This window comes from Mustela nigripes, chromosome 1 (assembly GCF_022355385.1).
Source record: "Mustela nigripes isolate SB6536 chromosome 1, MUSNIG.SB6536, whole genome shotgun sequence".
Lineage (NCBI taxonomy): Eukaryota > Metazoa > Chordata > Mammalia > Carnivora > Mustelidae > Mustela > Mustela nigripes.
In genome coordinates this window covers 173,928,507-174,072,685 of record NC_081557.1, presented here as the reverse complement: position 1 = coordinate 174,072,685, position 144,179 = coordinate 173,928,507, and the positions used below count along the sequence as shown (strand labels likewise).

The following is a 144,179-nucleotide window of genomic DNA, read 5'->3' as shown; positions in this document are numbered from 1 at the left end:
CCAGAGTTGCTAGATCTTTCCAGTGCCTGCGAGTGCGCTGCGCGTGTTTACCTAAGGGCTGAGAGGTGCGACGGTCTGTCCTGTCCTCTTTGGAAACTTCGCTTCGACGCCGTCAGGGTTCCCGCACTGGTTGATTTATTCGTTCTGAACTGCCCCAGGCCTTGTTACCGGACTAATTTTTCCTTCACCAGATTTTAAATAAATCCAGCTGAGGGCCAACAAGGAGGAAAAAAAGCAGCAGAGAGACGGTCTGTTAACTGCTGGGCCCACCGCGGGACCCTGGCCCAGGCTCAGCGGAGGCGGTAGTGGGGAGCAGGGTTGAGGAGCCCGAAGTCCCGCTGCACCTGAGCAGGGGTCGGGTGGGCGCCCTCCCGGGCCGAGCCTTGCAGGCCGGGCTGAGGCGAGGGCAGCAGGCGGCCTTGTCCCGCAGAAAGCGAGCGTCCAGTCGGTCCTTCCCTGAGTTTAGCCCGATTACGCATGAAGGACATCTGGGCCCGAGGCCCGCTGTAGCTGCGCACACCAGCCGATCCAGGGGGCAGTGGCTCCTGGCTGCGGCAGGCCAGACCTGCGGGAGAGGCTGGGAGCTGTGAGCCCCCCACCCGCCTCGCCCTCCGCTTGCAGTTCGCCTGGTGCACCCCCTGCATTGCACAGCCTTGGGCAGGTTGTGACTTCTGGGCACCGACACCTGGAACCCGTTAAAAGCGCCTCCTCCTCGTGCTCGGCCTCCCCCCGCCCCTCGCACCCCCTCGGCACTAGGGCTCCCAGGCGAGCTTTGAATGTATTAATTAAATAAAGCAGGCAGCCCTTGAATCGAACCGATGCAGGGCGCTCCCGGGAGCGTGAAAGTCCTGGCCTCCGAATCTGCAAAAGAAAATGTGTGAAAAGAGAATTAGTGAAATTAGGTTAGACCAATAAAACGTGAGGGCTCCGGCACCCCCCCTTCCCGCTCCCCCAGCCTGGGGCTAGAAGGGCTATCTGGTCTGATCTATTGTTTCCCTCCCAGGCAGGGGGTTCATTGTGTGATAAATAATTCCCCTTCCATTTTATTCCTTAAAAAAGGGGGGTATTTGCATAATCACTGCTTTGATGTGGCCAGAATTCGGAGGCTTGGTCTCCCCAAGTCTACTATTGGTAGCGAAGCAACAAAGCTCGATCCAGATCTTTCACTTCGCTAACAGTGTGTGGGGCAAATTGTCGGAACCGCAGCGTTAAGCTCTTTTTTTTAAAGGATCCATTTTAATGATGAAACCTAAGGAATGTCAAAAAATGGGGAGTGAAAACCGAGGGTTCTCACCCCCCCTACTTCTCCCTGTCCTTTAGGGTTCATTGTTTTCGGCAGTTTTTCCTCAAAGCCTTTGGGTGTGTGTGTTGGGGGGATGCACCTTCCTTAGGGCCGCCCCCACGTGGCACGCAGTGGGCACCCGCAAGGTCCGCCCGGGTAGGGAGGAGCGAGGACTGCAGGAGGGGTTCTCTTGCACTCCCCCACCCCACTTCCACGGTTTTCTTTTCTCAGTTTGGTTTATCCAGCCTGGATGAGCTCCTCTTACGGAGGACGCTGAAGTGAGTTTGCTCTTTAGTCCCCGAATCGAATCCGAGGGGGTCTCCTGGGAACGCAACTTGGGGGCAGTTTCAGATGGTCCCCGATGGGAGAGAGGAGCAAAGAAATTCAGTCATCCGGAAAGCAGAACGGGAAAGCCGGTGCGGCCGAAGCTATTATTTCCCTGCAAGGTGGCGTGAGTTGGGAGGATGGAGTGGGAAAGGGTCCTGATGGTGTGTGCACTACAACAAACTACAACTCCCCCCACCACCCCTCCCCTTGGTGCCAGGGCTGGAGGAGGAGGGAGGGCGATGGGAGTGCTCCTGTCTGCCTTCGCTCTCACCCGCCTTCTCCAGCAGCTCAAAGCGCAAAGAGGGGAAAGTCAACTTGGATTATTGACTAGGAACACCCGGTGAAAGGCTCGGGCTCCCTGAGCACCCGGACAGGCGCCAGCTCTGCGCTCCAGCCTGGGTAGGTCTCACCTGCGGGAGAGACGCTCAGCCTCCTGGGATCTGAGCGCTGGAATCTAGCAGGGGTGGGGGTGGGGAATGCAGGCGGGAAAGTGGGATATGCAGAGCTTTCCTCTCCCTCTTTAGCCCCCGCCTCTCACCGAGCTGACTCCTCGCCATTTTTCAGGTGTTCTACAAGCTTTTGGACGCAGAGCTTCATCGGTGGTTAGCTCATCATCAATTCTCTTTTTACTTATTTTTCCCTTTTACTTTTCAAGACTGTAACTGTGTAAGCATTAGGATTTCATGTCAAGATTCTCACGAAACAAAAATCGTATTACTTAAGAAGGAAAAGGACTTAGGATCTAAGTAAGTAAGGTTCCTGCCCAAAGAAGCATACTTTTAACTTTGATTGGACTTTGGGGAAAGTGCTTTAGATTCACGTTCGATGGTACCCTCTGTAGATAGAGGTGTACATTGAATTCCAGGGATGTAGGAAATCAAGATAGAAAAAGTTAAATTTATTTCAAGGACCCATCTCTGAGGGAGGCCGTTTGGACTGTAACCCGGGTTTCAAAAATTCAGAAACGAGTGTATTTCTTCTCTGATCACGTTGAATTACAGAGCAGGCGGGGTCACCAACATCTTTCTTCATCTCTCCTTTCTTTCTGATGATTCCATCATCACCTTCTCTCCTTTCTCTTCACTCCAGTGCCTGGAGGCATACCTGGAGATGTTCAACCCTGGAGTAAAGAATCAAAACTTTCACCTATTTTATTTGATCTAGAAACAATGAAGTGAAAGTGCTGGAGTCCATGTAAAATGGAAACTGGAACCTTCAACAGAAGCAGAGAGGACTCAGGCTGGTTTCCATGGCAGCAGCTTGCAATAAAGCCTAATTCCTTGTGACAAAGAGGTCATCTTCCTTTTCAAACGTGTTTATGATCCCTTTGTGCATTGTATTTTGGCATAAAAGCTTCTCCGCATGGTCAGGGCTCTGCGGGCAGTTCTATGACTCTCAAGGGGGTTTATTGCCTCCTTGGTCTAAGAAAAGCAGAAAGAAACCCAACTAGTGCCAGTGTGACAAAAGAGTAACCCCACAGGCTTGCTGTTGCTTTCTCTCTGTAATACATAAATCTTGGTATGCACTGAATAATTAAAAATGAGGGATTCTGGGTATAACTTGAATTTGATTTTGTGTTTTTCAACCTTTTGTATCTACTGAAACACCACATCCAAACAAATACAAGGAAACTCATCGAGTGTGAGGATATGGTTCATTTTTTTCTTGACTTGCTTTCCAGATAATTTCAGAAAAGAAATCAAATGCTGCTAAAACCTTGAACATACCTTTGGAACTATGTGGAGGAAAGTCTAGCCATAACTTTAGATAAGTATGGTATTAATGCATTCATTCTTCTTTTCATATCACAGTGCCTAGAACATGATCAAAGAAATTTTAAAAAAATCAAACGAATTTTATTTTCTTTAACTCTCAAACTGCCATGGCAGGAACTTGGAAATAGACAAGGAGGAAGACATGATTTTGCTGGTGGAGCAGTAAAACATCCTGATGCCCTGAGTTCAAACCTAGTGTTTCTCTTGAGTTGGAAGAAAATGAGTCACCATGTCCAATGCAGTGGATATGTGCACAGGCAAGCCTTTACTGAGCTCTTGTTGGCATTTGCAAAAGAAATTCCTATCCTTTTCAGGGGAACTGAAGAGTCCATCCAACAATGTCTTCAGTCTGGGAAGTTCAGAAAGAGTTCAGTAAAAAATGAGGTGGTTTTTGTTTTTGCTTTTTGTGTGTGTGTGTGTGATCAAATAATTTTAAAAAGGCTTCATTCAGTTCTACTTGAGTAAAACTGTTCTAGAAATGTAGACTATTCTGCTCTCCTATACTGGGGAGAGATTTCTGGACTTCCCAGAGCTTTTTCAAAGTCAAAGTCTTCTGAACAATAGCAGATGAAACTGACCTGATGCAGGCCCTAGCCAGTGGTTCCCTCCACACCTTCACATTGCTCTGAATGTCTTGGACACTCACGTCTTCCGTAACACGTGTAAGATGATAATGATGATAAGACATTACAAAACAGGCTGGAGCAAACCTCTAGGGTGGAACCTGCTGGGTATAGCTCTCTAGGTAATTGCTGCTTCTGTATCTTTCTACCTAAAAGAGACCAGAATTCAATTTTCTTCAAGGGCTCCCTTTTTCTACCCCTGCAAATTAAGTGATATTATAAGACCCCTTGTAGGGGACTAGAAGGAACTTGTTCATAAATATTAGGCTTCTCAACTTTTTGGTATTCACAATACTGTTTTGAATTTTAGATTTTTTCTTTTCTTTTTTTTTTTTTTTTTTTTTTTTTTAGATTTTATTTACTTACTTGTCAGAGAGAGAGCGAGCACAGGCAGAGGGAGAAGCAGGCTCCCTGCCTAGCAAGGATCCTGATGCGGGATTGGATCCCAGGACACTGGGATCATGACCCAAGCTGAAGGCAGCCGCTTAACCGACTGAGCCACCCAGGCATCCTAGATTTTTTTTTTTTTTTTTAATTTTAGAAATTTCGGTAGTATGTTTGAAGGGATTAGGAGTCTCAAAGCAACATTAAACAAGGCAGCTAAGGATTATTCCACAGAGCATCCTCACTGCTTCTCTCAGAAACTGTAACATTCCCAGCTGCACCCTTCAACATTGTATCATTGTTTGAGGATAATTATTTTTGTCCTGACAGTGCCTCTGGCATACACTGGCCACTATTCCTGCCTGTCCAGGAAACACAGTTTCAGTGGTACTATCTTCACACTACTTATTTAAAAGCCTGTTATTTCATTTCCTTCCATCTGACAAAACACTGCTGCCAGACATCGTGGAGGATGTGCCTACTCTCCACCAGTAACTGATGTCCAAGCCCTACTGTTAACTGATGCTCTAGCCCTACTGGACATGCTCAGGCCTTTTACGGCTGGCTGTACCCTCACATCCCCCACCCCCCCATCTTCCTCTTCTTTTGAGATGGTGAGGACAAAATATTAAAGCTGGTTCAGCTTTGAGTGACCATATAAAGAACAGTGGTCCTCAAGAGTCACCTGAAGTCACAGTGGGTATTGAGTGAGGGAGGAAAACTTGTGAGTTAAAAGCCACTAGGAGAGGCTTCTGGGTGGCTCAGTTTGGCATCTGACTCTTGACTTCAGCTCAGAGCTCTGATGGAGCCCCATCGCGGTCTCCATGCTGGGCAGGGAGCCTGCTTCAGGAGCTCTCCCTCCCTCTGCTTCTCTCTCCCCCTGCACACCTGCTCTCTCTCTCTCTCAAATAAATATACATTAAAAATAAATAAATAGATAGATAGATAAGTAAATAAATGCCACCAGGACTTGGTGGTTATTATTGTATTGTAACAGCCCACTCTGATTAAAATGGGTGTATGTTTATTTGAGACCTGTATAATTTATTTGTAGCAAGAAAAATGCTTTTAGCTAACTAAAATTTGGTGGCTTATCTCTGAAAAATTTGAAGATTTTTTTTTTCTTATTTTAAAGGTTTTTTTTAAAAAGGATTTTATTTATTTATTTGACAGGGAGAGACATAGTGAAAGAGGGAACACAAGCAGGGGGAAGTGGGAGAGGGAGAAGCAGGTTTCCCCCTGAGCAGGGAGCCTGATGCGGGGCTTGATCCCAGGATCCTGGGATCATGACATGAGCCAAGGCACCTGCTTAACAACAGAGTCACACAGGCACCACTATTTTAAAGATTTTATTTATTTATTTGAGAGAGAGAGAGAGAGAGCACAATTGGGGGAGCTGCGGAGGGAGAGGGAGAAGCAGACTCCTCACCAAGCAAGGACCTGATCAGGCCCAGGACCCTGAGATTAGGACTTGAGCTGAAAGCAGACGCTTAACCTGCTAAGCCACCCAGGCACCCTGAAGATTCTCTTATAAAAGCCATTTTAATTTTAATTTTGGGCCATGCAGAAAAGTTTTCATTCCTTGGACTCTGCAGCCTAAAAGTGGTTTTTAAAATCACCTTAACCATTTTGTAAGTGTACAGTCTAATAGTTTCATGTATATTCACATGGTTGTGCAAGTACCCTCCAGAACTTCTCATTTTGCAAAACTGAAACTCTGTTGCCAATAAACAACAACTTCCCATTTTCCTTACGCTGACAACCACTTATTCTTTCTCTTTCCATGAATCTGACTACTCGACATACCTATGTAATAAAAGCTATTTTCATTTTTGAAGCATGTGTTGTCCCCGACCCCACTTTTCTCTATCTCATTTTAATAAACTTTAATTTTATTTTTCCACGTTCCTGATGTAAAAGTGAACATTGTATAAAGTTCTATCATTTACCACATCTGCCTTTTCTGCTATGTTGTGGGAAATAATTAATGATATGGAGCTGTACTCTCCTTTGTGTAATGTTGGCTGATTGAGGGCAATTTTGCAAGAGGGTACCCATTAACGGGGTAACTGCCCCTCTTGAATGAAGCCACCTATTCTTGAGAGAGCCCTGAAGGTGATTATGTTTTTGTCTCATTCTATCCAGAATATGATTCGGGTGGTTTGATAAGTTCTGGAGGTTCCTTTGAAAAGTAGAGTGATTCCTGGGACGCTACGGATAAAACTCACTGTGATAACGTCTTTTGATCCTATTGTACCCAACCCTATAAGGGGACACATGGTTAAACAAACATGTTTAACTGAAGTACTGTAATTAACTTATTAACTCAGAGTATATGTGATGAGGCTTTTCCATTTTGGAGAAGCCAGAGCTCTGGATTGAGTCAAGAGGCCGTATTCCTGGTGAGAGTTCTTTTCTGTTACTGAGTGACTACATGACCATGCATAAGTCCCTTAGCCTGAGTTGCCTGTGGTAAGACGGGGTATGTCCAAAGCCTCTTCTTGCTCCGATTTTCAAAGATCTTATAAGATACAATAGATTTGCTTTTAGAAACACTTTTGGACACACCCTAACAGTTTTATCTTGATATGTTTTTAGAAAGATTTACTTTAAAAAGAGCCAGATTGATTTCCAAAAATAGATGGGGGAACCAAATTTTAAGATGCCTTTAATAAATGTGTCTTTGAAAATGGAAACTAGAGGCTTGAGGAAGACAACTGAGAAGTCCCTCAAGCTGGGCTAGTATTTAACATCGATGCATAAGACTTGCCACGCACCTTGAATCCAATCTTGTGTTTCATTCAGCACTTGCACTGAACAGAAGCCAGTCATTTTAGGTGGGGGAGAAAAGCAAACCTTTCAAAAAGATTGCTGTCTTTTAAGCTGCTTCCAGGCAGAGGATGACTATTTCTTTTATTAGAGACTCATATTCCTTCATCTGCCTTCTTTATTTCTCATCTTTAAAGGCGTCTCTTGATTTGGCCATCATGGATCTATAAACACATCCCACAAGTAATTTAAAATTGTTCTTCTTGGGGGCAAAAACAGATTAAGTCTCAGGTCCCGATGAATAGCTCTGCTCTCGCCATTTTAATAAAGAAGAGTTGGACCAGGGCTGATGGCATATTTACCTTCATGAGCTAAGGAAAAAAAAGGGAGGGGGGAGAGAAAAAGAAAAAAAAAGTTAATTACTGCTCCGAGCAAGTTAGTCTGGCTGTCCTGAGCTGTCTTTTATTAGTTGTCCCCTTCATTAATTTCCCTCACTGGATTTGCTGCTAATAGCTGCCTGGTCCCAGTCAGCTCAAAGCCGCATCTGTGCCATTGAGCAGAAAAGTAGGAGCCTGGCCAAAGGGGGGTAGAGATGGGGTGAGGGAGACGCTATTTACAAATCAACTCTTATTAACATGATGGTCTGGTTTGCTGAAGAGGAGAGAAGGCAGGCCTCAGAGGAGAGGTAGTGGAACCTGAAGGAGCCAGCCTCAAGCCTGGCAGCTGGGATTTTTACTTCCCTCCTGCGAGCTAGCGTTCACCTAGCACCGACTTACCCATCCTGACTTTTCTTACACTTATTACCAACAAGTAATGTATTTTGTGTTTTGCTTACATTGTCTTCCTTCATTAGAATACAAGCTCCAGGAGGACAAGTGTGTGTGTGTGTGTGTGTGTGTGTGTGTGTGTGTATGTGTGTGTGCGCGCGCGTGCGCTTTGATCAGTGTTATCTCCATTACCTGTAACGCTGCCTCCCACATAGTAGGAGCTCAATAAATATTTGTCATGCTAATGCTGATCAAGTAACTTTTATAGACAAAGAACAGGCAGTTCTAAATCTCTTATTTACATGCATACTCAATGAAGATACATCTCTGTGTCCCTCTTTCTTTTTCTTTGATAAGAAGAAAGTAGTTTTTCTCAAATGTTAACCTTTCCCCCAACCTCTGTCATAGATGTGGTCATAAATGGATCTGCCTAAACAAAAGTTTTTCTTCCTCATACAGTAGTTCATCTTTTCTTTCTTTCTTTCTTTCTTTTTTAAGATTTTATTTATTTATTTGACAGAGAGAGAGATCACAAGTAGGCAGAGAGAGAGGAGGAAGCAGGCTCCCTGCTGAGCAGAGAGCCTGATGCAGGGCTCATCCCAAGACCCTGAGATCATGACCTGAGCCGAAGGCAGAGGCTTAACCCACTGAGCCACCCAGGTGCCCCAAATAATTCTTCTTTTCAAGCTGTATCTAGGATCTTCCAGAGCTGAGAAAAGCATACTTGCAACAATACTGTGAAGTATTATGAATGTGGTACAAGTTAGGGGGTCAGAATATATTCCTTTTTTTAAAAAAAAAAAGATTTATTTATTTATTTGAGAGAAAGAGAGAGCATGAGCAAGGGCAGAGAGAGAGGGAGAAGCAGTCACCCTTGCTGAGCAGGGACCCCGATGTGGAGCTCAGCCCCAGGACCCTGGGATCATGACCCGAGTGGAAGGCAGACACCCAACACAGTGAGCCACCTGGGTGTTCCCGACCCCTAAACTAAACTGACTCTGATGCAGCCAGTTTGGCACTAGTCTGGGATGGGCATTCAGGAACCGAGGAGTAAGACAATGAATACAAATATGAAGGATTATTTCCAGATGGCCTTGGTTAAGCTACGTGCATATAATTTGTGAGGGTTCTTTGGTAAGAGGCTTGAATTAGCTATGGTCATGCTTCCCATGTACATTATTCCTGGGAAAGTCTGCCTTAAGCAAAACTGGGAAGAGGTAAATTATCCATAATATTTTAGTAGATGAAAATGTCAAGTTATAGAATATTATGTATGGAATCATCCAATCTTTATTATTATTATTTTTTTTTAATGGAGAACTCTTTTTATTCACATGTGTTCCACAGCCTTCCAGCTAAGAGTACATCGGGGCTAGGCAAATGGCATAAGAATATAGCCCAGGAGCCCCGGCCATCCAGAAAAACAGAACAGTTTCTAAATCTCCTTATGCTTCCCAGTTAAGGGAGACCACTAGAAAACACCAGGCACTTGGCATTTGAGGATTTAGCCTTTACAGTTCCATCATTTGGGAAGAGTCCAAGGGTTCAAGACGTTTTTGAAACCTAAGTGCTATGAGCCTGGAGTGTGGACCAGTCACCGAGCTGATGAAGAACAGACCCACTGTCAACACAGCCTTGCTATCTTCTACCTGTCTCCAGAGGTAGGGAGACTACTTGGAACTATAACCACACATCTGAAAAGTCACAAAGGACCAGATGATGTACTCTCCATGAATGTCAAGGGGAACTGGAAATCAACTGGCTCCATACATAGACAAGTTTGTTTCAGGAAAAGGGACCAAAGCACAGAAGTAGAGGATAAGAACTGTTTCAGATGATAACCATACCCTCACGATAATATACCCTCTATGCGGATCTACCTATTATGGTCACAAACACCCTGACCCTACATCAAGCATACACAAAAAGGACATGACATACACCTTAGCAAAGGGAAGGCACACAAGTTGAGTAGGTGACTAGAAAGCAATGAGGGAGAACTACACTTAAAAAAAAATTCCAAGTTACCTTCAACAATAATGTGTTTCCAGAATAAGAAAATGGTATTTTGTTTGTTTGTTTTTTAAGAGCACAAGGACAGTGATTTTTTTAAAGATTTTATTTATTTATTTGACAGACAGAGATCACAAGCTGGCAGGGAGGCAGGCAGAGAGAGAGGAGGAAGCAGGCTCCACGCTGAGCAGAGAGCCCGATGCGGGGCTCAATCCCAAGACCCTGAGATCATGACCTGAGCCAAAGGCAGAGGTTTTAACCCACTGAGCCACTCAGAATGTTTTTAATAACATTCTATACCCCTTCTTTACCAACTGCAAGCTATCACGCCCCTTTCCAAAACTGCTGGCCACACAGGTACACATTCACAGCCTGTGCTTTGGATCTGCCCCTCAGGCCATTTTAGCCAGCCATTTCTCCAGGCCCTGGATTTCAGTGGAGTCAGCATCCCTTCTTCATACCCTTGGCACTGAACTCCAGGAACTGTGCTTGAGGGGCAACTGTAAGAACTGTAATTCTTTGCCTTTCCTTCTCAGCTGAGCGGGAGAGGGCAAGTAGGTGGGGGTGGGCTGGGGTGGGGCAGTGCTGGAACTGTCCAGCAGAACAAGTGGCTAGAAGGCCGAGTTCTTTCTCAAGCTGCTGCAGAATTAACTCTGTGGATTGTAATGCCTTGCTCAATGCAGGCATGGAGTCATCCAATCTAAATTAAAATATCAACATCTATACCCACTTGTTTTTACAAACATGGAAAACCATATGAAGGAATATGCACCAAATAATAACGGTAGCCGTAGAGGATTGGGATTGGATTGGTGGAGTAAGGGAGGCCCTTTTCCTTCATACTATATACAATAGGGTATAGAATTTTCTAAGTTTGTATCACCCCGGTAATTAAAAATAACCAATGAACACATGAAATATGGTCAAGACAAGCCACCTAAATTTCTGTCAGAGTGTATATTTGGCACTCGCCAGTTTGGGGGTAGGACTCCTTTCTTTAAACCAGGCTTTACTTTGCTTTAACAATAAACAAAGGGGTAGCAATTTCAGGACACCAAGGGATCTGGAGACCGTCATGGGGTAAATTGCTGCCCTTTTATTTCCTGCCTCTCAGTAGATTAATCCAATCAGTTTCAGCTCCTTCCTTGGGAAATTTCTTTCTTTCTTATCTATCTAAGCAAATCTAGACTCTCCAGTTGGGTTTGCCCTTAACTTGGCATCTGCTTCAAAGTCACCTTAAAATCATCTTAATGCTTCTGCTCAGGCAAATAAGATTGACAATGGAAACATCTAATCCTCACTTCATTTCCTTGTTTGAGTCAAGGTGACGCTTGGTTCTTTTTTGGTGGCAACATTAAATAGTAAACTGGTATAACTTCTGGAGAAAAATTACCCAAAGGAACTTGACAAACATCCCTCTATTTGTTGTTGTGTTGTAAAGTTTTTTTTCTTTCTGAGAAAGACACAGTGATCAAGGTGTGACTTAAGTGAAAATAGTTCACAGGGTACCTGGGTGACTCAGTGGGTTAAAGCCTCTGCCTTCGGCTCAGGGCATGATCTCAGGGTTTCAAGTCCAGCATAGGGCTCTCTGCTCAGCAGGGAGCCTGCTTCCCCCTCTCTCTGCCTGCCTCTCTGCCTACTTGTGATCTCTGTCTGTCAAATAAATAAATAAAATCTAAAAAAAAAAAAGAAAAGAAAAGAAAATAGTTTAAAATGTGTTATTTCATTTTAAAAAAATATTTTATTTATTTATTTGAGAGAGAGAGAGGGAGAGAACAAAAACAGCAGGATGGGCTGAGGGAGAAACAGACTCTCTGATAAACAGGGAGCCCGATGCCGGGCTTGATCCCAGGACTTCAAGATCAAGACCTGAGCCAAAGGTGGACGCTTTGACTGAGCCACCAAGGCACCCCTATTTCATTTCTTTAAAGATTTATTTTTTTGAGAGAGAGGGAGGACATGCACATGAGTGGGAAGAAGGCAGAGCTGAGTGTGGAGTCCCGTGTAGAGCTCTATCTCACCACGCTGAGATCATGACCTGAGCTCAAAGTCAAGAGTCGGTTGTTTAAATAGACTGAGCCACCCAGGTGCCCCTGTTATTTTATTTTTTTTATGCAAAGAAGGAAAAGTCATTAAATATACTTTGAGTATTAAGGGACTTTAGGCCTATGGAGGGTAATTTGACCAAAGATCTCCCAGGAAAAAGTGACCACGTATTCAAAACTTCTGGTGTGCTTACGGTTCCTGATCAGTTGATGATTTGAAAATAAAGCAGGAGCATGTGTCAGAAGAAGGTTCTAACAATGGTCTTTTGCTGGGGCAATGGATAGAGGTGAGAGTGAGAATTCCTACAAGCTGAAAAAAGTTCTATCTCTCAAAATATTCAAGGTCTAACAAAAGACCCTCTTGCCTATACTATACTAATGGTTAATGGTTTGATGATCAAAAGGAATCTATTGAAAGAAAAAGCACAGCATTTGTAATAAAAGGGTTGGGTTTGGGTTCGAGCTCTCTGTGTAATTTTGAGTAAGTTCTTTAGCTTTTCTGAACTCTTGGTTCCACACCTGTAAACTATATTTCCAATCACAGGATATTTAGACTATTTCCAGTTTTTCTTTAGTTTACATATTGCTGTAGTAAATAAGAGCCTTGTAACTAAACTACGTGGGGGCATTAATTTTCTTAAAGTGGAAGAGTGCACAGGAATAAGACATCATGTGTCTTTTTATTCATGTTGACATATTCTCCCAATATATCATTAGATTTAAAGGAGCAGTTTATAATAATGTGTGTAAAATTATCACATAATAGGTAAAATAAAAGCTACGTTTCATCATGAATGTACCCCATGTGAAGGCAGTTGCTAAGTTTTTTACATGGATTATTGTGTAAAAACCTCACAATAACCCTTTGATGTAGGTACTATATATTTTTGTTTTATAGACAAAGACATTCAAACTTTAAATATTAATAGTAATCTCTTTGGATTATGAATATTTAAAAATTTATAACTTTTGTTTATTTGATATTTTCAATTTTTCAACATTGAACACATATTACTTTTTTATTTTGGTAAAATATAACATAAAATCTACCATTTTTAAAAAATTATTTATTTATTTAATTGCAAGAGAGACAGTGAGAGAGAGCATGAGAGGGGAGAAGGTCAGAGGGAGAAGCAGACTTCCCATGAGTTGGAAGTCCAATGTGGGACTTGATCCCGGGACTCCAGGATCATGACCTGAGCCAAAGGCAGTTGCTTAACCAACTGAGCCACTCAGGTGCCTTAAAACCTACCATTTTAACCACTTTCAAGTACAACTAGCAGCATTAAATACCCCAACAATATGGTGCAACCATCCCCACTACCCACTTCCAGAACTTGTTCATCATCTAAACAGAAATTCAATTAAATTCCCATTAAACACAGTTAAATTCACACTCGTTTAAATCTTTAAAACAAAGCCAGAAAGGCATAATCTCTATTTCCTTAGTGGCTGATGGCGGAGGTACTTTGTACCAGATGAACCATACCAGAACATGGCGACTTTCCTCTTAGTGTCAGGTCTCTAACCTGTTAAAGAAATTGAATGTACATCTTACAAACTACCCACAAAAACAAACAAACAAAAACAAAACAAAAGAAAATACCAGACGCAGTTAGTTTTTACCCATGAGTTCTTCCAAACATTTAAGGAAGAAATAACACCAAGTCCAGTCCATTTGTATCTTCTGGATACAAATGTATCCAGAAAATAAAAGAGACTGGAAAAATTCTCAGCACATTCTATGAGACAGGGATTGCCCTGATAAAAAAAAAACTAAAGACATTATAATAAAAGAAAATTTATTTTATTAGATAGCTAGTTTTTATAGCTTAGTTTATTAAGTATTAACTTATTTTGTTTATTAGATAAATAATTAAGGGGGCGCCTTGGTGGTTTAGTCATTAAGCATCTGCCTGCTGCTCAGGTCATGATCCCAGCGTCCTGGGATTGAGCCCCGCATCTAGCTCCCTGCTCTGCAGGAAGTCTACTTCTCCCTCTCCCACTTCCTCCTGCTTGTGTTCCCTCTCTCGCTGTGTCTCTCTCTGTCAAATAAATAAACAAAAATCTTAAAAAAAAAAAGTCTCAAATTTTAGTAAGTTGAATCTAACAATATATATAAAAAATACATCAGGATCAAGTAAGGTTTATCCCAAGGGTGCAAAAATTGGCTCAACTTTTGAGTATTCACCAATGTAATTCACCATATTAAGAAACTAAAAAAGGAAATTCATATGATTAATAATTGCAGAAAAAAACCTTTGACAAAATTCAACATTAATTCCTCAGAGATGTAATTCACCAGGGGCACCTGGGTGGCTCAGTGGGTTAAGCCTCTGCCTTCAGCTCGGGTCGTGATCTCAGGGTCCTGGGATCGAGCCCCACATCGGGCTCTCTGCTCAGTAGGGAGCCTGCTTCCTCCTCTCTCTCTGCCTGCGTCTCTGACTACTTGTGATCTCTGTCTGTCAAATAAATAAATAAAATCTTAAAAAAAAAAGAAATGTAATTTACCATATTAAGAAATTAAAAAGGAAATCCATATGACTAATAATTGCAGAAAAAACTATTGACAAAATTCAACATTAATTCATCAGAAATGTTCCCAGAAAACTAGGACTAGAAAGACATTATGTTGGCAACCCAATAAAGGACCTCAACAAAAAACCTACAATTATTATAGTTAGTGATAAAAGGCTATATGTTTTCCTTTTAAGATTGGGAACAACGCAGGGATGCTTACTCTCACCACTTTTATCCAATATTGTACTGGCATTCCTAGTCAGTGCTAATGGTTAAAAGTAGAAATTCAAGGCATAAAGATTAGAAAGGAAGAAGTAAAATACTACTAATCACCTTTGACAAGATTGCCTATTTACAAAAAAGCTACTAGAACCAAGAGAATTGAGTATGACCAGAGGAGATAAGAAGTCAATTATATATTCTACAGAATATATCTACAGAAGTCAATTATATATCTTTTTAAATTTATTTTTATTATATATACTTTTAGTAATCTCTACACCCAATGTGGGACTTGAACTCACACCCCGATATCAAGAGTTTCATGGTTCACCGACTGAGCAAGCCAGTCACCCTTCTTTTTCTCTTTTTGAGATGAGAACACTTAAGAATTACTCTTAGTAAATTTTAAATATACATATTGTACTATTAACTATAGTCACTATGTTGTACATTATATCTTCAGAACCTACTCACCTTATAACTTGTACACTTTTGTCAATATTTCTCCACTTCTCCTACCCTTAAGCTCCTGGCATCCACCATTCTACACTGTTTTTATGAAATTAACCTTTTTTTAAAGACTCCACATGTAAGTGATCACTGTACAACATTTGTCTTTGTCTGGTTTATTTTAGTTAGTGTAATGTCCTCCAGTTTCATTTATGTTGTCCCAAATGGCAGAACTTTCTTGAATAATATTGCATTTTCTGTCTCAGATCTTCTTTATCCATTCACCAGTAGATGGACATTTAGGTTGTTGCCATATCTTCACTATTGTGAATAATGCTGCATGGAGAAAGGAGTGCAGATATCTTTTTCAGATACTGGTTTCATTCCTTTGGATATATACCCAGATGTGGGGGTTGCTTGATCATATAGCAATTCCATTTTAAATTATTTTTAGGAGCTTCCATACTTCTCTGTAATGGCTGCACCAATTTACAGTTCTACCAACAGTGTACAAGGGTTTCCTTTTCTTCACATCCCCACCAACACTTGGTATCTCTTGCCTTTTTGACCCTAGCCATACTAAGTGGTATGAAATGATATTTTGGTTTGATTTGCATTTCTCTGATGATTAGTAATATTGAGCATCTTTTCATATACTCATTGGCCATTTGTGTAACTTCTTTGGAGAAATGTTTAGTTAGTTCTTCTGCTCATTTAAAAATAGCATTTATTGGGACACCTGGGTGGCTCAGTGGGTTGGGCCTCTGCCTTCGGCTCAGGTCATGATCTCAGGGACCTGGGATAGAGCCCTGAATTCGATTCTCTGCTCAGCAGGGAGCCTGCTTCCTCCTTCTCTCTGCTTTCCTCTCTGCCTACTTGTGATCTGTCTGTCAAATAAATAAATAAAATCTTTTAAAAAAAAAGCATTTATTTTTTTACTTTTTTGTTTGTTTGTTGTTTTTGTTATTGAGTTGTATGAGTCCGTTATATATTTTGGATATTAACCATTTATTGGATATATGGTTGGCAAATATTTTCTCCCATTCACTAGGTTACCTTTTCTTTTCTTTTTTTTTTTCTTAAATATTTAATTTATTTATTTGACAGAGAAAGCAAGAGAGCACAAGCAGGCAGAGCAGCAGAGGGAGAGGGAGAAGCAGGCTCCCTAATGAGCAGGGAGCCCAATGTGGGGCTTGATCCCAGGACCCTGGGATCATGATCTGAGCCTAAGGCAGATGCTTAACGACTGAGCCACCCAGGTGCCCCCGTTACCTTTTCATTTTGTTGATTTTTCCCCCTTTCTGTTTTAGTATGATGTAGCCCACTTGCTTATTTTTGCTTTTGTTGCCTGTACTTTGGGCTTCTTATCCAAAAATATCATTGCCAAGACCAATTTCAAGGAACTTTTACCATAGTTTTTTTTCTAGGAGTTTTATAGTTTCAAATCTTACATTGAAGGCTTTTAAAATCTATTTCAAGTTAATTTTGGGGAGTGGAATAAGATAGGGGTCCAGTTTCATTCTTTTGAAGGTGGATATCCAGTTTTTCCAAAACCATTTATTGAATAGACTATCCTTCTTCCAATGTGTATGCTTGGTACCACTGTTAAAGAGTAGTTGACTATGTTTTATTTCTGCACTCTCTATTCTGTTCTATGGCCTATGTGTTTGTTTATATGGTACTGACATAAAATCATAAAATGGTACTGTACCCTTGATTACTATGATTATGTAATATAGTTTGAAATCGGGAAATGTGATGCCTCCAACTGTGTTCTTCTTTTCAAGATTGCTTTGGGTATTTGGGGTCTTTTATGGTTCCAGAAAAAATTTAGGAATTTTTTTTCTATGTTTATGAAAAATGGCATTGGAATTTTCATAGAGATTGCGTTGAATCTATAGATTAATTTTGATAGTATGGACATTTTAACAATACTAATTCTTCCAATCTAAAGAACATAAGGTGGGACGCCTGGGTGGCTCAGTTGGTTGAGCAGCTGCCTTCGGCTCAGGTCATGATCCCAGCGTCCTGGGATCTAGTCCCACATCGGGCTCCTTGCTCAGCAGGGAGCCTGCTTCTCCCTCTGCCTCTGTCTGCCATTCTGTCTGCCTGTGCTCGCTCTCTCCCTCTCTCTGATAAATAAATAAAATCTTTAAAAAAAAATAAATAAAGAACATAAGGTATCTTCCCATTTATCTGAGCCTTCAATTTCTTCATCAGTGTCTTACAACTTTCAAAATACAATTTTTTTACCTCCTTAGTTAGATTTATTCCTAAGTATTTTATTTTTTGATGCTATAGTAAATGAGATTCCTTTATTACTTTCTCTTTTAGATAACTTATATCTCCATTGAACTTCTCCCTTTATTCATGCATTGTTTTACTGAGTTCACAGCATTATCTCTGTACCCATTGAGTTACATTCATTGAGCTTCCTAAAACAATCATTTTGAATTCTTTGTCAGGCAATTCATAGATCTCCATTTCTTTCAGGTGAGTTGCTAGAAGATTGTGTTCCTTTGGTGTTGTATTTCCTTGATTTTTCAGGTTCCTTGAAGCCTTACATTGCTTTTTTCACTTTTGAAGGAGCCAGTACCTCTTCAGACTTCACTGACAGGTTTTTGGACAGAGATACCTTCACATGTTAGTCCAGCTAGGATTCTGAAGTGGTTTCAGACATCCTCTGTGGGTGTACCCACTCCACACATTCTGCTTGTCTTGGGGGAAATAACTAGGATTGTATACCTTCTCTCAATCCTGCAAAACCAGGCTAGGTGCTGAGGGTCTCCTGTTTTCTCCTGGGGCAGTGCTCTGAAATGCTTGTGAGTTAGGAGCGAGAGGAGTGTAGGGTTATGCATGGGGAACATTAGGAATGGATGTGGGAGCAATTGGGGGCCCCATATTTGAGGCATCCACAGTTTTTGGTGAGTGGGTTTCCTAATGGAGTTTGTGAATAGGTTAGTAGACAGAAGAACCATGAAGCCATTAGTAGGATCTCTTTAATGAGTTCAGAGCCCTGGCTGCTATACTCTTAAGTTCTTCCAATCCCTTAGGCTTGCAAATCGCCTCAGTAATTTGGGTGCAGTGAGAAAGAAGTGGGTGTCTTGGGTAGCATACTGCATAGCTAGGAAAGCCAGGCTCTCAGTCACATATTTTCAGTTTTCTCTGTGGGAGAAACCATGCCTGCAGAGGTGTCTCCTGACATTGAGCCATCCTACCTGGGGTGAGAGTGATGGAAGCAACGTGGTACTGTTTCTCCTACCCTCTTCAATGCATCTATTCTCAGACTCGTCTGCTATAATGGTGTGCAACTCCTCTCCTGGGCTCCTGAACTCCTATGAATGGACTTTTGTCTGTGGATGACTGTCAAAATCGGTGCACTGTGGTTGAAGGTAGAAGGGTTGAAGGGTTGAAGGTAGAAGGGTTGAAGGCAGAGAACATCTGCTTTGCCATCTTGCTGATGGCACTTCAATTATGCTTCCATGAACTATTAAAGAACATTTGGAATTTGAAATAAGTAAATAATACTTTGTGCAATAGCATAAAAAATGTCAGCTACTCAAAGATAAATATAGCAAAATCTGGATAAGATGTGCATGATGCAAACTAGAAAACATTTATGGGAACATTAAAGAGGACTTAAATAAATGGGGAAATGTATGGTATTCATGGAACAGAAGATTCTATGTTGTTATAGTAGTTAATTTTCCCCTATTGTGATCAGCCTGCAGCCGCAAAATTTGGATGTGAAGACTAATGATGCCACAAATGCACCAAAAGAGTGTAAAGAGAGTACCACTCACGTAAGAAAACTTTCTGGGGAGAACAAGACAAGCTTCCAGATATGTCTAAAATGGCTTGAAAGAATGGGATTAGATTATTATGGTGTTTAGAAGGTGGGGCTGGTTAAGAACCTTTTCTGTAAGTTGGAATTTGCATACTTTTAGTTTCCTGCTGGTGTCAAAGGAGAAAGGACCTGGGGTTTCTGGTCACTTGACCAGATGGGGGGCAGAAAGGTAAGAAAGAGTGGTGGGGCTTCCAGATGCCAACAATCAAACCAGTCAGTTAAGCAACTTGATTTTGGCTCAGGTCATGATCCCATGATCTTTAGGTCATGGGATCAAGCCCCATATGTCGGGCTCTGTGCTCAGTGGGGAGTCTGCTAGAGATTCTCTCTCTCTCTCTCTCTCTCTCTCTCTCTCTGTGTGTCTCCTTCTGTCCCTTCCCCAGCTCTCTCTTCCTAAAATAAATAAATAAATCTTAAAAAAAAATAGAGTCACTATTTTAGATTCCCAATTTGATCTATAGACTCAATACTAATTCTAATCAAAATCCTTCATTACCTCTAATAATAATCTTTTTTTCTTAAGCCTACTTTGTTTAATATTAATATAGCTACTACAGCTTTCTTTTGATTAATGTTTGGTGGTGAATTCCCCCAACCCCTATGTTTTCACTTTTAAAGATATGGTTTGGCTTAAATCTGTCATCTTTCTAGTTGTTTTCTGCTTGTTCTCCTTTTTCCTCTTTTTCTGTCTTTTTTAAAAAAAATTTTTATTTTTTATAAACATATAATATATTTTTATCCCCAGGGGTACAGGTCTGTGAATCGCCAGGTTTACACACTTCACAGCTCTCACCATAGCACATACCCTCCCCAATGTCCATAACCCCACCCCCCTTCTCCCAACCCCCCTCCCCCCAGCAACCCTCAGTTTGTTTTGTGAAATGAAGAGTCACTTATGGTTTGTCTCCCTCCCAATCCCATCTTGTTTCATTGATTCTTCTTCTAACCACTTAAGCCCCCATGTTGCATCTCCACTTCCTCATATCAGGGAGATCATATGATAGTTGTCTTTCTCTGATTGACTTATTTCGCTAAGCATGATGCCCTCTAGTTCCATCCATGTCGTTGCAAATGGCAAGATTTCATTTCTTCTGTTGGCTGCATAGTATTCCATTGTGTATATATACCACATCTTCTTTATCCATTCATCTGTTGATGGACATCTAGGTTCTTTCCATAGTTTGGCTATTGTAGACATTGCTGCTATAAACATTTGGGTGTACATGCCCCTTCGGATCACTATGTTTGTATCTTTAGGGTAAATACCCAGTAGTGCAATTGCTGGGTCATAGGGTAGTTCTATTTTCAACATTTTGAGGAACCTCCATGCTGTTTTCTAGAGTGGTTGCACCAGCTTGCATTCCCACCAACAGTGTAGAAGGGTTCCCCTTTCTCCACATCCTCGCCAGCATCTGTCATTTCCTGACTTGTTAATTTTAGCCATTCTGACTGGTGTGAGGTGATATCTCATTGTGGTTTTGATTTGTATTTCCCTGATGCCCAGTGATGTGGAGCACTTTTTCATGTGTCTGATGGCCATCTGGATGTCTTCTTTGCAGAAATTTATAAAGAACTTAGCAAACTCAACACCCAAAGAACAAATAATCCAATCAAGAAATGGGCAGACATGAACAGACACTTCTGTCTTGTTTTTGATTTATTTTTATGATTCTTTTTTATCTTTGCTATTGATTAGTAACTATATTCTCATTTGGACTTTTTCATAATGCTTAATCTAGAGCTTACAATATCTGCCATGAGCTTATCACTGTCTATCTTCAAATAATATAACTTCATTTTATGTATAAGAAACTTACAATATTTGTTATATCTACTATTACCTACCCTTTGTGTTATCATAATACATTGCTATAATTTTTGCTCTACACAATTATCTTTTTAAGTGACTGAAAATAAGAAAATCATCCTTTACATATACACTTATATTTATTTATTTCTCCTTAATTAATTGATTATAAATATTTCTGCCACTCTTCTTTAGTTTTTATAGATTCCTGAGGAAATTCTTCAAACATTTCTTATAGCACAGTTTTGCTTGTGAAGAAATTCTTTGGCTCTTGTTTATTTGAAAACCTCTGTCTTCATTTTTACCTTTAACTATTTTTAAAGAATTTTATTTATTTGGGAGAGAGAAAGAGAGAATGAGAGGGAGGAGGAGCAGAGAGAGAGAGAGGAAGAAGCAGACACCCCGTTGAGCAGGGAGTCAGACATGGGGCTGGATCCCAGGACCCTGGGATCATGACCTGAGCTGAAAGCCAGAGGCTTTAACCCATTGAGCCACCCGGGCACCACTTGTCTTCATTTTTAAAAGAGATTTTCATCAGTACTTCAAATATGTTCCTCCATTGTCTTCTGACCTGTCTAGTTTACGACAAGAAACCTTCTATACTTCTTATCCCTGTTCTTCTGTATGTTATAATGTAATACCCCCTTCATAACTCAGACTACTGGCTGCTTTCAAGATTTTCTCTGCATTTTTTGGTTTCAGCACTTTGACTATAGTATGTAAGTGTGGCTTCTTTTGGTATTTATGTTTTGGGGGAATTCTCTGGGTTTTTGGCCTATAGAATTTTGTTTTTTATTAATTTTGGAAGTTTTTTAGAAATTACCTCTTCAATATTTCTTCTGCCATATTCTCTAATGACTTCTTTTTCTGGAAATCCAATTACATGTATGTTAGTGTTTTTGATATTGTTACACAGCTCTTGGTAGCTTTACTCATTTTTTTTAACTCTTTTAACTCTTTTTATTTCAGTTTATATATTATATACTGATCTATCTTCAAATTTACTGGCTCTTTTTTAGTTGTGCTCAGTCTGCTGATAGCACATCTAGGGAATTCTTCAACCCTGATAATGTGTTTCTATTTTTCTTTATGTAAAATTTCCATTGACTTGAAAAAAAATAGTTTTTACGTCTCTGCTGAGATTCTCTCTCTGTTCTCATACATGCTGTCAACTTTGTTATTAAATCTTTTAAATCTTAATCATAGTGATTTAAAAATCTCTGACTGATACTTCCACCATCTGAGTCATGTCTGATGACTAGTTCTGTTGACTGTTTTACCTGTTAACAGTGGGGTTTTTTTATGCTGTTCAAAATTTCATATCATTTCAATGAAGTCTTGACATCATTTGTAGAAGAGTAATATAAGCTGAATAACATTTAAAAGTAATATAAGCTTGGATAACACTTAAATTTGAACATAGACATGCCTCTCTGTGCCTGATTCTCAGGGACAGGGTTTTATCAGTATTTGCCTGCTGAATTCTGATTTGTAGGTCATGGATAGAAAAGAGTTTCTTATCCACTCCCAGAAATAGTACACCTATTCTCTAGTATTAGAGCAGGATACCGACTCTAAGACTTTTCTTATTTTTGCCTATGGGCATAAGGCTTTTGCTTTTATTCAGCCCCTAGAAAAAAATAGGTCTGCCCCTTCCTTCAGTAGGCTCAGGCTTTTTTGCTTTTTATGAGAGAAGGACCCAGCTGGTTGGGTGGGTTTTTGTCATCCGTTTGCCACAATGATGGCCCCAAATTTCCTATATGCCTGTACCACTGATCACCTCCTCCATGTTTACTCTGTCCCTAGTTTTTCTCATGAGACCCCAGTGGAAAAGAACTTGTGGATTAGGGCAATGTCCCCTTGTGTCTTCAACTCCCAGCTTTTCCAAACCGATATACTTATTCTTTAAGACTTCAGTATATGTTTAGTTAATTTCTCCTTACTAACTTATAGGATGGTCGTCTCTTTCTTTTATGTTTTGCCAAAAGTAAAAGAGTTTGTGTTTCCTATCTCTCCTTGGAGGGGCTTGCAATTATTTGGGATTTAATTTATTTGATTGCCTTGTAACCTCAGCTCTCATATGAGCTCAAGAACAGTTTGTAGATTTTCTAGCTTTTTTTGGCTGCTAAGGTGGGAAGGCACCATGTCTCTCTTCTGGTATTCTACATCCTAAATAGAAGCAAACTCTGGAAATATAAACTTGAAAGACAGAGGGAGTCAATCAGGGGAAAATCACCAGGGCAAAAATTTACTAACACCTGCTGTGGGTCCGCTGCCTGCTCCAGCTCTTGGATTTTCACATGCAACTACTTCTCTTACTATCTCACGTGTAAAGAGTGTCTGTTCCTTGCAATTAAAAACTTTTAAACGTGCATGAAACTCCACATCTCAAAATCAGGAGAACCCAATGCACATCGTGTGTGTGGTAGGGAGGATTTTAGAGATGGCCTCCCAAGGTTCCCACATCTTGGTTAGTCAAAATACTTTTCTAGGTAATGCTCTAAAGAGATTAAAAAATCCCCAGGCAGTGGATCTTAAGATCTGAAGATTATCAAGGTGAGCTTGACTCACTCAAGTGACTCTATTTTAAGCAGAAAGTTTTTCTATAGCGGGTAGCAAGAGAAGTCAGAGAGATTTGAAGCATGAGAAGGATTTCGGTGCACTGTTTTTGGCTTTGAAGGTGGAGGGGGCTCTGTTGAAGGACTGGAGAGTGGCCGCAAGTACCTGGGAGCATCCCCTAGCCAGAAGCCAGCAAGGAGATGGGGACCGCAGTTCTTACAGCTGCAAGGAACAGAATTCTGCCAGTAACAATGAGGGTGGAAAAGGGACTTAAGCTCCAGATGAGAACACAGCTAGCTGACACATTGATTTTAATCTTGTGAGATCCTGAACAGAGATCCTAGCGACACCAGTCTGGATTTCTGACCCACAGAACTGTGAGATAGCACACTGTGTTGTTTTAAGGTGCTCCATTTGTGGTAATTTGTTACACAGCAATAGAAAAATGAGTATGTGTTGATTTCAGGTGACTAGAACCCTCCCAAAGCTTCAAAGTGCTTCAGCCCTGTTCATAAAGTATTTTGTGACGTTACTGGAAGAGGAGGCCTTTGGAAACACATGTTTTCCTAATCAGGATGTAAGACTCATGATGTTGAAGGGACTTACAGCAGAGACTGAAGCATGGAAAATACAGAAACACCACTTGGATGACTAGCGAGGTAACGACACAGAAAGCAGACACAGAAAGCAGATTCTATCAGTAAACAAGGATTAGAGCAACGAGCATTCAAGTAGGAGTAGCTTTTGCTCAAGAGGAAAGCAAAACTTTGCTTTTGTGCGTAACTGTGACTCTGCTTTGGTTTAGAAAATGAAAATATGGTGGTAGATAATAATGATAATAAAACAACAGCAACAACAACCATCGATGGAGTATTTACTCTGCACCAGACACAGCTGCAGTGACGTCACATGTGCTTTTTCTGATCTTAAAATCTTGAGTTTGATGCTATTAGTCTTCTTTTAACCCTTGCATGGGGGTGATGAAGATTGACCCTGAGGTTAATCAGGAAAAAACCAGGAAACAGTGGCAGCATTTTGATACAGCAAGATTAAGTGTCTGTTACAGTTTTATAATGTGCCCTTAATCTTAATGATGTTTATCTGCTCTGTCTAAACAAGGAGGTAAATTCTTTAATTCATGCACCTTGAAAAATACCCTTCTTAGTGCACTTAAAAACAGATGGTTTCTGAGCCAGGACCAATAAATTAGACCTTCTGTATTTCTAAGATAATTCATGCTTTATCTAAAGCCTATCATATAATACATGTAATGTGAATTAGCAATGTTTATTGATTATCTTTTTTTTAAGCAATCTCCTATTCCCAGTGTGGGGCTTTAGCTCACGACCCTGAGATCAAGAGTTGCATGCTTTACTGACTGAGCCAGTCAGGTTCCCCAATTAATCATCTTAAAAAATTAGATTACTAACACATTTTGGCTACACAGTGGTAGAGTACGTGTAATGATAATTATGCCTTATCACTAAGGTCCAAGAGCAGATGGTAATCAATTCTCCAGAGTTGTCTAATTAGCAGATACATAAAATAATAGTAAAAATCAACATTAATAAATACAAGGAACCATTAATTTTTGCCAATTTTAATTTGCAACCCACAGATAGTTTAATTTTCTTAATTAAATAAGTACTAAAATCAAAATCATGAAAAATAAGAGGGGACCTAATCTCCTTAAATGATGGGGCACTCAAACATTTTTACTTTTGCATGCAGACAAAAAAAAAAAAAAAAAAACCACCAACCCCAAAACAAATAACAAATAAACAAACAAACAAAAAAAAACCATCCACCCAAGAGCTAATCCATTTTCCACGCTCATTATCATTCAGATGAGTCTTTTGTAAGACAAAGATGTCGGCAGAGCTTTTTCAGTGTCTGAGAACGCCTTTCTTATTTGGATTGTACAAATAAAGAGGACTCTCTGGATCTAATTAAGAGATTTTTCACCTGCCATCATTCATTCAGTTCACAAACATTTATGGAACACGTGCTATGTGCATGGTGCAACGTTAAATACTGTATTCCGCCACGAGTTATGCCACAACGGGCCAATCATAAAACTACACTCTTTTTTTTTTTTTTTTTTTTAAGATTTATTTATTCATCTGACGGGGAGAGAGAGAGAGCGCAAGCACGGGGAGAGGCAGAAGCAAGCTCCCGGCAAAGCAGGAGAAGCCGGATATGGGACTCGATCCCGGTACTCTGGGATCTCGACAGGAGCTGAAGGCAGTGACTTAACCAACTGAGCCACCCAGGCGTCCCATAAAACTAAACTCTTCATTAATCTTGTGATTTTTTTTTTTTAAGATTTTATTTATTTGACAGAGATCACAAGTAGGCAGAGAGGCAGGCAGAGAGAGAGAGAGAGGAAGAAGCAGGCTCCCTGCTGAGCAGAGAGCCCAATGTGGGGCTCGATCCCAGGACCCTGGGATCATGACCTGAGCTGAAGGCAGAGGATTTAACCCACTGAGCCACCCAGGCGCCCCAATCTTGTGATTTTTAATGGTTTACTTCTTTCATTCAGCAAGGCCTGATTAACAACCACGTGCAGGTCTAGGCCTAGTCGCTTGAAAGGACTGCTCCATTTCTACTTTCACATGCTCATAATCTGATAGGGGAGGCAGATTCGTAAATGAGAAGTTCCTGTGCAACAGAGGTCCCACCTCAAAGGTTTGTGATGGTATAATGGAGCCTCTCGGTGTGTGTGTGCGCGTGTGTGTGTGTGCATGAGTGTGTGTGTGAGCGTGAGGAGAAAGGAGGAACCTGTTTGGGCATGATTTAATTTGAAATCATACGAACTTGCCAATATCAGAGATTTTGACTTCAAAAACAGCAAGTTGATATGGTTTCAATGATATTTCAAGATGACGTGGTAATGATGAATGAACATCAGTAAACACACGAACAGACTGAAATTCTGTTGTCATTGGTGCTGTTATTTGCATTTTCCACTCTCCAACCTGATCAGATATGACTTGTCCCTAAGACGAGGACCGGTCCCGAGTCTGGGGGAGAATCTGGGGTTACACACAGGGAAGAGGTCTTGGCTGCCAAAGTTGGTGAGAGTGGGATTCTTCCAGACAGCCCTGGGGAAAGAGCGTGGATATAATGATGCTAAAGCTCTATCCTTTACTGAACACCAAAATGTGCTGGCCACGGCGCTAAGTCCTTCACAAGCATGGTCTCTAGTCCTCCCGACAGCATCCCTAACTGTGTCTTTTTATACCTATTTCACCTACAGGAACTCTGAGGCCACTCTCTCGTGCATAGCAGAGCTAGGGCATGTTCCCGTGATTTCCCTGCCCCCTGCTCTTCCAGGAGGCCTCATGAGAGTGACTGCAAGTAGAACCAGAAGGACTGAGCACAAGCTGATTTTTTTTTTTTTTAAGATTTTATTTATTTGACAGAGAAAGAGAGAGAAATAAGCAAAGCGGCAGGCAGAGGGAGAGAGAGAAGCAGATTCTCTACTGAGCAGGGAACCCAAAGCCGGGCTAGATTCAAGGACCCTGGAATCATGACCTGAGCCAAAGACAGCTTCTTAACCAACTGAGCCACCCAGGTGCCCCACGAGTTGATGTTTAAGTATTGCCCAGAAGAGGAAAGACCAGACGGTAGGTAGCTTCGTGAATAACTTCAGTGTCACAAGTCCTTGCTTTTTAATTTGTATGTTTTTGGTCTTAGGGAGGTAGAAAGGGGCAGGCAGGAGGAGGCAGGAGAGGGGGATGGGAGTGTAGAAGATGAAGCTTGATGGCATGGGAAGAAAAGGGAAGGCAGGCTGCTCTTCCCTCTCTCACCTCCCTGGCAAGCAACCAGCTGGCTCTGTCACTTAACTCTTTGTTTCCCATGGCAAGGACAAAGCACAGCCTGCTCAGTGAAGTCTTTCCTGACTACAGTTACCTAGCAGGGGGAGAAAACTGTGGGGACATCATTTGATGAAAACATTTTTCTTGAATTATTGTCTGAAAAAAATGTGCATAGAGAGGAATACATTGTCAGGAAAATGCAAAACCAAAACTTGAAGTGTGTTGCTAAAGGAGTGCTCTCAGCTGGGAGATTTGAAAGTAGACAGCGTTTCCATCACTCTGTGATGGCGGTCCAGTTGAGAGTCTGCAGTTCCCTGTGGCCTTGTCATCTCTAAGCCACCCAGCACACTACAATGCTCAGTGGGAACAATGCCTCAGGAGGCCCACGCGACCCATGAGCCCAGCATCTCATCTATTATCCAAGTGGCCTATTCTAGAAACCATCTTTTGGGTGTGTCTTTTCATTTGTTTCTTCTGTCCCACACGCTGAGAGTGATGACAAGGGTCATTTCTAGTTAATGTTGTGGACAGTGCACTCGGAGTGACCTTTCCAACTGAGAAGCAGCTATTCACACTCCGGATTTTTAAACAGTTTTCTCAAAAAGAAAAGAAAAGAAAAAGAAGTGAGTGTATTTCCCTACAGATCACACGTTTGAATTTAGACTTAGGTACCTCTCCGAGGCTTACCTCTTTCCATAAGAAACATGATTTTGTTAAGAGTTTGGAAGAGGAAAATCACTGTAGGGTTATTTTGCCAGGGCAGAAGGGAAGATATTTTCAGCAAGAGTGGAATAGGTCATTAATCCTTCCAATGGAAAACAGATAATAAATATGCAAACCTCTTAGTAAGGTCCCTTCTCTCCTCTAGCATTTGCACAACTCAGCTATGCCCAATTATAAAATGCTTCCTGAAAATGATATTTTCTTCATAACTTGAACTTCAACATTTATAGAACATTAACTTTCCTCAAGTGTCTTTTTCAGTTTATCTTTTAAAAACACTTGAGTTATACTCTGGTCGGTAAATGTTCAGAGCATGGCATTTGGGGCACCTTTTCAAAAACAGTCAAGGCAGGAAAACAGTTGACATAGACCAAGGGATCAAGCACTTAATTCATCCTGGTTTTAGGTTACTGATGACAAAGTCTGGCATTCTCCTGACATTCAGGACATCTGGGAGCTGTCTACCTCTGAGTCATCAGTTGCCATGTAGCCACTGAACAACAACAACAAACTTGTTATCGGCCTTTATAAGATGAATCTGAAGCAATAGTCTTTTTCTTCTTCTTCTTCCTCTTCTTCTTCTTTTTTCAATTTTATTTATATATTTGACAGAGAGAGACCACAAATCAGGGGAGAGGGAGAGGGAGATGGAGAAGCAGGCTTCCTGGTGAGCAGGGAGCCCCATGTGGGGCTTCGATGCCTGATATCATGACCTGAGCCGAAGGAAGATGCTTAACGACTGAGCTACCCAGGTGCCCCAACAGTCTTCTTCTTTTTGATTGCATTTTTCCCCTCCTTTCTGGTTACCAAGTGTTGAGTGTTTAAAAGGGAAAAAAAAAAAAAAAAAAAAGCTAGTACTTGGCAATGTAAGGTTTTAGAGATGTTAAGTTTAGTTCACCTTTCTCTGAGATCACACTGTCTCCAGATACCTAGGAGGCATCTTTGTTGAGTGCCTGTCCTTGCTCAGCTCAGCCCCGTGCAGAGGCTATGCTGCTGGGAGGGAGGGGCAAGAGGAGATGGGGGGAGGGATGACTTAGGTCTATTTTGAAGTAGGTGGTCTGGTGCTTGTCTGAAAGTCCTAGGGCTCTGATATTTTAAACTGGCTTTGTCAGGACAATTGATGCCTTCGAGTCTTTGCACAGGCATGTTTCAAAGGCTCCTGAGTTCTGTTGCTTTTACCCTTTATTTATACCCACTGAAGGCTCTTGCTAAGTTGTCTATGGTGGGGCAAAGAGGACAGCCACTCAGATGGATGCCCGGGTGCGGGTCCAGCCTGACCTGGCTCAGCTCGTGCTCCAATATGCCCTGCAGGCTGGGGAAGGCTACAGCTGGCCAGAAGCTCCTGTCCCTCATCCACCACCCTCTCCAGTGCAGGTGGCTCCGTGACTGCTGTCCCGCCCAAGGGAACATTGCACATGATCCAGGTGCTCGGCCCAGAGAGAATGTTCCCTATTGAAAGCACATGGGGAATACGGCCCCTCAAAGCCAGTCGTTGTGCGTCCTTCTGTTATTTGGAAAAGACCATGTCAAATGTCTAACAAAAGTGTTTAAACAGTCCTTCTCCTTTCTGGTGATTTGTGTAGGAAAAGAAGGTTAAATCTGGTCTCTGTCCTTGGCAGAGAAAACGTACACATATCCGGGACTCTCGTTTGTTCTTACAGAACACTTACAGAACACACATCCAGCTGGTGATAGATGAGCGATGTTTGAAAATTAGTTAGAAATAACAGAATAGGGCATTCTTTGATTCTGAATCCCTTCAACTAGAAAAATGGTCTGTATTTTAAGAAGGCATTTCCTAAAATTCACCAGAACCTGAAAGGAAACACAGGATTCTTTCTCTTCAACCTGTGTCATTTACAGTGTTAAGTTCTAAATGGCAAAACATGTATTAAAGTTTAAAATTATTTTAAGTTTTAAAAAATATTTCCTGAGGAAGGAATGGAGTCTTCGTACATTCATTTTCATTAATGCACTTATTTAATCTAAAATTAGCACTTTGATACTTATTTTTGTCTGCCCCCTTTTGAAAATTACTTTGTAAAAACAAATATCACAGTTATGGATTCAATTATTGAAAAAGATGCTATTTTCTGAGATATGATAAATACTTGCCTGGGCTTGGTAAATTACAGCTGTCCATTGTGAGCTCATTTCTGAAGGAGATTCATTTAAAATTTTATTACTGTGTAGATCACACAATGGAATAACAGTGTTAATAGCTTGATACTGTAGCTGCAGGATTTGCAACTTACTCTTATGAAGCAAACTGCCCCCAGGCCAGCGGCTGCTCATTTATTTCACTATATTTAAATCAATTGAAGAGGCAGTCAGACAGTAAATTGTGTGTGTGTCTCTGGTCATAAAATTGGCATCTCAAACTGTAAAGTCTTCTGCAAAGATTTAACAGCTCCCCCTTTCGGGACGGACTCTTTTTTGTCCCATCTTCTGCGGGGAAGGTGTGGAGATGTAAATAACATTCTTTTTCTGTCTTCTTGTTCAGTTCTCTTTTACCACCATACAGTGGGGTCCAACTTTTCCAGCTTCTGTAAAGCTCCCACTTACTGCTTGAGGGGGATTCTTTTGTCTGAGCAGCGGAACAAGATAACCGACTTAATCTTCCTAGTAACACGTGAGTCGCCATGTATCATTTTAATCTGCAAAACACTAGGGCTGAGTCGTGTCACATGCTGATTTTACTTTTCTATGAGAAAGTGACTCCCTGGTTCAATGATGGATTGCTTGTTCTCTTTAAACAACAGTCAAGATGGTGAATGCCCCGGGGTGATAGACAGAGTGTGCAATGGGAATGGGGGCAAAGCTGATGGCCCGGTTCAAGTTCACCTGACAAAGCTGGAGCAGTCTGCAAGCAGCATTCGAGAAAGGATTATTCACACTGGCATTATCGTTTTGAATGCATTTTTCTCCTTGCGCAGCTGCAAAGCCCCCTCACACTGAAGGTTTATGCACCATAATAAAGAGATTTATTTTTTTTCTCTCTCACTCTTGCTTCTTACACTTTACACCTAGTTTCTTCTGAACAGTTCGGCCAGAGGACGTCTGTATAACCAAACTACACAGAACAAACATCATCTCCAAAACAATAGCAGTGCCACAAGACAGCCACAAAAGCCTGCTAATTCTGATGTCTGAAGGGAGAAAAATTAAGTCTCTCTTTAAGTTGAACCCAGCGCCTGAAACTCAGCTTTTTATACATTGTCATTTGACACTACATGCGAAAGATTAAAATAAAAATTATTTATTCAATTTAGAAACACAATAATGAGGTTTTTCTAGAAGTTACTTGAAAATATCCCAGTGGCCACGTTGGCCATGTTGCTGTGAGAAAAAAGCATTAAAGAATAGGAGTGGGGGAAGAAACGAGAAAAGCTTAAATATAAGGAAGCAAAATTATTTTCTTTATAAATTAGAAGTTGAACTGAGTATATTCTATTTGTCTTTCTTTCCCTCCAACTTTCCACCCCTCTGTCCACCCACTTATCGTCCCATATCCTACCTTGTTATAGAACGGCTTCCTAAAGTCTGGAGAGCTCAGACATTCTTCTGTAATTAAGACATAATCCTTATTAGCCTCTTGCCTTACATAGCAAGAGACGGTTAGCTAATAAGCAGTTACTGAGCATTTAAAATGCATAGAATTAGCATTTACTTATTCATTCAATTATTTAAACAAAAATGAACTAAGCACCAACTGTTAAGCAGACAGTAATGGAAGCAAGTGCTGGGGTACAAAGGGCTCCATTTAGGCTGGTGAAATAGAATGACCTCCAAGCCAGCCTCTAGTGAGCCCTGATATCCATGCCCTTTTAGTCTCCTCCCACATGGTAAGACAGTGATCTGGGTAACCCCTAGTATGTAGAAGTGATGGTATGTCACTTTGGAGGTTATGTTATAAAAGACATGGTGACTTCTGTCTCTCTCTCTCTCTCCCCCTTGGATTTTTCACTCTGATTGAAGCCACCTGCCATGTTGTGCTACAGACAGGCCCACGTAGAGAGGAGCTGAGGCCTCTGGCCATCAGCCAGCAAGGAAGACACCTCCTGCTAACAGTCACAGGAGAGAGCTTGGAGGCAGAAGTACCAGTCCCAGTCAAGCCTTCAGATGACTGCAGCCCTGGCTGATATTGTGATGGAGACTTAAGAAGACTCTGAGTCAGCATTATCCGGCAAAGCCACTCCCCAGTTTCTGATCTGTGGAAACTTCAAGCTAATAGCCTTTTATAATCTTTTGTGTATAATAATTCTTTGTTATTCACAGCCTCCAAGTTTTGGGTTAATTTGTCAAGCAGCAACGAGAAATAATATAATAATAAAAATAAAAATAAATAAGAAATAAAATAATAGATAATTATAATCCAACTGTAGTGTAGATAATATGATATAAGTGTATAATAGCTTCCACGATAACCATGCAGTGAGAGTTGCACAATTTTGGGGGGACATCAACAGAGGGATACTTTAGGTTGTGGAGAAAAAGAGGATGGGAAGAGAGGATTTTTTTAGAAAGTGTTCGTTGAGTGAGTCTTCAAGAATGAGAGGACATAGCAGGTAACCATCCTGTAGGCATAAAAAAAACACGAAAACAGTCATCAAGGGAAAAAATAGCCTGTAGTGGGGTGGGAGGAAGCAGGTTGACCTCAAACTGAAACCATTAGCAGTTCAGTGTGTCTAGAGAGTACATTCCAAGACTAAGAGGCATGATGGTCTGAGGAGAAAGATGGGCCCTATATACTCATCTGATAGTATGTACTTTGTATTAAAAAAATTAAAATTTAAAATTAAAATTTCATAAAATACATCTTTTGATATAAGTGGTACATGCTTATTCTAGAAACTTGGAAAATATAGATGACAAAGAAAAAAGGTAAAAAAATAAAAAATAAAAGTAAAGTCCACTACCATAAATTCACTAGCTAGGGAAAAATACAATAGCCATTTCCATATATTATGTATTACCTTTTCTACTTACATACACATATGTACTGATATTGGGATCAATACTATAAATGCTTTTTTTTTTTAAATTTTAAAATTTATATGCAGGTGCTTAGGTGGCTCAGTTGGTTGATCATCTGCCCTTGGCTCGAGTCATGATCCTGGAAGCCTGGGATTGAGCCCTGCGTGGGCTCCCTGCTCAGTGCGAAGCCTGCCTCTTTCTCTCCCTTGGTATGCCGTGCCCCTGCTTGTGCTCTTTCTCTGTGTGTCAAATAAGTAAATAAAATCCTTAAAAAATTTATATGCAATTATTATTTTTTTAAAAAAGATTTTATTTATTTATTTGACAGACAGAGAATCACAAGTAGGCAGAGAAGCAGGCAGAGAGAGAGGGGGAAGCAGGCTCCCTGCTGAGCATAGAGCCCGTGGTGGGGCTTGATCCCAGGACCCTGAGATCATGACCTGAGCCGAAGGCAGAGGCTTAACCCACTGAGCCACCCAGGTTCCCCTGTAATTATTTTTGAACACATACAATTTCAATGGATGAATAACATTTGTGGATGAATTATATAATACTATTCCCCTACTCTTGAAATTTTAAATTATTTCATTTTTTTACTATCATGAGTAAAAGTTATGATGGGCACACTTGTATTTGTTCACATTTCTGATTATTTCCTCATTAGAGATTCATAGAAGAATTAGTGGGTCCAAGAATGGACACCATATAATGTTAAATCCCTTTCCATAAAGACTACTGTAATGCACATTCCTATCATTAGTGATAACAGAATTTCTTCCAACCTTTCCAGAATTGAGTATTACCCCTTAACATACTCGCAATTTGATGAGTGAAAATAGTATTTCCTTTTTATGAATCCTCTGTTCACATCCTTTCTCTATTCTTTTACCCCTTATATGTGTTTTATGGTGGGAATTAAAGCGAGTTAATGATATGGTAAGATTTGTATTTAAGAGAGATCACCAGTGTCTCCGAGGAGGATGTAGGGCAACAATGAAGTCAGAGATCACACAGATCTTGATTAAGGTTCTGGTCATGGCGACAGAGATGGAACTGTATTCAAGAAAGCTGGACCGAAGGATGCAGTATAGACTACCCAGACAGTACTACCTATTATATGTATTCACATCCTCAATATTGCACTCTAGTAGTCTGTCTTCTCATCTGTTACCATGGATACATGATCCATGCTGTGGTCTAATACCATCCCTTCCATTTGTGTGCTGGATTCTACTCCCTCTTGCCTTCTCAAGGGCAGTGCACCCACAGTTTTCCATTCTCTTTCCCCTGTATCATCATTTTCTCAATTTTCTTTTTAAAGATTTTATTTATTTATTTGACAGACAGAGATCACAAGTAGGCAGAGAGGCAGGCAGAGAGAGAAGGAAGCAGGCTCCCTGCTGAGCAGAGAGCCTGTTGTGGGGCTCGACCCTAGGACTCTGGGATCATGACCTGAGCCAAACGCAGAGGCTTTTTTTTTTTTTTTTTTAAAGATTTTATTTATTTATTTGACAGACAGAGAACACAAGTAGGCAGAGAGGCAGGCAGAGAGAGAGAGGGAAGCAGGCTCTCTGCTGAGCTTAGAGTCCGATAAGGGGTTCGATTCCAGGACCCTGAGATCATGACCTGAGCCAAAGGCAGAGGCTTTAACCCACTGAGCCACCCAGGCACCCCTCATTTCCCCATTTTAAAAAAAGATTTTATTTATTTATTTGACAGGGAGAGACACACACACACACAGGAGAGAGGGAACACAAGCAGGGGGAGTGCTAGAGGGAGAAGCAGGCTTCCCGCTGAGCAAGGAGCCCAATACGGTCTCAATCCCAGAACCCTGGGATCACGACCTGAGCTGAAGGCAGACGCTTAACGACTGAACCACCCAGGCACCCCATTTCCTCATTTTCTTCTGTAACTCTCCCATTGGTATTCTGTGACTTCTCCCATCTCTATAAAAATATCCTGTATCTCTCTTAATTCCACCTCCCCCACTACCCACCACCCCATTTCTTTGTTCTCCACTGAAGCATACCTCGCACAGTATTCCATATGTTCTTTCTCCATTTCTTTTCCTCTCTTCTCACTTAAACTCTTCTGTTTGTGTAGATGCACCCTAAAGTAACCCCTGATGAACCACACCACTGTAGTTCCTTCTCCCTGATGGTGGGTAGAACTTGTGAGTTGCTTCTATCCAACAGACTCTTGATTAAGTGATGTTGCATAAAATTCACTCTGCTTCCTGGGAAGAAGGGAGATGACCTTCCGCTGGTCTTGAAGGAGTTCAGCTGATGAGATGGCCTGTGAGGGGATCACATGGCAGGAAGGCACAAGGATCTCCAGGAGCTGAGCTGGGCCTCCAGCTAACAGCTTGCAAAAAAGTGGAAATGTCAGTCCTACAACTGTAAGGAGATGAGTTTTGAAACAAGTTGGTAAACTTGGAAGTGCACTCTTCCCCTGCCAAACCTCCAGATAAGATTATAGTCTGGCCAACCCCTTGATCGCAGCCTTGGGAGACATTGAACAGAGGACCAGCTAAGCTGTGCCCAGACTTCTGACCAACAAAAACTGTGAGATAATAAATGTGTGTTGTGTTAAGCTGCTAAGTTGTGGTAATTAGTTATGCAGCAATAAAAAACGATTGTGTCTTTCCATTTGGGCCTTCACCCCCAATATTCAACTATATGTGCTCACACCGAGGTTACTAGTAAATAGTTTAATTCACAGTACTCTTCTTATCTATAAGCAGTATTTGACACAATTGATCATGTTCTTCTTGATTCATTTTCTTCACTTAACCAAGAGGATTCTATCTCATTCTCTTTTTCTCTTTTAGAACCCCCACCACATGATGGTGGACCTCTCCTTCTTTCCCCCAAATCTCATATTCTTTCTTTTGTATTTTCCATCCCTTTATCTTTCTGCTGCATTTTGGCTGATCTCTTCACATTTACTTTGCATTTCAGTAATTCTTTCTTGAGTGATGCCTAGTTTGCTGTTTGACCTTTCTATTAAATGTTAAATATCAATGACTATATCTTTCATTTTCTATAAAGCCAATCTGGCTCATTTTTAATGCTTCTGGTCTTTTTTGTATTTATACAAATCTTTTTTTTTAAACATTTTTTAAAATTTTTTTTTTAAAACACCCTAGCACTGGGTATTTATTGTTGCTTTTATACAAAATATAAATGAATAACAAATAAATAAATAAATGTGTAGCCACATTAAAGGGAATGATAACCAACACTTTCTGAGTAGTGATTGCCTCTCGCATAGAAGAGGAGGTGAAGATTAGGTAGGGAAAGGTCCATTGGAGTCTTCAACATTAGTATTACGTTGACTCTCTTAAGCCAGATGTTGGGTATATTAATGTTGGTATAAATAAATAACAATTTAAAGAGATTTTTAAAATGTAATTCTCTGTGAATTCTCCTCAGTTGAAATATTTCTCCTCTTTATGATATAGAACATGCATTGTTTCATAACCTTCCCTCCTCTCCTAGCCTGATGTTGCTAGCTTCATCTCATTCAATGGATAGCCTAGACTGTTGACATCACAAAGAAAAGGGAGCTCCAACACATGCTTTATGTTTTTCATCAACTTCCTTCTTTATCACCTCTGATTTCCAATTTCTTCACCCATTGTTTCCTCCTTTTTTTGTGTGTTGGTAGAGACACCCATATTTCTTTGTTAAGTCAACATCCTGACCTTTATTTCTGATTTTATCTTCTACTACCAGGGTTAACAAACATTTTCTATAAAGGCCCAGATAGTGCATATCTTTGACTTTGTAGGACACAGACTCTGACACAACTGCTCATCTTTGCCATTGTAACACAAGGTCAGCCACCGATAATATGTAACTGAGTGAGTGTGGCCGTGTTCCAATTAAATTTGGAATGCTGGTGGCAGGGTCTGACCCAGGGGCCACAGTTTGCTGATCTCTATTCTGCAATATCCAGAAGGCCACTCTGTCAACCAATTACTTGTTTTTGCTGTCAGCCATCTCTCCTTGTTATCCTCAGGCCCTCAGCCAGGGCATATTCTATTTCTTCTTGATTTTTCTGTGGGATTTTACATTGTTGACCGTTCCTTCTTACATTCTTCTCTGATTAGCTTAGTTGATACAAATTATAGTCTTTATCATCTCTATTCACCCATCTTTGGATAATCCGTGGTAGTTCTTCTTTTTATGACCTTCTAGTTAAAAAAAATTGTGGACACTTAAAAATATATACAAAAGGAAAAAGACTTGTATAATGAAGCCCGATGTATCCTTAGGCCTGCTTCAACATTATCGAGAAAGAACCAAGTTTTTCTTACTTCCACCTTCACTTTTTTTTTTTTTTGTCTTTAGTATTGTTTTAAGATATCACCTCATTAATTTTATCTAACACTCAGTAAACACTAAAAATCCCTAATTGTGTCCAAAGTGTTATTTTATCGTTGATTCATTGTCCCACTTTTGGTGATACAATTGGTTGAGGTAAAAGTAACATCAGCCTGACTCTTCCATTATAAAGCTATAAATAGTTGATGAACTATTCCCCTAATAGTATTCACAGTTATCCATGATTTTTGCCCAGGTCCATTATTTCAATAAGGGATGTTTGGTGATTTCCTAATTCCATCATTCCTTCTATGTTCATTAGCTGGAATTCTTCTATAATGTTTTAGAGGGGGAAACTCCTTTGTATTTCTCCTTTACTCACATACACTAGCACCACATTCACAGTACTTCTGAAACCAGTGGTGTGGATTTTCTCCCCACACTAATTCTCTGACACCAGCTGGATGTCCTATCTATCATTCAGTTCATGTCTAGGACACCCTACCTGGAATTAGCATCAGGTCCCACAGGCTAAGGGCTCAGTCTCCCAAGAATCCCTCACGTCCAACAGTAATTGCAGTCTTACTTCTTTTTTTTTTTTTTTTTAAGAATTTTTATTTATTTATTTGACAGACAGAGATCACAAGTAGGCAGAGAGGCAGGCAGAGAAAGAGGGGGAAGCAGGATCCCTGCTGAGCAGAGAGCCCGATGCGGGGCTCAATCCCAGGACCCTGAGATCATGACCTGAGCCGAAGGCAGCGGCTTAACCCACTGAGCCACCCAGGCACCCCTGCAGTCTTACTTCTTATGGTGTTTCCTGTACTTCTTATGGAATGGCTGCTCATTGAGGTTCTAATGACTTCCTCCTCGCGTCTGATACTATGCTAGAGTGATTCGCAGGGGTCAGGGAAACACTAAGTTATTCACTAGTTTATTGTAAGAGGATACGATGAAAGAAATATAAGAACCTCAGCTGGGAGAGATGCATAGGGCAGGGTATGGGGGAGCGACACCGACAGAGCTTACTGCCCTCTGTGGCTGCACCTCCCTCCCAGGACCTCCATGTCGTTCAGCACCCGGGCAGCTCTCAGAATTGGTAATTCAGGGATTTTTACAGGGGCTCCATTATGTAGACATGATTAATCATTAATTCAATTGCTAGGCCTTCTCCCTTTCTAGGAGGATGGGAGGTGAGGCTGAACGTTCAAAGCTTCTGATCATGACGTGGTCTTGCTGGTGACCAGAAGGTATCTAGGAGCTCATCAAGTTTGCCTCATTAAAACAAAAGATACTCTTATCACTCAAGATTTCAAGGGATTTAGGAGCTAGTGCTCTTATCACTTTGGGAATTAGAAGGCTTTTAGACGCCTTATGCCAGAAACCAGGGTCAGACATCAATGTATTTATTTTTAATTTTTTTCACAAAGGATGCATAGGATTTGGATAGTAAGCAAATTTGTTTTGTTCCTTTTCTCAAATGGAAAAAGTTAAGTGCCTCACTGTTAATTATAATATTGCTGTTTTAAAAAAAAAGATTTTATTTATTTATTTGACAAGGAAAGAGAGATCACAAGTAGACAGAGAGGCAGGCAGAGAGAGAGAGGGGGAGGCAGGCTCCCTGCCGCACAGAGAGCCCAATGTGGGGCTTGATCCCAGGACCCTGAGATCATGACTTAAGCCAAAGGCAGAGGCTTAACCCACTGAGCCACTCAGGCATCCCATGATATTGCTGTTTTGTTTTTTTTTTTTTTTTAAAGTTTTAAAAATCCCTTTATCAGATTTAGAAAGCTTTCCTTTACGCTTAGTTTGCAGAGAGCTTTCTATCGTGAAATGATTTTCATTTTATTAAATGCCCTTTTTTTTTGCATCTTTGGGAATGATACAAGTTTTCCTCTTTGTTAACAGGATGAAGTTTTTTCCATTTCTTTAAGAAACTTTTGTTGGTTTGGGTTGTTCAGGAAGCAGATGCCTGAAAGGGATTAGACACATAAGATATTTGTTGGGAGAAATAACTCTAAAGGCCAAGGGCTGGGAAGAGGGATATGCAGGTGCGGTCCCAGTGAAAGGAGAGGGCAAAGGAGGACTGGGAAGGGAGAGAGTCAAACGGCAACAGAGTGTTAAGAAGGTTTTCCTCAGGCCACTGGGAAGATGTCGTGTACAGCCACCTGTCTGAAGTACTCGGAGCCTGGATTTCCTGGCCTTTCTGAGTCACTGGCTGAGAGCGTGCGGGGTTGTGGGGGGCGGTACATGACTTCACTGTGATCTGGAGGGCTCAGAGCTGGAGTGTGGGTCAACCGCACCCCCACAGCAGGAGCTCTCTACGGTTCTCACCTCCACAGCCGCAGCTGTGGACGGACTTGCCCTGTAACCCGAACTGGGAAAGTTCTATCAAGTATGTAGAAACCGCACATACGGGGAGGTCTGAATCATACCAGATCAGCCACCAAGACTTGCTGAAGTAATACCTCAGAATGACGGAAAGTTAGACTGAATAGTGGAGGAGGGAAAGAATGAAAATCAGCTACGTCCCCAAAGACTAACCTCGGTAAGGGAATACCTCACCAGTATCTTTTTTCTAAATTTCTTTTAAACAAGACTGTGGAAAAGCTGCTCCCCTCACGTGTGTGAAGAAGCAGATCTGTGTGGCGCAAGGAGTGGACTGTCACCTCTTACAACGCACCATTCTTCCCTCAGACCTTTTGTAAATGTAAACGTACTAGAAACGTACTCTAAAAATAAAGAAATTCGTGGGAGGAGGATCTACATAGAACCTAGAACCTTGAAACCATAAAATAAAAGATGAATGAATTCAACTGTATAAAGTAAATTCTGCAAGGAAAAAAAAAATTCATACGAAGTTAAATGTCAGAAGACAAACAGAAAACAACAGGAACTCATATCACAATGTCCTGAACTCTCTCTTTTTTTTTTAAAGAGTTCTTTTTTAAAAATTTTATTTATTTATTTGACAGAGAGAGATAACAAGTAGGCAGAGAGAGGGTGAAGCAGACTCCCTGCTGGGCAGAGAGTCCTATGTGGGGCTCAATCCCAGGACCCAGAGATCATGACCTGAGCTGAAGGCAGAGGCTTAACCCAGTGAGCCACCCAGGTGCCCTGTCCTGAACTCTTTAATATATATGGAAAACTCCTATATCGATAGGAAAAACACCCATAGTACCATCGTTGATAGATACTGACCAGAAAGCTCCAAAATCTCAATGGCTTAAGCCACAAAAGTATATTTCTCATCTGTTTTGTGTCCATGATGGGTCTGGTGGGGACTTTTTCAGGTTGCCCCCACTGTAGGGCTTAACGCTGATAAGGAGCTATCTCCTGACATATTCTGCTGGTTGTGGTGGAAGGAAAGTAACTCCACTTGCACTGGCAATTAAATAAGGGCCTGAAACTGATATTCAACAATTCGTCTCACATCATTGTCTAGAACTAATCCCATGGTCCTGCCTCAGCCCAAGCGGATGGACTGTGCCATACTGTGTGTGCCTGGAAAGAGGACAGGGCCCCACACAGGTAAGCAGCACTAAGCCTATCCCATCACACCGCCTGAGAGTCTATGAATTATTTGGTTTCTCAACTGAAGGTCTTGTCAGAGAAAGACGATGGCATATTTCATTACATTTCACATGCTGGTGATTAAAAAAGTAAAAAATTCCTTTCTTTCCAAAATTGGTTGTGACATCATTCTGATCAACAGAGTGAATCTGGGGATCTGTCAGATAGATGAGCCCTTTTCCATTACCAGTCACCCAACCTAAAAAAGAAATACATATGTCTGAGAATCAAATCCTTTATAAAGGTCAGTAAAGTATTTCAGAAAAATAAAATGTATTTATTTAGAGAGATACTTTAAAAACTTGGTTATACTGAAGTTTATGTTTAATAAGTTTCTGTTAAGGGATTTGGTATTGTGTATTCCAATTACTGGTTTAAGAAGGGAAACTGAACATTGGACAATTAAATTTGTCAAATATGACATACCTAGACCACCAATTTTCAAGGAATTAGAGAGCAAAAAATTGCACTTAGTTTAATTATGGAACATTTCATGATTCATAAGTTGCTTTATTGCTTAACCCATTAAGTCATCTGTTCATTTAGCAAGTATTTTTTTTTCATTTAGCAAGTATTTATTGAGCATACACACTATACAAGACACTGTTTTGAGTACTGGGGATTAAGCAATAAGTAAAAAATCACTATACTCATTGAGCTAACATTCTGGCGAAGTGGGACAGATTAATAAGCAATATAAATAAGTAAAATACATAATATGACAGAGAGTGATGATAAATGCTATGGAAGGGGGATAGAGAAAATCTTAGAGAATGGTCATAGAATCATTACTACAAACAGTTATAAGAAACCTCATTTATCATTTAAATGAAGAGTATTGGTTAATAATTCCGGTAAATAAAATACTAGATGAACTGAAATAAAATTAAAATATAAATGCAGAGTTTTTTTTAAAGTCAGATTCAAGTGCACAACCTTCTATTTCACAATGACCCCATATGAAACTTAATGTCACACTTGTAATAAAGGTAAAGGCCTGAAGAAAAGAGCGAGTGGAAAGTCTTTCCACATATTAAAGCATGCAATATTAAAAAACCTACATCATTCAAATATACTTAAATGAAATTTAAAAAATGGATTTGCTCTAGAGTTGAGCCCAGCAGAATGTGAGCCAGATCTCACGGATTTTGTGACACTTTAGACCCTTGTAGACGCTTTAGATGTTTTTTCCAGACATCATTTGCTACATGCAGTAAAATCAATTAATTGAATTATAAATAGCGGTCTATTTAGGCCCTGAACAGTCTATTAAATTAAATAATGACTGGAAGAGCTAGTTACAAGACCTCAGGTTTACATATGAATAACACTAAAAATATAAAAATCCCAATTTCACATACCTTGTAAATCGACTACAACATCTTTATGATTAGAATACTCATAGGAAAAATGGCCATAAGCCAATCCATATTCTGTGGCTTTGTATTCTGTTTTAACCACTTTTGTGTTATTTGATAGCTTCACAAATTCTCCCAGTATGTAAGGTTCCACACTGATACATCCCTTTATTGTCTTGCCTTCCAAAATCTGAAAAGTAGAAATGGGAGACCATAATGACTAGGAAGGCCACAGGCTTTGGGCTTGGGTAGACCTCACTTTGAACCTAGACTTTGCCGCTTAGGAACTCTGTTATTTCCAGAGGTTTTGGTCTGCTCATCGGTAAAGCAGATACTGTAATAATAATCACCTTTATAGCATTGTTAAAAAAAAATTAAATGAGAAAAATGCATGTAAAGTGCCTAACATTTTATGTGGCATATAATGGAACCTAAAATAATTTTTATTCTTTTATTAAAATACTCACATAAAAATGAGGCCATGAAGTGACCTACTGTAGGGAACTAGCTTGTCATGGAGATAAATCATGGCCTGGAATGTTGGGCTGGAATAGCAGTTCAAACATTTGTGGGTATAATCTCTTTTGTCAAGTTGTTTCAAAGGTTAGAGTTGATGTGTTAAATGCCTGGCATAGTGCTTGACATAAAGAAAGTGAAAAATGGATGGTAGCTGTAATTGGTAGTAACAAAATGTGGATCAAAAAATGTCTTTGGCCAATGTAAAAAAAAAAAAAAAAACCTCTTTAGGTATGAATGAGCCAAGGATCCAACATATTTGGAAAGGTAGGATATTCTTAACCCAAATAAGAGAAAAGTCAGTGGAGATGGATGGTTGTCTTTCTATATTTAAAGAGATAGCTTAGTGAAAACAGATTGGGCTCAATGACCCCAGAAAGTGGAGTTGCAATTCATAGGTAGAAATCAGACAAAGACACCTTTGGGTTAGATCTAAGAACTTCCTAACAAGTAGAATTGTTTGAAAGTGAAAAGGGAATAATTATTTTTCCTTACTAAAGGTGTTTAAACTATGACTTGGTAATTCCTTGGCTGCCAGGGGTGGGGGCTAACAGATGTAAAACAGTGAATTCATGCATCAGGTTGTTGAGGGGATAATCTGCACTCCACATCATCTTTAGGGTCCTTCCTCTCTCTTTGAAAGTACAGCCAGTACACAAAGAAGGGATACTAAAAAAGCTCACTTGACCATGTGGGACCAGATACCAGACTTAACAGGGTGACTTGGAAGATCCAAATTATGTATTCAGGGTCTAGAAGGTCATAGTTCTTACACATCTCCCTAAGTAGATGAAGAAGATGAAGCAGTTGAGGGAGTCTGGTAACTGAGTTTATTAGACGTTACCAAATATGTACGTATAGACCTGTTGAACGAAACACTTGCCCTCTTTAATCTTACCAGTAATATTGTGGATGGGATATAGAATATCTGTGTTGGAATCTTTTGTTCATGAAGTCTCTTGTTAAATTCTGTCACATAGTGCTGTGCGGTCATTTGCCGTTCCACATCAGTGAAGTGGTGCCACAGCCCCTTCTGCTCCTTATACTCTTTCCCAACATATCTATGACCAGAGGAAGAAACCATACAAAAGAAATGCAAAAGTGATCTTATCACAGAGGCAGAGAGCAGAGACGAAAGGAGAGATGCAAAAATTCTTGAAAGACATTACTCTTTCTCTACCTTGGACAGTCAATATTAACTATCCTTTCTTATTTCATGACTCAAATAATTCTGTAAGAGCCTCCTGAACATGAGAACATAATTCACGTTGGCTGATGGTGATGGCTAATGTTATGTGTTATCTTGACTTGGCCATAGGGTGCCCTGATATTTGATCAACCATAATTCTGGCTGTTTTGGTGAGGTTGTTTTGGGATAAATTTCACACTTAAATCAACAAACTAAGTAAAGCAGATTGCTCTGCCTCATGTGGATGGGCCTAATCTAATCAGTTGAAGGACAAAAAATAGAATGAAAAGAATGACCTTCTCCCAAGTGAAGAGAATTCCGCCTGTCACACTGCCTTTGAGCTGGGACACTGGTCTTTTCCTGCCTTTGGACTTGAACTGAAACATCAGCTCTTCCTGGTCTTGAGCCTGCTGGCCTTTGACCTGGAACTACACCATTAGCTCTCCTGGGTCTCCAGCTGGCCAACTGCAGAGCTTGAGGTTTCCTGGCCTCTATCAATATGCAAGCCAAATCCTGACAATAACTCTCTGTCTATATGTGTATATATATATATTCTTGGTTTTGTTTTCCTGAAGAACACTTTCTGATACACTGCCCCAGGACGATGGTGATTATAGAGCAAGTGTCCAGTTACTGTAGCAGTTGGCCATCCCCCCATGGTGAGTCTAGGGAGCCAGGATGGACACTGGGAAGTGCAGGCTCTGCAATCAGATCTTTTACTACCTGCACCATGGCCTTAAACAGGTCAGTTAATCAATCTGAAGTCTTCCTCTATCCCTTTCTTTTGTGATTACTTCCTCTGTACAAATACTTGTTTCCATCATCACCTGTTATGTGTGTAGTCCTGTGCTAGTCCTGAACGTTTTGAAGAAAGTGTGACATAGGATTTGTATATTTCAAGGCCTTATGCATAGCTGGAGACAACATATGAGGGCAGTAAATGATTAAGTGTTGAAAGGAGCAAAACAGTAACTATCACACTTTACTGGAGTTTATACTTGCTATAAGTCAGTGTGAATTTATGAGGAATTTGCATGTGTCCAGAGTGACCTCCAAAAATCAAAGAGAATTGTCAGAGTTATAGACCTCAACTAGAGAAAATACTTCCAGAAATTACTGAGTCCACCACCAAAAAAAAAAATAAATCTTACCATTTGTAACGACGTGGATGGCACTAGAGGGTATTACACTAAGGGAAATAAGTCAATCAGAGGGAGACAATTATCATATGATCTCACTGATATGAGGAATTTGAGAAACAAGACAGAGGATCATAGGGGAAGGGAGGGAAAAATGAAACAAGATGAAACCAGAAAGGGAGACAAACCATAAGAGACTCTTAATCTTAGGAAACAAACTGAGGGTTGCTGGAGGGGAGGGGCATGAGAGGGATGGGGTGGCTGGGTGATGGACGCTGGGGAAGGTATGTGCTATGGTGAGTGCTGTGAATTGTGTAAGACTGATGAGTCACAGATCTGTACCACTGAAACAAATAATACATTATATGTTAACAACAAAAAAAATTACTGAGTCCAATAGGATTATAAAATCCAAGTTGGCTGAAGCTTTGGCCATTCAGACCCCTGGGGTTCAGAAGGGAAATCTGAGGGGCACCTGGATTGGTCAGTTGGTTAAGTGTCCAACTCTTAATTTTGGCTCACATCGTGATCTCAGGGTCCTGAGAGCAAGCCTGTTGATGGGCTCTGCACTCAATGCAGAATCAACTCGAGATATTCTCTCTCCCTCTTCCCTTTTCCCTGCTCACACACTCTCTCGAAAATAAATAAATAAAATCTTAAAAAAAAAAAAAAAAGACAACCAGACAGTGGAGGCTGCAGAGGAGGAACCTTTAAGGCATCAGAAAGCAGCCAGCAGAGGAGCAGCTGCTGTAACAGGGGTAATCCAGCGTTTCTGCTATGGACAGACCGGTTGCTCCACTTGCAGTAGCTTTGAATCCGTTCAGAACTTTGAGCAAACCGTGGTACTGGAACCGTTCCCAAACATTCTATCAGAGGACCTCCAGACCTAAGTACAGGATCATCAATCTGGGGACAGAGGTCCATTCTTTCTGGCATCTTTTGCCATTTTGTTGGGATCATTTTTCTTCAGTAAGGATTTGTTAGCAGTAAACTCTTTTTTCTTTGACAGCTTTTAAGATTATTTCTTTATCCTTGGTGTTCTAAAGTTTCACTGCTATGTAGCTAGAAGTAGATTTATGAATGTCTGTCTGCCTTCCTTCCTAGTTTCTTCCCTCTTTTTCTTATTTAGGATTTACTATGACTCCTGTATTTGAAGATTAATGTGTTTTGGCAATTCTGGGAAATTATCAGGTAGTATCTATTTAGATAGTAATTCTTTTCTATTTGATCTGTTATCTTTTTCGGATCAGATATTTGTTGGATCCTCTCTTTTCATCTTTCACATTTCTTATTCTCTCTTTCATTTCCCATTTCAGATCCTCTATGACACATCCTGCTGTATTAATTTCTTAGGGATACTATAACCAAGAGCCATAAATTGAGTGACTTAAACAACAGAAATGGATTCTCTCACAGTTCTGGAGCCTGGAAGTCCAAGAACAAGATGTCGGCAGGGCCATGTTTCCTCTGAAGCCACTAGAGAAGGATGTTCTCCAGTCCTCCCTCCTGGCTTTTGGTGGTTTCTGCTCTGTGGCAACATAACTACAATCTGACATGCATTCTCCTTGTGCAGGTCTAGCTCCAAATTTCCTTTTTATAAGAATACCAGTCAGAGTGGATGAGTGGCCCACCCTATTCCAAAATGACGTCAGCTTATCTAATTATATCTGCAATGACTCTCTTTCAATAAGATCACAGTCTGAAGTACTATGACTTCAACATATGAATTTGAGGTTGGAGGTACAGAGCTGTTAAAAAACTCATTCAACCCATAACAAATGGGTTCATTGCTTGGATGTGTGATGTGGGGCAAGTTTCTTAACATCTTTATGCCTCAGTTCCCTCATCTGTAAAATGGTGATAATAAATCTTGTCTCATAGTGTTTTGTGATGATCAATTAAATTAGTATATAAATCAGTTAAAATAAGGCTTGACACATATATACTTGGTAAGTAGATGTACTTGTTCCTATTATTATTATTATTATCATTATCATCAACAACCTTTCAAGAAATATACTTCCATTGTTTAAGAATCACCCAATTTCTCACTCTCTCTCATTTCTTCTCTTCCTATTTATTTCTCACATTATTTGGATTTGGATAAAGAACAGGGTCCACCTTAAAACTCTTGGCTTATAGGTCTTCTTAAATCCACAGATGATGTAAAATTAGGCCTCAAACCTAATGGGGACCACTTGTGGTGACTATTTCTCAGGTGAGTTTTTGCTTGAAGTTGTCATGCAGAACTAAGGCCAAACAAAAAACTTTCCAGGTGTTTACCTCACTGGGATTTTTTAAAAAATGAAGATTTATTTATTTATTTGAGAGGGAGAGAGAGCCAGAGGAGGGGCAGATGGAGAGGGAAAATCTCCAGCAGACTGCATGATGAACAAGAAAAAACAGACATGGGGCTCTATCTCACGACCCTGAGATCAATCATGACCTCAGACGAAATCAAGAGTTGGACACTTAAGAAGCTGAGCCACCCAGGAGCCTGGGGTTTTTTTTGTTTGTTTGTTTGTTTTGTTTTTTTATTTTATGTATGTTTAAAAAATTTTAAAAAGATTTTATTTATTTATTTGACAGACAAAGATCACAAAGAGGCAGGCAGAGAGAGAGGGGAAGCAGGCTCCCTGCTGAGCAGAAAGCCCGATTTGGGGCTCAATCCCAGGACCCTGGGACGATGACCTGAGCCAAAGGCAGAGGTTTTAAACCACTGAGCCACCCTGGTGCCCCTGGTTTTTTTTTTTTTTTTTTTTTTTTTAATATAAGTTTCTCCTTATAGATGTTTTTATATGGATGATCTCTAAACACTCCCTTACACGTGTAACTTTGGTCACTAGCTGCCACCTCATCCTACCCCACTCAGAATGTCTACAGGAGGTGTCTTAAGGACTCAGTATGCACTTATACCTCCAAAAATGCTCCATCCCTAGCCACAAAGGAGTTTCCTACCCTTTTTGAAGACTCGTTTATTTACATGTAAGTGTAGTTTTCAGAGTTGAACTAGACTTCTTGCCAGCATTTTTAGTGGGAGTGTTTGAGGCTCTCTGTCCTGCCATACAGTCAGAAACTCCATTTTCCTTATCTGTACAGTGGGGATAACAATGTCTCCCTGAGAGGTTTGACATCATGTACATCTATATAAAATGGCTGACATCATGTTGTTCAGTGTGTGGTAACTATTATCAGTTAATGAGGAGAAAGGAGTAGGGATCTGAAAATATACATTGTGGCCAACTTTTCTGACTCTTTCAAAATCTCGTAAGTGATTAAGTAACAGAAAGTCATAATTAGCCCATTTTACATTAGAAGTATAGATGTTTTAAAGAAATACCTCCCCAGAGTTTCTTCCTGATGAAGATGATGAACCCAAAAAGCATTTCTTTGTCTGCCTTTCTTCTTCACATTCAGGTAGTCCCCCAAATATACAATAGTTTCTTGGGCTGTCCATAGTTCTGATTTTTTAGAGTATTTTAATAAAAGAGCATCTGAAAAAAAAGAGAAGATAAAAATGGATGTTATTTTCAAAGTTTGTTACAATTTATGAATAAAGTTGACTAAAAATTGCCTGAAATCTTCAGTTTCCTTAAACATTTTCTCAAATTTCAGCCTCTTCTATGACTACTACTGCAAAGTTAGTGAAGTACAATAAACCAAAGCTTTGCAAATGTAATGAAGATTCACAAAATCTTTTGCTTGGATAGTGAGGGATTAAGATAAGGCCAGAGTTTTTGTCTGAAAATAGTGGGAAAGAAAGTCTTTTTAAGCAGCAAAGCCCCAGAGGCCATCTTGGAAGAGTGATATATGCTTGCATTTTCTTCTAATTATCTGGGGGACCTGGGACCTACGACTGGTACCAGACCATATAGATAGAAATAAACGAAGTAACTTCCCCTCAGAGACTCCTGGCAACTCCAGAAACCATGGTTATCTATTAAAGTGCACCTTAATTTTCTCTTACTTGTTCTGTTTAAGCTGGGAAAGTCCAGGAATTACTTGATAAAATATAGCTACTGTACAATTCGATTCTATTCAATTGAAGAAGGAAAAGATAAGAAGGAAAAGCAAAAAACTGTCTCCACCTTAAGGAAAGGCAGAACAGGGCAAGTAAGAAAGCATTTCTTTGAGGGAAAAGACAGGAACTCTGAGAAGAAATGCAACATTTTGGGATCCCAGTTGAAATGATGTGAACAAGGACCTCCTGCATCTAGGTCGTGATAATGGGTGAAGGTACAGGTGACTCAGGAGAGAAAAATACTTGGAGTAAGATAAACTCACAGGTCTGGGACGGGGGCGGGAAATGGCTGGAGGCTGGGGAAGACAGTGGACAGGGTTGGGTAACTCAGTCAGAGAAGCTGGGGCTTCTTGCCCCAGAAGGCGAGCTGCTGGCACACATCCATAGGAAAGGCAGTGAATTGGGGGAACCAAGATGGAGGAATGTATAACTTGATTTGTGCTTCCTCTGTTTTTCTTATCTGTACACTGGGGATAATAATATTCCCCTACTGGGTCTGAGATCACGTACATGTGGCTTTTTACCCACAAACTGGCACATAGGTGTAACAATAAAGGGTTGCCTAACTCTAAGAAATGTGATTCTGAACCTACAGAATCTCTAGAAAGGGAATAGTGAATAGGGAGACACTACTAGGGTAGCGTTTCACTTCTTTTTGTGAAAACTGATCTGTATCTTAGTGTGACTTCAAGGCAGCAGGAAAAGCACTGGAATACTTTGAACAGAAGTGACTGACATTGTCTTTATAAAAACTTACTGAAGAGCTCTTAAGGGCGCCTGGGTGGCCCATTTGGTTAAGTGACTGCCATTGGCTCCGGTCATAATCCTGGAATCCTGGAATCAAGTCCTGCAGCAGGCTCCCTGCTTGGCAGGGAGTCTGCTTCTCCCTCTGACCCTCCCTCTTCTCATGCTCTTTCTCATTTTCTCTTTCAAATTAAAAAAAAAAAAAAATTTTTTTTTAAGAGTTCTTAAAAATACTGATGCCTGGATCCAAACTGCAGACTCATTAGATTGGACACTCTGGGGTGAGGCACTGGAAATTTTAAAAAGATCCCCTACCCCTAGGGATTCTTATATGATGACAAGATTGAAAACTACTACTTTATTGATTGATTGATTGATTATATGAGAGAGAGAGATAAAGAGAGAGAGTGAGTGAGTGGGGAGAGGGAGAGGGAGAGAGAGAATCCTCCAGCAGACTTCCCACTGAGCATGGACCCTGACGCTGTGCTCCACAGGGTCCTAGAACCTAGGACCCTGAGATCACGACCTGAGCTGAAATCAAGAGTTAGACACTTAACCAACTACCTAGGCTTCCGAAGAACTATTACTATAGTATCCAGTGCTTAGCAATCCAGAGTTTGTCTCTTTTCTCTCATTCAAATAATTCTTCAGTATCTTAGAGGGTGCTACGATATGATCTTCAGGGCTCAGAGAGCAACCTTCTTTTGTCTCCTTCCCCTCCTCTCCACCACTTCTAATCTGTAATAGACACATTGACTCCCTGCTATGGTAAGTGACACTGGACTGTTCCATATGCAAGAAGGAATTGCTGATTGCAATAGTAGAGGGCACTTGCTCAACCCACTGGCTGGAAGAAAACTTGCGGACAGGTGTGAAAATCTCTGCCCTGCACGAGTGATGTTTAACTAGGTCAAACTCTGCCCCCTAGAATCTGAATGGGGAAAAACAGAAATCAGCTGGTTGGTAATGAGAATCCATGGAAAAGACAAGATGCTGAGCTTTTTTAAACCCCAACTGTCCCTTGGTCCTGTAAGATTCTTGTCTCCCTTACTGCCTTGTGTGTCTTCACAGCAAGCCCCCAACATATGAGGTGGCCTGAATAAGCCTCTAGTCTTTGTGACCATTAGCGTCCACCACACTAAGAGTGAGGGAAACCCTCAAAGTACATATTTTTCTGTATATTCACAAAGTGTAAGAGGGGTCTGTGTCTTTCATGAGTTTTAAGTGTTCTACACATCAAGCTCTTCAGAGGACCCCAACCGTACACAGAGGCTTCCTGAGGTTCTACCTACCAAAAAGGTTGTACTCACTGTGTGCTTGGTGGAGTTGATTGGGCTTAAAAACTCCTGTATTCTCCAGTCTCTGTAGCAGCCACTCATGCCTCACCCCTGCCAAGAGTTTTTCAAAGTCATCAGGGTGCAGGGTTCGAGCCTCTAGGATCTCTTGCCTTATCATTCCTGGCAATGAAACAAAAGAACTTCCACTGGAATTCAGAAAGGACCATGAGGTTTCCCTCTCAGAAGAACCGCTGAAAAATGCAGGTGATTTCAACCACCATGGCGAGGATGAGCTGGAGCTCTGGCTGCAGTTTAGTGTGTTTCCTGGTTTGTTTCCTTCCTCTGTGGTAGTGCAGTCCTTGCTAAAATCAGGGAAGGCGATGTTACTGTTTACAGATGGACCAGTGGTCTCAGCCCCCTGATCATATGGCTGCCTCAGAGCACATAGGCTAGAAGAGCCACGCCCACTGGTGGGGTGAACGTCTTTGTTGTCCAGCAGCTGGTCCTCCTCATCCACTGTGGAGGCATCAGGGTCAATGTTCTGCTCTTTGACTGAGCTGCCGCTCTTTTCTGAGTCAGGATTTTGCACAGGCCAATGAAGAGTGGAAGAGCTACATACTGTCACAGAACTTTTGCCCAGAGACACCTTCATGGCTTTGTGAGAGTGTAAGGGCATATCCTCTTCTTTTTCCTCTGTTTCTCCTTCTGGGTCAATCCAGGAGGAACTATCTTTGAATGTAGGGCCTGTGCCTCTTTTGATTTCTTCCCCATGCCTGTCTTCATCATCGCAGTTGATTTCTGGAAGCTCATTTAGTTCAAAGCTTTCTTCTCGGATCAAAGAGCATGTGGCTATGTTCTTGGGTGGATCAGAATCAGAAGAGGACAGAGAAGCAGAACCAACCGAGGGACTGGAATGAGCACAAGTGTTTCTGGATCCCATGTTTCTGACTTTCTGCACACCATCTGGAGCTCCTTCTAACAGCCCTGCACCAGAGGCCAAGAATATGCCTGTTGTGTTATGAGGACAGAAGGTTGTTAAGGGCATGTGTTTGTGTTGCTGACTTTGAGAAGACTCTGAACTGTCATCCTTGGATACTTGGAGAGAGCGACCATGAAGTTCTGAAGACAGTGGATGTACAGCTCTGCTTTCCTCATTGATCTCTAGCTCTTCAGACAGGGCAGTGGAACACTGAGTATCCACAAGATGTTCTTCTTTGCAAGGCTCTTTTCTGGTTGGCCTATCATCTATATAATTCACTTCCTCCCAGCTTGTAGAAGAACTAGCCCCTGATAACTTGCTCCAACAACTAGAGCAATGGCTGTCACTCAGAGACTTGTCCAAAACAGCTCCTTCACCGTGGTTGTGGTCTGGTGACTCAGTCTCAGCCTCTACATCTTGATCCAAGGAGACTTGAAATGCATCACAATGGGTCCAGTTTTTCCCTCTCATCCTCCTGAGTGTCTCCTGACTATTCTTAGCCATTTGGGAGGACGATATTACCATGGCTTTTTGAAAATGTGATTTGTCTTCGGCAGTACTCACAGTATCTACGTTTTTTGTCTCTGTTTTTAGAGTAGTGATGCAGACTCTGGTTTTTGCATCTTTCTGTTGATTTTTGTTGTTTCCACAAGAGCTTTCAAATACTTCACACACTGAAGTGTGGTGCTGTGAATAGGCTCCAAGGATTTTTTGGAAATCCACGTGCCCATGCAAGATGGGTTTAGCCAACCCATGCTTGAAACTCTCTGGAACATAAGACTTGTCATCTAAATTTGAGAAGCCTTGAATTTGTAAATGATCCTTCACCTGGGTGATAATAGACAAGATCTGCTGAGAGAGAGCTTCTCTCTCCTGACTTCCAGAGGAAGTACTGAAACTGTACAGTTTTCCCATAGCTTCATTACAGAGCTGACTGGCTACGTGGACAATCTCGGTCTCCCCGTAGAGTCTTTGATGCACTGTGGTCAGGCCGAAAGCAGCTTTGAGAAGACTATGAAGCTCTTGTTTTCCAGTGGCTGGTTCATCATATCTCTTGGTGAGGAGGCCAATTTCGAAGGCCTCTTTGGCCTCATACAGATATGAATTTTTCATTTCTGGAGGACAGTCATCAGAACTACTATAGGACAATAAACATGTGCCACGGATGTTCTGAGGAAAATACCAAATACAAAATCAGACATTGAATTAGAAACTGGAATTGAATCAGGAAAAACTTCATTCCTGGAGGACAGTCATTCAAAGTGTTGTAGGAAAATAAACACACGCGGCAGATATTCTAAGGAAAATACACAATCAAGTCTTGAGTCAAGGACCCAAAGTATTTTTGGTGAATTGGGAGAAGGGTCTGGTTGTATGTGATTGGTTGGCATCAGGGGGTAAGAAATTAGCTCGAGCTACCATCTTGCTGTGGGCCTGATACTTCTTTTTTTTCCCCAAGTTTATTTATTTATTTATTTCTTTTAGTAATCTCTATACCCAAGGTGGAGTTCAAATTCATGACCCAGTTATCAAGAGTTGCACGCTATTCTGACTGAACCAGCCAGGAGACTCAGGCCCAATATTTTTGATCAAAGATTATAAAGTTGTTGTTGCTGTTACTTCTGTTGTTAGTTTTAGCAAAGAGACTCTATGCATGGGACATGAACATAGTAATTTTCTCTGTGTAAATAAGGCTACCATGTACAAAGGCACCATTTATTTAATAGTAGTCAAAACCATACAGTAGCAGCTTCCAAAGCCCTTTGTGCACAAGGGCAGTGTTTTAAAATGAAAGATTTCTGGTATACCCGTCCCAGAGATTTGCGTTTAATGGATCTCGGGTGGATCAGGAATGTGCATTTTGAAAAGACTCCTTGGGCAATTCTTTTTTTTTTTTTTTTTTTTAAGGATTTTATTTATTTACTTGACAGGCAGAGATCACAAGTAGACAGAGAGAGAGAGAGGGAGAAGAGGGAGAAGAAGAAGGTTTCTCTCCAAGCAGAGAGCCCGATTCGGAGCTCGATCCCAGGACCCTGAGATCATGACCTGAGCGGAAGGCAGAGGCTCAACCCACTGAGCCATCCAGGCATCCCTCCTTGGGCAATTCTGATGTGCTTGGGAACTCTTGGTCTAAGGCAGACAACATCATACCCTTAGGCTGAATTAATTCCACCTTCACCAGGATGTTACTACTCTGACTGATAAAACCCTTCCATACACAAGGCCTGATCATAATTATCTAATGATGTGCACAAAGCCCACTTTGGGTTAGACTTTTCCCTCTCGCTGGTTACTTCCCTCACTGGGCAGAGGTTGGTGGGTGGGGGCTGCCCCCTGCTTACCACTGCTGAGAGCACAAAGAGGGGTGTGTAGGGACTGAAGGCAGTGGCCAGTTTGCAGGCTTCTGCAGCTGAGAGCAAATGGTGGTCAAACTCCTTCAGCAAACCCTATGAGAAAATAGGAGACGAAACATTGTATTGACAATTATTTATCCATTAGCAAAACGCAGCCTGTGAAATTCTTTTGCTTTTGTTTCAGGATTCTGAGTGACACTCTGCCGCTCATTACAACTATTTCAGAACAGTGCCAAGAAAGAGTGAAGTGGCTCAAAAGACCCGAGGGTTTGAGTGCCCTCTCCCCCAGCACCCACACACAATCCCGTCACAAACCCTTGGCTCCCCAGAGAGGGCCTAACGTGTGCCAAAATTCACAATGCCTGCCTGTACAAAATAACCGACACAAGTTTCTCTGGAGGATGGTGCAAGTCTTTGTTCTCAGAAGCTGCATATCTTGCAGTCAGATTAGCTGATGATTTCCGCGCTGTTCTTGGCAAAGAGCCTTTTAATGTATGATTTCACAGCAATTAAGACTCCCTCATTTTTCCTAGAAATACTGTTCTAGGCATGAAGGAGATAGCAGACAGTGAGACTGTAATAACCTCGCTTCCTACTGAGGGGAGGGGATTAGTCAATACACAACACGAGTAAGATGCATAGTGCTGACATGGTGATAAGTGTTCCAGAGAAAAATAAAGCCGGAAGGGGTCACAAGGAGGTTCAGGGTGGGGAGGAAATTTGCAATTTTTAAAAAATTTAATAATCTTTTTTTTTTTTTTTAAAGTAAGCTCTATCCCCACTGTGGGCCTTGAACTCAGACTCTGAGATCAGGAGTCACATACTCAGCCAGGTACCCTGATAGTTTATAATTTTAAACAATCATCAAAGATAACTTTGCTGAACAAGGGATATAACCATTTTCTTGTGTGTTGGTCTGACAGCAAAAGCAACATTTTGCTAAGACTCAGATCGCCAGCAGCAAGCTGTGTGTGTTACATTACTATTAAATACAGTTACTATTTATTGTCACTTTAGTATTTAATAAAAATAGTAATCTTCATGTACTATTAAAACTCTCAATACCAGTGCTGAGCAGGAGAGCAGTTCAGTGTCTATGCTAATGTTCTAGACTGGCCAGAAACCTTGGTTCTTCTCCTAGTATTCTTTATTACTGGGTGTGCAAACTATAGAGCTCATTTAGTTTCTCTGGACCTCAGTTTTTTTCCCTCTAAAATGGGAATAATACATTTTGCTCTTCCCATCTAATGGGGTTTTATGTAGCTCCTACATATTGAGTTGTAAAGGAATACATAAATATTAGTAATCATTGCTATTAAGGATAAGAACCTTGAAAAGTGACTGAGGCTCAGATTTGAACAGAGGCTCAGAAGAGTTTTACAATGATTACCCCTTAGTGGCACCTGGCTGGCTCAGTCAGTAGGACACGCAGCTCTTGATCTCAGGGTTTTAATTTCAAGCCCCAGGTTTTATTTTATTTAACAAAATAAAATCTTTAATAAAACTGTTACCGTTTTACCTGATCACTGAGATGGCCCAAGTGTGGAAGTGGAATTCTGTGATGATTTGGAAGATCAGTGGGATTCAAAGCATTTATCGCCCCGATGATATTTAATATTCATTCATTCACTCGTCATTTTTTTTTAGTGACCTTGTATGTCCAGTACTGTGCTAGATGCTAAGATAATCTAGCCAAATAGGACACCATAGAAATTGTCCCCAGGACTGTTCACCTAACTCGAAGTGGGGTGACACTTGTGCTCCCTGATGCCTGGCGTGAGAACGAGACTGACCCACCGGGCACCAAAAATGTTGGCAGTTTTGTTAGGGGAGGCCACTCTGCACCCCGGTTGTGACATGTGATAATTACCAAGTTAATCTGCGGATTGTTTTTAAACTTTTCATAATCGTTTTTGCTCATGGAAACAAAGATGTCTGCCAGTATACCTAGTGATGTGGAAATACCCTGTAGGAAACAAACAAACAAAACACAGATTAGGAATTTATGGTCAATCTCGGCTCTCCTCTCAGGGCCTGAAGGCAAGAGTCAGTTCTCCACATGAACTACTGTGGCTGCTCTTCTTATTCTTACTGTGATTGTTATTCCGACAGTGGAAATAATTCTAAACAGACGCCACAGGGCTCGAAAGATCATCACATCCTGAAGACATAGACCTAAGGTGAGCACAACTGTTTCCTAGTTGAGCTTTACTGGACTCTCAACCCTAACTTCTCCAGACTGCTAGGCCTAAAGAATTGGCTCAAGCCAGAGTCCTTGTGTCCCATTCTGTCTGTGTCGTAAACGGACTGTAGGCAGCGGCACTGCTGATTACAGCTCAGGGAAATGAGATGGCCCATTGCTCCAGTTAACAAGGAAAACATTCCCACAGACGCACAGAGAAGGAAAACATCAAGTAGGAAAGCCAGTGTTGCCTCTCGAATTCTTAGATAAAGATGCCCCAGGGACAAATGGAAGCCTGTCCAGTGACTCAAGGAAAATGACTTTACATATAAGCAACGTGGCCACCCCAACTTTGCTGTGGAATCAGGGAAAGGCTAAGTCCATGCTCAAATAAAGAGATGAATGGGTCATAGAAATAAATAGATAGATAGATAGAAAGAAATGAATGCAGAAACTCTAAATACATGCCAGGAGTCTAGCTGTGAGTGGGGGCAGGGCAAGACACAAGAGGAAGGTAACCAAATGTCCCTGGTCCTATTCCCTTGCAGAATCAATAAAAACAGAACCAATAAACTTGACAAATGATACACTGAATTGTGCCATAAAGGAGATAGTCACCCAAAGACAAATGTAGGAAAAGAAAGAAATAAGCACTAGATACATCACCTTTCTATCTGGCTGGGGAAGTGTCAAATATCCTATGATGGAGGTCCAGATTAGCTCTGCTGCTTCATACCACATCCCTGGAAAAAGAGGGGAGACGGGACAAACTGCCAGTATCTGTGTATTATGAAAGAAAATACCTTTGATGAATGGACACTGGGGAGGGTACGTGCTATAAGTGCTGTGAATTCTGTAAGACTGATGAATCATAGACCTGTACCCCTGAAACAAATAATACATCATATGTTAATAATAAAAAAAAGAAAATACCTTTGAAAATTAATACAGAAAGAAGACTCATTGGCTCCTGTTAGGAAAACTTGAGATTGAATTATATTGATAGCAATCAGCAGATAACAATCTGTTGGAAAAACTGCAACCTATATTTCCAGTTAGTTTAATACAGATAATTCTTCCCTTTCACAGAGAAACAGTAAAAATTATAAATTATATCTATAATTTTTACTGTTGATTTTATGTATATAAAATCAATTCCATTATTTATAAGAAAACTAATTACTATTCTATGTTAAAAATTTTCAAACACTTGGAGTGCCTGGGTGGCTCAGTCATTAACTGTCTGCTTTCAGCTCAGGTCATGATCCCAGGGTCCTGGACTGAGCCCCGCATTGGGCTTCCTGCTCAGCAAGAAGCCTGTTTCTCCCTCTCCACTCCCCCTGCTTGTGTTGCCTCTCTTGCTGTGTCTATCTCTGTCAAATAAATAAAATCTTCAAAAAATTTATTTTTTTCAAACACTTTAGTTTGCAAATTTATTTGAGCACCTGCAGCTCCTTCTTATTCTTCCTTTTTGATGTTTTTTTAAAGTCTTCTGCATTTAGGTGAGGAAAGAGCTTTGGGATAGGCTAAGAAGCCCACAGGGCTCCCAGGGGCTCCTTCCTCCCTCCTAGCAAATCTCCTTCCCTCCTCTCTCCAGCCCATAGCAGAGCTTCTGCCCTGTGCCCCTCCCTCCTCAGACCCCTCCTTGAGACCACACCCCCAATCCCCCATGGTCAGGTTCCTCTGTCTGTGGGGACAGTGCTAGTAGCCCTCTCCTGGACTATTGGCAGAGTGCTCAGGCTTGCTGGGCTCTAAACAGCAGGGGAGCGGCCATGCATTTTAAAGCACAGTTAGCATTCTATAAATTTTGTTTGACAAGCTCAGGAATGCCCTTGGAGGAATGAATGAGTAAGGTGTCAGGGTGGTGTAGAATAAGGTGTCACTCTAGCACATGGAGGCCCACAGAACTGAAAATCAGGGGCCAAAAATAACACGGAGAACCCTAGGGCTCACATCACATTATACAACTACGTATTTCTTGAACAAAACTCAACAGAAAATATTTTGTTCTATTAATGTTCATAACACTCCTGGGATCTTAAATGTCATTTTCTTCTCAATAAGGAAACTCAGCAAAGTGGGGATTAGCAATGGTAACCAGATACATGAAGAAAATTCCACGGTAAACTCTCGCAGCCAGCCTTTTTGTAAATGAGACCCGAGAGGTTCGAATGTTTGATGACCCTACCTAGCTTTTGCAGAATTTGCCCTCTGATCTGTATGCAGACTGACTGCACCAGGATCTTGTCGCTTTCATTTCTGTACAGCCAGGTACCTACGACAAAGAGAGGAAAAAAATAAAAATAAATAAATAAACATATTTATTTATTATTTTTATTTATTTATTATATGTATTTAACTTATTAAATAAACAAATATATTTATATTTTAGATAGATAGATAGATAGATAGATAGATATAGATGGATAGATAGATAGTTTTAGCTTTGAGTGATCAAGGAAATAGCCTGGTGAAATGAAAGTATTTTCACAGAAGCCGTCATGAGCACATGCGATCCAGATTCAAGAGATGATCTTTTCTCTGCATTTATGGAAAGGTCCCAAGTCCTGGTTGTAACCTATAAGGCTTCACAGAAATGAACTCCTGTCTGGTCTCCAACTCTCCCAACTGACTATGTCCTGCCACACTGACTTTGTTTGTGTGCCGTATCATGGGGGCTGTCTCTTGCTGTTACCTCTGCCTGGGGTCTGCTTCCCTCTGGTTCCTGGGGAGGCCAGCTCCTCCTTCCAGTCCACTCAAAATTGGTTTGGAGGTCGAGACTGATGGCTGCACATGCACTCCGAGGAGGTATGAAAAGGTTTTGTATTCATATAAGGAGCCTTTCTGAAGAGAGCAGGCAGGCACCCAAGCTGGTCCATTGGACGTGGTACAGAGAGGTGAGTGGCTTTGGTTTTTATTGTGATTAGGGTGTGGGGGGCTGGGGTTAAAATCTCCCACAAGCTATGCTTGGTTTACTGATGAGTTGGTTTAAAACAAACCAAAAAACAACACCCCCACATGCCAGCCTGCCCAGTTGTGGGACAACAGGGTTGAGGGTAGGCTGGGGCCTGAAAACTGTCAGTGGTCAAACACCAAAAATAGAGTCGAATTCATTATTACACCCTCCTTGGTTCTGTGTCACATCACCTTCTCTGTTTTCTCCCCAGCTTTTAATCCCAGTGTGTGTGAGGGGGAGGGGGGTATGTGTGTGTGTGTGTGTGGTGTGGAAGATGGGAAGTATGCATACCATAGGTTAGTGATGGTGGCCACAAATGAGGGGTGTATGGCCCATATCTGTATTCCAAAGTGTCTCCCCACTGGAAATGCAAGAAGCGTGGGAACCATGGATCCAGGCACACTGGGATTAAAAGTCTACTGGAAGTTTTGTTCAACTTAGTGGGAAACTTGTTGAATTTAATGCCCAGAAATTCATGCAAGATATCTGAAGGTTTAAATGATTTGCTACCCAACTTCCAGGTAGTTCTGGAGATGTCTAATGTACAGTAACTATGAGGTCATTCAGTTCCTTTTAAACTAGAGCTCCGGCAGGACTGCAGGTGACAGTCGTCGTAAGGTAGGAAAGCACCTTACCTGTAGCTCCATTGTTGCTTATTAGACTGCTCAGGATATACTCTGCTTTTAGAAGTTCCCCTGAAAAAGAAGCAACCAAATGCTACACAATTAGTTCTGAACACATGCCTTCAATACTACTAGTAGTTTATGCTTTAAGATAAACACATTATAACAGGGAACATAACCTGTCTTGGAAACATTCTATTTTAACATTTTAAGTCAGGAGTGACGGGATGGCTGTTAGTTAAGTGATGGGCTCTTGATTTCGGCTCAGGTCATGATCTCAGGGTCGTGAGATGGAGCCCAGCGTTAGTCTCCCTGTTCAGCAGGGAGTCTGCTGTAGATTCTCCCTCTCCCTCTGCCCCTCCCCTGCTCTCTCTCTAGAATAAATAAATAAATATTTTTTTAAAATAAAAATAAAATTTAAAATCAATAACTACGTCATACACTAAAGTGAACGGAAAGGATGAGGTTTCCAGGAACTGGTAAGGTGGGAAATTGTACAGTATCTGAAATGGCAATTCGATTTACACACACTCGTACACATATACACTCATTCATATAGAATAAGGTTTGGGAAGTAAAGGCAAACCCTTGTAAAATGTTATGTCTTCTTTTTGTGGATGACTTTGAAAGAAACGAAAGAAAGAAAAGAAGGAACGAATGAAGGAGAGAAAGAGAAGGAAAGGAATGAGGGAAGGAAAGGAAAAGAAAAGCACATTCTGAAATCATGACTTCTTATCTGATTAAGATTTGTTCATACCAAAGTGTTTAGAAAGGGAGCAATAACATAAAATACTTGTGTAAATGAATTGTACAAAAAAAAAATTTCTTCGTCTCCTCCTCCTTCTTTTTAATTTACTCGGCAGGGAGAGACACAGCTAGAGAGGGAACGCAAGCAGGGGGAGTGAGAGAGGGAGCAGCAGGCTTCCCGCCGAGCAGGGAGCCAGATGCAGGGCTGGATCCCAGGACCCTGGGATCATGACATGAGCTGAAGACAGACGCTTAATGACTGAGTCACCAGGCATCCGGATATCTTTCTTCTTAAAAGTTATATTTTCTAATTAGGTTTTTAAAAAGGATTTATTTATTTACTTGAAAGAGAGAGAGAGAGTGCACATGAGCAGGGGAAGGCTGAGAAGAGTGAGAATCTTTAGCCGACTCCCCACTGAGTGGGGAGCCCTCACCTAGGGCTTGATTCCAGGACCCTGAGATTACAACCTGAGTGGAAATCAAGACTCGGTTGCTTTACTAACTAAGTCACCCAGGTGCCCCTCTAATTAGGTTTTGCTGATAGCTAAGGGTGGATATTTTTAAAAATATATTGATCCATTATCACCAAACTTGCTGAATGTCTTAATTCTAATCATCTGTGTATTTCTTGAAGTTTTCTATGTGGGCAATCGTACTTTCTAAAAATCCTAATTAACTGTGTTTACTCATTTCGAATCTTTGTAGCTCTTATTTCTTTTTCTTTTTTCATTGCATCGGGAGGACTTCTTGGTCAGTATCAAATAGAAGTGATAACAAGATATATTTTTTTCTTTACTTGATTTTTAAAAGGAACATTTCTAGTTTTTCATCAGTAGTTTTGCCAAGGTTATTGAATGCTTCCTTTTACTTGGTTAAGAAGTCTCCTCTTGTGCAGCTACCAGCTGATGGCCGTTCAGCTCCAAATTCACCCTTCACTGCCTGCTTTGCAATAATGGGAATGGACCTTGTAAATAGTTCTCCTTTGTCAGCTTTTTCATTAGAGGGTGTGGAGAGATACCACAAGGGGAAGCTGCTTCTCTTCCTGATTTAGTGTGCAGTTCTTGCCGGGCTCCCGCAGTGTGTGTCACTTCTCCAGTGCCTGCCCCGCACCGCGTTCCTGGCTTTTCCTGTGCCCGAGTCCTCCAACACAGGTGGCTTCCCCAGCGCTTTGCTCCTCAGTGTGCGAGGTCAACAGTGCCCAGTGGCCAGCAGCTTCCTGCAGCATCCTCTCAGGTGACTTCGCAGTGGAGTGGGGCCAGGGAAGGACCTCCCCCTGAATGTTCCTTCCTGGCATTCCATAAAGGCAGCTGTGCGGTGAGTTCCAGAGTGCGTCTCTGTGGGTGGCTTCCCCCAGAATACAAGAAGGTGGATTTCCGGGGAGTTCTGCTGGCATGGAACCTCCTTGACTTCTCTGCCGTCCTGTGAGCCATGGCTGTGCCTTCTCCAGCAAGATCTGGATCATAGTCCCGGTATGCCTGGCTGTGGGGTTCGGAAATTTTTCTTATTCTCTCAGTACAAGGGATAGCGGCTGCTCCTTATAACTGCTTATCCTGTATTCTTCAGAGTTCTCTTTACCACTTAATAGTAATCACTCATCAATCCCCTGACATAGCTAATTACTCTTTATATTAAACTCTCCTTGTTCAAATTACTGTGTTGTTTCTGTTTCCTGAGTAGAACCTGACCAAGAACAACTCTAGTTTATATTTTCAACCTGAACAAGATGAAAATTTTGTAAAACACTTTTTACATCAATTTCAGTGAACACATAGTTTTCTTGTTTATTCGGTCCAAGAGGTAAACTGAATGAATCAGTTATTACATTATTATTGTTGTTGTTATTGTTATTATTATTGTTATTTAGTAAGCTCTACCCACAAAGGGGCTTGAATGCATGACTGCGAGATCAAGAGTCACTTGTTTGCTCTACCAACTGAGCTAGCCAAGTACCCTTGAATGAATCAACTTTTAAATAATCAACCTTTCTTATACATCTGGAATAAGCCTTCCTTGCCTGTACTGTATTATCATTAACTTAATACAATGTTGGTCAATTTGATAATAGTATAATATTTTTTGCATCTGATGAATTATTTAAGTGATACTACTATAAAATTTCCTTTTATTTTTATCTTAATTAGTTTGCATTTGCATTTACAAATTCTTTATTTATCATTGCTTTTTGAATCTCCTCTTCCAGCCTTATTGATTCAACTTTTTCTTTAACAAAATACATTCGTTAATGTGTGTGTGTGTGTGTGTATGTGAGAGAGAGAGAGAGAGAGAGAGACTGGGAGAAAAATGTCTTGAGAATAATAAATACTTTTAGTCTTTGTCTGAAAATGTCTATTTCATCCTTACTTTTGAATGATAACTTTGCTGAGTATAAAATTCTAGGTTGAAAGCTATTTCCTCTCAAAAAAAAATTTTTTTTTTGGTAGATTCCATTGCTTTCTGGACTCTGTTGTTCCTGGTAAAATGCTTTATGTGAGTCTAAATATAGTTCCCATTTACATAATCTGTCTTTTCTCTCTGTTTCCTTTAAGATTTTCTCACTGTTTGATTTTCTGTAGTTTCACCACACCATGTCTAGGTGACTTTTAAAAAAAAAAAAAAGTTTGCTCAAGATTGGATTCACCTCTTCAATGCAAAGACCTGTTTTTCTCCAATTTCAGTCAGTCCTCTCAGAAGTCCTATTATACTTATGTGTTTTTTTCATTCTATTCTCCAAGTTTTAAGATTCCTCTTTCATATTTCCATCCACCTATCTCTATATGCTTCATTCTCAGTATTTTCCTTAAATATAATTTCCAATGCCATCACTCTCTCTCCTTCTGTTAGATCTGCTGCAGGAATGCATTTCAGGATGGTCAGTTAGGGGGTTAGAATACCTGAGAAACTGGCCCAGAATTATCTTTATTGGAAGGCTGTTAGCACTCATCTGTAACAGGTGGGCACATATTTAGAATCTTTGAATCGCCCCTTTAAAAAATTATTTATTTCTTTTTAAAGATTTTATTTCTTTACTTGAGAGAGAGAGAGTGAGCCCACACATGAGAGAGCACAAGTGGGGGGGGGGGCAGAGGGAGAGGGAGAAGCAGGCTCCCTGCTGAGCAGGGAGCCTTACATGGGACTTGATCCCAGGACCCCAGAATCATGAATTAAGCTGAAAGTAGACACTTAATCAACTGAGCCACCCAGATGCCTCCTCTTTTTTCTTTCTTTCTCTCTTTCTTTCTTTCTTCTCTTTCTTTTCCTTTCCTTTTTTCTCTCTTTCTCTCTTTCTTTCTTTCAAGATTTTATTTATTTATTCATTTGAGAGAGAAAGAGCAAGAGCAGGGGGAGGGGCAGAGGAAGAAGGACAAGCAGACTCTGCACTAAGTGGAGGGGCTCTGCTTGAGGCTCGATTCCACACCTCTGAAATCATGACCTGAGCTGAAATCGAGTTAGATGCTTAACTGGCAGAGCTACCCAGACCGCCCTGGAGAGTACTTTGCTAGTCAAGCAAGGTCTGGAAAACAGCAGCATCAGTGTTGTCTGGGAGCTGATTAGAAATGTTGAATCTGAGGCTCTGCCACATACCTACTGAATTAGGATCTGCACATTTTTAAAAAGAGACTTATTTATTTTAGAGAGACTGAGAGAGAGGGAGTACACATGTGCATGAGGTGGGGGGGGCAGGGCAGAGGGAGAGAGAGAGAATCCTCAAGCAGACTCCCTGAGGAGTGTGAAGCCCGATGTAGGATTCCATCCTGGCACCCTGAGATCATGACGGCTCAGGTCCTACGTACAACTACTGAGCCACCCAGGTGCACTGGGTGTGCATTTTTAACAAGATATTCCAAGGGTTGATGAAGTTTGGGAAGTACTGCTATAACGAGACTTTTTTTTTTTTTTTAGGTTTTATTTATTTAAATACTCTCTATACCCAATGTGGGGCTTGAACTCACACCCCCCAGATTAAGAGCCATCTGACCGAGTCAGCTATTTGTGACTTTTCATCACTGGTCTGAGATGAGATTAAGTGAAAAATGGAGAGTGGGCGTTTAGTAATTTTTATATCTTTTGCCCAAGTAATTTTATGACTCTTCAATCTAATAATAAATACATTGGACTTAACAGTTGTATGTATTTTTGTTATTATTTCATTTTACTAATGACCTATTTTATTGGATTCACTCAGTTTAAGGAGTTTGTTTGGCAGCTGCTATCTGTATTGGCACTTGAAATTCGAGAAGCATAGCCACCAACTAGGAGAGCCGCTGGATGTTTGGCTCTCTCTAGCCTTCCTCATGTGGTTACATTCTTGTGGCCTGCAGGTACAAAAGAGGAACTGAGACGCTGTGCTTGCTTTTAAGCAATTCCCTATTAATTACTAAACTTTCTGACAACCACACTGCTTTTTAATTTCAATTGCTGTTTTCTAAAATTTCTTTTTTTTAAAGATTTATTTATTTATTTTAGAGAATATGCACATGTGATTGAGGGGAGGGGCAGGGGGAGAGAATGAATCTCAAGCAGACTCGCCACTGAGCGTGGAGCCCGACAAGGGGTTCAATCTCATGACCCTGAGATCATGACCTGAGCAGAAACCAAGAGTCAGCCACTTCACTGACTGAGTTGCCTGTATCTTTAAATTTCTGAAAAGTCTCTTTAGTTCTTTTTCAAAGGGTGAATTCATTTTCTTTTCCTGTTACATTCCATTCTTCAAACATACTGTTTTTTAAGCTGTATGAGTCTTTCAGGTTGTTCTATTTTTATGTTTTGTTTTGGAGGGCCATTTTTCCTATTTGTTGTACATACTGTTCTTCTCTCACATGTTTCATTTCCTTTTGTTGCTTATACGGTTTCACCAAGGGCATCTTCAGCAAGGATTATTGTCCTGTGGGATTCCTATGCCCTTGGAGTGTGGATGTTTCTCTGGAATATAGTTCCATACTTGATATTCTGCTGGGCCCCAAAAATGTCAGTGCTGAACTAGTTTTTTTGTTAATTATTTGGAGGGATTCCCGCCCTTGTGGATAGAGTAAATTCAGACTCTTCACACACATCTGACATAGTCGTGGGGTTTTTTGTTTATTTGGGGAGATTTTTGGGGGGCCTCTACCCCAGAGCTTGGATAGAGAGCAAGCTTCCTTGCCACTTCTCTGCGTAAGCTGGTGGAGCTGGTCAGTCACCTCTCATAGCTGGAATTTAAGAATTCCCACTTTGTGCAAATATTTCACTCCTCATGTAGTCCCGTGGACCTGTCTCTTGCCCCTACATGGGGTTTAAAATGACAATCCCTTCCCTTTGGACCATATCCAAGTGTAAACGCTTCTGCCCAGAGTCATGAGCAGTGGACGACTGTTTTAACTTTGAACACTTTCTACATTTCCAGCACTTAAAAAAAAATTTACAATATCTGTGTAATAGGAGATTATATGCTTGCTTAATCCTCCATGTGAAAGAACTAAAAATTTGAACCTTTATCTCTAATTATGGCTTCAAAGGATTATTCTCCTTGCTGGGCAGGCCCAGGATGTCCTCTGTTGTGTATGAAATCCATGCTGAATGCCCCGACCTTAGGCGTGTGTTTTGGGGTAGATACCAGGAAGGGCTGAGTCAAAGGGGTAACAGTGCGACTGTGCTATCCCCTCATATTACCTTCATTCCTCTTCCTTATTTCTCATAATACCATATCGTCCTCTCATTTCTCTATCCCAAGAGTCCCAAATGCTGAGAATGGAGACCTCTTCTCCTATTACTTTCTTTATCAGGACACCACCGCTGCTCTCAGCCCTCGTCTTTCTCTTACTGTATGGGGAAGCCTAAGAGTTGTTTGGGAGGGGGCGAGTGGCACAGTCAGTTGAGCATCTGATTTGATGTTGGCTCACGTCGTGATCTCAGCGTTGTGAGATCGAGCCCTGCATTAAGCTCTGAGCTCAGCGTGGAGTCTGCTTGAGTTTTTCTCTCCCCTTAACTGCCACTATTGCGCGCACTCTCTCTCTCTCTGTCTAAAGTAAATTAGAAAAATAAAAGAGTTGTTTGGGGGAGAAGTTCACAAAAATCACTTAACTCTGAGGCTGTGTTCATTTTCTTGTGGCTCTTTTGGTAGTATCTTTGAGGAAAAGACAACCCAACCGCTGGGGACTAAGATTTCGGATTTTATCTTAGACATAGGCTACGTAGTAGCAGAGGAGCATACGGCTCATGAGGATATCTAGGCTTAGTTGTTATCACATTTACAAGCATGAGAGAAACAACACAACAGACAAGTGAAAAGATCAGTTTGGCTGTGCAAAAAAGCAAAGCTATCAACACCCACTTACCGCTTGACCTTAATTTCCATGTCACACTATAGCAAATCCATATATCATAAAATAGGCCACATCGACTCTATTGCAAGTTCTAACTGAAGAGAGCCAATGCTAGAACTCTGCCTGCGCACGCCTGGCCTCCATTCTGTTCTCCTTCCAGAGCACCCGGCACACACACCATGACCATCTGATGCCATCCAAAAGAAGATGACTTGTCAGGTTTCCCTCCTACCCCAAACAGTATAAACTCCGAACACTGTAAAATGTCCGAAATCAGGGATATCGGAAGGAAGAAAGTTTTCCCAAGTTCAACTCTGTCCCTGCGGTTACTCTAGAAAAGTAATAAACACGGACACAATTTATGCACAGCTGCAAGAACTTGAAAGTGAATGAAGTTGGGCTTTTGAAAAGTAAACCTTCACAAGCCCATTTCCCTCATGCCCTTTTATCTCTGTCCCTCTCTGCATCCAACAATTGTCCCATTTAGTATAGTCAGTACAGTTCCTTTTCAAAGGAAATGGAGTAAAGATATTTTAACCCCTTGACGACCAGACTTATAAAATCGATTTTAAAAAACGAGCCAGTTCTGTTTCTGGGAAGGGCAGATTTGCCTTCTACTTTTGTCCTGTATTCTTTCACTCTTAGAAATGAGGACGGCAGGCTACACATTTCTCAACCTCACGGTTATCAGTAATTTAAATAATTCAAAAATTCTATAGAAGTAAACGTCACTGTAATACATAGCAGGCCCTTTCTCCCTCCAGCCCCCCTCTACAGTACTTCCTAAGTTAGAATGTCAGCCTCATTTTTCATTTCATTCAAAGTGACAGAAGGAAAAAAAAAAAAAGATACTTTAGGGCCTAATCAGGTACTGTACCGGTGTCCCCAGTGATGGAAAAAACCCTCGGATTACTTCGGTGGGTTTGTCAGCTCTATTGTCAGCATAGTCAAGTGGCTGGAGACAGGAGAACTAAGAGAAAATAGTCGAATTTTAATCTGCTTTTTAAAGGCTCTTGGTCAGAAGTATAGCAATTCAGATACCCCTGTTTGAAAGCAGCAGGACAGATTTGTTAGAAGACAAAAGCTCCAATTAGTATTTTCCACACCCTTTCACAATTTTCTCTACCGCTTTTGGCTCTGAAACCCTTTATGCCAGGCCCTTTGTGCCGGCAGGAGGCGGGTGGAAGGGCACTCGGAGGCCGGGGGCGGGGAGAGCCCGCCGCTTGCAGAGCCCGCCCGCCCGGTGCCCGCCGGAGTCAGGGAGCCCCGGAGGGAAGGCGAGCCCCCGGCCGGCCGGCCCCGGGGCGCCGGGCTGGGGGCGGGGGGGTGGGGGCGCGGGAGGGGAGCCCACCTGAGTTGACCGAGAGTCGGGCCTGGCGGATGACCACCTGCGGGGCGATGGGCGTGGCGGGCCGCAGCTTGTGGAGCCCCTTGGCGACCTGCAGGAGTTCGCCCGAGACGTCGAGCCCGTACAGGAAGCGGTCGCTTAAGAACACGATGGCAGCGGCGGTGGCACAGTCGCGGGCCAGGATGGAGGCTTTCAGGGACGCCTGCGGGGACATCCCGGGACGTGACGAACCGCACGGAGGCCGCGCCCCGCACGAGAGGGCCGCCCGGGGACCAAGCTTAGTCTTCTAGGTTTTTGTGTTTCTTTCCTTTTCCTTTCTCCTTGCTTGCTTGCTGGCTTGCTTCCTCCCTTCCTTTTCTTTCCTCCCCTTTTCTGTCCTTCAGTCAAACCAAGAACAACAAAACCTAGACCTAGGGGAAGAAGCCTACTTTACTGGGCCGCTGAACGGAAAGGAAAAAAAAAAATAAATAAGGAAAACCCAAGTCAATTGTGAGATACAACCTTTCCTTCATTTCGTTTTCCCCACTACATTTCTAAAACTCTACAAGTGATAAATGCATATTTCCTGTCATTAGAAAATTCAAACAACATAAGGTAAAAATGAAAAGTGCCCCTTAGTCTCCTGACTCTTTACCTCTTTACCTGACTCTTTCCTCCTCCCCAATCTCATTCTCATTCTTCCTCATCATGATTTCAGGGCGATCCTTCTAGAAACTTCTACCCTCTTGTGTTTATTTAGACATTAATTGGTTCCCTGTCTTGGCTTGCTCTCTCCCCCTTTCCCTCTTTTTCCCTCTCATAAATGAGATTACACTAGACCTATTGTCATGCTGGTTGCTTCTTTCAGTCATCTTAGCGTCTAGAAGAACGTTATGCATCAGTTCATAACACTCTGCTTCACTTGCTGCCTACATTTTAATTAAGAAGAAATACAGAATTTTAGGAAATATTTTAAATTTATCTTGTATTTAGTGAATGAATGAAACAAGAAAAAGTAGAAAACAGGCATGGGATGAAATTGTAACATAGAGTGAGAAGTAGAGATAAGCAAGGCAGACTTGAATGGGAAAACATCATCTTTTGATCTCCAAGGTGTTATACTCAAGATGTTCAAAGTCATGGAGCCAATGGCACAAATGAGCTTCCCACTCGGTAGTACTTGCTCCATTTGCTAAAGTAAATCAAGCAGTGCTTTCTGGGCATATTGGTTCACATGGGAAGCCCAAGAAAGCACTGCTCATATTCCTAGCACAATGTTACTACATAGAGCACTGCTTTCTTCACTACGTAATCCTAAGTACTAACAATTATTGAGTAAAACTAGATGTGGGGCATGGTGCTAAGTGCATTACATGTACTAATTCACTCACTCTTTACAACAATCCTAAGAGGCAGATTCTATTAATACCCCCATTTTACAGATGGGAAACCTGAGACTCATAGAGGTTAAGTAACATGACCACCATCACATGATCCGTGACTAAGAGGGGAGATTTGAACACAGGAAGTCTAGGTCCAAATCCCACATGTTGAAGTCCCGTGTTGTACCGACTTTATTTTAGGAAAACAGGAATTGGATATCAATTATCTGATACTTGCAGTAATGCCAGTAAATACCAAATACGTAATCAGTCTTGTTACAGTTGCTGGTCTGAGCATTATTTACTTTATCGAACTGAAACTAAAAGACAATGTATTCAAATTGGTAGAGAGCAACCTCTGCTTTTCAAAATCTGCCTGGCACTGTTCTTTTCGGTTTTAATTTGATACTTGTGTATCTCTGAGTAAAACTGGCCTAAACTTTTATATTTGGCCCATTCCAGAGTTCTATCGATGGTGCTGATAGCAGAATTTGAGGTTTGGTATACTTGTGTGCTGTCTATAGCACTGTCGGTAGAACATAACATATATTTATAGGTTTCCATCCATCAGGCAATGCCTACCAATAACCACCACAATAACCCCTCTATTTTCACAGAGATGCTTTCTTAACTCGTTAAGACTTTTAAGCGATCACTGTGTTTATTAAGTCTAGAAAGTGATCATTTGCATTTGTATTTATCCTTTTGTTCAAACTGATCACTATTCTCATTGTGATAGAGATGCCAATTATTAAGGCGGGGGTGGGGGTGGAGGGTGGGGATAGTTCTTCTCTCTTCTTGGTGTTTCCTTCCTTGTGAAGGGAGCTGGCTTACTGTAGCACTCCTGGTCTCTACTTCTTTACTCACTCTGCCCCAGGGGAGGTAGAATGACTAATATGTCTGGTAAATTTGGGAAGAAGAAACTGGCATGTCTGGCTTAGCTCTTCTCTTTTTTTCTTTGGGGTTGGGGTGTCTCAGGGAAACAGGATACTCTGCTTTTGTGTATCAAAAGTCTTATCTAGAAAGCCACACTATATGTGGGGTTCTGCTTGCCCTTATAATCCCCGTGACTGAATGGAGGTGTCTACATAATTCTGGGATTCAGCTAGCAGACCTCCTGTGGTCTAATAATGAAGCTGTATCTTTCAATTTTGCCTTTATCAGAATTAATGGTAATGTTTAACCTCTTGTCTGCTAACTCTTGATATATTTCTCAATTTGCTCAGAATCCAGGAGGAAAAGAATCCTAGATCCTCTCTAAGATCCCAAAGTTAATTATGGCCTAATATGTAATAATGTAATAATCCTTTCTAAGGAAAACTGAGCTGCCCACAGTTACTGCTTTTGAAACTGGCATGTATTTTGCTACTTGACCTTGACCTTGACTCCATTTCCCTACCCCACCACCAGCTCAAAGCTAAACTCAGATCCCCGGTCTCAAGACTCTATGGCCTCGCTTGAAAAAAATGAACTTTAAAATCTGAACTAAAAAATATAGAAAGAATGGTAGGGTAGAGAGAAGCAAAAAAATAGAATGTAGCTAAGTCACCCTTATGGGCAACCGCAGACTGAAGATGGAAGAATGATGGCTCTGAATCCAAATGCACCTGTCATGAGTGCCATTCTTAGAGTTCCAGGCCCCCTTGATTGTTCTGTTATGCTTTCATAATAATGTACACCCTATTTTGAGAATTTGCTTGAGTGAACCTTTGTTCCTTCCAATCAAAAAAAAAAACAACAACAACAACAAAAACTAAAACTGAAGTGTTCAAAACTTCTATTGAGAATTGTCAAATTTTAAAATAAGAACTAGTCAGTCAATTGACATTCATAAACTGTAAATTCAAATGGAAAGGAAAATTTATGGTTTTATGTATGTCTGGCTCTGTTCACTGAGGCTGGTCTCTGGTCAAGAGTCCTTCCTATGCTAAATACACATGACACAGTACTTCAGTTTGCAACCTCAGCTGTTATCTGCAGAACTTGTAGTCTCTTCCACTACTAGGCTTCCTAAAACTTGTGCTCGGAAAGAGCAATGCTACTGCTGTCACCCTGTTCGTTGTGACCCTGTATCTTGCAGGGTTCTCAGCAAACCACAGTGAGTTCCCTCTCTTTCAGGTTGCTCTTTGTGTGATGGTCAGTTCTGCTCTCCCTTCTCACAGGTGCCCCACTTCAGTTTCTGGGTAACCATATACCTACTTGGGATGCAATGCTTAGTTAGTGACAGGCTATTTTCCAGAGGTGATTCTCAATCCTTACCTCTCTGATAAAAATGGTTTCCTTATTGTAGCACCATCTAGTTCATGAAAAACATTCACAGACATTATCACATTTAAATTTATAGTAATTAAATTTATAGTAAAATTTATAGTAACTATAACATCTAAGTAAGGTAAGGAGACTGAAGTTGAGAGGCTAAGTGACTTGCCAAATTTACAAAGCCCAAGGGGTGCCTGGTTGGCTCAGTGGGTAAAAGCCTGTGCCTTTAGCTCAGATCATGATCCCAGGATTCTGGGATCGAGCCCCCACACTGGGCTCTCTGTTCAGCAGGGAGCCTGCCCCCCCCCCCCCCGCCTACTTGTGATCTCTGTCTGTCAAGTAAATAAAATCTTTAAAAAAAATTTTTACAGGGGCGCCTGGGTGGCGCAGTGGGCTAAGCCTCTACCTTCAGTTAGGGTCATGATCCCAGGGTCCTGGGATCCAGCCCCCACATGGGGCTCTCTGCTCAGCAGGGAGCCTGCTTCCTCCTCTCTCTCTGCCTGCCTCTCTGCCTACTTGTGATCTCTGTCTGTCAAGTAAATAAAATCTTAAAAAAAAAAAATTTACAAAGCCCAAAGGGTCAGGGTCAGGCAGGAACGCAACTCTGTATCTTTTAAAGTAAATTTTCTTATTGTGGTAAACAATGCATAACATAAAATTTACCATCCTCACCATTTTCAAGTGTACAGTTCAGTAGTGTTTAGTATATTGCTGTGGAATAGATCTCAGAACTTTTCCTTCTTGCGAATATGGAAGTCTTTCCCGGTCAGACAACTCCCTTGCCCCACCACAACCCAGCCCCTGGCAATTACCATTTTACTTTTTATTTCTATGACTTTGATTATTATAGGTAGTTCAAGTAAGTGGAATCAGATAGTATTTGTCTTTTTGTGACTGTGTCTTTTTTGTGATAATTTAGCATAGTGTCCTCAAGGTTCATCCAGGCTGTAGCATGTGACAACATTTCCTTCCTTTTTTAAAGCTGAATTATTCCATTGTATGTATATGCCAAACTTTGTTTATCCATTCATCTGTTGATGGACATTTGGGTTGCTCTAACCTGTTGGCTATTGTGAATAGTGCTGCTAAGGACATGCACATGACAATATCTCTTCAAGATCTTGCTTCCAATTATTGTGGCTATATATCCAGGAGTGAAATATATGGATCATAGTGTAATTCTAGTTTCAAATTTTTTTTTTTTTTTGAGGAAGCTCCAGACTGTCTTCCTTAGAGAAGGAATTTTACAATCCCAACAGTGAACAGGGTTCCAACTTCTCCATATCCTTGGCCAACACTTGAGGGGCACAAGTGTATTAAGGGTCAATTTTCTTCCACTTTCTCCCTATGGTCTGATCAAGGTGATTTTGCTCAGTGACTAATCTGGGCATAGAAAGCTGGGTCTCTGGAGCAAGGGCTAAACTTGTCACTCACTGAATCCGAGCTGTTTCTAAAGAAACCATATCCTTTATTATGATGAGCAAATTCTGAAAGGGACAAAAAAAATTGAAAAGAACATTCTTCTTATGGATTTAAAAGTAAAGGAACAAAAAGAAAACTTTATAGGAGATGGCCTTTAATTTCAGTGTTTTGAAATTCTCTAGTAAAAGTTGGTACCATGAGAGCAAATGATGAGTTGGTGATTACCTGGAAATTATACCCACAAACATTCTTCACACTGAGCTGCAAAGACATTTTGCAAGTTCAGTGGAAACTTCTATGAGGTGGTCTTCCTGACTTGAGATGATTGAGGTTCTAGGTGTCTGGGTAGGCCAAGGGGGCCGGAGTTCACAGAGAGGGCTGCACAAAGCGAGAAGTCCAGAGATCTGAAGAGGGTTTCTTGGATTTTCGGCAGAGCTCATGCATGGAAAGACACCACCCAAAGCTGGAGAAAGAACCACCTGAAAGGATTAGTGGAAACAGTCCCCAGGCTTCATGTAGGACTTGAATTTCCACCAACAAGAAAGGAAAATCTTGTTGTTCACATGGCATGGGGTAGAGTATTCCAAAAGGCATCACTTCAATGGTGAGACAAAATCAGAAGAAGGTGGCTCTTGGGCCACTCTAAAAGTTTAGAAGCAAGCTTGAAAGAGATCAAACAATTTCTTAACTTGATTGAGTCCCAAAACAAAGCTCAAGGCTATTTATAGGCTCACAGAGTACCCACCATCCTATGTGGTGAAATTCACAATGTCTGGCATCCAGTCAAAAATTACCAGGCATGAAAAGAAGCCCATATTGCAGAGAAAAATAAATCAACAGAAGCTGACCTCAAAATGAGTTATTATAACTGTATTTCATCAGTTCCAGAAGATAGAGTAAAAGGTGGAATTAAAAACATGGGAGGGAGATGTAAAAATGATTCAAATCCAACGTGTAGAGACTAAAGAACACATCGTGTCAGAAAGGAAAACACAGATATCTGAGTTTGTTTCCTAGCTGCCATTCGTTTGCCATGGCAAGTTACTTAAACTCTCCGACTCTCAATGGTTTCATCTGTGAAATGTGGATAATGTCTATTTGCAGTGCTGTTTTGGATTAGAGGAAATGTGAGTTGAGTGCTCAGCGCAGGGTGGGTTGCTTAATAAATGACAGGGAGCCCGGTGGGAGGAAATAGGGAAAAGAAGTCAGTTCATACATTCCTACTCTCCTGCACGACAAAATCTCAAGAAAAGACAGGCTCTGGAAATAAATGTCAGTGGACTTTTCAATAGAGTAGAAAGAAAATAATAGATCATGTGTATAACCTCTATAAGGCTTATTTCAGAAAATGGCTCAGCCTCTAATTTCTTCTACGCTCTTTCTTCTCTCCACCAACTCTGAGGAGCGATGTTACTAGAAACTGAGAAAGAAGAAGGAAAATGAGCAGGCTTTATGGCAGTTGGTGAGGGAAAGCTGGTTCCTGAAAGGGGGTCCTCTCAGCACGTGCGAGTTGCTTTTGGCTGTCGCCAATGGAGGAATCCCTCCCCGAGCACCTGTAAACTGATGCTGCAAACACCCTATTCTATATCCTGCATGAACACGCCATATATTTGAGCAGAGAACATTGCCTAATCTATTTTTCCCCCTTCTACTCTTAATAGATTGGAGCACAAAAGCCTGAGAGAGGGTGACCTGCCAGACAAAGGCCCTTTGAGTTCCTTGGAAAAGTAGACTTGGAGGAGGATGGAAGGAATCCAAGTGGCCCTATTATTTCCACTTGCACTAATTAGACATTTTTCTGTCAGCTATTGAGCACTGCTGAGAGGCCAAACTCGCTGAATTCATTTCTAAAGTGTTTACAGAAGTTTGCATCTGTTTGTGTCTCTTCAGGAGGAAAATAAGCACTTCAATAGCATTGTGGAAAATCTAAACGAAGCATCCTATTCTGGAGGACCTGGCATCCCCACAGCTGCATAATTTAACTCCGCTCAGTGCCGAACCTCTCCTCGCATCTCTCTCCAAAACCTAACGATGCAAAATGCGGAGAAGTCAACTCAGGAGAATCTTTTCTTTCTTGCCATTGTCTTCTCTCTCCCTCTTTTGAAACAGCGGCCTGCTGTGCTCTACATACAGATCGAGGTGGGTATCATTCCTGCGGCCCCTCTCTCGCGTTCCTACCAGCCCTCTGAGAAATTAATACCCACTTTCATTTGCTGCCAAGTGAGGGGATAGTAAATTCCTCCGCAGCAACGCAGAATACATCACCATCCTGGGAATCTCCCCCAAATGTACACCCGGGGAGCACTCTGACTTCAGAAGGAGGGAAAGAAAGGAGGCCAGAGTGTGTGGCAGGGAAGGACACTCAAAGAGAGTTTCCCTACGTGGCAAAATGCGCCTGGGTTATGCACAATTAGATTAACATGAAAGAGAGTCCCTCCCCCCACCCCCACTCCCCCAAAAAAGAAAGAAAAAGAAAACAACACAAAAACCCTAACCCAAAGCCTACGTGGGCAGTGCCTTTGAAATGCATATTGGTCTACATGGAATTTGATTCAGGAGTCTTTTGTTTGGGTTTGTAGGCCTATGACTGACCTGCCATCACAGAGGACTCAAAAATATGATCTTCTTAGACAATCTCGCAGCAACAGAGTTTTAGTGTTGGAATCAACACAGGATAACTCCAGAAAAAAAACAAAACCAAACCAAACCCGAGCAGGGATTCTATCCCTGTGTCTTCTCTCAGCCTGACGGTAAAGGCTGTCAGATTGCCCACGTGGCCACCAAACTGTGTTTTTCTTGTCGACTGATCATGTTGTGATACAATATATGGGTGTAGATGAGAGAGTGTCTGGATTTCTAGAGACAGGCCTGCGCGCGCGTGCGCAACAACCCCACAGTTGTTTTCTCACATCTGCTTCAGAATGGAAATACGGGGTTCTAATTGAGTTTATGGCACAAAGGGAACTTCATGGCTAGAAAGCTGAGTCAGGTGGTAAAGGAATTAAACTCCACAATGAGATTTCAATACACAGATGATTGAAAAAATGCTAAAGAGCCTTTGCTAAGGGCTTTCGCTGAACAGCAGCAAGGAAAAGTGTGTGCCGTTTTCATGGTTCCTTGCATTAGTGTTAGCCCCTCCCGATGCCGAGCATCAAGTTTGGGTCCCAGCTATGGGTTCAAAGCCGGATGCGTTCTCGGCAATGACAATGGCAGCTGTTCTCTAGGGGGGCTGGGTGAGGGGACTCAGAACTGAAGCCATCTGGCATTGCAATTGGCAGGAACAGTGTAAAGGGAAATTATTGTTGCATAGCAAATTGGGAGGTTGGAAGAAGGCAGGGGAGAGTGGGGGGTGATGTCCTGAGGTGAGGAATTAGCAGAATAAACAGACGAGAAGTGGTGATGCCTGCATAGTTATACATCAGCAATAAAAGCAGAGTTAAGAGGAGAAGCCATGGAACTGGACTACTCAAGGTCAATGGAAGACCACGCATGCCCTGCTCTGTATTCATCCACCCACTGAAATGTGGAGAGGGAGGAAGAGAACAAAACTTGAACTTTCCTCAGGTTTATGCCGAAGGCCGGCTAACATTTCGTCAGCCCTTCTTTGTTTTACCAGTGGAACATGCAGATTCAAACCCTTTTGGAAAATAGTTGGGTATCTTTTTCTTTATATACCTAAAGATAACGTTTCAATCATCTCTACCTGCTTTTCATTCTCTCTCTCTCTCAGATCTACCATAGATGGAGTTGGCTATCTTTTAAAAGAAAAAGAAAGCAGTGTCAAAAGAGAGAACCACCTCTCCAGGATCCTGTGAATCTCATCGTCCCTGGGAGCCAGGGACCCGCATGCCTTAGGCTCTTTCAGGTTGCTATGGCCACCATGACTCCAGTCATCCTTGGTCATTTCAACGTCTACATCGATGATTTCTTCAGGACCCCGGTCTCTCTGGCCACAGCCTCCGTACCTCAGGGATCTTGTTCTACACCCAGCCTTAGTCCCTATGACTCCCATAGTCAGAAACACCCTAGAACTTGCCATTTTGGCAGCAACACAGTCTGAATCTCAACTTGACCACTTGACTCTCTGAGCTTTCTCTTGTCTTCTAGCTGCCTTTCTCAGGAGGTCAACTCCAACAATTCTGTCACCTTATAGGGACAACCACGTAATCCATTGACCCTACTATTTTTTGCTATGCTACCAGTCTCTTCACGTTCTCGCTCGATTCTTTAAATTCCCATAGTGCAGAAATATAGGGACTTTTAAAAAACCATTCTTGACTCCTTTGTCACTTTCTGCTTCTGTCTTGTTTGTTTGGAAATTCCAATCATATTTATTGTTAAGGGAAAATGTTGGCCTCACATTAAAATCAGTTGGACTTTAAAAAGCTCAGATGTCCAGATGGCACCCCAGACCAGTTAAATTGGACTCTCTGCAAGCGTACCCAGCCATCGGTTTCTTTTAATATCCGCAGGTGATTCCAAAGTGCAGGTGTAGCTGCAAACCCCCGGGGCTATCCTGTTAGCCTTTCCCCATCCCTCATTTCCTCCTTTCCACTAAAGAGGGAATGAACTATCTAACGGAAGGGGTATCCCTGCCTCAGACCTTCCTCTCCCATCTTTTCTTTTTTTGTTTTTTAAAAAATTTTATTTATTTGAGAAAGAGTGCGTGCGCATGAGAAAGAGAGAGAGAGAGAACTTATCCGCCCACTGTCTGAATACCTAAGGCTACATTCTCCTGTCCGTTTTAGAATCATGAAGATTGCTCTTCTGTATCTATCTTTCAGATGGTTCTGAACACAGAAGGTGATGATGAATATTATTTATTGTCATTGACAATCCCCGTATTATATCTCCTTCTCTGCCTAACCCAAGCTTCGGCCCAAGCAACTGAATGTGGCTGGAGAAAAACACACAACCGCGACACTTTAAATTTATGGCCATAACTTTAAGTTGGCTTTCAGCACAGTCCAACAGTCCAGCTACGCTCACACTTTCTGCTCTCTTCTTTTTTTCTTTTGATTTTTTATTCCTCAAAAAAGCTTTTTTTTTTTTTTTTTTTTTTTAGCTTTCTGACTCTGTGCTTGTACCTTCATGGCTTTCACAGCGATTTTCTGTTCCTTGGTAAGGAAAGCACGCTTGATCCTGTCACAAACACACTTGGCACACATGGAACCACCGTAGGCCCTGCTGACGTGTTTCTTTGTTTTAGACAACCTCATAAGCACTTTTTTTTTTTTTTAAAGATTTTATTTATTTATTTGACAGAGAGAAATCACAAGTAGACGGAGGGGCAGGCAGAGAGAGAGAGGAGGAAGCAGGCTTCCTGCTGAGCAGAGAGCCCAATGCGGGACTCGATCCCAGGACCCTGAGATCATGACCTGAGCCGAAGGCAGCGGCCTAACCCACTGAGCCACCCAGGCGCCCTCATAAGCACTTTCTATCTCACCACACAAACTCCTCGAAGTCGGCCTGGGCACACATCACACACAGATTTTGGTGCTTTCCCAACCTTCTTGGTACAAAGGCAAATGATCCTGTTGCCATGGGTTCAGGGCAGTCTAGTTTTGTTAGAGGCTGTATTGTGGGACAGCTTACGAGAGTAGGTCAAATGCTGGACCATTCTGAATGCTCATGGACACCATCCCCCTTTCTGTTCTCTTCTCAAGCTTCCACACTTTCCCGGACAGCCTGGCTTCTTATTTCACTGAGCAAACAGTTAATGAGAAGCAACCTTCCTCATCCTCTTACCCAGATCTACCAGCCCTCTTGCTGTGAAGCCCATGTTCCCACCTATACTCCGGCAGGTTTAAGGTCAACCTCCCACTCAGTTCTATCCTTTCCTCTTTGCTTAAGGACACTCCCTGTAAACACCCCATTTCTCTTTCTGCATCATTCATTTCCTCATCTCTACTACATCATTCTCCTCGATATATAAAACTAGCATCTTCCATCTTTGAAGAAATTTTTCTTTATCCACACAGCTTTGCCTTTGTCTGTTCAGGATGTTGCCGTAACGTAAAATGCCATGCACTGGGTGGCATAAACTCTGTTATAAACAATAGACATTTATTTCTCCCAGTTCTGGAGTCTGGGAAGTCAAAGAGCAAGGTGTCAGCAAATCCTGTTGGCTGTGCCTTAAAACTACATACAAATGTCTACAATATTTATTATTGATGCTAATGTCATGATTATTTGTGGTGACAAAAAAATGTTAGCGAAGCCTGAGAAATTGGAATCCTTATTCCTTCTTTTTTGACTATGAAAATGTCTATAAAACCATAGCAAAATTATTTTCTTAGAGGTCTTTTCACTGGAAATAAATATAAAATGAAAAGCAAAATCAAGAGTCTATATTATTTGATGTAACACTTGGCTGTGGACAGAAAACTGATTTGGGGCCCATGAGCTTAATCTCAAAAATGAGGGGGAACTCATCATTACAATACACACCATTAATAGGGGAAAACTTTGCACATGAAGCTTTGTAATGCAGCAAATGATTCCTGGCATATGATTTACTGAGAATTCATTCATTCACCCAACAAAATATTTATTGAGCATCTCCTAGATGCATCTTATGGTCATTGGATATACAATAATAAGAAAAATAGATATGGTGTTATCTGATCCATAAACATTCTGAAGATGCAAATTCCCAGCTAAATGGATTGGTTGGCTTTTAGAAGCATATAAATGTCAGAGTTAAAAACAAAAATTTAATATTTAGACCACAAGTTTAGCATTACAATCTGACTCAACACAGTGATCACAAGTCCAAAACTTGGTCCCTAGAAGAAGGGTTATTTGATGAAGAAGATGCATTCTTCTCCCACGTCCTAACTACCTTGGCATTCCATATGATCCACTTACTTAATCCTCCAATCTATGAAGTAGATACTGTTATTATTATCACTATAGCTGCAGTTTACATAGGTTGCCCATGATGACAAACTAATAAGGGGGCTTGGATTCAAACCCAAGCAGTCTAGCTACCAACTCAGCTTCCTTAGCCCCTACCTATGCTGTCTTAATTTTATCAAGATTGTCATTGTCATTGTTACCAAAACCATATACTAGAGTAGTGGCATATATAGTACAAAGAGAACTGTTTGAACCTCATTGTCCCTAGGGCTTTTTACTAGTTCTTAAAGTATTAATTATCACTGAAAGGATTGAAACTTGACTTGTGTCTGTTGCGACCTTAGAGAAACAAATGTATTGAATTGTCACTTTAGAATCTTACAGTCCAAGAGAATTACATTTGCATAAGTGCTGCAGAAATAAATATTCAATCAGCAAGGGTTAACCTTGCTTTAATAAAACCTCATTAAGAAAAAAAACTTCAGATTACTGTACTAGGAAATGTCAACTTAAGGAATGGTTATTCATGTCACAAAGTAGTTTCCATGATTCACTATAATATTCTTAAATAATGAACTTCTATTATATATTTAAAATATAATTCAATTACAAATAATGTTATTAATAACAAATAAGATGCTTAAGAAGGGGAACAAAATAGTAGGACTTAAACCAGGTGGTACATTAGTAAATAGTGATGTTTTGTTAATATAGATTCTTGGGTCTCAATAGAGACCTAAAATCAGAATCTCTGGGTATATTTTAAAGAAGTGGCTTTTCCTCCCACCCCCAACTCTCACACACACATCCCAGATAATCTTGATTCAGTCAGTTCATTAAGCAGCATTTGAAATCTCTGGCATAAACCATTAAAGTCATAAATAGGTGTCAGTAATGTACATTTTAAGCTTATCAGGCAAAGATCTAGTCTTCCACAAAGAGTGAAGGGAAGCTGTCACATTCTTGTGCTCAAAGTAATAAAATGAGAATGCTACTGAGAGAGAAGATTAGGAGTCTAACCTCTAAGCAAGATTTTTTTAAATGTTATGGTAGTCACCATACAGTACTTCATGAGTTTTTGATGCAGTGTTCCATGATTCATTGTTTACGTATAACACCCAGTGCTCCATGCAATACGTGCCCTCCTTAATACCCATCACTGGGCCAACCCATCCCCTGCCCTCCTCCCCTCTAAAACCCCAAGTTTGTTTCTCAGAGTCCACAGTCTCTCATGGTTTGTGTCCCCCTCCGGTTCCCTCCCTTCATTTTTCCCTTCCTTCTCCTAATGTCCTCCATGCAATTCCTTATGTTCCACAAGTAAGTGAAACCATATGATAATTGACTTTCTCTAAGCAAGACGTTTTAGGGTTCTACCTGACAATGACTCCAGAAAGCCCAGAGATTTCAATTTCATATACAGTGTCAGTGGGACTAATTCATGCCCAGTATGATAAGTTTTCAGTAACCATGAAAGAAACAGATTTTGCTTCCAGTCTCTAATGGTGAATAAATATAAAAAGTTTGAGAACGAGTTGGTAATACTTCCAAAATGTGACAGATTACACATACATATAGGAAAGAAGCCAACTTGTTGAGGCTATTCTCAAGAGGGAACTACTCACCTCAGTTGCTTTAGGGAGATACTGCCGGAAAAGGCAAAGGGAGGCCTTTTAGTATACCGAGGCACTATCTGATTTGGGGTAATTCATTTAACTTTTTAATTTCAACTTTCTTATATGTAAATAAGGATAATAATACTACATAGATTACTGAGAAAATTGAAGAAAATATATGTAAACTGCTCAATAGCAGCTGCTTAAGAAACAATGTCTCATTATTTTTAGAGTGGATTGGGGGTAGATCTATGGAATCAGTCTCTCAGATCTCAAAATAGAATGAAAATTGCAAAAAGATTCCACTGAAATTTACTATTAAGAAAGAAATTAAGCTTACTGACATTTTAAAAAATGGATGGACACCAGCTCCTTACTTTGCCTGTCAGATGGCCACTCATCATGGACTGTGCTTGAGGAAGCCCTCATCTTGGAGGGGCCAGCAGTGAGAACACTGAACTCAGTCTTCAGTGGCTCCTATTGCAGTTTATGTATACCTGGTTAAGTGGATTGACAGACTGTACTGTCACAACTCACAGATACTTTGGAACAATCCGTAATGAGAGGGAGAAAGACCATGGACATCTCAAGGCAAAGTTCTTTAAAGAATTGTCATGTTTAAAGAGTTTAGACATTTTCTTTTATAAACAGACAAGTTCTCCAAAATCTCCTGCCTTTCCTGTGATGAGTGGTCGACAATAGTATGATATCCAACCAGAATTTTGAAAAAAAAATTTCAGGTATTGGGGACTGGAAATGTTTTCATCACAGGGATCTTCATGCCAAAAATAAAACATCACATAGAGATAACTCACACAAATGGGAAACTTTTAACCTGTTTAAAAATTTTCAACATGAAGAGTTTTACATCCTTTGTTAAAAGAAGAATATCTTCTGATTAACTTGCAAAAAGACACAATTGATACTAGAGAAGGTAGAAATTCATAGCTAAATTTCAACAAATGATTCTTCAGGGTTGGTGGATGGATTGAGATATGAGTGTCACGAATTAGCTGACCTCTTTTATTTGGGATCTTCCTATCTTGGAAGCCTAATTTTTTTCAACTATGACAGCCATTAAAAGTAAGGGTTGAAAAAACCTGTCCTAGCCATATCTTTACGACACAGTGCTAAGATCTGAAAAATGAATGAAACATACTTGATTATAATTTTAACAAGAACCAAAAGGTTCTCATGCAAATAATGCAATTTAAGAAAATTATTCTAAATTAGTCACTTAATCTTAGTGTTCTTCTTAAATTTCTAAAATATATATAACATAGTAAGGCATAGTAGAAGCATATAATTTATTAAATGCTAAAAAGTTTTTACTGAAGGGATAAGCATAAAAAAAATCAAAGGCAACTGATTCAGAATAAATTCATCAGTGGGATCATGCAAGTCTCTCATTTGTGGGATACAAATACATCCTAAAAAAGAAGGGGCTAATTCCAAATACCTGTGAAATTTCTTGAGCCTAAACATTTTATAGTGTCTGCCCTTGAGACTGAGGCAAGTGGGTTTAATAAGCTGAGCAGGTGATTGCACGTGATGACAGGAAGATGGCAGGCAGAGGGAGGTGGCACAAAGCGGAGGTCTGGGTTGTGTCTCAGCCTAGCCACATTGAAGTGTGGGCTCCGAGAGGCTTTTGAGCTCCCTGAGCCAATCACTTCATCTGGAAAATGGGCATCGTCCAATTTACTTTCCAGGGTTTTCATCAGGAGTGTATGTTGTGAAGAACGTATCCTATGGAATCATATGAAATTGCCACGATTTGGTATTTGTTGACATAAAAAGACATAGCCTTTAAACGGATATAAACAGTGTCAGATATATGAAGATGTATTTTCCAAGATAATATTATCGTTTAAGCTCCTTATTTATTTCACATGCGCGACTTAGGTAATGTTATTCTTCCTCGTTGACAGGACTGAATAAACACACCCCGAGGGTTTATCCCTTTCCGAAAATCATTGCTTTCTTCCGTCTGCCCAGCGCAGCTACCTCTTCCTTTCCTGCGCTTCGAAGCGGGCTGTTCCGCCTGCTCATCTTAGTCAGGTCTACTCCTCCAAGACTTGGCTCAGCCTCTGGGTCTCATTATGGGGAGACATGAAACTCATGCCACAGGGTTGGCTCTCATCAAAGGGATAACTCACATGCCTGATTCTGTGGCAACCAGAGTTTCGTTGGTAGAATTTTAAAAACAAGTCATCGTTTTAATTTATCTTCCATTGAAACTTGAAAGTACCGTATTAAAAGAGGCAGTTTTTGGCACAGTTTTAGAGCAGGGCTTAAATCCTTGGCGATTTTAATCATACTCTATCTTAAAGTCTTAAACTTCATAGGCCTTGGTGCTAATATTTATCCTCCAAGGGCGCCTAATTTTCATTCATTAAATGAAATTTATTTTTGATAAATCTGAACATTGTGTCTGACTGGTTTTCAAAAGAAGGACTATAATGTTCTGTAGAAGAAACTAAAGTTTTGAGTGTTGACAATTGGAAATGATAAAATCTCTGTCTTAATTGATTCTGCTCTGAGTACAAAAGTCCAATTGTGTGAACAGAGGGGATGCAAGGCAGGTGATAGGGCAGCGGGAGGGATCGGAAGGAGCAGAGAAAGTCTGGCTCAATCCTGCAACAGGTCCGTGTGAAGAATGGAGCTGTGCAGACACAGGGAGGACACATCAGGCTCAGGACCAGGATGCCTGGGTTCTGTGTCCTGTGGCTCCCATAGACTGGTTCTGTACCCTGTGAGGAGCCACTTCTTTCTCTGGGTTTCAGTCCCCCATCTATCAAAGGATAGGCTTGAAATAGATGACCTGTAAATTTCCCTCCAGCTTTGACATTCTATCATTTGATACAGAAATAACTTGTGTCTGTGAATACCAATTATATAGATCTATACACACCATATTCCATATGTGTTGGCCCACAGGTGTGTGCATTTAAAACGATCTCCAGAAGCAAAGCAGGAGCAGAATGATACTTAGCTAATAGCAGGCCATCACGTGGGCAGAGAAGATTCCGAAATAAGAATAGTCCTTACTTTATCAGTGAAAGATACCTTGTCTGAGTCACTTAAATAATGACTTTAGCTTGCTCATTGTTAAGATAGAAGCAATGTGGCATTTACACTTGCTCTGAAGGAGGTGGTGCAGTGTAGCCTTACTACCTCTACTTAGGTTTTTCTGAATATTTGACCCCATCTAGATTTAAAGGTAACTGATCAACGGATACTCTTCTCTCTCTCCCCTTCCTTTTTTGTAATGGTAAGAGATGTTGATTGTGAAGAATCATATATATATATATACACATAGATATATGTATATATATCTTTATATATATAAAGAACAAAAGTCACTAGTTATCCCACCCCTTTAATGACCATGATCATTCAAATTTATTTTGATTTATTTAGATTCTGTTGTTCAGGATAACTAGTAGGTGCTTTCATCAGAGGTACATTTACAAATCTTTTGTTTACATTAACTGAGATATCCCCCACGGACTTAAGCAAGGAAAAAGTGTCAGATCGCCCTTTTAGAAAGACGGTTTTGGTTGCAGTATGGAGTACAGCTGGTGAGCCATGGGGATTATGGATACTGTCTGCCAATCTATCTCTGTGTCTCCCCCTCCGAGCTCATGGTAGAATTGTGCTTCCCTGCCTTTTTGAAGTGAAGTATGACTACATGGCTTAATTTGACCTATGATCACCACCAAAACCACCTTAAAGTGACCTATGGTCATTTCTGCATGCACGTATTTAAAAGCACTGTACAATTCATCATTTTCCCTTCGTCCTGCCATGGCAACCAGCAATATTCTAAATAGTAGATATTCCATCAAGCTGGGTCCCTGAGGGAGAGTGACATGAAGCAGATAGCTCTCTTTTCCACCCCCTCCCCTCAGATGGACGTACAGCAAGACGAAGAAACAAACGTTTGTTGCTTCAAATCTCTAAGATTTTGGCACTTCTTTTTTCTGCAGCATAACCTTACTATCCTTATTTATGAGGATAAATAAGGAGAGGGGTTGGCTATAGGTGGGGACAGGGGTTGGCTATAATCTAGGAAGGAGATGTTATGGTCTGAACCATTATCGTTGCAGTAGGGTTGGAGAAAGGAAGACACATTTGAGAGCTATGTAAGAGGAAATGGTGGGCTTGATAATCAATAAGATATGAGGGTTGAAGGGGAAGACAAAATTAAAAATGATTCCTAGGTCTTGATTGGGGTTATTCATATTTGGCATTGGCTGCAGTTTGGCTCTAACTCTGAGACTCTGCTCCATGCATCTTGCCCTTTTCAGGATCCAGGCTGAGGGAATAGCCACTATCTTGTTTGTGAAGTGAAGGAAAACTTCCAATGGCTGAACTACACCAGGGCTTATAAAGTTTCTGCTTGGGACCGGCATATGTCACTTCTAGTCACATTTCATTGGCTAAGACAGGTCATATGGCCAAGTCTGTAAGAATTAGAATATGAGGGGACCTGGGTGGCTCAATTGGTTAAGTATCTGGCTTTGGCTCAGGTCATGATCCCAGGATCATGATCCCGTGATCTTGGGATCAGGACCAGCATCAAGCTCCCTGCTCAACTGGAAGACTGCTTCTCCCTCTGCCTCTGCTCCTTCCACCCACTATGCTTGCTCTCTCAAATAAGTAAATAAAATCTTTAAAAAAATAAAGAGGAGAATTAGAAGAATACATATTGAGCACCTGCCACACATTAGGTGGTCAATAAATGGGAAGAACCTTTCCAACAAGTGGGTCATTTGACAAAGGGCTGGCTGCCCCGTCTTTTCATTTGGGTAGTTTTTCCAGGACATGAACTAGGTCTCTTATTTCTTTTGCATTTCTCTGTGTTCTATACATATCAAACATCTGGTACATGTTAATACTCAATAAATTTTTTCTGAATAAATGAATGAATGTGTAGCTTGCATTCATTTTGCTTTATACACCCTGATGAAAAAGATCTCAGCTATCAAAACCCCAAAGCACATAGTTAAAGATGAAAATTTCATTTGGAAAAAATCACTTGCTGAAAGAATCATAATCCCCAAATCACCTATTACTGCTTTTGAAGTTTCTATTTATAATATGAAAACTGGCCCCTGAAATGAATGTGTTTTAAATTATTTTTAAGAACCTTTTTTAAAAAAATATTTTATTCATTTATTTGACAGAGAGAGCATGAGGGAGCACAAGCAGGCAGAGCAAGAGAGGGAGAGGGAGAAGCAGGCTCCTCACTGAGCAGGGAGCCCAATGCGGGGTTCTATCCCAGGACCCTGGGATCATGACTCAAGCCAAAGGCAGTCCTTTAACCAACTGAGCCACCCAGGCACCCAGTTTTAAGAACCTTTTTAAGGGTGCCTGGGGGGCTCAGTCGTTGAGCATCTGCCTTCAGCTCAAGTCAAGATTCCAGGGTCCTGGGATCAGCCGTGCATCAGGCTCCCTGCTCAGCAGGAAGCCTGCTTCTCCCTCTCCCACTCCCACTCCCCCTACTTGTCTGTCAAATAAATAGATAAAATCTTTAAAAACAAACAAACAAAAAAAAAAAACACAAAAAAATCTCTTACCCCAGAGCTGCTTTAAGGAGGGGAATTTTATTGCTCCTAAGGATAGCGTCTCACTTTACCTAATCCTCATACCATGTATCTTTCTTCAACTTGGCTTTTCATTTCCTAATAAATTTATACTTATCTGTTTCTAAAGACTCTTTTGTCCCTCTGCCCCTAGGTTGATCACACTAAACATTTTAAAACATTTCCCCATAATATTGTAATGACCAACTCTTCTATTTATTTGTGCTTTACTTATGTTTTAATTTTGGGTTCATTAGTACTTAAGTAGTTTAAAAATAAAAATATCAACAAGTTAAAAGCACCAAGATTATCTGAAGAGACATATTAGAAAAATATTCTGGAAGCTAAATATATCAAACTTTATTCAACCACAAAGGTTTTTCACCCACGATAGCATAAGAAAACAACTAATCATTTATTATTATTGCTATTACTATTATTATTATTATTTTTGATCTCTCTTCAAATTACTGCAAGGTAGCACAGATACTTCAAAAAATACTTGTGGATTAAAGCTTATCAGATTACCCATTTTCATGGTTATACAGTTGAGAAGAAAACGGAATAAATATCCTCATTCTGAGACTGTTTTATCTCCTTGGACTTGACTTTTAGCCAACCTCTAAAAATTACCACGCATCTCTTTGCAGAGACACCACACTAAATTTAGGTTCCCTCCCTCCACAGAAACAAGACTGGGGACAGGACAGCTCCTCACCAAGATCAGGACCCCCAAAACTGCCGCCGGGAAGGCTCAAAACCAGGGCCTATCCAACAATTTCTCTTAGTCTGGCAACTCAGCCTGCTCTCCACTGTCACACATGTGCAAATCCAAACACACCCTTTATCTCCTTCTTAAAAGCCTTATTTTCATGTTTTCTTTAATTATGCGAAATCACCCTTTTTTTGGAGTGTAAAAGTTACTGGAAAAATGACAAAACGTGGCATCTCCGCTGTGGCTGGTGCCTTCATCCCCTGGCATCTCCGAAGCAAGGGTAGATTTACTAGTCAGAACTCTACTGTGCCTGCCTAAAAGCAAGCTAGACAGAAGCAAACAGTAAATGCCTTCAATACTTTTTGAAAAAAATCCATCAAAGCTTTTGTTGAATGATATTTATAAGGGCCTTACTGTTCTCTTTCAAAAACTGAAATGCCCTTCTCCGACACTCGAAAAAAATCGCCTGTGCTTTTCATCTTTCTGTCTTAGAGTGTAAACATTGTTTTGAGTGAAAAGAGCTGAAGGAGCGCTTACTTTGCCTTGAAATTTTATTTTTAAATAAGAGAGGGAGAAAATCCTTTTTCTGACTAATACTAATAATACGGGTCAAAGTGTCAGGCGATATACAATTAAATGGAAAACAAAAAAGGTTCCCCCTCTTTTTCCCACAGCACAATGGCACTGGAATATAAATTACCAATGAAGATGAAATAATACTTCAAAGCCTGTAGGGCAGGGCAGTGCAGTGTTTACAAAGTATTTTCTAGGGCACGACGAGACATTAAAGATGATGGTAACCCATGGACTTGGGGGTGTTGCTGAATAGTCTTAAACTAGCATGAGGTAGGATTGTAGGTCCCTGTAGCCTGTGACCCCATGATATGCTTTGTTTCATGGGGCAGCTGCAGTTATCAACAGATGTTTCAGCAATAAATAATTGGTATCATCTCGGAAAAGACCCATCTACCTGGGGAGAGGGCATAATACCAAAAACACTGCCCAGCTATTACAGCCACATTAATCTCTCATCTCTCCAGGTTTCTCGGGGAGCGTACTGCAGGTGTTTTTCCTGGGAGAGAGTGAACAAACTCTCTCAAGTCAGCGAGCTTTGTGTGGAGTGTAAAGGAGGTTGGCCTCTGCCATAAATTTCTGTCTGTGGCCACACACCAAAGGAGAAAAGATTGGGGGTGGGGGAGGAGGAGGGGGGTGCACGGGGAGGGAGGAAATGGGGGAGGCTGAGGAGACCAGAAAGCAAAGCATGAAACACATATAACTTTTCTTGATTAAGTTCAGCCCAAGAGAGGAACATTATAAATGACCCTTAATTTCACCAACCCAGGCACTCAGCGGAAATCTATGCTTAACTTTGATCTGTTATTTGTGGAATTAAGTTTAATTAAATTAAACCTAACAGGGTTTACACTCTAAGTGTAATGCAAATTTTAAAAATAGAGGGGAAACTTTTTATGGGAAGGGTTCATTTCAAGGCAAAGAAAACCATGGCAAGTTTAGATTTGTGAAAAAATTGTAAGAAGAACTGACTTGGCTGAAAAGACAAGGTCAGTAGCCTTTGACTAATTTTTTATGTAAGAACAAAAGCTCATAATTAATTGATTATTAAAACATGGCCATCCAGCTTCAGTAGAGTATAATATTGAAACCAAGGGTAATGCAACAACAACAAATCATGGAATTATTTTGACAAGCTAAGATATCAAAAGTCGCTTTTGACAAGCTAAGATATCAAAAGTCGCACGAGTTCACAGGGTGCTATAGTTCTCCGTATTTACAAAACAGAGTGGGTTAGTAATTGTGCACTTGGGGTCTGATCCAATAGGAAAGCATCCTAAGAGTCTTGGGGAGGTGTGGTTACTTAATTTATAGTTTGATGGGGGAAGCTAAAGAAAATGATGCTCAGAGTTCAAAAAGCTCCCAGGTTAAATGCATCAGGGGTTAAAGAAGCCTAATGGATGCATTCTTGGAGCTGCCTCTTGTGATCTTGGGAGCTGGACACAAACATCTTAATTCCTGATGTCTCTGTTCCCCCCAACTGTGACATACATGCAGTATACAGAGGGAAAGTAGAAGGAATAATAAATGGGCCCTTAAAACAGTCTAACGACTATGAGTAGTTTGTCTCCCAACTCACATTCATCCTCAAATGCAGCAAGACCACATTTTCAAAAGACCATCTTCAGTTTTTCAGTGAAGTCACTTCAGCTATGCATGCAGCTTAGGGGGATCTGGAGGCTGTGGGACGGACTGAGAGGCGTAAAACTTTGGTTATGGTGATATGCTGTGTTTCCCTCTCAGCCTGTGTTTGAAATTCAGAGGGACTTTCTTAGCCCCAAACGTCAAAGCAGGGGTCCCACCATCTGTGAAGCTATCCTGTTCTCACCTTCCCTAGAAAACTTGAAAGTTCCATACCACTGGCTGCCCAATCACACAAGGCTTTCCAAGCAGGTAAACAACTACTGGCTTTTCAGGAATTGGTCCCAGTCCAAACAAGTTCCTGGAATTGATGGGAAGGAGACTGCTTTTATTTATTTATTTATTTTTAAGGATTTTATTTATTTGACAGATAGAGATCACAAGCAGGCAGAGAGGCAGGTAGAGAGAGAGGAAGGTAAGCAGGCTCCCCGCTGGGCAGAGAGCCCAATGCGATGCTGGGCTCCATCCCAGGACCCTGGGATCATGACCTGAGCTGAAGGCAGAGGCTTTAACCCACTGAGCCATCCAGGGGCCCCAGGAGACTTCTTTAATCATAGGTCTCCTGCAGTCTTCACTTTGGAGTTCCCTTTACCCCCTACCATGTCGCTTCTTCCTTCACATCCCTGGTCAGGCTCTCTGACTTTCCCCTTTGCTCTTTATCCTATTCTTTCCTTTAGAACACTGGTTCTCACACTCTAGCACGCACGTGAATCACCTAGAGGGCTTGTCTAATGCTCATTGCTAGACTCTCAGCCCCAGAGCTTTTGACTTGGTAAGACTAGGGTGGGGCCCAAGAATCTGAATATCCCACAGATTTCCAGGTAATCTAGTGCTGCTGCTGTGAGGTCTCATTTTCAGCATCACTGCTGAAGAACTGCCCTGTTCAATAAAATAGTAGCCCTATCCACATGGGTCTATTTATACAGAAATTGATTTTTTTAAAAAAATTAAATAATATGAAAAAGATTCAGTTCTGCAATCATACTTGCCACATCTCAAGTACTGGAAAGCCATAGGTGGCCAAGGCCTTATGTATCGGTCAGCAGAGATATGGAACATTTCCATCATTGCAGGAAGCTCTGCTGGAGAGCCTGCATCTTGCCTTATGGTTAAAAAGTTTCAGGAAATCTATCTGTGCTTTCAAGTTCTTCGCTTGGGCCTTCCTGAGGGAGAACTGGCATTGAGGTGGAGAAAGGAGTAGCTCCACCATCACTGGTCGGTTCCCCTGGGCACATTCATCTCCCTGCCCCTTAATTTCCTTCTCTGTAAAATGGGGATGACCATGGTAATAATCACGGGAAGGCCATTCTGAGAATTAACTGCGCATGCATTTGTTGGTGTGTGTGCAAACAGTTTGTAAAATCCACAGTTTTACACTAATTGTAGTTATTACTCCATTCCACTTTTCCACCTGTACCAAGACTGCCCATTTAAGATCCCTGACTCATCCCTGTACTCTTTCTAAGTATTCCCTTTTCTTGGCCTGCAGTCCTCAGTCTACTTAATCCCAGTCTGTTTGTTTATTTTTGGGAGGACAGGTGTGTGGGAAAAGTGGGGGTTTTGTTATTTTATTAAGCCTCCAAAGATGCCATTATATGTATGTGGATCAGGGACTCTTCCCCAGATTTCTGTTTTGATTGGCGAAGACAGTATCTATATACTTATTTTGGGGATGACCCTAAAACACATTCTCATGTAAACTGCTGAAATAAAGAGTTTAGGATATTATCATTGTTTGTAATGCCTGGTCTCCAGACAAATAAATATTTTTATATGAGAAAAAAAAAACATATAAGCTGATAGACTCTCTTCCTTGTCAGTGCTACCCAAAAGAACAATGACACTCCCTGTAGCATCCCCAGAACCTAAGTCTGAAAGCTGAGCTCAAATCTGAGTTCACATGCTATTTGTGAGGTCTTCTTCCATCCGAGGTAAAGATACTAGTTTGACTAATTTCCAATAAGTGAGTTGAGGAATAAGCAAATCAAGGACTTTGATTTGATGCCTCCTGAACAGACTGCATCGTGAGGGGATAAGCAAGTGAGAAGGATCCTGGGAGGGACATGGCAGAGAGCAAGTCACATTGATAAAATAGTGGTGAACTCATTTTTTCCCCATGCTACTCCACTTTAAAAAAGGAGCATTTCAAAATAAAAATGTTACGAGACATGGTAGAACCCAAACTGCTCCTCCTGGCCTACCAAGGATATAATAAATATTTCAGGATGACAGGTTCTCCCTGGACCCCCTGACCACCCTTCTTCACTTTTACTTGACTCGGCTTTCCAGCGGAAGGTCTCATAGGCAGGCAGTGCTTTCTAAAAGCTATTTCCCCCACATCAGTCAATCTGGCAGAGCCGACCATAAGGGTAGGGGCTGTCTTATGCTTCAAAGAAATTTAATCTATTAGACCACTTAGAGGCTAAATACCTGGCTTGGGGGTGTCAGAGGAACAGGTGGTGTGGCTCTCCCTACCAGTAACTGCTGCAACCCGGCGCCAATCACATCCTGCAGGTTTGTTTTGTCCTCTGGGCCCACGGCTTGTTTGTACTGCCACTTTTCAGGCACGAAGGGCCACTTCATTTCCTTTGCCTCCTGGATCAGGGTCCTCAAGTCGCCGGGGAGTGAAGCTGAAAAGGTCAGAGTTCAGGTAAGGAAATTGCAGTCAAAGAAAAGGCTGTTGAGTTACCAGTGTTATGATGAAGCACCTCAGTGGCAAAGAAACATTTTTCCTACCTCTTGCTGGCTGGTGGAAAGCTGGGGGTTCTGACTCAAAGAATAATAGCGCAAAGCTATCTGTCAGGGGTGGCCCTGGTCTACTTTGCCCTTCAGGTAAATTGGGGTAGTCAGGCATTAAGAAAGGTTTTTAGCAGGAAGTAAAGCACTTCAGTGACTATCTCTGCGTGAAGAACCAGAGAAAGGAATGAAGGAAATATTATTTTCCCTGTAAAATGAGAAAGGGACCGAGAGGGACTGACATCTGGGACTTGTGGCAGCTGGGTAAGGCAGAGAGTCAATTGGTACAACCTCTTTTTACTTCTCTAAGACATTGCATACTTTCACTATGGAATACAGTTGAATAGAGGTGATTGGTACAAAAAACCCAAATGAAATTTGAAGTAGTACCAATTTATTGTGAAATGGCCCTGTTTCACATGAGTAGACATGTGCCATATCTTCCTAGGCACCAAACCTCATTATGGAGCTCCACGATCTCCTATCCAAACTTAGAAAACCCAAAACTCTGGAAACTGGAATGTTTTTTTGTAAGTTTGGCACCCTAACCAGACTTGAACTGACTGGGAGCTCTTTATGGTCTTGTTTATCTTATTTAGTGAGATTAGCCAAAAGTTGTGTTGCAAAAATTTTAATGTTTGACTCTAGATGCTGCCCCTGCTTCTGCTGGAGTGTGAATGTAACAGATGGTCCCTGCACCATACTACCTTCCTAACATTTGAAAAATTCTGGATGCTGAAGCACGTGTGAAGCCCCAGCGTTCAGGATTATGGACCTGATTACACGACTGATAGTTAGAAAGCTCGAGGTGCTTATCTTACAGACATTTCACACTCAAAAGTGTCTAAAGCTGGGGGCGCCTGGGTGGCTCAGATTGTTAAGCATCTGCCTTCGGCTCAGGTCATGATCTCCATCCAGGTCCTGGGATTGGCCCCTGCATCGGCCTCTCTGCTCAGTGGGGTATCTGCTTCTCCCTCTCCCACTGCCTCTCCCCTCTTCTTGTGCTCTCTCTCTCTCAAATGAATAATGAATAAATAAAACCTTTTTTAAAAAAGTATCTAGAGCTGAACTCACCATCTTTTTTCTAAATCTGTTTCTCTATTCTTTATTTTGATGACTGCTACCACCATTCACTGAGTCACCCAAGAATAAAACCTAGAAATCAGGATAGACTTTTTGCTTTTTCTTCCCCTCTCAACCTCACCAGTTATCAAATTCTGTAGATCCTAAATTCCTCCTTTCCATTATCAGTAACTCTTGTCTGAACCACTGTTTCCTACCTTGCCCCATCCATTCCAACTTCCGCGGTGCTGATCCCCATTTTGCTAAAATACAAAATAGACCAGGCCATTGCCCTGAATATAATTCTTTAATGGTTTTGTACATCTCGTCCTCACATTTGCATTTCCCTCCCCCAATCCTTTCATGATCAAGCTCAGGCTGACTGGCTTCAGCGCAAACATGACCACTTCTCATCAGCCTGCCGAGACCACCCTGCGGAATTAAAAGGTCCGTCCAGAGTGCTCCCAAGCCCCAAAATGCATGGCCTTTCAGTATTCATCCCATTGCTCTGTCATCACACTTCCCTCTCACTGCACTGTGAGCTCCTGAAGATAGGCATCCTGTCTTACCACCACTGAAATCACATCATGATGATTAAAAGAAGGATTGGTCTTATGTCTACATGAGACATGCTACATAGGACAAAAGAGATATGACAGAGAGAATAAAAAACAAAAGGAAGAGGAAGGAAACCTAACTCTGCCCTAGGCCACAATGCCCTTCTGTGTCCTTGCCACCAACTGCACAAATGTAAGGAAGACCGCTCATGGGGAAACATTGCTTGGCACTGAGGAGATATCAAAGGGGCCACACCAGTGAGTAATCCGTGCAGACTACTGAGAATGATTTACAAATAACCCACTGAAATCATTGCTCTTTGATTCAGCAACCCAGAACTACTGAGCACCGGTTGTGCAGTAGCATTCCTCCAAAGGAAGCACAGCCATGGCATAAGGGATTCATGTGGTCAAAATCTGCTAGAAAGCCCAGCCCTCTGATGGCCAAAAGTGTTCCAATAGGGGCGCCTGGGTGGCTCAGTGGGTTAAAGCCTCTGCCTTTGGCTCAGGTCATGATCTCAGGGTCCTGGGATCGAGTCCCACATCAGGCTCTCTGCTCAGCGGGGAGACTGCTTCCTCCTCTTTCTCTCTCTACCTGCCTCTCTGCCTGCTTGTGATCTCTGTCTGTCAAATAAATAAATAAAATCTTTTAAAAAAAAAGGTGTTCCAATATACATGTAGAGAAAAATTTATTTATTTATTCCTTCCTTCTTTCCTTCCTCTCTTCCCTGCCTTCTCTTCTTCTCCCCCACTTCCTTCCTTCCTTCCTTCTTTCTTCTTTCAATATTGTATTTATTTGAGAGAGAGAGTGTGAGAAGGGGCAGAAGGAGAGGGAGAGAGAATCTGATGCAGACTCTACACTGAGCAAGAGGCCGACGCAGGCCTTGATCCCATGATAGCAAGATTGCGACCTGAACTGAAACCAAGAGTCAGCCGCTTAACCGACTGAGCCACCCAGCTCAGGGGTGGCTTTAGGGGCACCTAAAGAAAGTTTCTTAAATGATATGTGTAAAGAGTTGGGAATAGGGTGATTGCTAAGTCTCGTTCACTTAGGACAGTCCTGTGTGGCCCTAGAGTATTTATTTGTAGTGTTCCTTCTCACACTGAAGTGTCCCATTTGACTGATCGATCATTTGGAAATTCTGTCCATGAATATCAAATTCAGGAGGCAAATGAGTAGTTAAATGACAATAGGAAGCTGATTTCTGGATTCAAAGATTTTTACCATACATTAGCACAGAATTGTTTAAATATTTTCAATTTTTTTCATGATGACAGAGAAAATCTGTTCTACACAACTCATTTTTTGCCTTTCCCTCACCAGCCTCTCCCTGCGGAGCATGCCAGAGCATGGACAGTCTAATGTGCCACCAAAGTCAGTGATGCCTCTGAAGTACATTTTTAAAATATATCTGTGTTTAGATTTCAGTTCCTTCTCTATTTCTGAGGAAGTTGCTGGGGTAGTCTCCCATGCTGACAAGGACAATTTCTTTTTCTTTTTCTTTTCCTTTTTTTTTTTTTTTTTTTTTTTAAGACTTGATTTATTTAGTTGACACAGAGAGAGAGAATGATAGAGAGGGAGAAGTGGCTTCCGGGGAGCAGAGAACTCCATGCAGGACTTGATCCCAGGACCCTCGGATCATGATTTGAGCTGAAGGCAGATGCTTTATGACCTCGCCACCCAGGTGCCCCTGAGACGAACAATTTCTGAGGGAAGAGGATAGGACTGAGAGGAGGAAGAGAAAGAATAAAATCACAATGATCATGTTCAAGTCCTCTGACTAGTTCTGTTGCCATAGGTGACCCTGTACTAATGTCCTTCCCTTGGAGTACATGCATGTAATGACTTTGGGGATAGCACAACCTGCCCACAAGTGTCACTCAGAAACCACTTGCTAAGGGAAGGACTCTGTGTCAGACTACACTCAGTTGTACTGACGGCACGTGGGGTGGACCCCACAGCTTGCCTCCGTGGGGATCGATTAATGCTGAAATTGTCAATGGCTCAGCATAGGTCTCCTCCCCCATGGACGTATCGGATTCAGCCGAGTGCAGCAGCCGGACCCTGATGGAGCAGTACCCTCTTCTGCCTCTTGATCGCTTCCTTCTCCAAGCAGCTTACCTGAAGGGCCGGTGCGAATCGGGTGATTTTTGTGGCTCTGTTTGCCTTATCTGGAACTAAACTGATCATTTCTCCTATTCTGTGCCACTTGGAAAGAAAAAGAAGAAAATGCTACCCACTGGGAACTCTGAGTTTTCACGAGGGAGAACACAAAGCTTAACGGAATTGGGGCTGAGTAGACAAAGGATGCCATGTAGTGAAAGGACCAGAGGAAAAACCTCAGTAGACGGAACACAGCACACCGCCCCTGGGGAGAACTGCAGCACGTTCTGGAGGCGCTGAGTACCCGCCGCTCCCTGACAAGGGGCTAACACCTGCCAGTGTGTGCTCAGGCTGATGGACACCTATAACCAGCAAGCAAAAGCACACAGCGTGTATACGGCTGGTAAATAAGGAAATCACATAAACTAAGGAGCACAAAAGACAGATTATAAAAATTTAAGACATCTACAGGTCCCTAAAAGTGCCTCTGTAAAACACGTGTGTGCCTATATACAAGAATATGGGGAAAAGGCTTCTCCAGAACATTTTCCCATTACATAACATCAAAAACAAAAGAGATGGAGAGTGTGCACTATATGTGGTCATCTTATTTCTGCAAGGAATAGCAAGTCTCTAAAAATACAAAGAAAAATATTAAAAGCACACAAAAGGGACACACTTATAGAAATGGAGAAACATTTATTCAAATGCTAAAAAGAAGTCTAAGGAAAGAAGCTTCTCTCTCCAAAACTGACTATGGAAGAAGTAAGAAATACTTTAGCTTTCTAGATTTTGTGATAGAAACTTCCCAAACAATGACCTATCTAAAACTGTGAATGGCATAAACTATGAAATGAGCAAAAGGCCAATTCAATTCTGATAGTGATGCAATCAGTATTTATCAGTGTGAGAGGATTTATTTTACAAACAGCATGCGAATGCAGCATGAGAAATGTATCGATAATTAAAAAGAGAGAGAGAGAGAGATTGGACCAATGAGATGACATATTTAGGGAAACCACAGAAGCCTATGGAAACTGATGAGGCACAAAAGCCTCGTTTGAAAAAAAAGTATGTGCCACCATTCAGAAGTTGCTTCAATTTTTTAATAATTGAAATTTACGTGCACCGGTCCACTTGCACCCTTTGTTCTTCTTGAACTACACTGTTTTCTTGTAGCCTCATGTTTACTGAAGCCTAAAATTAGAACTGACAGCAATTCACTGCAACAAAGTGGGCTTCCTCCCCTGCCCGTCCGCCTGCAGCCCATGTCCCATTCATGCCCTAGAAATCCACTCATCTCTCGGTGGTCATCTGCCAAGAGAAGAAAAATAGGGCAGGGATGAAAACACGTCGTTCAGGCAGGGGAGTTGAGAGCGGACCTGCTGGCTTCTCCCTTCCCCCAGTGCCTCCCGTCAGGACCTCACCTCTGCACTGCTGGTCCTCGCTCTTGGCCTCCTCGGACACATCTGACGCCTCCAACAGGAGCTGGTCCAGCACTTGCTTGCACTCTTGCAGTAGTGTAGCTACCGCTTTTTGATTATTCATGACGATTACTCTTCCTCAATGATGAGTTAAGTGTCCCTGGGTCTATGGTGATCAATTACCCAGAAGAAGACATCGATTCTCAATAAAAGAGCCCCTTCAAGGCGGAGGTACCTGGTGAACAAAAGCGAGAAAAAGATGATTAACTGAAGCATCATCAATTATCTGTAAGGCTCAAGCAGGGAGGGATAATAGGGCAAACACATGAAAATACATGACAGCCCCTGAGGACTTTATTAGGGGAGTGTGTGAAATTACTGCAGGGCCTGGTCGGGATGGGCAGCACCTCGAAGGCGTCAGAGAGCAGAAGGGAGAGGCTCCTGGTAGAGACCTTGGTTACCCGCAGTGATGTCAGCGGAATCCCACGAAGCCAAATGAAGTGAATACACCCTATGATTTATGTATCTTCCATATACTTCACATCGGTGCCTCTGGATCCCAGTGGCACCACACTTTCTGTCTCTTTGGAAGTCTACAGGAAGCATCTGGCTGACAGTTCTAATATTCAGTTACAAGCACATGGTGATATGAAGTTTACCACTCTCGTAACCCGCTGCTGATTTCCCCTGTGAAGTATTCTTCATGGTACTTAGTATCGCATACTTTGGACCAAGATAGGCAAAGGCGGATACCAAATTTAAAGCTCTTCACAGCAGGCACCTTGCCAAATAAGATAGAGAAATGATATCTCAGAAAACCCAATTTCCTAGATCTATCATATGGGTGAATTTATCATCTGGATGGATGAATCTACTGGTATTGCTATTTAACATATGTACAGTTGAGAGTTTTCATATGCAAATTTGAATATACTGTAATGATCTATGGCAGTCAAGGTAATTTCAAGAACAAAATAAATGACGAACAGTACAAAAATGCCTGGCAAAGTTACTAGATTAACTAGTAACTAGATTAACAAATTAACCGGAAAGTTACTAGATTAACAAATCTTTTTGTCTGTCTTCCCTTTATTAAAGAATATACATCGAAACAAAACAAACTTCCTTTTGTTTTGTTTACAACGAACAAATGAAACAAAGGAACTCTTTCTGAGTTGGCCAGGATGGATTGCGGAGCTGCTGTCTAGTTTAGACACTCTCATAGGCACAAAGAATTTTATTACCAAAGCAAGAAAGACTGAAAGGGGAGAAAGCAACAGATAAATGGATGGCCCCAGTCCCTTTTTCTCCTAGCTTATACATGCAATGAAGTAATCATCAAAAACATTAAAGCAGTGAATTATTATAGGCTTTGGGATTAACAAGGCCTCACTTTAAGAAGCTAGTTTTGAATTTAAATAGCAAGAAAAAAATTTTTTTTCTTATTCTAAGACACAAGAAGAATACAGAATGAAAGATGAGCTAATTGTATAACCTACACATTTCATTTTTCATTCTAACCTGACTGGTATAGTTCAAATGCTTTGGATTTTAAAATACACACATATTCTTTACACAGACAAACTGCCAAAGCAAAGTTTTCAGATGTTAGAGGCTTGTTTAATTAAAATAATTTTGTGTTGTTGGTAAAGAACACAAGTAGAGTACTTGAATACAAAATTCTTATTACTTGAGAATATTCACAGGTGAGATTGTGAGGAATTAGCTACTGGAAGCATTTAAGCATAACTATAAATTAAGTTGCTCTTCTGTTAAATATGTTTCAAAAAGTATTCCTGCATAGTTTGTATTGCTGGACTAAATGGTTTTCAGTATCTCTTTTAGCTCAAGTGTTTTTAAGTCAATGTTGTGTAGTAAGAGCTGGCCATTAGCTTGCTTTTCTACGAAAGGAATCAAGAAGTAAGGGCTAGTCAGAGAGCTAATTAGTGGACTAGCATGAGGAAGAGGCCGTGTAGCAAAGGCCATTCTAGTCCCAGCATTCCTGAAAAAGGGATATATGGCTAGAATGGGAGGTTAGTATGAAGACCGAGAAATGCAGTTAGCTATGGGTGAATAGGACACATTCACTTTTCTTCAAATAAAAACAAGAAGGGGGTTCTCTTTGCTAGGATCATTTTTAGACCTCCTGTAGGAAGAGGGATATAAGAAGAAAATATGAAGAGTTCATGCACAAAGAAATAAAACTACTGTACTATCATTTTAATAGCATATCACCCCTTTGTCTAAAGGCTTATAGTAAGATCTTATTGGTGCCATATCATCCTCTTAAGGTAGAAAGTCATCTTTTGTTATATTAACAAATTGAAATACATTTTAATTTCTGTTTCTGTAAATGTTTAAACAGAAATAGCATGGAGAAATGAAAATAAGACTTGGATATAGGAAAACTGTTACACATGTAAGTGTTCAATGGATATTTGTGACTAATTCAACTTCATTCTCTGTCATTAACTATTTGAGAGACCTCTGAGACGCACTTTTGAGACTCATTTTTCGTAACTGTATTTTATGGGGGTCAAGTGGGAACAATTGCTAATATCTTAGCAGCCTGTCTGTTGCTGTAGAATATCTGATACTTATTTACCAAATAATTCCTGTCTCTTTGAGAACACTTTATGTATACTTATGTATACTTTTCTCTGTGCCTTAGAAACATTGGCTTGAATCTTACAGGTTGATTACTAAATAAATATAACTCTGCTTTTGTTCCCTCACTTGAAACCCTGATGCCTAATGCCCAGGATCATAAATCTCTTCCTTTTGTCTAAGTGCTGTGAAAGAGAGATAAGCTATGTGGTTCTGTGAGGACAAACAACAGGACTGACCCAATAATTTGGGTAAAACGAGAGCAGGTGAATGGGGGATTCCCTGAGGATGTGATGTTGGAATTAAACTCTGTAAGAAGAACAGGGCTTAATGAAGTTAAAATGGTGAGGAATGGACTTAAGTAGAAAGAAATATAGAGGAAACGAGAGAAGGCTAAATTAGTTGAAACAGGGATTAAAAGAGAAAGTTAGTATGAGGTGAGTTTGGAGAGCTAAGCAAGGGCTTTTCAAGGCCCTGTATACTGGTAAGGAATTTTGTGTTTACCCTAAAAGTCGTAGGAAACTACTGGTAGCAGGAGAAACATGACTCCAGATTTGCATCTGGAAAAAGTTCATTCTGTTTTGGCTGTAGTGTGTACTGGGGGCAGAGAGAAGAAGGTGATTGCAGGTAGACCAGTCAGACATTTATTGCCAACAATTTTGGTAAAAAAAATATCATCAATTTGGACCAGAGTCATAGGGATTTGGAAAACTGGACAAATTTGAGGACCGTTTAGAGAGTAAATGCAATATTGCTGTTGGATGGATACGAATGGTCTTAAAAACGAGTCCCAAGTTTCTACTTCACCAAGGTTCAAGGTTGAATGGACAAGACATAAATACATCCTAGATTTTGTACTTCTAGCAATAAAGACAGTAAGAAAGATAAGTCCTACTGTCAAGAATAACTAATTCGATTTTAACCAATAAAGTATTTCTTAAAAAAAAAGGAAATATTTTTTTGAGATAATTAATGTTTAGTACTTGTGACTATCCAAAATGTACTGAGGATATTCTTTATACTTTTTTTGGAAAGTTATAGCATTTTCTCTTTTCCCTTCAGACTTCAGGAGAGACAATAGGATGAAAATACTGTAACATGAGAAACACTTTAGAATCCAACCATCTGTCCAGACTTGTATGGTTCATTGTTAAGCATAACAGAGGCTGGAGCCTAGGAAATTTTCCTTCAGGCAATAGTCCTGCTGGAAATTTTGGTCAGCTTCCTTTATAAAAGAATCATTTTCAATTTCAACACATTTCAATTTTTGCTCCCTGAACTGTGGCATTCTTTGAGCTGTATATATTTCTAAATTGAATCATGTTAGTTTCCCTCTATTTTTTGTAATATATTGATCATTTTTTCTATTTTGACATCCCCCTATATATTTTTTTTCTAAAAATTAAATAGAGAGAGGCCAGAAAAAGCAATAGGACATACAGATGCCTCTAGAATAACACTAGATACTGAACAAAGTTGGAATCTAAGGCACACATGCATACACATAGCCAAATTGTCATGTACTCATACATTCCATGTTTGATTTTGATACACATGTACTTTATTTCTGTTGGTGATGTAGAATTTAACTGAGTGGCTGAGTTATAATTGACAAATAGCCATCATTAAGAGTCAGCAAATCAGCAGACTATTCAAAGCCCCATTTCTTTTGGCATTTGTGAGTCTTTTTCCTCGGACAATTAATACTAAGGTAATGGGGGTAAATCAGGGAAAATAAAAGAATTCCAAATGTATTCCGTGGTCTACTGGCTGCCACCTCTGTAATAATCCACTGGCCAACCAGTCATAGTCCTTAAGCTAGAAGATGTGAGGAAGCATAAAGAAATAGAAGAGATGGCCTATATTGCCAAGAAGTCTATAATATAATTATAAGACATAAATACATTTAAAATGAACTACACAAGGCACACTAAACACGACTATAGTCTAAAAGCTCAGTTTAAAATATCTTTGTTGTAATTCAATTTATGATTGGTTAGTTTCATAAACAAAGCCACAGAGCTCATTTAATTCATAAGTACATGAATAATTATGCAAAATATACCTTTTCATCTACATTCTAAATCATCTATTGTATTGTTTCTATGAGAAAATGTTTTCTGCTCTCCAGCATAGAACAAGAATGTGTTTCCCCAGTCCACCACTAGCAATGACAATCCAGCTTTTTACACCCTTTCACCCTTCCCTGAGCTATCCTGCACACCAACTTTGACCATAGTGCCTCTGGTACTGGTTGGTGCAAGTGGGGAGACAAAAGGAGAAAGAGAAGTTTGACTGGAGTATAAGACAACCATGCAGCTTGGATAGATATGTCTGGGTAATGGCCGTTTTTAGCATTTTCAAACTGAATAAAAAGGGAGAAGAGAAGGCGACTTCTAAGTCATCAAAACCTGAAAGAGTAGATAGACTTCTATTTCTAGCAGTATGGAAGGCTATACACCCTCACCAACATTCTCACTGAAGACAGGCAAAAATGCTGGAGAAGCACTTTAACACTTCTAAAATGTGTCAATAAAACGATAAGAAAGGAAGGTCTACTCAGAAAACATAAACCAAGTAAAAGCTGGAACCCAGAAAATTAACCAACACAGAAACTAGCCTTTGCCTCAAGAGAAATTATAAGCGCTCTAAGCCGGAACTTTGGTTTTCACTATCTAAGAGTGTGGGAAGTTGGGAAATAAAACCCAAGGCCCAACCAAGATGGGACATGTAAGAGGAAACTGTTCCCTGCATAAAACTGATGTCCTAAAAGGTTGAATTGTCAGTGTAGGATGAGCTAAAGATAAATCCCCATCCTCTCCTGCCACCTCCCAGGAAATCTGCCTGTGGCAAAACCTGCTGCTTTCTGGGAGAGAATGAAATTTTTTGCCTGTGAGAATTTGAAGCCACAAGATCCACAGAACTTCTACCTGATAATTACTTTAAAATAAAATTTTTAAAAATAACCCTAAATTTTCAGGAGGACACACCCTATAAATCCCAACTTACCACATAATGACATCCCTACCTAGGCCTCATGCAGACCTCATGCAAATTCTGAAATTAACTGTGTTTATTGAAAACATGTCAAATACCTAGTCATGTTTTTCATTCATTCTTTAGATTTTATACGACGTTTTTCAAGATCTCCAGAGATAAATAATATTCTAACACCATGTTTGCTATTTAAAATAGCTACAGCAAATAAAAGGTGATTTTACACCTTTGTACACATTTCCATGAAATGTGAATTTCATGGGGAAAGAAAAGGTCCTAGGTTGGTAGTTTGGTAGTTTTCTCAGGCAATCAGTGGAATGAAACATAATCTTCTCTAAAGGAATCTGACTTCAAACTAAGCGTCAAAGATTTCCACCTATAAAATACCAAGAAATATGAGTATACATGTTTAAAGATCTGAAAGAGTATGTTGAGTGTATGAATTAAGAGCAAAAAACTATAAAAAGGGGGTGCCTGGGTGGCTTAGTGGGTTAAAGCCTCTGCCTTTGGCTCAGGTCATGATCCCAGGGTCCTGGGATCAAGCCCCACATCGATCTGTCTGCTGAGCAGGGAGCCTGCTTCTCCACCCCCACGCCTGTCTGCCTCTCTGCCTTCTTGTGATCTCTGTCAAATAAATAAATAAAATTCTTTAAAAAAAAAAAAACTATAAAAAGGCACAGGCAGATTGAAAAAGAATCAAATAGAATTTCTATAAAAGAAAAAATAATAATTAGAAATATAAAATTCCATGACTTAGATAGATTTGATAAAAATAACCAGCTCTGGTTGAAGATAAAAGTTTTAAACTGGTTGATGAATCAGAACATTTCATCTAAAATACAACAAAAGGGGGCGCCTGAGTGGCTCAGTGGGTTGAGCCTCTGCCTTTGGCTCTGGTCATCATCTCAGGGTCCTGGGATGGGCCCCGCATCGGGCTCTCTGCTCAGCAGAGAGCCTGCTTCCCTTCCTCTCTCTCTGCCTGCCTCTCTGCCTACTTGTGATCTCTCTGTCAAATAAATAAAATCTTTAAAACACAACAAAAGAAGACAGAAAAATGGAAAATACAAAAGAGAGGTTAAGAAGCGGAAAGAATTAGGGCACCTGGGTGGCTTAGTTGTTAAGTGTCTGTCTTCAGCTCAGGTCACAGTCCTGGGGTCTTGGGATTGAGCCCTGGATTGTGCTCCCTATTCAGTGGGGAGTCTGCTTCTCCCTCTCCCACTCCCCTGCCTGTGTTCCTTCTTTCACTATATCTCTCTCAGTCATATAAATAAATAAAATCTTAAAAAAAAAAAAAGAAACAAAGGATTGATAGGAAAGCTCTAGAACATGTCTCATTGGAATCCTAGAAGGGAAGAAGAGAAAGAAGCAAAAGAAATGTTTGGAGAGATAAGGACCAAGGACAGGAGAAAGAAAGTAATTAAAATATCCATAATCTTCAGGCAGGCTAAATAAATAAATAAAAATCTATATATAGTAATATCATAGCAAAACTAGGGAACACCAAAGGCATACAGAAGATCTTTAAAGTAGCCAGAGAGAAAAGACAGAATACCTTCAAAGAAACAACAATGAATTTATAGCTACCTACTGAAAAGCAACAATGGAAACTAGAAGATAGTGAGAAGATATCTTCAATATGCTGGGGGGAAAATCTGAAAAATAAAAATATTTTAAAATAAACATAACAGATTCTTACTAACCAAGTCTCTGAAGTATATGCTTTAGATACAAGGAAAGTGATCACAGATGAAAGGTCTGAGATTCAAGTAAAAATAATAAGCAACAAAAATGGTGAATTGTTGGCTAAATGTAAATACTGATTGTATAAAGCTACAACAATAACAATGAGATGAAAAAATAGAAAAATACACATACAAACATAAGGAGCATATATATCAGGAGGACAGTGATTTATGTTAAAGTGTTTTAAGATCTTGGAATTGGTAGAAGGAACAGGGATATTAACTTTATGATAAAAATTTCTAAGATAATCCTTAAAAAATTGAAATAAAACACAACTTTCAAGCTGGTAGAAGGCAAAAAATGAAAAGAAACAAAACAATTCAAAAGAAGGCAAAAGGGGTGCCTCGATAGCTCAGTTGTTTGAGTGTCTGACTCTTGATTTTAGCACAGGTCATGTGCTTGAGATGGGGTCCCACAGTGGGCTCCATGCTCAGTGCAGAGTCTGTTATCTCTCTTCCTCTCCTCCTTCCCCTGCTCACACGTTCTCAATCTCTCTCAAATAAATAAATAAAAATTTTTAAAAGATTTTATTTATTTATTTATTTGGGAGAAGGGCAGGGAGAGAGAGGGAATACAAAGTAGACTCCATGATGAGCGCAGAGCCCACTGCAGCAGGGCTCCATTCCACAACTGAGAGATATGACTTGAGCTGAAACCAAGAGTCAGATGCTTAACAAACTGAGCAACCCAGGTGTCCCAGGATAAATTTAAAATACAAAATATGATGGTAGAAATAAATTAAAATATATTAGTATTTCAAACAAATATAAGTGAATTAAATGTTACAGTAAAAACATAAAGATAGACTTGATTAAAAAAATAGCTACATGGATTTACTTAAAACATAAGAATTTAAAAAGGCTAAAAGTAATAAGATAGAAAAAAGATATATTAGAAAAATACTAACTAAAAGAAAGTATAGTTACATTGATATCAGACAAAACAGACTTTAAGGAAAAAAGCACTAATAAAGATAAAAAAGCCACTTTACAGTGATACATGGTTCAGTTCACCAGGAAGGTATAGCAAGCAATTCTAAACTTGTATGCATCTGGAAGCACACCTTTTACTATATATGAAACAAAAAAGTGAAAGAACAATGGAGAAAATATGCAAATACATAATCATAGTGGGAAAATTTAATACACTCCTCTTAGAAACTAATAAATTAAGCAGACTAAAAAAATCGGTAATGATATCATTGATTTGATCAACACAATTAACAAACTTGATCTAATAGATATTTATGAAATTGCAGAATATACATTGTTTTCAAGCATGCCTGGAACATTTATAATAATTTAATGCCTACAGCCATGAGACCAATCTCAACAAATATCAAAAGATTAACAGTATACATATGACACTATATGTTCAAAAGGCAATTAAGTTGTTAATCAATAACAAAAAACATGTTCATATAGATGGAAATTAAGAAATATACTTCTAAATAACTTGCAAGTCAAAGAAAGAATCATTATGAAATTTAGAGAATATAACAATGCAATGATAAATACTACATGTTAAAATGTGGAATTCAGTCAAAGTGGAACATAGATGAAAATTGATAGCCAAAATACTTAGAAATAAAGAATGCTGGAAAATTCAAGAGTAAAGCTTGAATAACCAAAAGTAAGAAAAAAATATATGAAAAAAGTAGAAGAAAGGAAATAAAAATAAGAACAGAGATTAATGGAATAAAAAACATATTCAATAGGAAGCTCAACAAAATAAAGTTCTTTCAAAGGACCACTGAAATTGATAAATTGCTGGCAAAACTGATCAAGAGATGGAAAACAAACAAATAGAAGTAGGAATAAAAATCTTAGAAGGGGGTGTGACAGATGCTATGGAAATTTTTAAGAAGTTAATAAGAGAATATGGAAACTTTTTTACTGATAAATTTGAAAATAATAAAATGGGTAATTCCTAGAAAAGTATAAGTTACTTAAAAGAAACCAAGGAGAAACGGAAAACCTGTATGGTCCTAAAATTTTTTTTTTTAAAGATTTTATTTATTTATTTGACAGAGAGAGATCACAAGTAGGCAGAGAGGCAGGCAGAGAGAGAGAGAGGAGGAAGCAGGCTCCCTGCCGAGCAGAGAGCCTGTGTATGGTCCTAAAATCTTAAAGAATTGTAACTATTAGTTGAAAAATCTTCTTACAAGGAAAACACCAGGAACATACCGTTTAGAAATATTTTACCATTCAATGAGCCAATAAATCCTATCTTATGCAAAATATCTTTTAAATCAGCAACAAGTGGCTAGAAAACACAATTTAATAAAAATACACCATTTACCAGGGCATAAAATATGTAAGGTATAATAAAAAATAATATATGTGTATATATAAATGAAGTAATTTAATAATTCTAAATTTTTACATTTAAAATTTAAAATTTAAATTTTTTTTTATCTTTTAAAAAAAGATAAAGATAAAAAAAGATTATCTTTTTTTATCTTTAAAAAAAATTATTAACATATAATGTATTATTAGCCCCAGGGGTACAGGTCTGTGAATCACCAGGTTTACACACTTCACAGCACTCACCATAGCACATACCTTCCCCAATGTCCATAATTCAACCACCCTCTCCCTACCCGCTTACCCCCAGCAACCCTCAGTTTGTTTTGTGAGATTGAGAGTCTCTTATGGTTTGTTTCCCGCCCAATTCCATCTTGTTTCATTTATTCTTTTCCTACTCTCCAAACCCCCCATGTTGCCTCTCAACTTCCTTATATCAGGGAAATCATATGATAGTTGTCTTTCTCTGATGGACTTATTTTGCTAAGCATAATACCCTCTAGTTCCACCCACGTCGTCACAAATGGCAAGATTTCATTTCTTTTGATGGCTGCATAGTATTCCATTGTATATAGGCACCACATCTTCTTTATTTATTCATCTCGTTGATGGACATCTAGGTTCTTTCCATAGTTTGGCTATTGTGGACATTGCTGCTATAAACATTTGGCTGCACTTGTCCCTTCAGATCACTACATTAGTATCTTTAGGGTAAATATCCAATAGTGTGATTGCTGGGTCATAGGGTAGCTCTATTTTCAACTTTTTGAGGAACCTCCATGCTGTTTTCCAGAGTGGCTGCACCAGCTTGCATTCCCAACAACAGTGTAGGAGGGTTCCCCTTTCTCCACATCCTTGCCAGCATCTGTCATTACCTGATTTGTTAATTTTAGCCATTCTGACTGGTGTGAGGTGGTACCTCATTGTGGTTTTGATTTGTATTTCCCTGATGCCAAGTGATGTGGAGCATTCTTTCATGTGTCTGTTGGCCATCTGGATGTCTTCTTTGCAGAAATGTCCATTCATTGGACTACATCTTCTTTATCCATTCATCTGTTGCAGGTCATTGTGGCTCTTTCCATAACTTGGCAATTGTGGCCATTGCTGCTATGAACATTGGAGTATTTATGGCCTTTCTTTTCACTACATTTGTATCTTTGGGGTAAATACCCAGTAGTGCAATTGCAAGGTCATAGGGTTGCTCTATTTTTTTTTTTTTTAAGATTTTATTTATTTATTTGACAGAGAGAGATCACAGGTAGGCAGAGAGGCAAGCAGAGAGAGAGGAGGAAGCAGGCTCCCCACTGAGCAGGGAGCCTGATGCGGGACTCGATCCCAGGACCCTGGGATCATGACCTGAGCCGAAGGCAGAGGCATTAACCCACAGAGCCACCCAGGCACCCGGGTTGCTCTATTTTTAATTTTTTGAGGAATCTCCACACTTTTTTCCAAAGTGGCTACACCAACTTGCATTCCCACCAATAGTGTAAGAGGGTTCCCCTTTCTCCGCATCCTCTCCTACACTTGTTGTTTCCTGTCCTATAGATTTTGGCCATTCCATCTGGTGTAAGGTGGTATCTCAATGTAGTTTTGATTTGAATTTCCTAAAGGAGAATATCTAAGGGAGAATCCTTTTGATCCTTTGGTAAGGGAAGAATTTATCAAACTACTTATAGAAAAAGCAAACCACAAAAGATTGATATTTAATTAGAGAGGTAAACTTCTAATTAGTAAAATGAAACCATAAAGAAAGTGAAAAGACAAGTCATAAACTGGGAGAAAGTATTTTGTAATGTATATAAACTAACAGAGGATTTCTATTCTGAATATATAAAGAATTCCTATAAGTCAATGAAAAAAAGGACCAATCACATAGTAGAAAAAAAAATTAGCAAACAGACACTATACACAAGAGAAAGCACTGATGGCCAATGAACATGTGAAATGTGTCCAACCTCATTAGTAATCAGAAAATACAAATTCAAACCATAAACATTCACAACTTCTTGACTGGGAAAAATATTAAGTTGGGTCACAGTCATCAAGAACAGTGTTACTTCCCTTCACCACTGTTGAAAACTACAGTTTGGCATTATTCAGTAAAATAAAAAATGCACACAGTGGGTACACTATGACCCAGTGTTCACTCTTTGGCATGTACTCTAGTTTAGAGAAAATTTTGGACCAGAGTCTAGGAAATACAGACACGTTCACAATGACACAGTTTGTAATAGTAAACAAACAAAAGGAAACAATCCATATGTCTCTCCACAGGAAAGCAGATTAAAAAACTGAAGTGTATTTATGCACTGGAATAGAATAAGTAAATAAATGAATTAATTATAGTTACATGTAGCAATATACGAATGATACTTAGAAATATAGTAAAGCAAGTCACAGAAGAATACATGCATGACATTTAAAACGTTTATAGCTTAAAAAATATAATATTATAGGATACAAATATATATGGTAAAATTACAAAGAAAAGAAAGGGAATGATAAGCTAAAAATTCACAACAGAGGGTTTATGGAGCAGAGAGTGAAGATGTGCGGGAAGTGTATGAACACAGGAGACTTCAAAGAAAGTGGTATGTTTTTGACTTAGATTAATCTGTGAGCATCTATCATGTTCTGGCTATATTACACCTATTTAAAATTTTTTTGATATTGATTTGACATTTAATGAAAAAATTAAAAAGAGGAGGGCACCTGGGTGGCTTAGTTAGTTAAGTGTCTGCCTTCAGCTCAAGTCATGATCCCAGGGTCCTGGGATGGAGTCCCACATTGGGCTCTGTGCTCAGTACAGGGTCTGCTTCTCCCTCTACCCCTACCCTCTGTTTGTGATCTTTCTTTCAAGCTCTCTCTCTCTCTCAAATAAACAAATAAAATCTTTTTAAAAAAATTAAAAATAGGAAAACAGAAACTCAAGTCTAGGAGTACTGCACAGGTAAAAATGTCAGTTTTTGCTTTCAGGGTTGGAGCAAGTGATTCCATTGAGGACAGCAAAGGAGCCTTTCTGAGCAGGGAGGGGCACTTGCCCTGGGACTTCTCAAGGGGGTAGGGTTTGGAACAGCTAGAGAGAGAGATAAGGAAAAGAAATCTAGTTGGAGAGGGACAGGACAAGAGACTTTGAGGAGGAGATCCTCATCTCGTATTAAGGATCCATGAGTTAGCAGAAACTATTGAAATGATGATGAGACAGGCAGTTGGAAACATTAGTTTAACAAACCCTAGATGGCTAAGAAATTTGATTCTCCTTTTCTTTTCACTTACAAAGAAAATGAAGGAGTGTGCTGTGATTTAAAAAAGAAAGGGGAGGGGAGGGAATTCTATACATGACAGAGAAGTTCTTTCCAACAGGCTCTTTATATCAAGACTTCCAGCCTGAAGGCCACACCCTGTTCGAATGCGAGACTGGAGGCCTCCGCTGTCCCTTCTCTCCAAGTTGTCTCTGTCTCTCTCGTCCTTGTGCCCCACCCCCTCCAGCTCCCAGCTGCTGAAGGTGTTTATCAAACTTGACTGCACAGGAAAGTGCAGTCAGAGTGTTCCGGGTCACCAGTGGGTTACCTGCTGGCCTCGGGAAGAAAGAGGAGGGGAAAAAAAGGTCATCATCATGGGGCCTGTTGCTCATAGTCCCCAGCTACAGTTACCCACTCCATCAGCCGTGGTGACATCTGACGAATTAGGAGCCTGGCCCCCATGGCTGGAAGAGCAACAACATCTCAGGTCAAGGTGAGCCAAACCTGCCATCTGGTCCTATTCAAGGATTCGGCACTTGCAAATGGGACTTCCAGGAAGAGTTTTCTTTGTATTTTTGCACCCCAAATGAGAGAAGAACTGCCACCTGGACTGACTCCGTATGTCCCCAAACCCAGAGCTGCCACAACACTGGCGGGCAATCATAGAGTAGGAAAAAATTATTTTACAAACTTGGGAGGATCTTCAACCTGGCAAGTAGACTCTCAGAGCCAGGTATCATCCACCCAAACTCTAGGTGAAGAATCTGAGGCAGGAGGAGGTCGAGTAACGTGCCCAAAGTCCCAAGCAAAGATCAGGGTAAGAATTCAGGGTTTCTGACTTGTCCTCAAAATATACCTACCTTCTCATGAAATAGATACCAGGATTCTAGAGAAAAACACAGCAAGGAAAAATTCACTGGAAGAGAAGAAATAAGGGCACTGGGTGGCTCAGTTGGTTAAGCCTCTGCCTTTGGCTCAGGTCATGGTCATAGGGTCCTGGGATTGAGCCCCGCATCGGGCTCTCTGCACAGCGGGGAGCCTGCTTCCCCCCTCTCTCTCTGGCTGCCTCTCTGCCTACTTGCGATCTCTGTTGAATAAATAAAGAAAAATCTAAAAAAAGAAGAAGAAGAAGAAGAAGAAGAAGAAATGGTGTAGACTCGATTGCTAATGTAGTGTGTGGTATGGTGGACGAGGCAACAGAAATGCCCCGTTTCACAGTCAGAAGGGCAAACCTGCTGGGTGTCTCCGGGGGTGAAGTAGGAGGAAAGTGCAGGTGATGGTGTGGTATGCATATGGAAATGGCATGAAGTACAAAAACTGCTAGGACTATGAAGTGTTACATACTTGATGAAAGCCAGCAAATGTGAGGACTAAGGTTACTTCCGCAACAAAATATTTTCAAATCTGTATTCATAATTCTCACAGCCAGGAGAGCTATTTGGCAAACAGCCATGCAGATTTTGAGTTAGAGGTAGCCCACAAAGGAGTAGTCTGTCTCAAGACGAAAGGGATGAGGGGGCTGCGAAATCATAGGAACAGCAAAATGAAGGTGTGTACTTTCACTGTCGGAGCCATAAGTAGAGAGCCATGGTAAGCGCGGTTAGGGTTCTTGGATTTAAATGTCTGTAATGCTGCTTGTTAGCTGAGCAGCCTTACATAAGTAAGGTTTCAGCTTCCTCATCTGCAAAACAGGGTAATAATAGGACCAATCTCACAGAGTTTTATTGAATCGAATTATATTGTAACATTGTATGATACAAACATGTACATATAATATATATGTAAAACACAAGGAGAATCACCTAGCATGTAATAAGTGCTCCGAAGTTATCGGTTATTATTATCAATAACATTTTCAGGAAATAAAACTTCGTTTTCTTAAAGGGCCCCCTAATTTTTCTTTATCTTATTTGGATTCGATTTCCTTATTTACTTAATTAGCATTTATGTTTTTAAGAAAGAAAATTGCTTCGCTATGCAACGTTTTCAGATTCTTAATATTTTTCTCAGTATCAAGTCTTACAATAATGGGATTCTTCCCTAAGTAATTCGCCAGATCCACCCTCAATTAAAGAATAAAAATCTGTTAGAGAATTGAAATATTATGACCAGTTAGACATTTTCAGGAAGAAAGATGTGAGTTTTATTTGCTTTAAAAAAAAAAAACAACTCTTAAAACCCAGCCAACTCGGTTTAATCAGCTGTTTGCCTCCAGCCCTCAGCCTTTCTTTCCTCTGTCTGAGGCGGCAGGCAAGTGAGCCCTGAAGTGGCTCAGGGAGAGAGCGTCCATCGGATTACAGATCAGACAGAAACACCCGCAACCCCACATCTTCTTCTTCACTCCGAGATACACACAAAGCCCTTTATTTATTTTTTACTTAAAATGTCAAAGGCGCCGGGGTGGGGGTGGGCTTCTGGATTGGGGATTGGCAGCCCACACTCCGGGCCTGACATAATCAAAGTCCGCCATGTGTCTGTGTGATTCGCACAGCGTGTGCATGTCACCAGCCACCGATGGGTCTTGGCAGGGAGCCTCCTACTGGCCTGGGAACAAACGCGTCTTACATTTTCTCGAGTGGCAAGAGACTGCTGAGGGACAAACTCTGGGACATCCACATGCTTTGAGGGCACAGAGGCAAAAGTCGCATTGAGTGAGGCAGACATCCACACCCCGAACTACTTCCACACAGTGATAACCAACACAGCCCAGGGGCAAGGGGCTCTGTAGTAGTTGACTGCAGGGTTTTACCACTCCTGTGTGATCTTAAGCGGGGGAGAAAGGTGTCTATAAAGAAAGGGTGGCACGTTTAATTTTTTGTTTACTTACCTCTTCACAGCGTCTGTGCATCCTACGTTGTATACAAATGGCAAAGTCCTTCATTAATACGGGTCATTTTAGGAGCCAGAAAGACTATTAAAAAACTAGACCTACTTCTGCTCTCTGTAACCTGCAGACAGCTTTGAGGCCCTCCCTTCTTCAGGCTGACTTGGAAAATGAAAACAGTTTTATAATTTCAGGATTCTCCACTTTCTAGAAGAGCTCTGTTCCTGGGGAAAATACTGCTCCGTCACGGAGCAAACGTGCTCAGGGCATCAGTCACCTGATGTGGGGGACAACTTCATTGCTTTTGGCCTACTCCACTCACTGTCTTTGGTAGTTCCTCAACAGAAGAGCTCACATTTTCTCTTTTCTCTAATGAGGAGGGTGGAGATCCGAGACTTAGTGTTAATTGTGTTCGTTGCTTTTAGCTAATGAAGGAAGATTTACTAGTGTAGAACTAATAGAAAAACATTAAAAATAAGTAAATCAAAGTAAGCAAGTGAAACACATTAGTTTTTACACAGCCTTTTACCAGGAAAAATTAACCATCTGTTTCCTACTGTTTCCTTAATGTTTGGTTTTCATAGCTAACTTACAGGTTTATAAAATAACATGTACTGCATTGGCAAACTCTGAATGGTAGTTAAGCATATGCTGAGTATCCATTATATCTTGCATTTGATACTTCTGAAGGTTGCCCAGAAACAGAATAGAGAACCCTCAAAGACAGCCTTATTGGGGAAGGAAAATAAGAATATAATTTAGCTTACAAAAAATTCCAAAGTATTATTCTAACCAATGAGGATGAGTTTACTTACACTTAGACCAGTTGGAGAGTCCATTCTATCCTTTCCACTATTACAGAAGCAAGGGCATTCATATCAAATCTTGTCGAAAGGAAAAAGGAGAATTATCTTGCTTTTGTAAGATTACAAGGAGGAGGATAGCTAGTAACATGGGCCCCCTTTGAAGAAACAGTCAGAAGTTCAATCGTTTGTCCAAGTTCAGATGGCAACTCACTGGGATTATCTGCAGGTGTTAGACACAAGCTTTTAAATATCCAATCCACTGTGGTTTTATGTGAGACCACTCTGTGTCCCTAGGTTTTCTGGGAGAAGAAACCAATAACCACACTAAAAAACAGGATGCATTACTTTGGTAGAATATGGATTCTATGACAGAAATGTTTATTCCAGGCTGTTTTAAAAAACAACGCTTGGGTTGATTCTCAAATTTTAAAGCACTGAAATAATAATGGTTGTGTTTTTTTTCTGGGGGAAACTATCCTAATTTTGACCTTATTCAAGCTGCAGTATAATTCCAGAGGGACCAATGAAGGGGAAGGAAAGAACTGATGAGGTCTAAGTGGTGATTGCATTTATAGATTAATCCTGACAGGGAGCAAATACATCTCTTCCCAGGAGGCCCCAGTAGAGTCAACTAAGAAGTGGGGCCATTATTTATGAGCACGGTGGATTTTCCCCATTACAATAAACATTTTAATTACTTTAAGTGAAACATTCTTTTTAGTGGTAGTAAGCTTCAAAATTAAGTACTGTATAGTCATTTTTTGGTAATTTCAACTATGTAGGCAACCCTCTCTTATTCTTTACATTGTTTCACACAGCAATTTGTCTTACCCTAAAACCAAAACGGGAAAATGGTATAGGTTTATAAAAAGACATTTCACTTACCAAAACCTGCAAGACCCCACATGGGGAAAGAATGGGCCAAATGAGTGGTTGGCAGCATGGCCCCAGAGTAATTTCATTTCCATCCGTTATATATAGTGGCTTTCCATGTATAATTTCATTTGAAGCTAATAAGTTTGGAAAACACTTATCCAAATGAATCAATGAAGGTGGGGTAAGACTAAAATAATGATGCAATTTTTATTTTCAAATAAAACAGATTTTCATTCTAGGAAGGTATTACCATATACCACAAAACCTATCGACCACATAAATCAGCAATAAAAGTTGCTACAAAAAAGTACTCATGAAATTCTTATAAATCATGGGAGCAAAATAGCCAATTTTGTGACACTGAAGCCAAATAATCCATTCCCTTAAAAAAAGGAGGGCCCTCCATTTTCTCACTGATTACATTAAGTTGCAATAAATGATATTAAGGCATTAGTGTTAATTTTTGAGGTGAGATAATGGTACTGTGGTTATGTTAAAAAGGAGTTTGTTTTTAAAAAAGGGAAAAAAGAAAAGAAAAGGAGTTCATATCATATCTTAGTATTATTAAATATTAAATATTTACGGATGAAATTGCATGAAGTCTGAGATTTGGTTCAAAATAATTTGGGACATGGAGGTGGGGAGGAAGTGAGGGTATAAATTAGGCAAGACTGGCTCCAGACTGTTACATGTTGAAGCTGAGTAAAATATGTCAGATTTCTTATACTGCCCCCCTACTTTGATACGTTTAAAATTTCTAATAGTAAAAAAAATTAAGATTCTGTTTCAAGGACTCCAAGCAAAAAGAAATGGTCTTGATAAACTCTGAGAAACAGAAAAGGACCGTTCTGAAATTATTTTAAAATCTGCCTACTCCCAGGTTTAGAGAGTCAACAAAACTGGGCTTTAGCCTCCCTTTACTTTTCTGGAAAGTGAAGCCACTGCTTCATCTGATTCTGTAATTAAGTCCAGACTATGACTATGTATATTGGAGGGATTTGCTTAATGAGTTATCACATATTTTTAATCTGTCTGTTCCGCCTATATTTTCCTCATATAATCTAGGCTTCTCTGCTGCACTTTCCAGTTAGCAGAAATGTGCTCAGAAATCACAACCCAATTTAATATTATCTTAAGTAAAATATAAACAAAAAGTTAAATGTGTGCAAAAATAATCATACCCACTACTTCAAAGCCATGAGCACGGGTAAATGAGCATTGTCTACAAAAACAAGAGAAGCACGCCCCCTATTAACACCATCTTGGGAAATCACAGGCTACTCCTGAATGAGTAGAGAAGCCAAGCCTGATTTTAACAAAACTATGTAACACACTTCTATTATTCTACTTTCTACAGAATTAAAAAGTTAAACACCTTAAAACAAAAATTCCGAACCGTAGAAAGAAAATCTCCAACTTCATCTCTGTTTCAATTTTTTTTAATGTGAAAAAGTAATCTGATGATGTGAATGCCTAGAGTTTTAAAATTAAGTTAACTAATACTTTTAATATACAGTTTGCTGTCACAGACCCCGCCAAAAGGCAGGATGGAAAGGGAAATTATCATTGGTTGAATATTTCTATACTTTAGGTACTATGGGAGATACTTCAGACACAAAACCTTATAGTGTAGGCTTTATTATTCCCACTTTAGGGTTGAGAAAGTTGAGGTCATGGAGGTTAAGTAACTTGCCCAAGGTCACATACTACATAAAAAGCATATTCAGACTTTCCAGAAGATTTTGACAGGATGGGTGTTTTTAAAACCATTTGCCTGCCAGCTTACTGACACAGTTCTGAATATTTCAAAATGTACAGAAAGATAGGATAAATGGAAGTCCTTTCAGTACTCTTAGATTCCCAATAAAATAATTCTGTAAATATATATGTGTATATACATATCATTCTACCACTGTACAGATGAATCAATTTCTACCCAGCCTGGTCCAAAAAAGTTAATCAAAATCCGAAATTTCCTCTGAGCAGACTACAAAGAGACAACTGAAAAGTCAGGGACAAATTCAATTGGTCACTCCTACTATTTTCATGTTGGAAAGACAATTGCTTACAACTGAATTCTCCTCAGACTCCCGGCCAGAACACGCTCTCCTGTCACACTTCATCTTCAGCAAGTGGAGGGGAGTTTTGTCTCATAACAGATAATTAAAGACATAGCAGTGCCACTTGCTAGGATTTCTCTCTTTTACATCTTATAAAAGAAGAAACTTTAGTTTAAAGCTTAGATTTTTTTTTTTCTTTTTCTAAAGCTGGGTATACCAACTGGCATCGGCTGTATTAAAATCAGGAGAAACCTCAATCAAAAAGCCCCTCTCGGAAGGCAGGCTTTCTTGTTAATATGCACCAACATGAAAGGCTTTCTTTTCATGCTATACAACTACAGTGTGTGTAAATTGCAGGGGGCTCATTGGCATAAATCTCGGCTGCGACCTCTGAGGTAAACTGGATTTACATTACTTTCTGACAAGAATTAAATGAAGGCCTTGTGGATATATGAACAGCCTTCTAGGCTGCAACAGATGGGCATGAATGTGCTCCCTAGGAAAACTATCAGTGACATCTGTGTCCTCCAAATTCTGGTGGTCTCAGCCAATTAACAGGGGGGAAGAAGGGGTGGGGGTTGGGAGGCCGCTGCACAGCCCCCAGCCAAGACCAAGGCAGAAGTGTTTGTGTTTGGAGATGGGATCAGGCTGGCCCTGGCCCGCAGCAGTGAGGTTAGCACTTATTGTTATCATTCAAATGGAGAATGTGGCTTACAAGCTATTTGTATACCACAGTGAGGATAATATGATTTTTCTCATTTGACCAGAGGAGAAGGCTCTCTCTTGCAGCTGGTATCATATTTCAGGACAATCTCTTTGGAGCGCGTATTTACTCCGGTCTCTTCTGAGGCAGACTGTTGGTGTTGCGGCCTGCCAGTTTATGTGGTACGTTCACGTGTCACAAAGCCGGTGAACTCTACGACAAAACAGAGATCTTTCTCTAAAACATTCTTGCTCAAGAAGTACTCCTTTCCTCCTCCAAAGTGGCCTTCTCTGTGTTTGACACGCAGGCAGAAGGAAACCTGGATCTACCCCCTCGCCTTCTCCTCTCCTGCTTTCTCTTCCCATTTTCGTGGGTTGTGTGGAACAGGGGACGAGGACTGGGGAGCTGAAGGATGGAAAGGACAGCAGAACTAACATTTACTTGTTCGGGAACAGCAGATAGTCCAGATCCATGTCTTCTAAGGGCCTAGCATTAAGAACAGAGGCTTTGTATCCAAAATACACTAGTCTGGGTCTACTACCCCTTGCTGGATATGAGATAGTGGGCCAGTTACTTAACCTCTCTGAGCCTCAGTTTCTTTCTGAAAATCGAGTCAATAATAGTATCTACCTCTTAATAAGGATGAAATAACCTAACACATGGAAAACGCTTCTGACATTGCTTTGCCGGCTATTTGTATCCTGACTTCATGGAGAGGAGTATTATGGGCCTAAGGGTAGAGTCCCAATTCTCTAAAACTAGTTTCAAAATGAAAGACATTATGTTCTACTAGTCTTTAGAAATTCAGAAAACTGACTTTTCAAAAGAAACAAACTTTTGTTGCTTTTAGGAACCTAAGGTCATGCTTTCAAATTACCTATTTCTTTTAATGTGTAAAGTTTTAAAATCATGCTTTGCTCAAATGAACTTCCTGATTATCAAAAGCTTCAGGATATCTCTACATTAGAAAACAGTTGGCCAAAAGGCTAATAAAATACTACATTAGACAAAAAAAGAAAAAAGAAATTAAGCTGTTTAACTCTCTTTTCCTAGTTGCAGAAATGAAAGTGAGTAGCTTGTTCTGTCCTATATCCAAGTTATTATATGTGAAGTGTTAGAAGACAATGGTTAACCGTGATAGTTCAGATGTAAACTATTTACTTCTTTGTCGGAGGTGTTGTTTAAAACACAATAATTCCACACAGCAATTGTTCGAACAACCACCACCACACAAAGAGGGCAAAAAGGGCAAGAAGACTTTCTAAACAAGACAAGCTACTACGGAAGCTGTAAATTCTCCTCTTGCTAGGTTTTAAAGTAAATTTTCACATACGGATTCTTATCCTCTTATTTCCTGCTATGAATAACGATTCAGTTTTAAGAATTTTAGCAAGCTGAGCCTCAGCACAATGTTAGATTGCTTGTAGGGGAAGCCAAAGCATTGGTCCATAAAGAAGTCACTTGCTCTGTCTCTATTACTCATACACGGGCTTTTGAAACTCATGTAGTCAGTGGTGAGACGGAAAACAACTGCAGACACAATTTTTATAAAAATTGTGAAGTTTTGATCTTCATTAGGTTATAACACCAAATATAATTTTGTCTTATCTGTTGGTGCTGATATCTTTGCATTGAGCGAGAAACAGCAGAAGGGCCTTTGTCCGCACAGGGATTCAGAAGAGAATCGACACTAAACAAAAGCACCTGTTGTTTCGTTCTTGTAATGGCCTTAGAAGTGACCAGTTGGCTGCATTTTCCCCACACTCCTCCTTAGGCTTTTCCCAACACTGCCATCTCACACATCATGACTGGACGTAAAAGGAGAATAATTGAGGAGAAGATCAATAAATTTAAAGGCTCTTTAAGGAAAGACATAATGAATTTGGTACAGCACATATTTTTAGATCAAAGATGCCTTTGAAGTGACAAAACCCTAATCCATAAACTACTGAAGCACTTCCTTTCTCTCCCAAACTGCTTGTTGTCAAATAAAATGGAAGTTAAGGAAATTATCTTTATCTGAAAATGGCCAAAAGAAGCCATCACCTAATGACAGCCTTGTCACAAGCGACAATTGGGGAAATTGTCAGGACGGCAAGGCCTAACAAGCAGAGGAGTGGGCTTGCTGTTTGCACTAATCTGGCCATGTAGTCCCCACACACAATCCCAGTCAGCTTGCTGTGTGAAACAGCTAAGGCTTTGTCAGTGGTAGCAGCGCCTGGAAAGAGCACTCTTTCATGAATATGTATTACCGTTCCTCCTCGGTGTCTACAGAGACAAACCCTTCAAAACTGAGGTATAAAACACATGCACACACGCACACGTGCACACACACACATACACACCACTGACCCAACAAAAACCAAGAGAACCTAAGCTATAGTGAGTGTAGTGAAATGCTCGTAACTAAGGAAAGAGCACATAGGCACCCGGTTCCTTGTGTTTCCTGGGATCTTTATTTCCCAGCCGTTGAAATGAAATTCTTTAGTGGCCTTTCAATCTCTGGTAACCATGTGTATGGATTCCAAGTTGTGTCACACAGTTACATGCAAATCACACACCTTCATGAATTCACCTTCCCAATGTCAGATATGTTCTGAAATTCTAAACATGTGAGAATAATTTTAATATTAATTGAATGTGTGTGCAGCTTTAAGAGACTGATCAAGCCTCATACTGGCTTCCTATAAGGCAGTAAAAACAACGGATGGAAAATTATGATAAAGACACAGTATATTTCAACAGTGAGCAGCAGGACTCTATGCAGAAAAAAATTTTAAGGTGAAATGGGTGAGGGGAACTTGCTCTGTCAAGTCCGTTGTAAACCTACAGTAGTATTTTAAAAATAGTGTTTAAAAAACCCATATTATGTATATATCCCTTTCTACAAATATGAATTATTTCACACCCATCTCTGAGCATAGATCTATCAAGATATTTTTGAATGACTGAATTTTGTTTTCTCCACTGATATTAAAATTAAATTAAATTAAATATATGTATATATTTTAATTCACTCTTTATCGAAGCAGATACATAAGGCAGACAAGTGGAAGGTCGTTCCTTTTCTACTTCTGATGATAAAGTTTGTTTTCCCACTGTGCAAGAGACAAAGCTCAGTTTTGAGGGTTTTCCATATTACGCAATGTTTGCCTTGGACATTTACATTTCATTAGCATATTCTACTCTACTGAAACCCAGCATTGAATGCTCCCAGCCGCTAAAGCTAATCCTCTTTAAAGAGCTACAGGCTATATTACATGTGGCCACAGCAGCGGCAGTGCCATCGCTGCCTCACTTTGAAGACGATGAACAGAGTTCTCTTGTACGTCTATCTTGTACCCAGCCTCATAAACCACTGCTTTCTGTGCTGTGAAATCCTTCTGTTTTCATCAAGGACAATTATGAGGAAGGCTGAAATCCATGTTACCACTCTGAAAGCTGGACTGCACTTGAAGAGGAGATATTATGCTGATTTCACTTTCTCCTAAGTGTCTGTCCACAATCTCTTCAACTAAGATTAAAATGAACTGTATCTAAGTATTTGGGGTCCTTTGATTAGGATCAAATGCTAACCACATTTTCTGTCTAGGGAATCTGATCCTGGGTAATCAGGGGAAAGAGACTCAGTGATGGCAGAGGTCTTTTTTCCTTTACCTTATTTTTATAGAATCACATTTAGATGTTACAGGATCACATTTAGGTGCAATAATTTGTAGGTCACTTCTACAGATGAAGATGATTCGGCTGATGATACCCAACTAAACAGCAGATAGATAATCCAGTATCCAATTTCAGTGAAATATAACAAGCAGTAAAAATTGTACAACATTGCAGAAAATGTATGTAATTTTTTATCTAAAGCAATGGAAAACAAATGAATTCCGTTAGTCTACTGCTGGTATTCCTTTACTAATGCATGAATTTTCTTTTTTAAAAAGGAAAGTGCTATGCTATAAACCAAATGGATTTTATCTGTTTTCCTTATTTTATGATAATTAATTTGTAAAAAATATAATTGGTTTATAAATTATAATTTTGAAAATAATTATCTCATAAAAATTGCTATTGAGGATGTTCATTATACTGGTTAGTGTTATTTTTGTTTAAAGTCCCACATAATAAGTTCTCCTATGATTAAAACAGGAGATATTCAGATTTTCATATTAAATGGATACATTTCTTTGTATTGGATTATGAGGATCGAAACCTCATCACATAGTCCCTTTTCACCTTTACTTCCAGGAAACTCAGAGTCAAATTTTGTAAACAGTTCCACGGGTGTCCTTCACTTAGATCATCTTGTATGAATCATCTAACCCAGGCCCTTCATTATTTGGTCTACATTATTTACCCTTAGTTTCATAGTTCTAGGCACAACTATGGGTTTCATAATAGGTAATTTCAAATAATTTTGAACATGTATACAAGTTAAAATATATTTCACAATAGGATTCCTTATTCAATTCGGCCATTTTCTTCATGAGCATATGCTAGAAAGGCTTTATGGCAAATGGAAAGAACTCAGGGTCTGGAATTAAGGAGGCCTGATGTGTCACACACTTACAATGTGGCAGGAATTACTCTCCAGCTTCTCTGAGGTGACTAAGCTTTGAGACAGGTGAACAATTATTTCTCTTGCTGTGAGCCCCTTGGGCACTTACAGACAGTAGAAAGAAACTTAGCTACATGTTGTTTGCCCTTTAATCCTGGCACCAACCAAATTCTGACTGAAGTTTTATTTATAATTAGTATAAGTCTCTGCTTATTTTTCTATCTCAGTCATTTCCAAGGTAAAATGTACTCTGAAGGATTTTATGTCAATCATCTAGATATTAGTGAACACTCTTCCTAGGTAGTATGCCCCTTCTATGTCTGTGCTACTTTAAAAGTTATTAAAGCTTCTGTTTTGTGTGATTCTTATTGTCTCACATCTTCTCCTGATTGTTTTTTATCACTTTCTTCTCATACTTCTAATTTAAACAAGGTAGAAAATAAGTAAAGATAGAGGTGTATTTAAAGTTGCTTATTATATTTTGTTCAAAAAGTGTCTTCCAAAAAAACCCACTAAGTATAATTATACGTAAGCATAAAAAAGGCATAAAATAGTTTATTAATCAAAAGTATTTAAAATGCAAACCCTTATGTTCTTATCCAAAATATATACTTAAATGTGTGTAACTATTGAGCACTTATAAAAATGAATAAACTTCACAAACACCCAATAGGAAAAATTATTTGGCCATAATGCATAAAAGTTCTAAATTACTAACAAAAAATTAGATTTTATAATTGATCTGCTTGGATTTTTCAATAGCACTTGCAACTCATCTTACTGTCTTTTTCAAATATATTTCCAAACTTAAAGGATGCAAACAAAACTATGCCCAGAAAAAAATGCATAGCTTGATAACTTTTTATAATAAAAACGAAGAAGTACAAACTGTGCTTTCATACTAAGCAAGTGGAAAGGGAGTAACAAACTAAGTCTCAGGGGAGTAGGAGGAATGAATAAACGTAAACATTTTTTAAATAAGGATTTATGAAATAGCACATAAATCGAAATGGGAGCTATTTGAAAAAGCCAATTAATTGACTTTCACAAAAATCTAATGGGAAAAAAGAAGAGATAATAATTTCAGAATGGGAAAAGTGGTATAAACACCACCATGATTAATATTTGAGAAGCATAAGAAACTATCACTGGGTGCCTGGTTGGCTCAGTCAGTGGAGTGTGCAGCTCTTGACCTCGAGGTTGTGAGTTCAAGCCCCATGTTGGGTGTAGAGATTACTTACAAATAAAATCTTTAAAAAGACAGAGAGAGACTATAATGTATAAATCCTTGTAAAAAAAAAAGTGAACATTTGTTTACAGTGTATATTTTCTAGGATAATTTTGATATACTTTTAAAATTGAAGAAAACTCTAAGATTTAATTAAGACTGAGTAAAAAAACTTACCTAATATTTCTAAGAAAGCTGACAGGCTCAGATGTCATAGTCAATTCTGACCAAATCTTTTAGAAATATGTAATTTCTAGGAACTTATATTATTACAGAGGATAGAAAAATATGAAAGACATTCCCAGTTCATTGTATAAGGTTGAGATAATACTATAATTAGTGCCTGACCAAGATAATGAAAAAATATATAACTATGGTAGACATAGTTGTTGCCTACCTCTATCTCCAAAATACAAATTGTCAAGCAATAATATTACTAAGAAGGGGATTCAAGCTATAAGTGGAAAGAAAATTTTACTGAGGTGAATAGAAGAACTAACAACCAAATAGTTGCCTTAATATTTTAATGATGTGATTCTCTCCAAAACCATCTACAGCCTTAATAAACTTAATAAAAAATACTGACAAGATAAATTTAGACCCAGTAAATACTTAACAACCACTTCTCTGGGGGTGGGGGGAAGCCATGGTTTGTAGCATTTGCCAATTTCTGTGGTGTAAATATTCCTACCATAAACGATTTTAAGCTATCAGTGTAGGATCACCAGAAATAGCTTTAGGAAGAGATACATGTTCAGTAGCACACCACTATGTAGTGTGTCCACCATGCAAATGCAATAGACATAGGAAATTTCAAAACATAGATAATAGTAAAATACTGTAAAATAATTAAGAAATAAGTTTTGTCTTTGTATTTAAATAACTTAGTAATTTTAGGTTTAAATATTTAATTTTGGTGGTTGTGTTTAATAAATGGCCCACAAAATTCCTGAAAATTTAATAACTGGTTCTCATAAATCCCAGTATGAGACAACCCCAGCAGACTACCAAGAGGGGTCATGAAGAGTTCCTAATATAAGGGGGACTGGAAAAAAAATAGAGCTTTAAGAAAATTAACAGGATGGCAGAGAGTTTTTGCTTCTTTTCAAGTTTTACGACTTCCGTTCCGAATATTTTTTAAATGTTCCCAATCATATATTAGCTGTCATTATATCACTAGCAATAAAGCTGGCATAAGGAAACACAGATAGCTGCTTTTTCTTCATGAGATTATATTCGCTATTGTCAAAAAGGCAGAAAATAACAGCAGTTGGCAAGGATGTAGAGAAACAGGAGCCCACATACTGTGTTAGTGGACATACAAAACGTATAGCCACTTTGGAAAAATAGTTTGACAGTTTCTTAAAAAGTTATACATAAATTTACCATGAAACCCTGTAATTCCACTCCTAAGTATTGACCCAAAAGAAATCAAAACATATGTCACCTAAAGACTTGCCCACACATGTTCATAGCAGCACTATTTATAATGGCCCCAAAGTAGAAACAACCCGATATCCATCAGCTGATGAATGGATAGACACAATGTAATATCCACAAAATGAAACATTTGGCAATAAAAAAGAACTTGCTACCACATGGATGAACTTCAAAAACATGCTTAGTGAAAGAAGCCAGACCCAAAAGACCAAGTATTTTATTATTTCATTTATTAGAAATTTTAAGAAAAGGCAAATCAAGAGAGGTAGAAAGTAGATTTAATAGAGTGGGAATGAGGCTTGGGAATGTAAGTGTAAATATAAAGTGTAAATGAGCATAAGGAATCATATTTGGGTGATTAAGATATTCTATAACTGGATTCTGATATTTGCACAGCTTGGTAAATTTATTTTTAAAAACTTTAATTGTACACTTAAAATAAGTTATTTTATGGCCTATAAATTATATCTAAGTAAAGATGTTACAAATTAAGCTAAATTTCATTCATTTATTTTTGATCATCCCTATTTACACAAAAGGCAAAGGATACTCATTCAAGGAGATAATTAAATAACTTGATAACTTGCTTGCAGTTAAAGCTTTTTTTTTTTTTTTAACCTTAGAATTTCTACTTACAAATATAGTTTCTGTCTGCCTGTCTCTGATTCAAAACTGAAAGATGTTTACCTGAATCTCATTTTACCCACTCTATGAGTGAATCTTCTTTCCATTATCCAGGGTAATTCTTTTTCTTCTCTGTAGTATATGGTTGTTCATTCGATTACTTTTCTGCTGGGGAAACTAGGCCTAAATGAAACAAATGAAAACGTAGACTTTTTTTTTTTAACATTAATTTATTTGACAGAGAGAGTATATACAAGAACATGTGTGTGTCCAAGTGGGGGGGAGGGGCAGAGGGAGAGAATCATCAAGCAGACTCCCCTCTGAGTGCCCAGCCTCACACAGGGGCTCAATCTAAGGACCCATGAGACCTGCACAGAAACTAAGAGTCCAAAGCTTAACTGACTGAGCCACCCAGGCACCCTCAAGGCCTAGAGTTTTGATTCATTTATCTATTTACTTACTTCCATTTAGTCAACAAATATTTACTGAGCATCTACTATGTGCCAGGCACAATTCTAGGTACTAAGGATACAGCAGTAAACAAAAGAAGCCTTAATAGTTTTCAGAGATAGGCTCAAGTTAAGGGCCTGGATTTATTGTTTGATTGTTTTTATTTTTCCAAAATGCAAAGCCACATGAAAAGTTCATGGCAAAGGACTATAAACAGTAAACACTTTCTCCACCTATTCAGGTTGACTAAAGATCCCAAGAGCTCATCAAAGATGTTTCACTGACTGTCTGTGAAAACCTTGTATCTATCACCCTCAGAAGTCCAAAAAAAAACTCGAATTGTTGGAGGAAAACCTGTTTCTAGAATCTGCTTAGATTTAATTAGGTCAAGCTTTCCTTTCAGTTCCAGATGAAATGGCATGTTAATATTGAGATTATATTAAGTCATTGAAAATTATAAGAAACTATATTTTTACCTCTTGAATATGTGGCTTTAATATATTACATTCTCTACGCAGCTCTCCCAAAGCTGAGATTCTGAGACTCACCCTCATACTGATATTACCTTCTGTCCTGCCTCAGATAGAACCCCAGTGAGTTCACTCCTTTCTGCCCAAGAAGGCACCAGCTTCCACCCCAGCTAAAGCCATCCAATATTCCAGGAGGCCAGTACCCCCCAACCATCCCATATACCTTAAAAGTAGTAACACCCATCTTTGGAAGAATGAAAAGAAACTTAACCATCTGGATTATTTTTTCCTTTCAGACAAAACTACATCTCAGTGATTAAGATGACAACAACACCCCCCCTAAAGCAAATGGTTGTTTTCTCCTGATTCTTACTATAACTACTATGATGACTCCCCTGCCTCTCTCTGGAATGTGACAAGATTGGCAAAAGCAAATGCAAAGATCTTCATTATCCAGTATGCCTTCCTGGTTCTAGCAGGAATTATATGCAAGAAATAAAGATTTAAAAAACAAATTATCCCAAGATTTTTTCCTTATCCAACTTATAGCGGAGTAATCAGATCCAAAGGGAGCCTATAGCACAGGAGTTCGGTTAAACTTAGGAAAGCCTCTGAGTTACTTGGTTTAAAATAATAAGAAATATTCAAATTTATCCTGACTTTCCACTCTGACATATATAGCCCCTGTTAATATACTAAAATTCCTATATTCCCAGAACCAAGCTGATCACTTTCTGAAACACAATATCCTCAAGGCTTATGCTATCTGAATCACTGTTTTAATACTAGCCAATTTTAACAATGGTCTTCACAAAGCTTCAACTGTTGGCAGTTTGGACTGGGAACACTGTTTTCCTTTGGGACTGTGATAAGCAGCTAAAGCAGTACTTAGAGGAAAATGTGTTCCATATCCTAATTGTGATCTTAGTTATTACACAGATCTATAGATACATTAAAATTACAAAATAAAGGCTAAATAAAAGATCAACTTTACCGTATATCAAGTTAAAAAATAAAAAATAAAGACAATATTTGCTGTTTACTCAAAAAAAGGAAGGAAGAAAGGAAGGAAGGAAGGAAGGAAATATAAAACAAATAAAAGGAAAACGAAAAAAAAAAAAAGAATCAAGGAGCTTCATTGTCTTACTTCTTGGAACTATGGGGCTGAGGCAGCTAAGTATTAGATGAGTCTGACCAGGTTATGCCTAGAGGAGACAGCATATATATCAAAAGACTTGTATGACTTCTAATTTATATAGCAGAAGACAGGAGAATATGTGTGAAAATGAATTCCAAAATACTAGACTAAGAAGGAAAAAAGCAACATAGCTCTTTTGGATCAAAATTATTACATGGGTACCTTTACCAGAGATTCTGGGTTCACTGTGCTAGTTGTACTAGGTGGGATTTGTTATCACATTTTGGTCAGAAAGTAACAAATACGTAAGATGCCTTGGTAAGACACGTATCTGACTGAGAATAAGAGATAAATTCCATGGAAGTTCAGAGATCTCCCAATTCATTGATGTTTTTGGGAGTCTGGAGATCTGGAATATTTAGAGGTATCCCTTCCAAAGTGAAAGATAATTTGCTGCATCTTGTACCCAGTTCCATGAAGAAAAAAGCACACACATTTGGTGGACTTTTAGCATTATAGAGGCAAAATAATATTACACTGGTGTTGTTCCTTCCCATTTATTAAATAAACCATAAGGCTCTATATGTAAGGAAGGCCAAGAGCAAAAGAATATTCTTCAGCAGTTCAGTTTAAAGAATAAGCCACTCTAACTACTTAGATCTTGTGACTCAGAAAATCTACTATGTACAAAATATCTATAACAGATCATTGAGCCTATGAAATTCCCCAGTAAGAAAATCATAACACTGCCACATAATTGAGAGCAAAGTCATGCTTCTCTGACAAGTAACTATTTTCCTTGGGAAACATCTCCTGATCTTCGTTGTTGGATTCTGGTGAAGACTGAATATCTGGCCATGGGAAATGAGCTGGTTTTGAGATCTGAGCTGTCTTCCAAATTAGATGCTATTTGATTGACCTGTTCTCAAAATTGGATGTGAGGAGCAGCTCTCCATCCTCAACTTGAAGTGGTATATACAAGAGCAGACTAAAGAAAGTTCTAAAAGCACAAGAAAGTTTCACGAGCAAATGACTCCAACTCTCATGGCACCTCATCTTCCTATAATGCCATCTCTCCCTACACCTATTAACTTAGCCTTAAGGGATTTCCCTATAGGCAGGGAAAAAAAGATTCAAGATTGAGCTAGTAATGATTATGCATATAATACACTGGCATCAGCCATAAATAAATTGATAATAGCATTAGAGCTCTTCACACTGTTGGTCACAAAGGACAAGTAGAAGATAAATGTTTATAATAAGCAGAACTTTGAGAAGCAGATCAAACAGCATACTTTACCTAGAAGGGAAGATTATCAGAGTGAAGATTTGTACATAGAACCCAAAGGTTTGGTTTGAAAGGGGAAGTTGAAAGGAACAATAATTGGACTACAAGAAGGTCTAGGGTAGAGGTATGCTCATGGACCTCTCAAAATAGGTTGATGGTGTGAGAATGCTTGTGCCTTATGTGAAAGCTCACCAGTGGACAGAGAAGTCTTCCCAGAATCAGATGGGCAAGAAGACCAGGACTGCAAATGTCAGCTGTCCTCTTTCCCCAGCCTGACAAGTATTACTCACTGGGTTTGGGAACAGAGTGGTCTTGGTGACAGAGAGGGAAGTTATTCGTGGGTTCAGTCTCATGAACTTCCCCTCATAAGGCAGACCTGGCCACCACCACCACTGAATGCTTACATTACCAGGAGCAGAGACCTATGCTGAGCCCTGCATACAGTTCCAAATGTGTGTGATGCGGGTGGCATGGTCAGCCACCTAGTTACTGATTATACTGAACCCCTTTCACTGTGGACTTGGTAGCAATTTTTCTCACTAGAATGGTCATTTGTTCTGGATATAGATTTGACTTTCCTGCGATGCTTCTATTAGCAATGCCTTCTGTGGACTCACTAAAGGCTTAATTCATCAACGGTAATCCATGTAACATGGCTTGTGGTCAGGATGGTATAGGCCATTTCCCACAGGATTCACTGGTCTTACCATAACCCAGGAGCAGCTGGGCTTTTAGAGCAAAGCAATAGTCTATTGAAGACTCAGTTACAAAGCCAGCTGGAGGACATCCTATGAGGTGGGGGTACTGGTCTAGAGAAAATGGTATATGCTTTAAATCAATAACCAATATATGGTGTTGTTTCAACCAAGCGCAGATTACACAGGTCCAGAAAGTGCAGAGAAGTAGATAAGATAAGATTAGATGAGATACGGAGCATAGGCATTAAGGAAGTTATAGATAGTGCCTCACAATTAGTTGCAAACATGGGGACTGTAGTCAATATTCATATTTTCTTGCTTGAGTGGTAGTGTATATGTGCATACATTAGCCCCTTCTCCCCCTCTCCTTGTCATCTACTATGTTAGTTGGTATATTGTTGGTGGTTACCTTTAGAGCTTTGTCTATGAATTACATGTATGTAGCTTTTGCAAAACATTATTAAATGTCTTCTTTCCTCATTTAAGCGTCCATGCAATAAACTCTTTGTAGAATTAAGCTCCAAGAATAAGTCTCCATTCTCAGATAATTTTACAAACTTCCCTTTACTGGCTGATGAGACTGTATAATCCAGCATGTTTCTTTCTTGAACTAGTTGCCAGGAAGCTCAGAGCTTCCAATTAGCTCCATTGTCATGATTCTCTAGCATCAGGTTTTCAGCACATTGCTTTGAACCCTTCCTTTTAAATGGTTTCTGCTTGGGGCGCCTGGGTGGCTCAGTGGTTTGGGCTGCTGCCTTCGGCTTGGGTCATGATCTCAGGGTCCTGGGATCGAGCCCCGCATCGGGCTCTCTGCTCCGCAGGAAGCCTGCTTCCTCCTCTCTCTCTCTCTCTCTCTCTCTGCCTGCCTCTCTGCCTACTTGTGATCTCTGTCTGTCAAATAAATAAATAAAATCTTTAAAAAAAAAATAAATGGTTTCTGCTTTAACTTTTTCTACTCTGGTTTATGCACATTTGAATAGTGCACATCACTTCAATTCCTTTTTAGATATACCTAAGTAAATACATAAGTAAATAAATAAACAAACCCTGCCATTCACAAAGCAATTTGAGACTTCCCAGAGCAGCAGTTTAGGCCCACAATGGCCCACTCATTCAGTCAGCATTTACTGAGTGCTCACCATGTGCAGGCATGACTGTCCTACACTCAACATCACCATGTATGGTCCTCATGTCCTCCACCATCCCTATTATTTCCTGTGAGATGCCCCATGGTAAACTCCATGGTAACATTTTGGGATAATGTGTGGCTCCTCTTATTTCCACTGTCTTTCAGAACCTGTTTCTGTTTGTTCTTTGCTCCCACTTCCAGGAGATGGCTTTCACCAGTGGACCTTTAAATCCAAATCTACTCTTAGATAAGATCTTACAATTTCTTTTTTTTTTTTTAATTTTATTTATTTATTTATTAGACAGAGATCACAAGGAGGCAGAGAGGCAGGCAGAGAGAAAGGAGGAAGCAAGCTCCCTGCTGAGCAGAGAGCCCGATCCCAGGACCCTGGGACCATAACCTGAGCCGAAGGCAGAGGCTTTAACCCACGGAGCCACCCAGGCGCCCCAAGATCTTACAATTTCTAAACTTCCTGATAACTTCTCTTTCTACCATATCTTAGAGCACCTGCAACTTTTTAGAAGCTTTTAGAAGCTACTGGAAAACCAGAACGGTCCCATCCTAAAAGTTAAGAACGTTCTTCATTTTGAAATGAACGCAGATGTGAAGTAGATGGGATTGGGTAAGTGATTATGTAAGCTCGACACAAACACCGTAATCTCTGAAGGGATGGGTTCTCTCCAGAGATGGTAAAATAGCACGTTAGTTTATAAATCAACCTCTTGAGAGTTTGGTTAGTAAAAATAAATGTATTGGGCTGGATACAATCTACTGCTGTTCTCTCTTTTTTTCTGTACTTTTGGAATAATATTTGTCGATCATAGGTACAATTCCTCATGGATGGTTGGCTTATTTTCCTCTTTTTTTTTCCCCTAAATTGATCTTTTTTCTATCCTGCCTTCTCTTGTTCTTCCAAAGCCATATACTTATTCTTTAATCCATTCAACATTTTCCTAAGTACCTACTATGTGCCTGACACAGTCTGCTTAATAAGAAACAGATGAATATGGTATAGTTTCTGAAGTTCAGAAGTACACAATTTTGGGGAGGCCAATGTGTGGGCAATAATTTCAACCTTATGATAAATGACAGGACAGAGGCACCATAGAAGTCTAAAGATGTCCCTTCACCTGACCCACAAGCTGAGAGGCACTTTGGGGACAGTGACCCTTTTATAAGGCAGCAAAAGGTCATCAATCTATCATGTTGGGTGAGTTACTAGGCTTTTACACAACTGAAAGAACCAACAACACATCTCAAGCCACTGCATGAGTAACCACAGTTTTGGAAAGTCACATGAATTTTCCCACAAATTCACATATTATATGTAGTTGTGATCTGGTAAAACTAGTAAATATGATAAAACTAGTACCCAGGGTAGAATTTTAAGTAAGAAAATATGTTTCTCAAGCAGGGCACATAGATATGTAAAGTACTACAAAGCTCCCTTAGGACTCCTGAATGCCCAGTGTGGTACTCCATAGAAATCTCCATCAGCCAGTGAGATGATGTCAATAAAGGATGGTAATTGGTCCCTAAAGGATTGCCTTGGGATGTGTACAGAACAAGTGCTCAAGAGTGGCAATAAAGAAGCAAGGGAGGATATAATTATTCATATAGATCAAAAGATGTGGATACTTTGGACATGTACAATGGGTTCAGATAATTAAAATGTTACATATGGATATTCTGAGAGGGTAACATTTCTGTATTCCTCAAGAGACTTTAAGAAATCTATTTATGTCCCCTACATGATACTCTGTTCTCTTGTATCAGTGACTAGTAGCCAGTGTGAATGCTGAACCAAAACATTTATTTCAGACACTAACAGTCTTGTCCCTCAACAGCACATATGACTGACGATAGACTCACTTGGACAAGTAGATGGACAGTCCATTTAGAAGAAGGAACAGAATGTGTCAGCAAAGAATTCTCTTGGCTTGGTGTAGTGTGCAGCCTTTATTAATGTATCAATTTTACTTAGGCCTTCCTTTAACAAAACAAGAACCATAGCTTTCTTCTCTAGGTAGTCATTCTATTCTATTCACCCTATCCAAGTTCGCCATCTACAGGTCATAAAGTTCGCAACTGCTTTTAAGGTCAGAAGATTGCATGTGAGAATTCACATGTGCCTCCTATTTAGGGACTTTCTTCTTCTCCTCCCTCTTCCTTTTTTTAAAGGAAGTTTATACTTCTAACTGTTGCTTGATACCACAATCAAGGGTTGTTTACTGAACACCTACCATCTTGTTAAGATGTTTACCTGTCTCTTTTCCATTTCTCTATCATGTAGAGATTTATAAAAGCAATAGCGAAGAGCTATTAATCATATGTTTTAGTGCCGTGTTTCTTCAGCTTCAAAAATATTAATCTCGGGGCACCTGGGTGGTTCAGTGGGTTAAAGCCTCTGCCTTCAGCTCAGGTCATGATCCCAGGGTCCTGGGATCGAGCCCCACGTCGTGCTCTCTGCTCCGCGGGGAACCTGCTTTCTCCCCTCTCTCTGCCTGCCTCTCTGCCTACTTGTGATTTCTCTCTCTCTGTCAAATAAATAAAATCTTTAAAAAAAATATTAATCTCCCTTTTGTTCAACAAAAAAGCAACACACTCTTCACTAATGCTTGAATTACTAAGCAATAACAATCCTAATCATCCCTACCGTGTACTGAGCACTTAGCTTGGTACCATTGGCCAAGAATCTTACAGGCATTATCTAACTTAATATTTATAGCAAATATATGAATTACTATTCTCATCTTGTACATGGGAAATCTGAAGTTATAAGCATTTGGACAGCTTAACCCAGGGCATAAAGCTAAGCTAGTAAGTTGGATAAATGTTTCTGGAGATCTGTCTCACTTCCAATGTTCTTGGCAAACCCACCAAACTACCTCCAAGTATTTTTTTAAAAGATTTTATTTATTTATCTGACAGAGAGAGAGAGAGAGAGCACACACCAGCAGGAGGAAGGGCGGAGGGAGAGGGAGGCGCAGACTCCCCACTGAGCAAGGAGCCAGATGCTGGCCTCCATCCCAGGACACCGGAATCATGATCTGAGCCAAAAGCAGATGCTTAAACAACTGAGCCACCCAGGTGTCCCTGCCTCCAGGTATTTCATTTTTCTATTTTTCAAACTGAGAATGATTGCCTGTGGCTTTTTTCAACTACCTCCCTCCCATTTTAGAGGTTTATATGTGCCCTCCCAAATAGGCATTTTCTCCCTGCTACTTCACTGAGTGGGAAAGAATAACTTTTCTTCTCCACGTGCTACACAATAATTGAGAGTACAACCAGAAACTGTAAAGAAGTCTCCTGCATCACCAAGTTTACTCCAACAGAATTCCAGAAGTTGAGGTGAAGCTGTGACCTGCTACTTCTTCTCCCAGAACGTAGGTTGGCAGGTGTCTCCAGGTCATGCCTAATCTTCCCTGTGGACCTTAAATAAAGTCACATTCAATCAATAATGCCTAAGGCCTGGCTCTTTTTACAAAAGGGTCTTCAAGTTGAAGTTTCTGGAGTTTTTCTTCAGAGGTTACTTTTTTTTTTTTTTTAAGTTTAAAAAAAATCTTTTTTAGTAACCTCTATAGCCAGCATGGGACTCAAACCCATGATCCCAAGATTAGGAGACACAGGCCTCTCTGAATGACCCAGCCAGGTGCCCTGAGAAGTTGCCTTTTTAAGAAAGATTGTCAAGCTCTATTTTTGGAGGTAATCCTTTATTTTCAGGTGAATTTGAGTTTCTATTCTTTTCTTTGTCCCCAAAATGTGAGGTACACTTAAGCAAAGCAGAGGCACGATTACTTCTGGAATTTAGTGATTTCTGGACAAGTCATCAAGATTTCTGATGTGCATGGGCGAACCACAGCTCCCTGGGGATGAAAAGACTTTAAAGTCTAATGATTGGGAATCTTATATTCAGAGATTCTTAGGTTTAATTTAGCTGCAAGGAATATAACATGCCCAAACTAACTTTAGCAGAAAGGGGAATTTATTGGATAGGCACAGGGATCTCTCGTGGACATAAGGACAGGAAATGCAGATAGTCCTCTTGAGGGATTATAGTCAGGTATGGAAAACTGTTGGGAGCAAAAGTAATATCTCTCTCTCTCTCTCTCTCTCTCTCTCCTCCAGAGTCTGTTTTATTCATTCCAGCAAGACTTACTGGGAGCCTACTATGTATCAGGTACCACACCAGGTTGTAAGAGTATAGAAGAACATACAAGGTCTGTTCTATTCTTCTCTATAGATCATCCTTATTTGATCCACTTACCATGGCTTTACATGACCTCCTGATTGAGATCCTCAACAGAAACTAACTAGATCTCAGCATCCTTAGATCAAAGACAAACTTTTAGTACAACGCAACCTAGTGAATGGGAGAAGATATTTGCAAATGATATATCTAATAAGGGGTAAATATCCAAAATATATAAAGAACTTATACAACTCAATACCAGAAAAACACAAACAATTCAGTTAAAAAATGGGAAGAGATCCTAAATAGACATTTTTCCAAAGAAGACATCCAGATGGCCAAGACACATGAAAAGATGCTCAGCATCATTAATCATCAGGAAAATGCAAATCAAACCACAATGAGATACCACCTCATACCAGTCAGAATGGCTAGGATCAAAAAGACAAGAAATAACAAGTATTGATGAAGATGTGGAGAAAAGGGATGCTTTGTCGGTGGGAATATAAATTGGTGCTACTACTGTGGAAAACATATGGCGGTTTTTCAAAAATTAAAAATTGAGGGGCACCTGGGTGGCTCAGTGGGTTAAGCTTCGGCTCAGGTCATGGTCTCAGGGTCCTGGGATCAAGCCCCACATCAGGCTCTCTGCTCGGCTGGGAGCCTGCTTCCCCCACTCTCTCTGCCTGCCTCTCTGCCTGCTTACGATTTTCTCTGTCAAATAAACAAAATCTTAAAAAAAAACCCTGAAATACCATATGATCTAATAATTCACTACTGGGCATTTACCCAAAGAAAATGAAAACACTAATGCATAAAGATACATGTACTCCTATGTCTACTGGCAGTGGTATTTACAATAGCCAAGATATGGAAGCAACCCAAGTGTCCACTGATAGATGAATGGATAAAGAAGTTGTGGTATATGTAACAGAATATTACTCAGCCATAAAAAAGAATGAGATCTTGCCATTTGCAACAAAAGATGGACCGGGTAGGTATTATGCTAAGTGAAGAAGTCAGATAGAAAAAGACAAATGCCCAATGATTTCACTTATATGTGCAATCCAGAAAAAAAAAAAAAACAAATGAAAAAACAAATAAAATCAAACTCTTAAATATAGAGGAAAAAGTGGTGGTTGCCAGAGGGCAAGTGGGTGGGTGGGGAGATGGGCAAAATAGATAAAGGGAATTAATAGATAAACTTCCAGCTATAAAATAAATGAGTCATAGAGATGAAAAGTACAGTATAGGGAATCCAGTCAATAATATTGTAATCACTCGGTATGGTGACAGATGGTAGCTACACATACTATGACAAGCACTAAGGAATATGTAGAATTGTTGAATCAATACCTTGTACACCTGAAACTAATAGAATGCTGTATGTTAATTATTCTTCAATTAAAAAAAGAATCATGGGATTTTAAGATATTTCATTTGTTTCTCTGCAACTTTCGAAGTGAGTATTTAATTCTGATCAAATTCATTAGCGTAATCTACGTTGATTTGTAGTTCAATTCACCATTTTAAGAAATGTGTGCTAGCATTTCCTAAATGAGCATAGTATCTAAACTTTTAATGAAGTTTAGTGTGTGGCAAGACACTGCAGATACAAAGGACTGTAGTTACCGTAATACTAATAGCAAGCTACAGGCATTGTCTTAGGCTGTTGGGACTTAATCTGATTGCTTTGTTCAGGAGTCCTTCCCACTTCCCATGATGTAAAGTTTTTAGAAATTTTATTTGTTATAAAGTCATGTGGTCTTAGTTCTCATTCCTCTTTCTGACTTTTCCTCCTAATCAGATCTGAAATCTAGAACTGTTCCCTTAGGGATTCACTCTTTCTGACTTTTTAAATTCCTCAGTGGTTTCACTTCTTCTCACTAATTAATTAATTTGATTCAACAAATATTTGTTAAGTCCCTCTGATGCACTAAGATAACCAAAAGTCTTATTCTCACAGAATGCCTTTGGGAGAGGCCTTCCACCATGGTCTGTGGGCATCACTACAAGTTCTTGCTGAGTGTGTCAAGAATACCCACCAAATTCCTCCTCTCGTGGGCAATTAATCAGGGTTTGTATTTGTAGCAACCTTGAGGGATGAGATAATGTCTCCCTCTGGAACAAAAACAGGTTTGTTATAAAAGCAGTAGCTTCCTCAAGATCCATGTTCATTGGCTGCAACACAAACCTACCCACATTCACCTGGACTGCTCAGTGTCACTCCTTGGAGACTTGGAGGACATGAGAAACTGATGTCTACGTGATGCTCATGCTTCTTGCTGTGCTCTGGAATAATAACATCCTCTGTCTTTGACCCAAGAGTCTCATGTCTTTTGTCAGTATCCATGAAACAGTGGCAGGTCAATTTATTAACTTCAAAGACAGTTAAATAAAATCCCAGAGCTTGAAACTTAATCTTAATTTCCAGGAATTTCTTCACTCCTAAAAAAAAACTCCCTTACAAAGTGAAATTTTATGTAATGCTCTAAAAATCTGCCTTAACTGAAGTAGGACAGAGACAAGAATGTCAACCATATTTGATGTAAATTTCCTTTTTTAAACTTCCTATAGTCTCCCAAATGTGTAGCCTGCATATTAAAAATATCATGTTCTTCACAATTCTTAAAAAAAATTAAGGTTTGTGGGGTACCTGGGTGGCTCAGTCACTTAAGCATTTGCCTTCAGCTCAGGTCATGATCTTGGGGTCCTGAGATCAAGCCTCATGTCAAGTGCCCTGCTCAGAGGAGGACCTGGTTCTCCCTCTCCCTCTGCCTGTCGTTCTGCCTACTTGTGTTCTCTATATCTCTGTCAAATAAATAAATAAAATCTTGGAAAAAATTAAGGTTTGTGAAACTTTCCTTCCAACAATGCAGATTAACCGAAATTTCTAGGGCTTCTCCTATGTGTCAGGTCCTACAGGGGGATATAAAGATGAATAAGACACAGTTTCAACAGCTTCAGGCCTCAGGGCTTAATAGAGATGACAAACACAAATGTGTATCTCAAATATAAGAGTGACGGGGATCAGGTATAGTTGACTTCCAAGCAAAGAATGGATGAAAAATGGGGACGGGGAGAGTCAGTTAAGCTAGTGTTTTGTTTGTTTTAAAAGATTTTATTTATTGATTTGACAGACAGAGATCACAGGTAGGCAGAGAGGCAGGCAGAGAGGGGGAAGCAGGTTCCCTGCTGAGCAGAGAGCCCGATGTGGGGCTCAATCCCAGGACCCTGGGATCATGACCTGAGCTGAAGGCAGAGACTTAACCCACTGAGCCACCCAGGCGCTCCTAAGCTAGTGTTTGTTAAGAAGGCCAAATAGGAACTAAACTGAAGAATGGATAGGACTCTAACAAATGGAGAAAACGGGAGAGGCAGGGTCTGGGGAAAAGGAGAGTGGTACAAAGAGATGCATTTCAGATGGATGGGGCGGAGTGGGGAGCAAAGAGCAAGAGGAAGGGCCTCATAGATCATGATCAGAATCAGCTGGTAGGTAGTCTAGGGTGCATGGAACATTACTGAGAGATGATGAGTTCAGATCAGTCTGTTTGATGTAGCCATGAATCCTGTAGAGAAATGAAGCTCTCTGTAAGAGGTGGGAAATGTGAGTCAAACTAAGGAGAAAGATTAGGACTGAAGAGGAATTTGGGGTGCATCCACAAGGGAAGGGTTTGGCAATTATAGAAGTCATTACACTAGATTAAAAGAAGCAAAGGTAGAATCTGAAGAAGACGAGGCCTTTTAGAGAATGCCTCTACCCGGGAGCCAGATAGTGATATAATGGCCTCCAAAGAAACAGCTAGAAATGTGAGAACAAAGAACAGTGGAGACATGACAATGGGCAACAAGTTCCACAGGAAGACCCAGAGTAGCCACTAAGAAGAGGTGACTAGATCAAGTGATGGGAAAGTTCTCGTTGATCACATAAATACACATTTCAGAAGAGGCAAGACCAGGAGAAATGGATGCTCAAGTGTTAAACAAGGAAGTGAAAGGGATAAATACAGGCTCCTACTTTGAGAAGCACTGCTGTTAAGGGAAGGAGAAAGATGGAATACGGTCTCAGGAGAAATGAGTATTTCGTAAGAATCATTAGATTTGAACATGTGTGTAGGCCCAGAAGATGTCAGAAGGCAAAATAAAAAAAAAAAAAAAAAAAAGGAGAGAGAAAAGGTTAGAAAGAAAGAAAGAAAGAAAGCGGAACAGAGAGAGAAAGAAAAGAAAAAAAGATGAAAGAGGGAATATGAATGAGAAAAATCACAAGACAAGTTAAAAAGGGGTTGGTTTAAGAAGTCAGAAGGAGATGGCTTAGGAGATCACAAGACAAGTTAGAAAAGGGTTGGTTTAAGAGGTCAGAGGGAGAACATTGTCTCTGTGAGGCAGAAGGGAAGAAGAAAATTTGAGAGTTAAAGATAGATAACCCAATATCCTAAGTCAAACAGATGGAGATCTGTGAGGTAGGGCGGGAGGAGGGAGTTTAGCTTGAAAAGGGGAATCCTGGATTGAAACAGGGACTGTACAGAATTAGAAAGACAATCAATTAAGGATGAATAAAAGAATCAGTGAGGGCCCAGCCATGGTTCATCAGTAATGGATCCAGTCAGAGTCAGCTGAGGGGGCTGGCTGTCTCAGTCAACCCACATCTGGAAAGGGTATACAGTGGAGGGAAGGAACATTAAAAAAGTCGAAAGTGCGTTTAAAAATATAGATAACCTTTTGAGCCAATGGATCCCTGCTCAGAGAAAGGCTGGAAGGCCTGCAAGTGGGCTCATAGCCTGGGAAAACTGGAAATCTGGGATGTCAGAGATGCCAATGAAGATGAATGAAAAAGAGGAGGTAGAGGATTCTATTTGAATAAATGTTCTCCAGGTTTGGGACCTAGGATTTAGAGCGGATCAAGTGAGGACAGATTATCAGTTGCAGCTGGAGCCAGCCTGATGATTGACATGGTGTTTAATCAAATTCAGGCCACCACAGAAGGCTCACGGCATTTTATGACACTTAATTGACAGTTTTTTATTGCCGTACATCAACTACCCAAAAACTCTTACGCAATGATATTTTTATCAATATGTAAATTCCTCCTTACCCCCTTTATTTATTGTTAAGGGAAATACATAATAAAAATTGGTATTAAGAACTTCAAGTGAGTTGTTCTTAAGTCCTATTTTAAATTTTATTTAATTTCCAATTTTGAGAATGAAAGTAAACTAGTTTACTTGGGACCCTGTGGTAGACTGGTTTTCATTTTTTTTCTCAGTTGTAAAACTAGGAATTAATTGTGGTTTTGCTTAATGTTTTTCTTCCCCACTATAATACATGCTGCAATAGGGCAGGGCCTATTGTGTTTTATTCCCTTCTATAGCCTGGAGTAATTCCTGGCACATATGAGGTACTCAAAATATATTTGTTTTCAGTAATTGATTATAAGAGGAGCTATTTACTGAATCTCTTAGTTGCTTAATCCTATGCCTTGCTTACCATATATTTGATAAATTGGAAATATTCTTTTTTATTTCAGGAGTATCTGCAATGTTCAACAAGATTCCTTTTATTGTCTTTGTAAATTATTAAATTCTCTGCCTATACTCTTGAACAAGAAATAACATGTTTACTTTTAATCCATCCTCTAATCTTTTCCCTTCTGATGTAAAATTTCCAGAATATGTCTCAGCGTTGTCATCAATCTTAACAGAAATTTCCACAAAACTATTGCTCTGTTGCATTATAAGGACATCATCTGATGTTCTGAAAATTCTGTGACAATATTTATGTCATAGTCTCTGGCTCAGAAAATGAATCAGTTAATTAAGATGTCAGCCCAAACGGATGTTTAGGTCATTTACAGGATGGGCATAACACCTCTGCAATTTAAGGGCCTGTTCGTTCTTTGTAGTGCCTCACTGCCGCCCTCTTCTGGTCACACATAACAGCGCAAGAGATTCCACTTTTAACAGGATGTATATCTTTGCTTATTAATGAAAACAAATGTGTCTCTACAAAACGAAAAAGAACCAAATAAATTACAAGACTCAGTAATGACCAAGAAAATGGAAAACTTTTGTGAAACATTAAAATAGTGTTGCACATTACTTACCTGACCATTTCTGACCTTTTCTGAACCGTATTTCAGAAAAAAGTCCATTAATCTTTTGAATTTTATTATAGAAAAAGATTGTCTAATCCATTTTCTCAAAATTTATGTTTCAATATAACAGCGATAAAAATTTCAGTTATATTATCCATGTAGGAAGAGTTTGCTAACAGAATTAACAGTGTAAACAGCGTTGCAGGCTATGTGTAAACTGCTTGGGAGAAAAAAAACAAATATTAAACTATTAGTGTTTTAGAATGACTTAATATTTAAAATGAGTTCTGATAATTATCAGTACAATCTCTTACAAAGAGAATTTATTACTTATTTATAAAATGCTGAATGAGTCCTTCACTTGTAAACAATGCAGTGGTTCTGAACATATATATGAACTGAAGCTTTTGTATATGCTGTTCTCTTGATTCTCGCTATACATCCTACAGTCCATGAATTCTGCCTTCTTCTTATAAATATGGTCTCTACTCTCCTAGTCTCTTCTGTTGTTATCTGGACGGGGTCCTCTCCATCTCTAGTTGGCACCGTTAGCCTCCAGACGGGTTGTCCTGCCACCTGTCTCTTCCCACGTTTCTACACTCTGTACTTCACATGCTGCCAGATAGCTTTTTAAAATCATAATTAACCTTGTCACTCCCCCGCTTAAAAATGTCTGCTGACTTGCTGTTGCCTATCAAATCAAGTGCAAGCATCTGAACTTGGCATGGAGCATCCAGTCTGCCGTGCCCAGCACGGCTGCAACACAGCATAGCTTCTGGCCTGAGTACCCTGGAAGCGTGGCCCCCAGCACTCTGCATTTGACTCTGTAGCAGAACTGTTCACAAGGCTCTGTCATTTGTCAGTTACCCACTCGTCTCTCTCGTCTCCCAAGAGACTGACTCCTGAGGGTGGTCAGTGTCACACTCATTCTCTTTCAAGTCTTTGGAGCACAGCGGGAGCTACCCGTGGGACTAGCACACAGTAGCAGCTCAGTGCAGGTTTGTGAATGGATGGATCAGTGAATGCTGCTCTCCCCATCATAGCTCATGAAACTCTCAGTTCTGAAGTCTTAAATTATAATGCTATTTCTCTAAAGCCCTTGTTACCCCCTTCCAGCACAACTAATAGCTATAACGGCGTTCTGTTCACGTTACATTTTGCTGTATGTATTTTCTCCTGTTCAAGGTCGTAAGTGCCAAAAGGCAACTAGGGAGAGGGAAAAGGGCATGAGCTTTGGAAGCAGTTAGCCCTGAGCTGTGTCCCAGCCCTGCCACTTACTCTGTGTCACCTCCGACGGGTGGCTTCGGCTGAAATGAACATTATTTTCCCCATCTCTAAATGGGATTAACACCACTTCCCAATTAGATTAAAGCAAACACTAAAATAGAAAGTGAAAACTCATGACACATACTAGATTTTCACAAAATTTTAGTATTTGTTCCCTTCCGCTGAGGGTGAAGATCATACCGAATTTATGTCTAGGTTTCCAGGGCTTGAAAAACTATAAAGACTCAGTAAAGTTTGCTAAGTAAATAAATGAATCCCAGAATTGTAGTTGGTCAAAAATAATATAAGAATTACAATGTTGAATCAAATTTTTCCCACTTCTATGTTTATAGTATCTAATGCATATATAAGTCACATAATTTGAGGTATAAATTTTTCTAATCTTTCAGTTATACTTCCATTTGTACATTTTCCTTTATGTAATCATTGTAAAGTATGTTTACAAAGTATTTAAATTAAAAGAAGTTATGGTTATTTTTATTTATTTTTTTTTTCAAGAGGGGGGAGGGGCAGAGGGAGAAGGAGAAAGAGAATCTTAAGCAGACGCCACACCCTTTGCAGGCCCAGATGCTAGCCTTGATCTCACAGCCCTGAGATCGAGACCTGATCTGGAATCAAGAGTCGATCACTTAACTAAGCCATTTAGGTGCCCTAAGAAGTAATGTTTATTGTTAATAATAACATAAATATAATGTGAAGGAAGAAAAGCAGAATATAACATTGTCTACACAGTGTGATAGCTGTTATGTTTTTAAAAAAGTCAATGAAGATCAATGAAGTTTTTTCCAGAAATAGAAAAAAATCCATCCTAAAATTCATATAAAATCTCAAAAAATGCTGAATAGCCAAATAGCCAAAACAATGTTGAAAAAGAAGAACAATGTTGGAGATGTCTCACTTCCTAATTCTAAAACTTTCTACAAAGCTACACTTATCAAAACAGTGTGGTACTGGCATAAAGACAGATA

At 40.2% G+C, this 144,179-nt stretch overlaps 1 protein-coding gene across 3 annotated transcripts; it reads right to left on the bottom strand.

Annotated features, from left to right (window-relative positions):
* Nucleotides 1–40,153: 40,153 nt before the first annotated feature.
* ALPK1 (alpha kinase 1) lies at nucleotides 40,154–98,668 on the bottom strand. 3 transcript variants are annotated; one of them, XM_059395171.1, is made up of 13 exons: nucleotides 98,461–98,668; nucleotides 93,005–93,204; nucleotides 68,545–68,743; nucleotides 60,160–60,219; nucleotides 58,757–58,843; nucleotides 57,235–57,311; nucleotides 56,257–56,352; nucleotides 54,375–54,479; nucleotides 51,087–53,202; nucleotides 48,352–48,505; nucleotides 43,582–43,744; nucleotides 42,171–42,357; nucleotides 40,154–41,008 (listed from the first exon to the last, which is right to left on the bottom strand). In XM_059395171.1, exons 1-13 carry the CDS (start codon nucleotides 98,579–98,581, stop codon nucleotides 40,809–40,811), a joined length of 3,765 nt encoding a protein of 1,254 aa, XP_059251154.1. In that variant the 5' UTR covers nucleotides 98,582–98,668; the 3' UTR covers nucleotides 40,154–40,808. The 3 variants fall into 3 exon arrangements, with proteins under 3 accessions (XP_059251154.1, XP_059251164.1, XP_059251173.1); XM_059395181.1 differs by having other exon boundaries at nucleotides 93,050–93,204; XM_059395190.1 differs by lacking the exons at nucleotides 40,154–41,008; nucleotides 43,582–43,744 and having other exon boundaries at nucleotides 42,253–42,357.
* Between the last annotated feature and the right edge of the window lie 45,511 nt (nucleotides 98,669–144,179).

Bases quoted from the DNA above. Each gene is read 5' to 3' on its own strand.
- ALPK1 (XM_059395171.1), bottom strand. From the start codon at position 98,581: ATGAATAATCAAAAAGCGGTAGCTACACTACTGCAAGAGTGCAAGCAA. The intron at 57,312-58,756 runs GTAGGGTCATCA...CTCTTTTTCCAG, and splicing joins GCAAATTCTGCAAAAGCTAG to GGATGTGGTATGAAGCAGCA. The intron at 56,353-57,234 runs GTGATGTATCTA...TGTTTCCTACAG, and splicing joins TTCCCCAGCCAGATAGAAAG to GGTATTTCCACATCACTAGG.